General features: G+C 36.1%; 9 protein-coding genes, 1 non-coding gene and 1 pseudogene across 26 annotated transcripts; 7 read left to right on the top strand and 4 right to left on the bottom strand.

Annotated features, from left to right (window-relative positions):
* Nucleotides 1–7,135: 7,135 nt before the first annotated feature.
* LOC145091705 (myosin-binding protein 7-like) lies at nucleotides 7,136–9,471 on the bottom strand. Its single transcript, XM_079029486.1, has 4 exons — nucleotides 9,241–9,471; nucleotides 7,620–9,118; nucleotides 7,480–7,526; nucleotides 7,136–7,401 (listed from the first exon to the last, which is right to left on the bottom strand). Exons 2-4 carry the CDS (start codon nucleotides 8,934–8,936, stop codon nucleotides 7,299–7,301), a joined length of 1,467 nt encoding a protein of 488 aa, XP_078885612.1. The 5' UTR covers nucleotides 8,937–9,118; nucleotides 9,241–9,471; the 3' UTR covers nucleotides 7,136–7,298.
* Nucleotides 9,472–54,070: 44,599 nt separating this feature from the next.
* On the top strand, nucleotides 54,071–54,991 carry LOC145056992 (uncharacterized). Its single transcript, XM_079004740.1, has 2 exons — nucleotides 54,071–54,241; nucleotides 54,338–54,991. Exons 1-2 carry the CDS (start codon nucleotides 54,071–54,073, stop codon nucleotides 54,989–54,991), a joined length of 825 nt encoding a protein of 274 aa, XP_078860866.1.
* Nucleotides 54,992–56,554: 1,563 nt separating this feature from the next.
* LOC145091693 (mitogen-activated protein kinase 15-like) lies at nucleotides 56,555–60,268 on the top strand. 2 transcript variants are annotated; one of them, XM_079029472.1, is made up of 10 exons: nucleotides 56,555–57,645; nucleotides 57,731–57,837; nucleotides 57,942–58,350; nucleotides 58,451–58,578; nucleotides 58,670–58,729; nucleotides 58,852–59,001; nucleotides 59,101–59,256; nucleotides 59,347–59,549; nucleotides 59,719–59,823; nucleotides 59,920–60,268. In XM_079029472.1, the coding sequence occupies exons 1-10, from the start codon at nucleotides 56,616–56,618 to the stop codon at nucleotides 60,059–60,061; spliced, it is 2,490 nt and encodes an 829-aa protein (XP_078885598.1). In that variant the 5' UTR covers nucleotides 56,555–56,615; the 3' UTR covers nucleotides 60,062–60,268. The 2 variants fall into 2 exon arrangements, with proteins under 2 accessions (XP_078885598.1, XP_078885602.1); XM_079029476.1 differs by lacking the exon at nucleotides 56,555–57,645 and having other exon boundaries at nucleotides 57,731–57,833.
* Nucleotides 60,269–61,138: 870 nt separating this feature from the next.
* TRNAR-CCU (transfer RNA arginine (anticodon CCU)) lies at nucleotides 61,139–61,211 on the bottom strand. The gene has a single exon. It is a non-coding gene; the product is annotated as a tRNA-Arg (tRNA).
* Nucleotides 61,212–61,275: 64 nt separating this feature from the next.
* Nucleotides 61,276–64,266, top strand: LOC145069277 (uncharacterized). Of its 2 annotated transcripts, none has more exons than XM_079016220.1 (9): nucleotides 61,276–61,429; nucleotides 62,125–62,250; nucleotides 62,397–62,597; nucleotides 62,853–62,943; nucleotides 63,163–63,233; nucleotides 63,321–63,383; nucleotides 63,486–63,595; nucleotides 63,689–63,782; nucleotides 63,889–64,266. In XM_079016220.1, exons 2-9 carry the CDS (start codon nucleotides 62,139–62,141, stop codon nucleotides 63,981–63,983), a joined length of 837 nt encoding a protein of 278 aa, XP_078872346.1. In that variant the 5' UTR covers nucleotides 61,276–61,429; nucleotides 62,125–62,138; the 3' UTR covers nucleotides 63,984–64,266. The 2 variants fall into 2 exon arrangements, with proteins under 2 accessions (XP_078872346.1, XP_078872353.1); XM_079016227.1 differs by having other exon boundaries at nucleotides 61,283–61,429; nucleotides 62,028–62,250.
* Nucleotides 64,267–67,390: 3,124 nt separating this feature from the next.
* LOC145091682 (ubiquitin C-terminal hydrolase 12-like) lies at nucleotides 67,391–75,200 on the bottom strand. Its single transcript, XM_079029460.1, has 30 exons — nucleotides 74,932–75,200; nucleotides 74,305–74,404; nucleotides 73,985–74,135; nucleotides 73,738–73,895; nucleotides 73,177–73,661; nucleotides 72,994–73,102; nucleotides 72,793–72,908; nucleotides 72,587–72,685; nucleotides 72,290–72,399; nucleotides 72,057–72,210; nucleotides 71,820–71,966; nucleotides 71,670–71,750; nucleotides 71,467–71,586; nucleotides 71,151–71,273; nucleotides 70,967–71,044; nucleotides 70,780–70,868; nucleotides 70,596–70,704; nucleotides 70,452–70,520; nucleotides 70,260–70,370; nucleotides 70,102–70,157; nucleotides 69,832–70,009; nucleotides 69,562–69,663; nucleotides 69,014–69,085; nucleotides 68,707–68,772; nucleotides 68,480–68,545; nucleotides 68,315–68,401; nucleotides 68,116–68,232; nucleotides 67,939–68,013; nucleotides 67,761–67,847; nucleotides 67,391–67,649 (listed from the first exon to the last, which is right to left on the bottom strand). The coding sequence occupies exons 1-30, from the start codon at nucleotides 74,959–74,961 to the stop codon at nucleotides 67,608–67,610; spliced, it is 3,387 nt and encodes a 1,128-aa protein (XP_078885586.1). The 5' UTR covers nucleotides 74,962–75,200; the 3' UTR covers nucleotides 67,391–67,607.
* A 19,594-nt stretch (nucleotides 75,201–94,794) lies between these two features.
* On the top strand, nucleotides 94,795–104,913 carry LOC145091606 (uncharacterized). 12 transcript variants are annotated; one of them, XM_079029424.1, is made up of 6 exons: nucleotides 94,795–95,881; nucleotides 96,714–96,765; nucleotides 103,770–104,107; nucleotides 104,211–104,314; nucleotides 104,397–104,515; nucleotides 104,613–104,913. In XM_079029424.1, exons 3-6 carry the CDS (start codon nucleotides 103,801–103,803, stop codon nucleotides 104,692–104,694), a joined length of 612 nt encoding a protein of 203 aa, XP_078885550.1. In that variant the 5' UTR covers nucleotides 94,795–95,881; nucleotides 96,714–96,765; nucleotides 103,770–103,800; the 3' UTR covers nucleotides 104,695–104,913. The 12 variants fall into 12 exon arrangements, with proteins under 12 accessions (XP_078885550.1, XP_078885524.1, XP_078885518.1 ...); XM_079029398.1 differs by having other exon boundaries at nucleotides 103,643–104,107; XM_079029392.1 differs by having other exon boundaries at nucleotides 103,553–104,107.
* On the top strand, nucleotides 96,772–102,957 carry LOC145091676 (uncharacterized; annotated as a pseudogene).
* Nucleotides 104,914–108,106: 3,193 nt separating the features above from the next.
* LOC145069264 (uncharacterized) lies at nucleotides 108,107–111,217 on the top strand. Of its 3 annotated transcripts, none has more exons than XM_079016218.1 (6): nucleotides 108,107–108,269; nucleotides 108,382–108,498; nucleotides 109,227–109,546; nucleotides 109,611–110,584; nucleotides 110,664–110,733; nucleotides 110,836–111,217. In XM_079016218.1, exons 4-6 carry the CDS (start codon nucleotides 110,254–110,256, stop codon nucleotides 111,104–111,106), a joined length of 672 nt encoding a protein of 223 aa, XP_078872344.1. In that variant the 5' UTR covers nucleotides 108,107–108,269; nucleotides 108,382–108,498; nucleotides 109,227–109,546; nucleotides 109,611–110,253; the 3' UTR covers nucleotides 111,107–111,217. The 3 variants fall into 2 exon arrangements, 1 of the variants encoding a protein (XP_078872344.1); XR_013689385.1 differs by having other exon boundaries at nucleotides 110,664–111,217.
* A 24,674-nt stretch (nucleotides 111,218–135,891) lies between these two features.
* Nucleotides 135,892–137,129, top strand: LOC145091596 (universal stress protein A-like protein). Its single transcript, XM_079029351.1, has 4 exons — nucleotides 135,892–136,223; nucleotides 136,318–136,421; nucleotides 136,520–136,638; nucleotides 136,749–137,129. Exons 1-4 carry the CDS (start codon nucleotides 135,950–135,952, stop codon nucleotides 136,843–136,845), a joined length of 594 nt encoding a protein of 197 aa, XP_078885477.1. The 5' UTR covers nucleotides 135,892–135,949; the 3' UTR covers nucleotides 136,846–137,129.
* Nucleotides 137,130–137,307: 178 nt separating this feature from the next.
* On the bottom strand, nucleotides 137,308–140,290 carry RBL15 (RHOMBOID-like protein 15). 2 transcript variants are annotated; one of them, XM_079029335.1, is made up of 12 exons: nucleotides 140,132–140,290; nucleotides 139,432–139,597; nucleotides 139,039–139,342; nucleotides 138,927–138,959; nucleotides 138,752–138,843; nucleotides 138,590–138,663; nucleotides 138,408–138,502; nucleotides 138,253–138,322; nucleotides 137,989–138,164; nucleotides 137,731–137,833; nucleotides 137,543–137,617; nucleotides 137,308–137,451 (listed from the first exon to the last, which is right to left on the bottom strand). In XM_079029335.1, exons 1-12 carry the CDS (start codon nucleotides 140,153–140,155, stop codon nucleotides 137,446–137,448), a joined length of 1,218 nt encoding a protein of 405 aa, XP_078885461.1. In that variant the 5' UTR covers nucleotides 140,156–140,290; the 3' UTR covers nucleotides 137,308–137,445. The 2 variants fall into 2 exon arrangements, with proteins under 2 accessions (XP_078885461.1, XP_078885467.1); XM_079029341.1 differs by having other exon boundaries at nucleotides 137,731–137,821.
* Nucleotides 140,291–144,179: the final 3,889 nt, after the last annotated feature.

Here is a 144,179-nt window from a genome sequence, read left to right as displayed (position 1 = left end):
AAATTCAAAAAGTAAATTTTCGGTTTTTAAGGGATTTTTTATTTTCTTAAATTTTGAATTCTGATTTTTTTATTAATTCAATTTTAATTTTGTTAGAAATATTATTCTGTGAGAATTTTTTGATATTGTTTTGTTAGAATGTTAATCTATTAGAATATTAATGAAGAATAATAAAATTCTTGAACGTGAAATTAAATAATAACAACATTCTAATATATTCATACGCGTCTGAACTTAAATACAAATTCATAAATATTCTTATAGACTGATAGATTTTAATATAATTGAATATATTCCAACAGAATGTCATCAAAATGAATAAAATTCTTAAGAATAGCATTCTCAAATATACAACTATTGAACAACTACACTTAAACTTCTTCAACGATCCAAATAATTCAATTGTTTAGACTTCATCTTCTTCAATGTAACTTGTTATTAAACTCAATTCCAAGTCTTTCACTTGTATGATCAATCATTGATTCCTTCTTCAAGCCATTCTGAAAGAATAATTCATTACCAAATGAAAAAGAAAAAACTAAAATTCTTGTACAAATTTGCGGACTTGTGAATTGCAACAAAAATCATAACCAAGAATTACAGAAAATGCACAAATCATAAAGGAAATATCAAGATTCCATTCCGAAAGAATCGGATTTCGAGATTTCATTCCGACATAATTGAAATTCAAGATTCAATTCTATCAGAATCTAAAAGTTTGAATGGCATTGCTATTTGTTACCTGAAGTTCTTGCTTCCTAGAAGGGAATTTATTTCCTTTGACTTTGGATCTTCAACTAAAGAGTAAATGAAGAATATAGCTTTCCATCCTACTCAATAAATATGAAACATACACCCATACATTAGTAGCTAAATATTTGAGGTCGGTAGAGTAGAAAACTTAAAATGGATTTAATCATATGAAAGGTTTTCTTCAAGATTCATATTCATCTTCATCTCCATTCACATAAATCTATAATGTTAAACATGAAGCAAGACATATACTTACAAGTCACAAAAGTGTGTCTATTATTTGGAAAGTAGAAAGTACAACTTTCAAAACAAAAAAAGGAGGATCACATGTAAAGTTATCGACTCAACAATCAGAGAATTCTAAAAAATATCCAACTCAATAATTAACTTCAAATGGTAAACATTTGACTTTTTAGCATCAAAACATAACTTTTAGCTTCAAAAATCACAAGTATGTTATTAGAGTGAGATAAATTTAGTACATACTTACCTATAACTACAATAAATCTATAGATAAACAGATTTTTGGTGTAATATATCTGGATTTTAAAAATCAAAAGTTGATTACTCCTTTAGGACTTAGGAGGGAAGGAATATTTGATACCTTGGCTTAGTAATCTTTCCAGACTCTACGAGCGATCTGATGTCCTCCCAAATCGAAGGCTTTGAATTTAATTTTCACCCGTTATGCAATTAGAGTTCTTTAGTAAAGATGTATCTTTAATCATCCCCAATTTGAGAAATTAAGTGTAAACATGGGACAGAGCTTAGATTATATATAAGTTGCAAACAAAGAGATGAGCTGCATTTGAGAGTTAAACCCCAAGACACAACAAAATAACTTAACCCAAAAGCAATACATGATTATCAAGTCAGCATAAACCAAAAATCACACTTTAGATAAGAAACTACAAGAAAAATGATGTTTATAAGATTTGGAGGAATTGAACCTGAAAAACTTGCGGGCTGATCCGAGTAGCGGGTCTTGAGCGGAATCGGCGAACATGGTGGAGAAAAACAAAAAATGAAGTGGGTAAAACTAAACAATATCCGATTGTAAAACAATTTCTTCATATCTTTTGACTTGTGAGTGTTGGCGCCGGATTTTACGATTTCTTAGGAACGAATATTGTGACGCATATGGGTTAGTCAACTCCACTTCATATCGCTACTGTGCTATATGGTTGCATCATCGGAAAAATTGTTCCATAAAACAATTGATTTGGGAACGGGAGCAGGAGGCGAGAATGAAAGAAGGGAGCAGAAGGATTATCACGGATGAATCTTGCTCGGTAGTGACTAATGGTGTTGATCGGCCCTCTTGGTCTTCTTATTTGATTGTGGGCGTGTAGGCTTAAATGAAGATGGCTAAGGTGAGAGTAAAACCGATTTCCTATTTTAGGGGATACAATTAATTTGACAATTTACCATTAATAATTAAAAGCTAAGATTACAAAATTACCCTTTTGTTAGTTTTTTAAATGATTCGTCCACAATCATTCCTACATCCACACAATAATTAGTTAGAATACTTTATATATATATATATATATATATATATATATATATATATATATATATATATATATATATATATATATAATGCGCTTAGGTTATTCTATTCAAAGTAATTATTGTGTTATTGTATGCACATAAATGTGGACCAATAAATTTTACTTATTTTAATAAAGTGATTAATATATATTATTAAATTAAATATAATTAAAAAATATCATCTAATATAATTACAAGGGTATTTTAGTCAATTAATATCTATTTATTAAAGGAAAATTGCATATTTTAAAGGATCATAGATTCTATTAATTTTAAAAATCCAATTTTACGAATTATAATTCTTTTAATTCGGACATTCTGACAGAATTTGTTTATGAGTATATTCAAAAATAAAAATATTCTTGAACCATAAGTAATAAAAATATTCTTGAACCTATTTCTTGATCATGACTTTAAAAACTTTTTGTAGAATAACAAATTCTTGAACAATCAATTGAAGAATAAAAACAAAAAATACATTATTTCTTACAGAATACGACGGGTAACAATTGTTAAGAATTACATTTATTGTTAAAGAATAAAACTTAAAAAACTTTCAAAACGGGAAAGAAAACATCAAAATCTAACAACGACACTAATACATGCTAAAAGAATAATGTTGCTTAGAATCACTTTCAATTTTGTGGTCCGTTCTTCAAGCATCAAATTCTGTGAAAACAAAACCAAATTGTAGTTTAGATTCCAGCAGAACTAGAATTCATGATTCCATTCCAACGGAATTGGAATTCGTGATTCCATACTATTCGTGAACAAATGCCATTGATCTTCTTCAATGGTCCATAATCGATTGATTCCAACCATTCTTACGAGAATAACATTTTGTGAGACTAATACCAGACGAGAATTACGTTCTACAAGAATACCATTCTGTTAGAACATATTTATTCTCCTTATCTAATATACGAAAACTTGTAGTCCCTGCTTTTGCTTATCTCCTTTACCAGTTCCAACCTCCAGATCCTTTTCTAATAATCAAAAAGAAATATCAAACTAATAATCCAACTTAAAATTAAAGTTCAGTGAAAATTCCAAGTAGTCTTACTTGATACCAGTAAAAATAGATGACCTTAAAAAAAGTAATTGGAAGAGATGTAAAATTTCATTATGGTTTTCAGGAAATTACCAATTGTAACTTAAGCCTACGAGGATTGAAAATGCTTTGTTTCTAGTATCACCACATTCATCTAAGAAGTGATCATCATCTAGCCTTCCTAGATCCTCTTTGTCATCCTGCATCAGTCAAGCAAAGGCTATCAGAAAAATTACATTGTCAACACACAACAAAACTCCTCCCATTATTATAGGTGGCAAGGCGGTTCATGGCACCCAAAAGCCATAGAAAAACAAATGTTTAAGTTGCACAATCAGGAGAGATTAGTAATGGGATGAAACCAGTGTTGTTAGATTAGTTAGAACAATATACTTGACAGTGTTCGTAACAAATTATCCCCACGGAATCCAAAATAGAAGACACACAGAACTCAGCCAATTTGCAACTAAAAATGTACCTCTGAATCGCCACCAGCAATTGTATCCCACATCTCTTTAACTTTTGCATCATCCCCACCAGAACGCCCACCCATTTTACTATTTACCTTAAATTTCGACCCACCTTTCTCATTTGATCTCCTTCTTCTATCCGAGAACTTGGAAGCACTCAACTTCTCCCTCTTCTTGCTACTACTCCCACCGTCACTGGAAAACTTCTTCCTCTTCCCACCGCCACTATCTGAATCATCCCTGAAAAAACTCGCCATTTCATCCTCCACGTCATCATCAATCGCGAAATTCGGCAAGGTCTCCTCCATCGTGCTCTTCTTGATTAACCTTTTACGGGGTTTCAACTTCGAATCGGATTCGTTGTGAACCGGCGTCGAAGACCGTTCCTGCATATTACTCTGCCAATCATTATCTTCCAATTCATCATCAAGATTGTCATCAAGGAGGTTTTGATGTTGATTGTTGTTATCATCACCGTGATCGGATTGAAATCTGTCGTTGTAATCCATCAACGGCTCACCATCTTCATCGTGATAGCTGAAAATTTAAGAACAAAAAGAACACGATTAAGGTCGTATGCATAGCCTAACCCTAGATTAGAGAGCACTGGAACTTACGGATCGTTCTCGTAACCCATTATGCAGTGGCTAGGAGGACGATTAATTGGTTATGGAGACAAGTAGAAAGGTGACCTACGATGCAGAGGGAAGGAGAAAGAACCAATTGTTGATGTGAGGAAGAAAGAGGTTGATTTAGTTCATCGGTGTGATCTGGAGGTGAATTTTAATAGGGTTAATAAGAAACGGATCCCCTAAAATAAAGGGACTATTTATAGAATTGATTTACCAAATTACTAAATTACCCTCATTGATTTATTTAATTATTTAATTTTTTATTTAATTTTGATTGGCCCACATTTATGCATACAATAACATAATAATTACTTTAAATACCTGAACCTAGCTATATATATATATATATATATATATATATATATATATATATATATATATATATATATTACCCTCATTGATTTATTTAATTATTTAATTTTTTATTTAATTTTGATTGGTTCACATTTATGCATACAATAACATAATAGTTACTTTAAATACCTGAACATATATATATATATATATATATATATATATATATATATATATATATATATATATATATATATATATATATATATATATATATAAGAGTAAATTACACGAATGGTTCCTATGGTTTGGGGTAATTAGCGCGCTTGGTCCCTAACTTATTTTTTTAACTCGAAAAGTCTCTATTGTTTATTTTTATTACGCATTTGGTTCCTATTGTTTGTTTTTGTTACACGCTTTTGTCTTACCTAAAAAGATTATTATTTAAATAGGAAAAAATTGTGGGGTAGGTAACGTAAGGTGAGATGGGTGGGGTTAGGGTGTGTTTATTTAAATAAATAAAAAATCAAGGAAAAATAGTATTTTTAGGTAAGACAGGGACCAAATGCGTAACAAAAACAAACAGTAGGAACCTTACGACTTAAAAAAATAAGTTAGGAACCAAATGTGCAAATTATCCTAAACCATAGGGACCATTCGTGTAATTTACTCTATATATAATTTTGGAATCCAACAAGTTTAAATTTCAAAAGGTTAGCTAAGGCAAGCCCGGTTAAAAAAAAGGCTTAGGAGTAAATTACACGAATCGTCCCCCATGCATGTGTCAAATGACACGTTCAGTCTTTATTTTCAAAAATTAATTCAGACCGTCTCTAATTTTATGTAACTTTGTACGCTTCATTCCTCCGGATTAAAAAAGACTATTTTGCCTTTAATAATTTATTTTTAATTTTCTTTTATTTATTTATCAACTTTAAATTAAACAAAAAAATATATAAAATAAATTAACATCTCCACTTCATCCTCAGACTTCAACCCTTCCCTTGCCCCCCTGATTACTTTTGTTCCCCCAGCTTTCGTTAAACAAAATTGTGGACATGAAGATGAGACTGGCGAGAAAGATGATAACGAGGAGGTCGTAGTGACGATTACCTTGCGGACCTGAAGCCACTGATCTCTCCTTTAAACTCAGCCTTAAACCCATCGATATACACATCAAGCCCTCGTTGGAGTCGTCAATGTTGCCGGAAACTTGCAACTCTAAAGTCGACATTGCCTTTGTTCTCGATCCCTCCGATATCAGTTAATTTTGCGAAAGATGTGAGGGGCTATGTTTTGATTTCCGATAGAGGATTCAATTTCTCTTTTCTACGTTCGAAATAATCCTCCACAGTAAACCTAGATTCAAACTCTGGTTGAGGGGCTGTGTTTTTTCTCAATAGATTTGAGCAAAATGATTTTGGGGTTTGGATTTAACCAAACTAATTTTGCCCTGATTCGGAGTAGATTTAGGTTTTTGGTTTTTCCTAGATAGTTTGAAAGCGGGGGTGGAGTGTGGCGAGGGTAAATTTCTGTGTGTGGATTTTCAATGGAGATCGTTTTAGTGGCGGTGGTCGAAAACAAAGTTACCTAATCGTCAAGTGCAGCTACTATGACACCACGACCGACTGTATTAGACTACCAGATGATCTGAGACGAAGATTACCATCAGGGAGGAAATTGAAGAAGGCAGTATACACCCACATCTCCTCTGGATTTTATGTCGTAGGTGATTGTGAAAGAAAACGAAAATGTCGATAGAAATAGTTGTAGAAATGTGTTAAAGGAGATCATTCTTGGATGATCTGGTGGTATCTGTTAAGCATCCCAGATGAATTCGTGAAAAATTGAGGTGGGTGAGCAGATGAAGAAGGAGAAAGAGACGAGAAGAAATGTTGATGGTACGGGCTACGGGGTGGGTTTTTTTATTTTATTCTTTTTTATTTTGTTTTAATCAGAAATGTTAAAAATAAATGAAAAATAAAATTAAAAAGGGCATTGTAGTCATTTCATGTCTCGCAAGGGACTAAGCGTGTAAATTTAAGCTAACAAGGGATAAAACGTGTAACTTTTAACCAAACGAAGGACGGTCCGAGTTAATTTTTGAAAATAACGATTGAACGTGTTATTTGGCACATGCATGAGGGACGATTCGTGTAATTTACTCAAGGCTTAGTTATAGACCCGGTTATAGAAGGCCCAAAATAGCAGTGTAAGAGAGGATCATGTCTATGAATAAGCAACATCGCAAGATCATTCATTTTTGACAAAAAGAAAAGCTTCAAATGTTGCAAGCATAACACAAGAAGCACAAAAATAGCAAGAAAGGAAAATTTTGTAGTTAAGCAAATCCATATTCGCAACAAAAACAAAACCAGATGTGAACATGAATTTTGAAAATCAAAATGAATAATAGACAAATCTAAAAATATAAGAGTGTGATGTAAAAATACAGCACGTTCAAGAGCTAGTTAATACGGATGACATCAGCAAAAAAAAAAAATGGATACAGAGTGATTTTTTTTTTCTAATTTAATTTGTGAGTCAAACTTGTGTAGTTGAAAGGCACCTCCATTGCCCCATCTGAGGTCCCTTATTTAGAAGCATTAGCAACCCTGCATTGTCTGCCAGCGCACTATAAATCTGCCTGAAATTGTAAAAATATTTCTCATTACAAATTTTACATAAATTCATTCTAAAAAAATACAATAAATCAGCTACTTACTTATTTCGTTGTGCTCTCCTTCCAAAATAACCAAATGTTACAATCCTCTGCAAAACACCACAACATTACAAACATAAATACCAAACTTACAAATTAAACCCACAAACTTCAGTTAATTGAATAACAAATATTATTGTTACCTTGAAAAGTGAGAAGAAGGAAGAATCCATACGACTAGATGCCTTCTTTCCAATCATCCTACTTGGAGGTGACATGTCTTTAGCCAATTGTTGAGCAATCTCCTTCAACAAAACCAATTGAGCTTTATCAGTCCTCATAGAAATAAGAGCTTGTCTCATTGACTCCCTATCAGCCTCAAGTGCATGAAGCCTCATATACAGCTTCTTCACTTCTGGATCTTCAATATCAGTACGTGAAGATGACTCTTTAGGTGTACTACTCATAAAATCATCATAACTACCAATATTTGCCTTTTGATCATTGTTATGTATAGAATCAATGGTATAAATCCTGTCACTCGTGTCATCTCCAAATTCTGAAACGGTTTCCACTTTCTTGAAATTACCAAAATCATCCTCCATCTTCTTCACATTGCCACTCAAGTCTTCTCTAACAGTTGCATAATACGTTCCAGCACTATCACAGGAGAATCTTCTAGAATGTTTCTTGATTGGGGAATGACCAACTATGACTTTTTCAAGAACGGGTTGACTATGCGTAGGGCTTTTTTCCAATTGATTGATTCTTTCTTCTATGTCTTTTAATGAACGTGGGGTTTCACCAAATGCATACTTTTCTATATCAACTGTTTCATTGTCGTGTTCTTGATAAGGTTGATTTTCATTTGAATTGCATTTGAGAGGAGGGTAATCATATGAAGGAAAATCAAATTGAAACTGGCTTTCTAGATTTGTGGCTACACTATTTTCGCGTGTGATGAAGCTTTTCTCCCCATCTGCTTCAGATTCTGTAAGACCATAACTTATCATTCTGTGTTTATATGCTTGAACTTCACAAGTCAATGATTGAATAGATTGCTCCCTTCTATATAACAATTCTTCTAACGCCATAAGCTCTTGTTGATCATGAGCCATTTTTTCTTCAGAAAAACGCTTAAATTGTCTGGCCTCCATCTGGATTTCAGCTTTTTCACGTTGTAATTTTAAGATCATAGACATGGCTTCATTTGCAGCTGAAGAAGAAGCGTACCTTTCCTCTTCTAGGTCAGAAATGAGGTCCTGAATAGTGCGTTGTTGATTGCTGACCATTTCACGTAACACATCGCATTCGTTTTCAATTTCAACACGGGCGACATCATGAATCTGAAGACCTGGTATGAAAAATTTGCCGCCATCTCCTTCATATTCGTCTAATTTTCGTTTCACAGAACGTATCCATGATCTAGAATAAGATCCAGTTGTTGTATCGCAAGAACTACAACTGCAATCACAGCATTTCACTAAACTGGTCGAAGGATGCGTGCTCTCTGACTCCATATTTGGACCAAACGTAGATAATTATCCGTCAAAACATCGACAAAAACAAAGCTTGTTAATTAACCAATGATTTCACCCCCTTCAACAATGAAACCGCTTATGATCTTAACTTTTCCCTCTTCTTAATTCACCAACCAGAACAACATTAACGCTCCTACACTAACCAAAACACCAATAGGACCCTGCAAATGAATCAGCACATATAACGATTACAGTTGCTTGGCAAACATATACTTGAGTGGCCAATTACGAACATTTCAGGTCAAAATCAAAACCACAATCAAGATTAGGTGAATGAATTTACCGTAGAAAACAAGGGCCCATTAGGTCATGATAACGATGATCAATAATGAAGATTAGAAGAGAAATTTTCTCAATGAAAAAAATAAGTAAAAGTGGGGGAGGGGAATTCTTGAGGGAATTGTTCAAAGGGAGGGAAAAGAGGAAATTTTGGGGGTTGAGATACAAAGAAATTTGAAACCCTAGATTTATATTTTTCTGTTATCAAAATTCGCGTTCCTCGTCAAACGCACCCTTATACCATTTTTATTTTTATTTTGATTTTCTCGTATAAACAACGAATTTTCAATGTTTTTGTACTGAAAAAGGTTGTTTCTTAGTCCACACCAAAATAACAGATTACCTGCTAAGGAAATCATCGACCATTGAAAGTGGAGAAAACATAAAGTTTCCTATATTATAAAATTTTAATTTGTACAAGGAAAAAAACTAATTTGGATACGATGTAATAATCAAAGCATTTTTCTCTAAACATGTGGCGAAATTCAAGTATTTACCTGCCCTTTGGTATGTTTATCACTGTGTATGTTATAAGGTTGACTATGATTCGATCAAACTGTTTACAATTAAAATAATATAAATAATATGATTTAGTCTTATAGTTTTTATATGTTTTTTTTATTAGGTATGATAAGACGTTGGATCTAACTCGATCAACAACTATCAAACAACCCACTACGTAATTTTTTTAGTTTTTAATAGCATGTCTTCATTATGGATCTTTTGATTTGATTCGTTCTATTGGGATCTCAATATAAATGTCTCGTGGGGAAAAATGGCACTCAAAAGATTTATGTAGTTGTGTTGATTGTTAGAAACTTAGAATACATGTACTTGGTGATGTAGTTGAATCAATTGGTTTGATGGAAAGTAACATATGTGTTACGTACCAATATGCAATTCTCTAGATTGATAGTATGAACGAAATTAAATTAATAGATGTAATTATAAACGATGTCTTTTAATATATAATTATAAATAATAAAGAAATCTCCAATAAATTCTTAATATTTTAGGTCAGTTTACGGTTTAGTCCCAAATTAAATTTTGTTTACAAAAAATGACAAAATACCGGCTAAAACTTCGGAATAACCCTTTGTGGCCGGTTTCGTAGATTTAGCCGGTATTCCGGCTTTTTTCGTTAATTCGTCAAAATATTGGGACTTTTTCGTTAATTCAGCTAAAACTTTGGAATAGCCGTTTTATCAATATATAAAAACGGTTTGTTTTATAAATGAGTGTATTTTTCCATTTCTTTTTATACAACGATATGTATTCGGTTTTAAAGTCGCGAAATTTATAAAAAAATATCTATACAGTCCAGAAAACTAACAAACTTCATAAATTAGTCTGAAAAGTTTTACCGAATATAGAGTGCTCCATGATTGCAAGATGAAATTCAATAATTCATACAATATTATTGTATATTTTCTTTTAATTTCAACATTGGTTTAAGTAATGAGATAACCACAAAACATACATAATAACACTAGTTAGATATACTTAAATCTATGGGATAACCTTTCTCGTTAATACTCATTTTTTCTTCATTCTATTGCTTGTTTAAAACCTTAATCCATCTGCCCTCTTTCTCCCTCTGTTTCTTTCTATCTATTGCAAAATTGGTAAGGATGCGATAAGGGATATACATACACACACCCCTTAAATAGATCTCTGTTTTTCCTTTTTATGTGCACACACACACATAAAAGTTTCTGATCTGGAACGTGTGTGCGTGTGTGAAATGAGGTATCAAACTTCAAACGAATATGTGTTTTGTGGTATATCGAAGGCAAGACTAGTTGCTACCAAGATGTTGCTACTGTCCTTGGCAAATTGGTTTAGAGTATAGACCTTAGAAGTATGTCGTTTCATGCTAGATTAAAACACTAAATAAGTTGAAAGAGTACAACTTGGATAGGTGGATAAGAAAAAATGAAAAACAGAAAGGAGTAGTAGTTTGAGACGCAGGTGAGTGAAATTCACAATAAGTTTAAGGGTAATTGATCAATTAACAAAAAAGCCCCAAAATTTTGATCAATTAACGAAAAAAACCTTGAATACTAGCTAAATCTGCAAAACCGACCACGAAGGATTATTCTGAAGTTTTAGTTGGTATTATGTCCTTTTCCGTAAGCAAAATTTAATTTGGGATTAAATCGTAAATTCGCCCAAAATGGTGGGATTTTATTGGAGATTTCCCTAAATAATATAATAGGATTATAGAGAGATGGTTTGGATAGTATTTAATCTCTTCAATAATTGTTATAAACTTTAGAGTAGCTACACGATTCGTCCCTGGTTTGAGTGCAAAAATACGCGTTTAGTCCTTATTTTCAAAAATTAACTTGAACCGTTCTTTGTTTATAATAAATTTGCATATTTCATCCTTCAATAGTTTAAAATTACACACTTCATCCCTTACCAAACATAAAATGTCTATATTACCCTTACTTTTTTTCTTTTCCAATTTAATTATCATTTGTATTTATATAAAAAATAATATAAAATAAATGGTAAATAGATTCCCATCCACCGCATCCCTGTTAAAAGTCTAACCAAACAAAAAGATAGTTACAGACCCTCTTGAATTACGATCTAAATTAACCGCAACTACAAAAGCATGAAAACGGCATGGTCGCATATGAGGATTAGGGATTTAGAACCTCAAGCAACACGAGGCTCTTGGGTGCCAATCAAAATAGCAATTGAAGAAGATGGGGATTGGGGATTTAGAACCTCAATCATCCCTGTTAAAAGTCTAACCAAACATAAAGATGTTGCGAAGAAGATGGATAGGAGATGTACCGAAGAAGATGGGGATGGGGATTATGGAGTAGGATGGTGTGGGTGGTGATGATGGATAGGAGATGTACCGAAGAAGATGGGGAGGGGGATGGGCTGATTACTCTTTCTGTTTTAAAAAAGCAATTATAATGTTTTTGTAGATAATAAACAAATCAATAGATAACAAAGAAATAGAAATTAAATCAAAAAAATAAATAAATAATGGCAAAATGGTCTTTTATGTCCGGAGGGATGAAGCGTGTAAGTTTTAAACTAACAAGGGATGATCCGAGTTCATTTTTTAAAATAGGGACTAAACGTGCATTTTGGCACCGTACAATGGACGGTTCTTATAATTTACTCTAAACTTTATATATCAACTAAGGTTTTAGAAGAATGGTATCATAGTTATTTTATACTGTTAAGTGATTAAAATGAGACAAACTTTCATAACAATGATATGTATTTTACAAGTATGATGACTATAAGTTTGTTCATATAAAGAAACTTTTGCAATCAAGGGAGGTTGCTTTTCAAAACAATTTATTGATTTATTGTTCTTTTAAAAAGTCAACAAATAAAAAAAATTGTTTGTCAAACTCAAAAACATTTTTCAAATTAACCTTTAAATTAGCTTTAAAGGAAATCTCATATAAAATCCGAATATTCTGAGTTAGTTTACGGTTTAACCTCAAATTAAATTTTGTTTATAAAAAATGGCAGAATACCGGCTAATACTTCAGAATAACCCTTTTTGGACGGTTTCGCAGATTTAGCTAGTATCATACTCTTTTTCATTAATTGAGTTAAAATATTTGGACTTTTCTAAAGATTACGTTATTTTTAACCAATAATCAAATCTTGAGACTTTTCTAGAGATTACATTATTTTGTAACATCCAAAAATATGATCCCAAAAATTTCATTTTTATAATAGATAAAATAGTATTTTCAAATATCATCTATACAACTCAAAAAAATCAATGTATCATGTGTTATCAAAATCAGAGTAAATATCAAATGTGGAATCCTCATGATGTGTATGGTGCAGTCAACTCAAGTTCTTCCCCTTGGAACTGGAAGTACCTGAAACACAAACTAAAATATGTAAGAACGGAGCTTAGTGAGTTCACCAAGATACCGCATACCAACCATATCACATAACGGGCCCCGCCCAAAGAGATACGGGCCCCGCCCACACTCGCATAACGGGCCCCGCCTACACTCGCAATACGGGTCCCGCCCAAATAAGCAAACATGTACAAACATATACAAGTATCACATAGACAACAAGTACAACAACATGATCATCAAGGGCGGGCCTTGGTGCTTTAGACCCGCTAAACCCGGTGAGGAAAACTCACCTCGAAAAGCTGAATGTAACGACTGATCCCTAACTGTTGGTCCTACAGCTCCCCGAGCTATCAATTGACAAAAACAACTAATTAACATTTGGTATCTACATCATTAACCAAAAATCCTTGCATGGGGTAAAAAGACTATTTTACCCCTTAACATAACTTGGTCCAAGAATGAAACCCTAAATCACAATCCAATGGCCCAAAAGTTAAACAATCCATCAAGGCCCAACATATGGTCCAATAATGATTCCCTAGCCCAAAGATTCGCTCCATATGGCCCACTAAGGCCCAAGACACATAGTCCAAGAAAGTAGCCCATCTGAGGCCCAAAAGACACAAAGTCCAAATCCATTGAGTACATTGGGCATACTCAACCGTACACTAAGTGTACAGGTTGCATGGCTTGTATTCTGTGTGTACTGGCTTGTATGCTCGGTGTACTCACCCATTAAGCCATAAACCCAAAAACCACTTAAATCCTTAAGACCTAGGGTTCCAATCATATATCTTAGTCATATGAATTGTCTTAACCCATAAAGTCGTAATGTTGGTGTCTTCGCATTCCCCAAATGAACCAAATCTCGAAATATCAAACACTACTTCCATAAAATGAACCCAAACTCATGCATGGATGATTCAAAGCCTCAAAGATTGCAACTTTATGACTCAAGGACCAAATGAACACCAAGAGCAGCAACTCTAAGCTCCAGAAATGACAATAATTCATAAGATCTCATTTATGGGACCAAAAAGAACCAAAAACTCAAACAAAGAAGACTTAAGCATTAATAAGGCAAGTTTTGAGCTTTATACCTCAACTGAGTGCCAAATGATGAACATAACACGAATCTTCAAGCTCGACTCCAATAACTCTCCTTTACTAACTTCTTCTTCTTCTTTCCAAGGCACCAAACTACCAAAAATGCACTCCGCAAGGTCAAAAACACACCAAGATGATAAAGGGGGTCGATGGATTTTATCACCAAGCTTCCCAGGACTGCGCGGGGAATGGACTCGATCTGGGTCATCGTCGATCGATTGACCAAGAGCGCCCATTTTATCCCGATTCAGGAGAGCATCTCGGCCGAGAAGTTGGCTGACATCTATATCCGAGAGGTGGTGGTGCGGCATGGTGTTCCAGTTTCTGTGATTTCAGACATGGATGTGCGGTTCACTTCCAGGTTTTGGAAGAAGTTTTCTGACGAGCTGGGTACTCGTCTGCATTTTAGCACCGCCTTTCACCCGCAGACGGATGGTTAGAGCGAGCGAACCATCCAGACCCTGCAGGATATGCTGCGAGCATGCGTGTTAGATTTCGGAGGTAGTTAGGATACCTAACTTCCATTGGTAGAGTTCTCCTATAACAATAGTTATCATGCGAGCATTGATCGTCCTCCCTTCGAGATGCTATATGGGAGGATGTGCAGGACCCCGATATGTTGGGGCGAGGTTGGACAGAGGGTAATGGGGAGCACTGAGGTAGTGCTCAAGATGACAGAGAAGATTCAGCAAGTCCGGATCAGGCTTTAGACTATTCAGAGTCGGCGGAAAAGCTATGTCGATAAGCGTCGATCAGACCTGGAGTTCCAGGTCGAGGATATGGTCCTCCTGAAGGTGTCGCCATGGAAGGGCATTATCCGATTCAGGAAGCGGGGCAATTTGGGCCCCATGTACATTGGACCGTTCAAGGTTATAGCCCGGGTGGGCAAGGTGGTGTATAGGTTGGATCTGCCAACCGAACTAAGCCAGATCCACAACACTTTCCACGTCTCCCAGTTGCGGAAGTGCCTGGTGGATGACTCAGCAGTGGTACCCTTAGAGGACATTCAGGTCAATGGCAGCCTGAATTACATTGAGCGGCCAGTAGCAATCCTCGACCGGAAGTCGAAGGATATGAGGAACAAGAGAGTGGAACTCGTGAAAGCGCAATGGCAGCACCGAAAGGGGTCGGAGTGGACTTGGGAGCCGGTGGACGAGATGATGGGGCATTACCCGAGCTGTTTCAGGATCGAGCAGCAGACTTCGAGGACGAAGTCTAAAATAAGTGGGAGATTTGTAGCACCTGGTTATTGGTACGAATTCTTTTATTAGTTCTTTAAAATATTTTGCATTTTGGCCTTGGACTCGACGAGTTGAAGGACCCACTCGCCGAGTAGAAGCGGGATGAGACGCGGGGTTTAAGCAGTGGACTCGATGATTTGGGTCCCGGACTCGGCGAGTAGGCCCTGTCTGGACAAAAACCCTAATCTGAGGGTTTGCATGCTATTTAAACACCTTAACCCGGCCTCCTTCGTCCCATTTACTCCCAGAAGACCCCCATAGCAAACCCTAGTTGTTATTGAAGCAATCTAAGGCATTTGGAGTGATTTTGGTGCTTTTGTGATCCAAGGAAGGAAGGAAAATCTTGAATGATCAAGAGGAGGCTAGAGAGATCCAATTTTGGAGCATCATTTGCATTCTATAGAAGGTATAAAGTCTATACCTTGTTTGTTCTTTTGATAGATCCCATTTTGTGGAGTTTTAGTGCTTTTCTAAGCCATTTTGATCACAAACCATGATTGCAAGCATGGTTGGGGGGTTGATGTTTCAGATCTAGGTCCTTAGAGGGGTTACATGTCAGAAAGGAGTGGATTTTGCACTCAAAGAAGGCCCCATGCATTGTAAGAGCTTGTTTTAGGACCTTTTGAGCTCAAAGTCCCATGCAAGCACATAAAGGTTGTAACTTTACGTGCTAGATCGATGGTAGAAGCATAGATCTATCTTTTGATCAAGGGTTGTACATCAGAAATCGAAGATTTAGTGAGAAGATGTGGCCGACTCGACGAGTCCATCCTTGGACTCGACGAGTCCAAGGTTTCTGTCCCATATCAGTTGAGGGTCAAAAGGACCCAGTTGAGTGTGGAAAGGTTTGGGGGAGTCCCGAGGAGCGACCCAACGTTCTGGGCCAAGCCATTGTTCTGGAAATTCATGGGACTCGGCGAGTGCATGAGCAGACTCAGTGAGTCCAAAACAATCTTCTTAAGGATGAAGATGAACTCGACGAGTTGTTCATCAACTCGACGAGTCGAGGATAGAACTTGTTCATTAGATGAAGGTGAACTCGACGAGTTGTTCATCAACTCGGCGAGTCGGATGAGTTTTCATGTGATGTTCATATGAGGGAAGAACTCGTCAAGTTGACGACCCAACTCGACGAGTGGGGTCATGGTTAAGGACGAGTAAAGGGTGAGGGAATCGGCGAGTTGGCGGCCCAACTCGGTGAGTGGGGTCAACTTGAAGTTGACTTTGACTTGGTCAGGGGTAAAATGGTCATTTTACCCTAAGAACATTTAGCAGTGTATGACTAAGCTTTTTGTGGGAATTATATTTGGAGGATTTCCGGAGCAGCAGCGACAGCAGTCAGAGGATTCCCGCACAGATCAGCAGCTACTACGAGGTGAGTTACCTTCTAGTAGCGGTGGGTATATGGCCACAATGTCGGCCCACCAGTAGGAGTCGTATGTTAGATGATTGTCTTTGTGATATTCATCTAGGTTTGCTACTACCTGATATGTTATACGTTGGCATGATATATTATATGTGATAGTAGTAGAGTTCGGTTGTTAGGACCGGAGGGTAGGTCAGACACCCCAGATATGTCTAACAGTACGTGATGATATGTTTATGTGTTGGCATGATATGTTATATTTGATAGTGGTAGTAGGAGGGGAATAGCCCCCAAGTTTGGTTGTTAGGACCGAAGGGTAGTTCAGACACCCCAGATATGTCTGATAATATGTTTATGTTATGATATATGTGATAATAGTAGTAGGGGTGGAATAGTCCCCAAGGGTCGGTTGTTAGGACTGACGGGCAGGTCAGCACCCCAGAATGGCTTGACACGGGTAGGACGGCACCCCAGAATGGCCGCATGGGTAGGTCGGCACCCCAGAATGGCCGTACCGGGTAGGTCGGGCACCCCAGAATTGCCTGGCAGTATGTATGCTATGTGATTGTATGGTATGTGGTACGATGGGGGAACTCACTAAGCTTCGTGCTTACAGTTTTCAGTTTGGTTTCAGGTACCTCTTCAGTGAAGGGGAAGGAGCTGGTGCGGTAGCGGCACATCAGACACACACATTGTTTTCCGCACTATGAGTTATTATGGGATTTGTACTCTGACACTATTATGTTTTTACGATTCGGTTTTTAGACATGAGACATGTTTTATGAAATGATATGATTGGTTGATATTTTGTTACAAATGTTTTGCAAATCACTTAATCCAAAATGAAATTTTTGGACGTGAAAATTGAGTCGTTACAGGATGACACATTTCCAAGGTGACACCATCAGGAGAACCATATCTCCCACTTGGAACTCCAAGTCTGACCGGCGCCTGTCGGCATAGCTCTTCTGCCGACTCTAAGCTGTCTGAAGCCTGCTCTAAACCTATTGAATCAGCTCAGTGGTCTTGAGCCCCACCTCGATACTCTTAATGACTCGCTGACCGACCTCGCCCCAACAAATCGGGGTCCTGCACTTCCTCCCGTAGAGCATCTCAAAAGCAGGCCAATCAATGATGTTGTGATAACTGTGGATATACGAAAATTCCACCAATGGAAGATATGTATCCCAACTCCCACCGAAATCCAACACGCACACTCGCAGCATGTCCTCAAGAGTTTGAATAGTCTGCTCACTCTTGCCATCAGTCTGTGGATGAAATACCGTACTGAAATGGAGACGAGTACCCATCTCGTCATGAATCCACTTCCAAAATCTGGAAGTAAAGCGAACATCCCAGTCTGAAACCACTGATATCGACAACCCATGACGTGTCACCACTTCCTAAATATAAATCTCGGCTAACTTCTCTACAGAGATACTCTCCTGGATCTAGATGAAATGCACACTCTTGGTCAGTCGATCCACTATGACCAAAATAGAATCTACTCCGTGTGCGGTCTTGGGAATCTTCGTGATAAAATCAATGGTGATGTCTTCTCATTTCCATACGGGAATCTCCAACGACTGCATCTTGTCGTGAGGCCACTGATGCTCGGCCTTGACTTTCCTGAAAGTAAAGCACCGCTCCACAAACCATGCTATATCCCACTCATTGCAGGGCTACCAATAATCAGGGCGAAGATCCCTATACATCTTTGTCACCCCCGGGATGAATGGAGAATCTCGACTTATGAGCCTCTTCCATCAGAACTTGGCGTACACCGCCCCAATATGGAACCCAGACTCTCCGATGCAGAGTCAACAGTCTGTGACTATCATAATCGAAGGAAGCCACATGAACCAAAATCCGCTCACACTTACGGTGCTCTTCTGTCATAACCTGAACCTGTCCCTCCCGAATCTGCTCCAACAACAGAGTAACCACTGTCAACTCGTGCCTCCCGAATCCTTGTCTCGACATGTCTTCTTATTAGGTCTTCCCCCCAACGACTTTTTATCACCTTTAAAGAATAAAAAATTAAGGAAAACACATGATAATGTTCAATCCCTATTCCATACAATTTTGTTTCTAGTTCTTTCACATCTTGCACACCAAGTAAACGTACACATGTAAACCTTTTAGCGACTTTCAAAAATTTTCTCGCAATGTATGTAACACCCGTTTATTAAATAAATTAATTAATAAATTAATGAATGTATAGTAGCCCTAAAATCAATAATTATATAGCAGGGTGTTGATTTCGAGGAGTTAACTCGCATAATTTAGAAGTTGAGGGACCAAAGATGGCATTATGGAGAGAAGCTTGTAGGGCATTCGATATATAAGCATCATCCGTCCAAACCCTAACCCTAATCCATGTTATAGCCGACACCTCCCCCTTATGCCTCCCACCACCGGCCGCCACCCTATTCTCTTTTGCTCCTCCGACCACCGAGCCACCATTATGCCTTTTCGTCGTTGCTGAAGACGGATACCATCGTGTGATGTCATCGTTCAGTCGTTAATGAAGGGAAGTGGATCATTGCCTCCATCTCCGACCGTTAGATCCGATGTCGCCGTCGTGCCGCTGCGTTGCCGAGCCTGCTGTTGCCGCTCCTTCGCCATCGCAATGCCACACGCCACTGCCGGAGATGTGATGATTGAAGAACGGGCAAGCCGGTTGATGGATGTCGGAGTAGAAGAGACTAAAAAGAGAAACACGACGTCATTGCTGTTGTTTTCCCCGTCGGAGTTTGTGTGCATTCCTCGCTTCCATCTTTTGTTGCTGATGGCCGCTGTTGTCGTCGCTCCGAGAGGCTGAGGAGCTGCTATCGTGCTCCAACTGCCGCTGCCACCTTGATGGCAGCCATGTCGGGTGTGTTTCTGGGATTTTACTTATGTTAGTATCCAAGTGCTGCTATTACAAGTTCAATGGTTGCGTGTGGGTGTTTATTCGGCCGAAAAAGCCACCACCACCACCGTGAGGTGGTGGTTGCCGCCATGTACCACCACCGGCCATCGCAAGGGTGGCTATGTGTGTTTCTGTTAGTTAGTGTGTGTTTATTTTTGGATTAAAGCATTATAATTGTAATTAGCAAAAAGAATAATAAAAAGAACCATAACCACCACCATGAGGTGGTGGCCGCCGCCGTAAGCCGCGATTGACCACCACTACCCGAGGTGGTAGTGGGTGGTGCCCGATTAGTGAAACTCTAATTGGCCTAGTAAAACCCTAAGTGACCTAATGAAACCCTAATGGGCTTAAAGATTTATTTTTGTGCTTATTGGGATATGATTGGGTGGGAAACCCTAATTAGGGTTTAGAAAACCCTAATATTGGATTTATGGGCCTTGGAATTATTGGGGCCCACATTTGAGCCATTGGAATGGAATTGTGAATTACACCCAATCACACCATATGATTATCTAGTAGAGTGATGGACTTAATGGGTTAAGCGAGAAACACTTACCCTAATTGTCATTTTATGTGAAACCCTAATTTCACTAGGGCTTTGAGTTGGGCCTTCCTATTGGGCTTTTGTGATTGGGATAATAATAGGCCATCCAAGAACAAGCAAATGGACTAGAATAATTTAATGGGCTTAGGGTAAGGCCCATTTAAGGGGTTTGGGCCCAATTGAGAAAATTGGGCCATATGTGGGCCATAATTGGGCCTTGATGAGTATGAGATATTGGGCCATCAGAATGTCAAGTGTTGGACTGGACTAAATGGTTGGGCCTTAAGGGAAGACCATGTAGAGGTTTGGGTCCAATTTGGATAATTAGGCCATATGTTGGGCTTTGGTTCATTATTAGACTTTTGGGCCTTGAGCTTGAGTAAAGCTAAGTTAGGGGTAAAGTAGTCTTTTACCCCATGCATGGACTTATGGATATGTGTTGGGGACCCAATTATTAATTAGGTGTTATTTTGATGTTGACAGATTCTGGAATCTGTCATCCAACAACTAGGATTTTGTCAGCGACACTTCAGCAATGTGAGGTGAGTCTTCTCCTACAGGAATGGGTCTAAGGCACCAAGGTCAGCCCGTTTATGTGTGATAGTATATGTCGGGGTTAGCCCGATGTAGATGGTATGTTTGCGGACTTCGGTGTAGCACTTGGTTCTTGGTATGTATTCTTTATTAAATCTTCATTTATTTTTGCATTTTGGCCTTGGACTCGGCGCATCGAAGGACTGACTTGCCGAGTAGAAGCAAGATGAGGCGCGGGGATTAAGTTGCGGACTCAGCGAGTAGCCGCTGCTTGGGCAAAAACCCTAATCCAGGGGTTTGCACCCTATTTAAACGACCTTATGCAGTCTCTTTTCCCCTTTATGCTCCCAAACACTCCTCACAGCAAACCCTAGCCGTTTTTGTTGGATTAGTGTCTAAGTCCATAACTATTTTGGTATGTACTTGACCCGATGGTGCATGGTCCTTTTGGGTTGCCTTCACCAAAGCAACTTGATTGGAGAAATAAATAGAGAGAGAGGTTATTATGATTTATTAATATGTTATAAGAATAAAATATTAAAGGAGAAATCATATTTGTTTAATTAATATTCGTCAATAATTCATTAAGAATTAATTTTGTGATCAAGTGTAATTAATTAAACTAGAGGGGATGAACTGTAATTATGTGATAGTTACAAAATAAGGTAAGGATTATCTTAAATATAGGGTGAACGAATTTAAGGAGATAATGCCTTAGAATTCGACTAGGATAAGGGTTTCTAAGACTTATCTTATGGTTGCTTGGTGGGCAAGCAACTAGATAAGGATAAGGACTAAAACCCTAATCTTTACACCTATATAAACCCCTAAGGCTCATGAATTCGTCTATGCCTTCCCAAGAAGTCCTAAGGACGAATTCCTACCTCTCTCCTCTCTCTTTATACCTTCTCCACTTGCTCTTGGTGTTTGTAAGCCATTAGAGGAGTGACACTTGTGACTCTAAGCCTTCCAAAGTCAATTCAAGGAGGAATTGGAATTGTTATTGCTACATAACAATCAAGGTAATATCATAAACCTAATTATATGTTAATATTGATTTCCATATGCTAGAATTAGGGTTTATAGTCTTGGATTCAAAGCATGTACAATAGAGAAACCTAGATCCAAGCATTAGGGTTTGTATGAGCACATATGATGTCTTATGACCAAAACCCATCAGTTTTTGTGAGGATCTAAGGATTTTTGAGTGATTCTTGTGAGTTTTGATCTCAAGGAAGAAGGAAGAGCATAGAAGGATCAAGAGGGGACTGAAGGATTCGAGTTTGGTTCATCATTTGCAGTACTTGGAAGGTATAAAGTCTGAACCTTGCTCATTCTTTTGTTAGATCCCTCTTTGGGGTGATTTAGGGCTTTTATAAGCCATTTTTGGTGGCCAACCATGTTTGCAAACATGGTTGGGGGTTTGGGCTTCTGTATCATGTCATTTTATGAGCCACAAGTCAGATCTAGGTTGCTTTTTACACCAAGGAAGGCCCCATGCAACAAAAGAACCATTTTAGAGCCTTTTAAGCTCTAATGTCCCATGCATGCACGTAAAGTTTGTAACTTTACGTGCTAGATCAAGTTTGGGGGCCTGGATCTATCATTTGGTTAAGTGTTGTACATCAGAAATCGAAGTTCTTAGTAAGGAATGTGATAGACTCGGCGAGTCCACGGGTTTTGGTCCCATATCAGTGAGGGTCACAAGGACCAGTTGAGTATGGAAGGGTTTTAGGAGTCCCAGGGTGTGACCCAACGTTTTGGACTAAGCAAAGTGTTATGGGAATTCATGGTACTCAGCGAGTGCATGAACGGACTCGGCGAGTCCAAGACAATCTTCATGGAACTCGTCGAGTTGTTCATCAACTTGGCGAGTCGAGGACAGAACGTGTTCATAGGATGAAGAGTAACTCGACGAGTTGTTCATACAACTCGACAAGTTGTTCATACAACTCGGCGAGTCAAGTCAGGACATGAGTATCAGTTGATGATGAACTCGACAAGTTGTTCATACAACTCGACGAGTCAGATGTGGATTCAGTCGGTGTTCATTTAGAAGGAAAACTCGTCGAGTCACCGCCTAACTCGACGAGTAGAGACGGGTATGAGGTCTGATGGAAGGATAGGGACTCGGCGAGTTGACGAGTCAACTCGGCGAGTCAGGTCAACCGGAAGTTGACTTTGACTTTGACTTTGATATTGGTCAAGGGGTAAAATGGTCATTTTACCCTAAGGGTAGATGTTAGTCTCTGACTAAGTGTTTTATGGGAATTTTAGCCGGTGGATTTCCGGAGCAGCAATGGCAGCAGTCAGAGGATTCTCGCACAGTTCAGTAGATACGATGTGAGTTACCTTCCAGTAAGGGTGGGTCTAAGGCCACAATGCCGACCCACCATTGAGGAGTACTTAGAAGATAATTGTCTTTGTGATAATTTATCTTGGTCTGGTTTGTGTTTGGTTATGAGTTATATATGTATGATATGTTACATGATAGGGATAGTTTCCCTGATAGTGGTCCTTAGGACCAAGGGGTAGGTCAGTACCCGGATATGTCTGAATGTGTGATTATATCTTGCTATTGTATGCTAGTAGTAGGGGTGGAATAGTCCCCAGTTACTGGTTGAAAGATACCGATGACGATTACCGGTTGAAAGATACCGATGACGATTACCGATTGAAAGATAACGATGATGTTTACCGGTTGAAAGATACCGATGATGATTACCGATTGAAAGATACCGATGGTATTGTATGGTATGTGGTATGATGGGGGAACTCACTAAGCTTTGTGCTTACGATTTCAGTTTTTGGTTTCAGGTACCTCTTCATCTAAGGGGAAGGAGCCGGCGGCATAGCATGGCATCACACACACTCACATATGAATTCCGCACGGTGTTTTTCTGGGATTGTACTCTGATATGACATTTGTCCATGGTTGTGGGTTTCAAACATGATACTTGGTTTTGAGATGACGTGTTTATACAATATTTCCTAATGAATGTTTTATGAATTAATTAATCAAAAATGAAATTTTTGGGCTTGAATTTTGGGATGTTACATTCGGTCTGATGTCGGGGCAAGCCCGAGGAATGTTAGTATGCTTGATGTATTTGTGATTTTTGCATGTGTTTGTCTATGTGTTCCGGACTTCGTTCCTATATCGGGCGAGCCCGAGGAATGTTTATCTTTTATGTGATTATGTTATGCTTGTTGGTATGCTATGTATACCAGACTTCGGTCCGACGTCGGGTGGGGCCCGATGCAGTGGGCTAGGCCCAAGTTATGCCGGACTTCGATCCGATGTCGGGCAGGGCCCGATGCAGTGGGCTAGGCCCAAGTTCTGCCGGACTTCAGTCCGATGTCGGGCGGGGCTCGATGCAGTGGGCTAGGCCCAAGTTATGTCGGACTTCAGTCTGATGCCAGATTCGTCCGATGCGGGGCGGGGCCCGATGCATTGGGCTAGGCCCAATATGTGATTTTGTGTGTGGTATGTAGTAGCTTGGGGAGACTCACTAAGCTTCGTGCTTACATTTTTCAATTTTGGTTTCAGGTACTTCGGTTTCAAAGGAGGAACTCAGGATGATTGCAATGCACACACCATTTGTTCAGCCTGGGATGCTTTCACTCTGATATTTTGACACATGATTTTGATACAGTATTTTGTTATGATGATTTGAGATACATGATTTATGATCTTTACTGTAATGTTTGATGAATTATGGTTTTCTTAAATGATTTTAAAACAAAACTTTTGGTCTGTATTTTTGGGATGTTTCAATGTACACATCACTCGCTTTTCCATAATTCTCACAAATGGACCACAACTCCTTTTGGTCTAGACTATTAGGAAATTTTGTTACATAGTATGATATTGAAATCTTACCGAGATCTTGGAAGTTAGGGTGGTTCATTACCTTCCTTTTTTCTCAGTACACTCTTCATCGATACATATTGGTTCTCTTACAGTTCTACGAAATCTCCACACTCATTTTCCTTTAGTGGTTTTTTTAATTGTATTAGGAACCATGCTTACTCATGCATACGTGAAAACTAAAAAGAAACCCTAGGAGTCGCACCTGCAACCTTACTCCACACAACCACACAAACTTGTTTCATGTACAGTTTCACTAAACTAATAACCAAGTTTCAGGCCATCAATTACTTTTTATACTTCTTGTACCAAGAAATAATTATGTTTAGCATCAAATGGTCAAGACTTTTACAACGTTTGATGAAGGCAGTTGCTCCGAGTTAACAATATCACTGAGTAACGGTCATTACTCCTAAACTTCATAGCTCATGATTTCTTCATGTTATGATATACTTGTTCATGCACAAAAACAAGTGGAAAAGAGAAAAATATAGCAAGATCTTATATAAATACGAAAGTTATGAGACAACATTTGTATATCTTTTGCTATGTAAACAAAAACTCCAAGTAAATGTTTTTTTTATGTGGGTTCGTTATGTTAAGTCATGTAACAAACACATCTCCTTTTACTTTATTTTAAAAATATATATTTTAGATCAATATAATTACAAAGATTAAATTTATCGGGTGCATTTTTGGATGAAATCAGGTTGGTACATATAGATGCAATTTTACATGATATATTTCAATGTAGTATTAGTTGATTTTGAATGAACATGCAGTACACATAACTAGGGTTGTAAACGAACGAATATTTATCAAACTATTCGTGAACCGTTCGGCGGGAAGTTCATTTATTTAATAAATGAACGAACACGAACAATGGTCTCGCTCGTTCAATTGTGTTTGTGAACGTTCATTTATGTCATTCATTTACGTTTATGGCTATTCATTTAGATTCCGTTTATGTCCATATATGTTCAGTTGTGTTTGATTACATTATTATATTATATGTTCGCTTATGTACATATATGTTTAATTATGTATTTTTTTTTTATCTCCGTTCATTTATATTTGTTCGTTTATGTTTGTTTAACATGTTTACGAACATAAATGAACGAACATAAGCAATGTAATTCGTTAAACGAGCGAACATGAACAAAAAAACACGTTCGTTTATTTGTTCGTGTTTGATCGTTTTTCGACTAACTTAAACGAATGGATATAAACAAACTCTCGTTCGTGTTCGTTCCATTTGTTTACAACCCTACACATAACCTATACCCTGTCTTGAATGAATATGTTTTATATTTCATGTAATATTAATTTATGTTATTATGAATATACTGTGTGATTAATATCATAAAAGGCTTTATATATTATGTTTTTTTTTTCGGATTATATCTCAACTTTATTATTATTATTATTATTTTGAAAAAGACCTTACATTTTTTTTTGACAAACCCACAACCTTTTAATTGTTTCGAAAAAAAACCATCAACCTTTTATTTTATTTTATTTTTTCGAAAAAAGCCTTATATTTGACAAGTTTTTTTCGGAAAAAAAAATGTTAAAAGGGAAAATTTGAAAAAAAAAGCATATATATATAGGGTTAGGTTCATGTAAGACGACCTAATTTTGTGAGACCGTGAGACACATTTTTTTTATTTTTTTAGTTAATTCAAGTTCCGAAAATAATATTTAAAAAAAGAATATTTGGATTTTTCCATTTATTTTGCATTTTAAAATTATTTTTTAGAATATGTACAGTGTAATATTCTATTAGAATATTTTACGTATTTAAAAAAAAAAAAAAACGGGATTTTTTTCTTAATTAATTCAAGTTCCGAAAATAATATTTTAAAAAAAGAATTTTTAGTTTTTTCCATTTATTTTGCATTTTAAAATTATTTTTTTAAATATGTACAGTGTAATATTCTATTAGAATATTTCACGTATTTTTAAAAAAAAAACGGGATTTTTTATAATTTTAGTTAATTCAAGTTCCGAAAATAATATTTAAAAAAATAATTTTTGGATTTTTCCATTTATTTGACATTTTAAAATTATTTTTAGATTTGGTCTCACGGTCTCACAAAATTAAAATAGTCTCAAATGAACCTGAACCTATATATATATATATATATATATATATATATATATATATATATATATATATATATATATATATATATATATATATATATATATATATATATATATATATAAGTTTTTTATGATATTGGTCGTATATTATGTATAATAAATTTTCGCCGGCCGTCAAACACGATTATACACTAAAACATCAATAAATAAATCTTTTACATTAAAACAACAATAAATAAAACTTTTAGATAATTATTTGTTAGAATTCTAATTTAAAATAATCATGAAATAAATATACCAATAAATGACAAATAAAACACTCTTTGTGGCCCATAAGATGTAGACTGTTTACTTTTTACATATATTGCCAAACATAATGGTTGATTACAATGAACTTTCTAAAATGTTTTCGTAGTAATAATATAAAAAGCATAATGGTTAATGAACTTTCTAAAATGTTTTCATAGTAATAATATAAAAACATAATGGTTAATTAATTAATTATATTTAAATTTTAAATACTTGTTAATTTTTACTAGTTATTTTATATATCAAATATTTAATAATATTTTATTTATGAAATATTAAGTTAATAACGACTATATAATATTTCCAATGTTTTTTTTTTATTTTTATAACTAAAATATAATATATTTTTTTATATTATATATATATGAAATATAGACACGATATAGTCACTAATAATACTATCGAAAAAGTTTGCATGATATGTGTTTACAAACAACAAATCAAATAAAAGGGTATTATAAAAAAAATGATGATAAATTTAGTTTTATATATATATATATATATATATATATATATATATATATATATATATATATATATATATATATAAAGAGAGAGAGAGAGAGAGAGAGAGAAAAAAAAAAAAAAGAGTTAGGTTCAAATATGGATTGACATCTATTATGTGGACGTGTGGATAATGCAATTCTGTAAGAATTACAAAGAAAATATGTTGTTTGATAATATGAATACGTTCAATCTTATACAATTATTTTAATTATTAAGCATTTTCACAAATTAAATCGTGTATAAGGTTATTATACATTTTTTTTTAATTATTCTCATACTGTCAAAATGTTATCAGAATGTTTATTGAGTCGTAATCTTTAATAATTAAAATAAATAAAAAAAAACAATGAATGAGAACAAAAATGAATTAGAATTAGTGAGATTGAACGTATTCACATTAGTAAACAACATATTCTCTTAGTAATTTTCATAAAATAGCATTATCCACACGTCCATACAATAGTTGTCCATTCACATTATAACCTAACCATATATATATATATATATATATATATATATATATATATATATATATATATATATATATATATATATATATATAGAAAAGTTCAATAGAGAACCATAATTATTGGTTCTTCAAAAAACCAAATCTTTTTTTTCAATTTTTAAAGCTTATTCTTTAGCGAAAAAAAAAATCTAAAAATATTTAAATTCATATATTAACATTGTGAATGTGAAAAATATTTTTCGGATTCACGTTGTGAATTTTCAAAGATTCACATTGTGAATTTGACATAACAAAATCGAATTTTATATCATTGTAAAAAGGATAAACTAAAGAAGTCATGGGTTGTTTGATATATTGTTTACTGGATTCAGTCATTACTTTTTGGCTGACTCGGTCCGATCAGCATGTTGGATATATGAGAAAATGGGTCTGACCCGGTCAATACTTCCTGACTCGGTCCTAAAAAAGAGGATGACCGAGTATGACTGAGTAACTGAATGGGATAATGACAATCGTTACCTAATAAAAAAAACAACACGCTTCCTACCAATTCCAACGCCTTCAATATTTGCGACCATTTCAGCAACACTTTCTTCTCTTTGCCCCAACTACAAGCAACACTCATTCATTCTCCACCTCATACATCTGCGCCACTCCTCCCACCTTTGACCTACGTCTTCGTCGTCATCCAACGCTGCTCTTTCATCTTGAACGAAAACCCCCACTGTTGGTTAACATTGGCGGTATCTGCCTTGCTGCTTCTCCCTCTCCAATTACAATTTTTTTACTTAATATTAAAAGAATGTCTTAATATTAAGTGTAAGTGGAAGAATGGTGATCGGTTTACCAATTAAGACATTGACTTTTACCTCCATTACCTTTTACCCTAACTTAAATTACATTTTTTTTCCAAAACAAATGTAAGTTTTAGATAAAACTGCAAAATTAGTCCTTATGGTTTGCAAAAAAACTGTGGATAAAATCCAAAAAGTTTTCAACTTGTATGAAAGGTCCAAAATTAGGATTTTTTTTTTGTGAATTTGGTCCTAAAATTAGGAATTTCTTGTGGATTTGGTCCATGGTACACTTGAAAGGTCAATTTTTCCTTTTTTATTTCATTTTTCCTTTTTTATTTATTTATTTTAGAATTTAAATAATTAGAAAAAAAAACAAAAAATAAAATTCCACTCTACCCTACCTCTCTCCAGCGGCAACTCTCTCTCTCTCTCTCTCTCTCTCTCTCTCTCTCTCTCTCTCTCTCTCTCTCTCTCTCTCTCTCTCTCTCTCTCTCTCTCTCTTATTTGATTGTCTTCATCATCCTATTTTCTTCCAAATCAAATCGCTTACATACAGAAAACTAAAAAAATACATAACTGATGATTCGATACCTGCAACTCTCTCTAACACACACATATAATTGATGATTGCTTATACAGCCTAAGAAATTAGGACTGAGTTAACTTGTGTGGTAGTAGAACACGATGCTTGGTGGTTTTCGTCGCCAGAGAACATAACCCATAGACTTGATCTTTGCTTCCATCACTCCTTACCGTTGAATCACCCAACCTGGAATCTAGTATCTAGTTCCAAATCTGGAATCCACAAAACCCAAACACATTGCATCTGATTTCAAACCCAAACTCACCTCTGTTTCTCTGTTACATATACATCAAATTTATTCTTCTTTTGATCTAATGTGAACATCTAATTTCTCCATACACGTTCTATATATAGATAAGACTTTCAATTAACCAGACCAAGTTCACCAGAAAAAGTGCTACACAGATAAAGTTTAATCGGACCTCCTGAAGGGGAAGGGGGTTTCATCAGAGGTATGTTTATGAAACCGGCAGTGGGGTGGAGTACGGTGGACATGCGATATTCGATTGTTGGGTTCAGTCATTGAGGTTTCGTGATTGCAGGTTTCAAGCTCCAATATGTGTATCCATTGGTTCGAGAAGGAGAGGGGGGAGTGAAGACAATGAGAAGTAACATACTTACCGGTGATGAGGGACAATGAGAAATTTGGGCGACGACCATTAGGGCTTCTTGACGGGAATGAAGGCGATGGCGACGTCTTTTTGATGAGCGAGAAAGAGAGAAAGAAATGCAGGTGAGGTGGGTTGCTGTAATGTCGTAGCCCATTTCTTTTTTTTTTCTTTTTAAATTAAAAAACAATTAAAATAAATAAAGAAAATATAAAAAAAAAATAATAAGGATAAAATAGTCTTTTCAAATTTCTAATGACCAAAATCAAAGAAAATTTTTGATTTTTGACATTCCATACAAATTTAAAACTTTTTGAATTTTATCCGAATTTGTTTTGCAAACCACAAAGACCAATTTTGTAGTTTTGTCTAAGTTTTATCTTCTTAGATTATAGAGATCAAAGATATTTCATACACATGTTTAAGAAAGCTTCATCTTTTCTACTATGTAAATTATAAAGATCAAAGATATTTCATAAATACATATAAAAAGTGTTTTTGCATGCATTATGGTCTCGAGGTGTGATTCTTTCCGTTGGTAAAAGTTTTTTTTTCTTAGCTTGCTAACACGGTGTAAATATGCATGTCATTTCATTTCGTTTTTGTAATTATATACGTTTTTAGGTTTATATTTAGTCTTATTAATTTCACACATCTTTGTCATTTTAATAATTTTTTTAGTTTTAATGACGTTACATATTTTGCTTTTACGTTTTTTGTTTTTTATTCTGAGTTTACGTTTAATTATTTTTATTATGATTTCCATTTATATTGTTTCTTGAATAAAGAATTATCTCCCATGCAACATCATTTCTAAATAAAAAGGTAGCATATTAATCATTTTTATATTCAACTTATTTATCAATAGGTGTGATGATTTAAAAAAAGATTAAACATTAACTTAAAGTGTAAAGAAAAAATATTTTTTAATGTACAACTTTTAAAATAAGAAAGGAAAAAAAACATATTTATTGCAATTTAATATCATATATATGATACTTAATACTTTACATATATAAGTATATAACTTTAATTTTAAAAATTTAAACAAATCAAAAATTGACAAGTGGATAATATTTATTTCAAAAATACTATAAAATGACAAGTGTCAAAACTCATGAGAGATTGACATATGTCAAAAAAACTTTCATTTATTAAGGAGGATATGATGTTTAATACTTTACATATATAAGTATATAATTTTAATTTTAAAAATTTAAACAAAATCAAAAATTGACAAGTTGATAATATTTATTTCAAAAATACTATAAAATGACAAGTGTCAAAACTCATGAGAGATTGACATATGTCAAAAAAACTTTCATTTATTAAGGAGGATTATACACATTAAGTAGTTATTATCCGTACGAAACCATAGTTATGAAATTAATTAAATTTTTTCATAGTAAACTCAAAATTATTAATAAATTATTTTAAATAAATTATTAATTAAGAGATATTTTTTAGTTATATAAAATTTTAATTGTTGATTTAAATAATTACAGTGGAAAAATTAAAATTTAAAATATAAAATGAAGAATTAATAGGTTAACAAATGACATAATATTAATTAAGAGACCTAATAGGATGACATATGACAAATATATATATATATATATATATATATATATATATATATATATATATATATATATATATATATATATATAGGTTTAGGTTCTATTGGAAAACAAAAAACCCTAAAAAAATCCTAAAAATCATTAAAATACATAAAAAAATACTTAGAGATCACAAAGTTTTATTTTAAATTTTTTTTATCAAAAAATCACAACTTTTAGGTCAAAATCGCTGAAAAAAAAGTTTTCAAAAAAAAAATCTACAAAAAAAAATGATTTTTTTTCAACGAAATTGTAAAAAATGCTACGATTTTTTCATAAAAGAATTCAAAAAAAATTTGGTGATGTCTTGGTATTTTTTATGCATTTTTAGGGTTTTTATTGTTTTCCAGATAAACCTTCCCTATATATATATATATATATATATATATATATATATATATATATATATATATATATATATATACCGTCTTTAAACCATCTGGAAGCACCCCCGAAGCCCTGGTATCATCCCGACTCCCGAAGCGAGTCCTGAAGCCCCGAAGATCTCGAGGAGAAAAGAGTTTTCGAGCCGAAGTTCTGCCCGAGAGAAGCCCGGTTCATGAAGATATCCTGGTTTTACCGAACAATACTGTTTTTAGAGCCGTAGTGCTGTCCGATAATCGTCTTATCAAGTGAGTGCATAGTCCCTTTCATGAACATGATTTTAATACAAGTATTGTTTGAATGTATTAAATATATGTTTTGTATGAGTATTTGATGATGTCTGAATTATGTGTTAAAGAACATACCTGATTTTTATGATAACTTAGGTTAAAGAGTAAACCTAAGGTTTGTTATAATGGTTATGGAGTAGTATCTCTTTATGAGTATGAGCGAGATATTGTAACATCCCAAAAATACAGTATGAAAATTTCGTTTTAAATTAGTAATAAAACCATATCCATCAAATGTCATATAAGAATCATAAAGAATGTATCTCAAAATATCTTAACAGCTGTCAAATATATCAGAGTATAAACATCCCAGGTTGAACAAATGGTGTGTGCACTGCAATCTTCCCGAGCTCCTCTTTTGAAAACTGAGTACCTGAAACCAAAACTGAAAACCTTAAGCACGAAGCTTAGTGAGCTCCCCCAAACTACCACATACCATACAACATATAAAGCACATACTGGGCCTTGCCCACTGCATCGGACCGAAGTCCGGAACTGACTGCATCGGACCGAAGTCCGGAACTGACTGGGACCTTGTCCCCTGCATCGGACCGGAGTCTGGAACTAACTGCATCAGACCGAAGTCCGGAACTAACTGCATCGGACCGAAGTCCGGAACTGTCTGAACATAACATAACATAAACACGTATTTGCTATTTGCTAACATAACACATATACTGCATCGGACTGAAGTCCGGAACACATAACACAAACATGCTTGAATCACAAAGACATCAAGCACTCTAACTACTGCATCAGACTGAAGTCCGGAACTACTGCTAACTAAATGGGCCGGCATTGTGGCCGTAGACCCGTTCCTACTGGAAGGAAACTCACCTCACACTGCTGAAGTCCCGTAGACACAATCCCACACTGCTGAAGTCCTGCAGACTCCACCCCAGCTGCTGTCTGACAGATTCCCGAACTGTCACCACCAAATAACACCCAATTAATAATTGGGTTCTAACACATAACTAAAAATACATGCTTTGGATAATTACTACATTACCCCTAGCTTCGCAAGCCCAAGGCCCAATCCATAGGCCCAAAGTCAACTAGGGATCAAAGCCCAACATATGGCCCAATTTTCCAAATTGGGCCCAAACCTCTACATGGACATCCCTTAAGGCCCAATTGATCAGTCCAGTCCAACATGTATCATTCTAGGGCCCAATATCTTACAACCATCTAGGCCCCAAATATGGCCCAATTTTCCAAATTGGGCCCAATCCTTCATATGGGCCTTACCCTAAAGCCCAACTAATTACTCTAGCCCATTTGATTATTCTCGGATGGCCCAACACAAAGCCCAAGTGAAATTAGGGTTTCACATCAAATGATAACTAAGGTTAAGTGTTTCTTACTTAACCCACTAAGGACTTAACACACTAGGGACTTAATCCATTAAGGACTTAATCCATTAAGTCCATTATTGCTTACATTAATTCCTGCCAATGATTATTATTTAATATTCAATTATTAAATAATTCTCGTGTGTGCTGATAATCTCTCAAATATTAGTATTTTCTCAATTAGCTCATTAAGGACTTAGTCCATTAAGTTCTTTACTCTACTAGATAAATGAGATGGAGTGATTGGGCTTAATACATAATTCCATCTCAATGGCCCGAAAGTGGGTCCAATAAGTCTAAGGCCCAATACTCATAATTAGGGTTTTCCACCCAAACATGGCCCAATAGGCCCAAAACCAATCTCTAAGCCCATTAGGGTTTGCTAGCGGGGTACCACCCACTACCACTTCGGGTAGTGGTGGTCAATGGCGGTTCGAGGCGGCGGCCACCACCTTACGGTGGTGGTTTACTTCATTTTCATTATTCCAAATTCAAATTACATTTTACAATGCTAAATCTCAATACCCATACACACACACACTAAACTAATCTAAACATACACGCACACAGCCACACCATGGTGGCCGGTGGTGGCGCTTGGCGGCAACCACCACCTCACGGTGGTGGCGGTGGCTATTCCCGACTTTTCGATCAACCAATCTTAATCATACATCACTGAAATAACACACACGCCCACCCTTATGCTTGGAAAAGTAACACAACCACCACCTGGTGGTGCTTGGCGATGGCAGAACTCCGGAGAGGCGGCAATGGTGGTGGTTCGCGATGACAGCCGACGGTTCCTCTTGACTCCCAATCAAGTAGATGTATGTGCACACTCGAAAACATGATCTGAAGACCGAGACATCTCCAACTCAGCCACTACGGGTGGCAGGAAACAACTGTGACGACGGCCAACAGCGACGGCGGCCCAAAACGGCAACCACAGGGCTGCTAGCGACACCATTTGACGTACACAACGTCGATTCACTGAGAACAACGAAGGAGAAGAGAGGTAGAGGTGGCAGATAGGCTTTCTAGCGTTTCCGGTAGCTCACGAATCTCGCAGCAACATTTTTAGCTCGGTCGTCGATCTTGGCGGCCATCTCGACTGTACACATCGGTTCCGGTAGTGGAGCTGGAACAACGGCAATCCCCAGCGAAGCAGCGACGGATGAAGGAGCCTCAAAGGGTAGTGGCGGCTGGGGGAAAGGATTGCGGTGGCTGGAAGGGAGGTGGGGTGAGAGCGGCTGCCGGAGGAGTTCCGATGATGGCGGCTGCATAAATGGTCCGTAGGGTTAGGGTTTGGCCGGATGTCACGCTTTATACCCGGCTCCACATACATCTTTCCCATATTTACAGTTCTAGTCCCTCCCCATAGAATCTTTTTAAATCTAATCCAATAATTACTCTTTTGACCTCAGCTTCTAAAATTCTTTTCATAATAAGGCCCAAAATTACTAAACAACCCCTCCTCCGTAATTAATTCTCAATTTGAATCCAACACTTACACTTTTAGCCTTTGACTCTATAAAATCTTTTCAGTTTAAATCTTTAATTTGCCAATAAATCCTTAATCCTTCACTTCTTTTCAATTTAAGTCCCGAATTTTCACTTTAAACCCCTGACTTTTAAAATTCTTCACAATTTAGTCCGAGACTTTCGTTTGTTATTTTATTTAAATAACCGGGGCGTTACAACTCTCCCCCACTTAAATTAGATTTCGTCCTCGAAATCATTCCTTACTATTCCCTGCCCGCTCACTTCTCAAGTAACATGGCCATAATCCTGAGTACAGCCTAACCTTCTTAGGGTAGCTGTGACCAATCATCGCAAAGCCCAAACATCTGTCTACTTCCTCGCAACAAGATTACATCTACTTCATCTAAATTCTGATGTCTTGAGATGGTCCGAATCCCTGACAGACCACTCTACTGATTCATGATTGCTATATCCAATCCACTTGTTACTCAGCTGCCTACTCAACTTCTGGTAACTCAAAGCTCACACTAGAAAACAGAATCACAAATCCACTTATCCCTGTGATTCACTTATACTTGGCCAATGCCCCGATAATCTCGTTGAGGGTGACTTGTCACTTCCCATTAAACCAACTATCCTGTCTGTACTTGCAATTTAGGGCACAATTACTAACATTACCCAAAAGTTTAATTGCCTAAAACACTGAACTTTCTGAACACTGAACTACCTGAACACTGAACTGCCCGAAACACTGAATTGTCTGAACACATTCGTATGTGTTAAATTGTTTTGTGATTTTAGGACTTGGGAACTGTGGGAAAATACTTAGGACGAGTATGAGTAGGTGTGAAAGGTAGTAGAGGCTTATATTACCGGAAGCACATGACTCACGCTTGGATTATGGAAAGTCATAAGGTTACCAAGAAGTTAGTGATTGGTCTCGTCTTATTCAAGTATGTCGTTACCATCGTTTCGGTAATGACTAATGAGATGATTTTTATTTTGACCCTAGTGGTCATATCAAATTGAGTCCGACTACGATGAGTTTTTTATGTGGTTTATAGAACCAAGTTCGATGTAACATCTAACTTAAGTCGGAAGATTAAAATCAATGCGATCGATGGCATCACACTCGTTGTTAAAGAAGCTTGTAGCTAGAAATGCTACATGAAAAATGTGATTATATCACATTAGAATATGAAAGGTATATTTCATTCTGGAATTTGACTCTAAGAGTTGCAACATACGATGAGAGATCATTAGAGCATGACCCATCGATCTGTTACAATAGATAAAGGAATGTACTTATCCTAAGAAGAAGAAGAAGTCCTCAACAAGGATTTATTTTGTAACTCGAAGGTGACGATTGAGCGTCCAACATAGTGCGAAGAGCAGGTGCAAGATTGACCATCGCCTGCGGTCGAGAAGTCCAAGTGTTAGATACTTATTCGAAGAAACATATAGATTACGGTTCATTACTTAGGATGGAAAGATGACGTATGTAATCATTATACTAGACCTATTTCGTTGATGATTCCGAGACGTAATTATCCTAAGGGGGAGATAATTGTAACGCCCGTAGATTCGGGCTAGTCAATTTAGAGACGATAAGCATCAAAAGTGACTTTTTGATAAAAGATTATTTAGAATTAATAATCTTAACTAGGCTGTAGTGGTCGTGACAGGGATTCCAGATATATAAAGAATGTCGAAATCCAAGTTATAACGAAGCACTTATGACCTGTCAAAGTTTCATGACAGAACCGGTACGAAACTGTGTGACGTAAATAATGAATTTACGATAGAGCGACATTTAGCCTTGGTGATCTAAATGAAAGTCGTAGAATACATTAAACAGAGAGCGTGCATAAAAAGAACGTCTAAATCTGACTTTGTAACGACGTAAATTTTCAAAACACTTTTTCATTTTTCAAACAACATAATTATCATTTAAACATGATCAAATTTCATGTTCAACAATTGTCATCAAATAAAACATATCCCAAGATCACAAATAAAATCCTCGGTCTGTGTGTACGGATCATGTCGACGCCTTCCCGCGATCGTCACTAGTACCTGAAACACATAACACATAACACTGTAAGCATAAATGCTTAGTGAGTTCCCCAAAATACCACATACAACACATATTAGCCACTCGAGGCTATAACTCCGTATGATCCTCTTGTCAAAGTGTCTCAGTGGGACCCTCCAGTCCCATAACTTTGTGGACCCTCTGGCCCTAACTCTGTGGACCTTCCGGTCCTAACTCTGTAAACTCTGAATCACACATAGCACATAATCATATAGATATCACATCATATATTAGCATACAACATACTCTCTCAGATACTATAATCACCATTCTAGGTAAAGTATAGTGAGAAGACTCACCACGGGTAACTCGGTAAATCTCGAACTCGGAAATACTGATCTAGCCTCCGCCTAATCACATTAAATAATTACTCTAATCAATACGACTCTCAAAGGCTAGGCTATTCCCTCTCTACGTTTTCTCAGGAGGGTAAAAGACCATTTTATCCCTCCAATGGCTCAAAAGTCCAAACATTGAGTAGGCCCTAAAAGTCAACGAAAGTCAACGGTCAACTTTGACCAGACTCGTCGAGTGCACATAGGTGACACGGCGAGTCCAAGCGTGTCCTCTGGGTCTATCTAAACCTCACTCGACTCGTCGAGTGAACCTTCCACTCGACAGGTTACCACTGGTCATGAATCGCGGGCCAACCCGACTCGACTCGTCGAGTCCCCTTATGGACTCGGCGAGTTCCTTCCATGGCAACACTCAAACGACCTTCTGAGGTCAGATCTGCTTCTTCAACTAGTAGATCTAACCTTCTAGCACTCAAAAGTCACATAAAGGTTCAAACTTTACGTTCATGCAACACATACAAAACCATAAATGGAGAAATAACCTTTAAAATGGTAACCAACTCTCAAAACTCTCATGAAACAACATAAAGTTGGAAGGTTGGGACTTTTTGGACCTCTCATGGTCCATATCTAACATCTACAACACCCTGGGACATCACATGCTTCAAGATCCAACTCAAAAAGATACAAAGAAACCCTAGATTCAAGAAATTTATCAAATACATGAAATAGGAAAGGATTTGTACCTCCAGAAGCGAATATTAGTATGAACAACACAAATCCAAGCTCTAGAATCGATCCAGCTTGGACTTTCCCACTCCTTCTTGCAAGATTACACCAAAAAGGATGAAGAATTAGCCTTTCCCTTGATCTCTAAGCTCTCTTCGCTCTCTAGGGTTTCTCAAGGGAGTAAGTGGCCGCAAATGAAGGCCATAAGGACCTTTAAATAAGGCACATGCCCAAAGATTTAGGGTTTCTTGTAACGCCTGTGTTTCCGGGCTTGCCATTTTTAGCAATGTAATAGTCTAGGTTAACCTCTGTAACCCGTTTTGAAATAATAAGATTGTATTATTTAAGTATTGTATGTTTTGTGCTTAATTGCTTAGTTATGTGGTTTGATTAATTAAGAATAAAAATAAGCGTCAAAATTTAAGTGTAAAATAAACTTAATATCTTTGAATAATGTTGTAGTAGTTGAAACGAGGTTTCCGAATATATTTAGAACGCCCAAATCTGACTTCGTATGAGGAAGTTATGATTTATCGAAGTTTCGGCTTAGCGGTGAGCAGCCTGTTTTACTCGATTTGAGATCGAGGGGTTTTTAGCCGAAACAATCTAAATGAGAATCGGAGATCTCATTGTTGGTATCAAAGCGATAAAAAGTTAGGCGAGAACGGACGTCAAACGAAGAAGTTATGAATTTATAACGAAGTTTTTCTGTCGCGGCCTATTAAAAATAAATAATAAAAATAAAGTCAAAATTAGCCGACGGAGTCTAAACGAAAGTTGTAGAGCGTAGTCTCACCTTCGCGTGGATATAAAGAACGTCGAAAACGGAGTTCGTATCAAGAATATATGAATTTCCGAAGTTTATTAAATATTTGGTAATTAAATTTAAATGGAAATTCGGAGGCATTATCCGAAGACGAGTCACCGGTCCGATCCGACGTACGCCCCGCGTACTCCGAAGAGTGTCGACATTTCGGATGACGCATGCAGTGACGATTTCGGAAGCAGTACGCGCTGCGTACTGCAGTACGCCCCACGTACTCCGAGGCTCCAGCCTCCTATAAATAGGAACCGAAGGCAGCCGAGTCTTTTGCCAATTTCTTCTCTTCTCTCTCCCGTTTTGCATCGTTTTGCGTGCCAGAAATATCCCGAAGCCCCGATATTATTCTCGAGCCCCGAGGCAAGTCCCGAGATCCCGAAGATCCCGAGAAGTGCGGTTCCCGAGCCGAAGCTCTGCCCGCGAGAAGTTCGATTTTGGAGAGATCTTCCAGATCTGCCGAGGATTACTACTTCTACAAGTCGTAGTGCTGTCCGATCATCTTCTGATCAAGTGAGTGTATACTACCTTTCATAAACACGATAATAATACAAGTTTGGTTCGAGTGTATTAAGCATATTGTTGTTTATAAGTGTGAGTGTGTAGTTACCTTCTTCCAAATACAATAATATGAAGTATTTTAAATAAAATACGTGCTATGTGTATATATTTGGTTGTGTTATGTGTGAATGTGTATTCACTCTCTTCTATCTCATAGATATGATTTATTCTCTATGAGATATGTGCTATGTGTGTGTGCCTCATCTGTTATGTGGATTATGTGTTGATTAAAGCATACTATACAGGTTTTCAAAACTATGTATAAAAATGTATATTTTATCTACTAATATGTTGGGTAGAACATGGGTAGATAGTTGGTGTGTAATAAACAGATGAGAGGCCTCGTTGTTGTTTGATTGAGTCATCTAGCGGAGTTTAGATGGCGACCACTGGCTATTCTAGACAGTCTTGTGGAAACATTAGCAGGTTCGCCACCTGTAGGTGTTAATGAACTCGGGTGTTCATTCGCTGTACTCCATCCCCCTCATGGTTGCCTTATTTGACTTATATTGCTGAGGTACCCCCGAAGCATGTGTTGTTGCCCCGATGAAATATTCTTAGACTAGGACCCTTGTGTTAGCTGTTTTAGGGACATAAAGTGAGAATAACGGGAATGGGTAATTGGGTTATTGTTGGTTGGTGAAAATCAAATATGATTATTTATTGTGGGTTGAAAACCCTATATGCTCACCAGGCTCCCAAGCCTGACCCACTCAGTTTTAATTGTATTACAGGAAGTGGCGCGAGGGCATGAGATGGATGAACCATCAGTTGTTTTGATTGCAAGTCTGTATATGTTTATATTTGTTGAATGACTTGTAATGTATTCGTTTATGCTTATTGGTCTGTATCGGAACATGACACCCCGAGTTTTGATTATAATGAAAATACATTTCTTTTATGAAATGCTTTGGTAAACATTGTTTTATCATGTTTTGTTTTTGGGAACAAATTCCGCAACTCTTTCAAATCAAAAGGATTTACTCTGAAAATATTTTTAAAGCATAAAGGAAAAACGGTCTTTTCTGGCCGAGATTTTGGGGATGTCACAGTTGGTATCAGAGCATTAGTTTAAGCGAACTAGGAATTTGTAGGATTTCTAGACTTAAACTTAGAATGCTAAGTGAAGTTTTGAGATGTGTGTCTGTTGTGTTTTAGACACGAGCACTGGTTTATTTTAGGAAAGTTGCCTAAAATGCTTTATGTGCTAAATGTTATATGTTGCCATATATGATATTATTTGTTCGGATCTATGGTCTGTTGCCGACCGGATCTAGAAACCTTATGTGTGTAGGATTCTAAGCGTGCGTCTACGGTATTAGAACTAGCATGTAAACGTTTCGGTGTGATAAGGAAGATTTGAATATCTACCATGATTGAGGATCTAATTTCACCTTATTGGGTGTGTAGATCAAAATGGTGAGAACAAGAAGTGGAGTTGGAAATGCTGATGAAAACAGGAATCAACCACCAGTGATTGAACAAGTACCTGTCGTAGCAGCAGCACCTGAGCCAATAACCATGGCTGGTGTGCAAATGATGATTCAGACGATGTTGGATCGTCAGATGGATGAAACTAGACGGTTGCTTCAACAGAATCATGAAGAACTGTCGATTCGTGTGGAAGAGCCTGAATTAAATGAAGGGCACTCGGAAGGTGGAAACTTCAGTGGGTCTATTGGTCAAGCCAACCCACTGATAGTTAGGCAAAACAACCATGATGGAAGGAATGATGGAATAGGATGCAAGTACAAGGACTTTCTAACTTGCAAACCATCGACCTTCAATGGAAAGGAGGATCCGATTGAAGTTATGGATTGGATCTCCGAAATGGAGTTAGCCTTTATGACTTGTGGCTGTAGAGGCAAGTTGCAGACTATCTATGCCGTGCGACAATTCCGAGGTGGAGCTGTTCGTTGGTGGAACACTCTAGGGAAGACGTTGAGCCCTAATGAGCCACTGCAATTGTCATGGGCAGAGTTCTAGGTGCAGTTCAAGCGCAAGTTCTGCTCGGCTCAAAATTTGTTGGAGTTGGAGAACAAGTTCCTGACATTGACGAAGGGCAGCATGTCAGTTGATGAATACACCAATAACTTCACCGATAAGATGGAGTTTGCCTTGCGTATCGTTCCAGATGAGCTGACAAAGGTGGACCGGTATGCGAAGGGACTCGCATGGGAGTACGAGGTGCCAGTACGTCACGCACTTACTCTAGAGGCAGCTATCTGGGCTGCCAAGTCTATTGAGAACATGATCAAGGGAAGAACCACCTTCAAGGTTGAGGTTGGTGAGAAAAGAAAGTTTGAGGGAACATCTGGTTCCGGTAAGAAGGGCAAATTTTCGAAATCTGATTCGAAAAAGTTTGGTGGAGGAAAAGGAGGCGAAGCGAACTGGTGTGATAAGTGTAAGAAAAAGCACTTTGGGAAATGTAGCGAGGATGTAACCTGCTACAAGTGTGGAAAGGTTGGACATTTTGCCAATGAATGTCCGAACAACAAAAGGATGTGTTTTGGTTGCAATGAAGAGGGACATATTTTGAAAGACTGTCCGAAGAAGAAGGAGGCAGCTAGGCCCAACATTCCACCAAAGCCGAAGGCGAGAGCCTTCCAGATGACACTCGAAGCTGCGAAAGATGAAGCTGATGTCGCTTCAGGTACCTTTCTCGTAAACGAATTACCTGCTCAAATTTTGTTTGATTCTGGAGCTAACTACTCCTTTATTTCGCATGAGTTTGGTAGAAAGCTAGCTTTGCCTGTTGATAGACTAGATAATGCTTTATTAGTCGAAGTAGCTAGTGGCAAGTTTGTACCTGTTAGCCATTGTATGAAAAACATCTTAATCGACCTTAATGGGAATAAGTTTCACGAGGAATTATTGCCTATCGAGCTAAATGGTTTCGCCATCGTGTTGGGAATGGATTGGCTTAGCGCCAATGATGCCGAAATTTTGTGCAAGAAGAAGATAGTTAAAGTAAACCCGCCTGTTAAGGTGTATGGGGACAAACGCAGAGTGAATTCTGAAATCATTTCTCTAATGAAAGCCAGAAAGTGTTTGACCAAGGGATGTACATCATATTTAGCATTCGTGATTGATGCTAAGAAAGAAAAGAAGGTGATGCGGAGCATTCCAGTGGTGTGTGATTATTCGGAAGTATTTCCCGAAGATCTTCCTGGATTACCACCTGATAGACAAGTAGAGTTCAGAATAGACTTGTTACCAGGAACCACGCCAATAGCAAAAGCACCCTATCGATTAGCACCGACGGAGATGAAAGAGCTAATGATGCAACTTCAGGAGTTATTGGACAAAGGTTTCATTAGACCTAGTTCATCGCCCTGGGGAGCTCCAGTGTTGTTCGTGAAGAAGAAAGATGGAAGTATGAGAATGTGCATCGATTACAGAGAGCTGAACAAGGCAACAATAAAGAATAGATATCCGTTGCCGAGGATTGATGACCTATTTGATAAATTGCAAGGTTCGAGCTATTTCTCGAAGATCGATCTAAGGTCAGGATATCATCAGCTAAAAGTAAGAGAGCAAGATATCGAGAAGACTGCATTCAGAACTAGATATGGACACTACGAGTTCTTGGTTATGTCGTTTGGACTAACCAATGCTCCGGCAGCGTTCATGGATTTAATGAATAGGGTTTGTAATCCTTTCCTTGATAAATCCGTGATAGTGTTCATAGACGACATTCTGATTTATTCGAAAAGCCAGGAAGAGCATGGCAGACACTTGCGAGAAGTGTTGGAAGTTTTGAAGCAGGAGAAGTTGTATGCGAAGTTCTCCAAATGTGATTTTTGGATTCGTGAAGTCCAATTCTTGGGTCACGTGGTCAACCAAGAGGGGATAATGGTTGATCCAGTGAAGATCGAAGTTGTGATGAAGTGGGAACAACCGAAAAGTCCCACGGAGATTCGAAGCTTTTTGGAATTAGCCGGATATTACCGAAGGTTTATCCAAGGTTTTTCCTCGATCGCTACTCCATTGACAGCTTTGACCCACAAAGGAGCTACTTATGCTTGGAGTGATAAGCATAAAGAAGCATTCGAGAAGCTAAAGAAGAAGCTATGCGAGGCACCGATACTTTCTTTACCTGATGGAGTTGAAGACTTCGCTGTTTATAGCGATGCGTCTGGGGTTGGATTGGGTTGTGTTTTGACCCAAAGAGAAAAGGTGATAGCATATGCGTCTCGACGGCTGAAAGAGCATGCAAAGAATTACCCGACTCATGATTTGGAGTTGGCAGCGGTAGTTTTCGCTCTGAAAATATGGAGGCATTACCTTTATGGCACGAAGTGCAAACTTTTCACTGATCATAAGAGTCTCCAATATCTCTTTAATCAGAAAGAATTGAATATGAGGCAACGAAGCTGGCTAGAATTACTTAAGGACTACGACTGCGAGATACTTTACCACCCCGGTAAAGCTAATGTTGTTGCTGATGCTCTCAGTCGGAAGGTCAATCTTGAAAGGAAAAGGCCAAGAGCGTTGAGAATTGAAGTTGTCTCGACCATTGTGGAAAGTATAAAGAAAGCTCAAGAGGAAGCTTCTGAAAAGAATGACCGAAAGGAGGAACGTTTGGGCAAAACGTTGGTGTTTGGTACAAACGGTCATGGACTGAAGGTATTCCAAGATCGTATTTGGGTACCTAAGTCAGGAGAAATTAGGGATCTTCTAATGGAAGAAGCTCACAAAACCATGTACTCAATTCATCCTGGTAGCACTAAAATGTATAGGGACCTGAAACCCTAGTACTGGTGGCCAACGATGAAGCTTGATGTTGCAAAGTATGTGGCTGAGTGTGTGACTTGTGCGAGAGTCAAGACACAACATCAGAAACCTTACGGGAGTTTAGAACCATTGCTTGTGCCTATGGGTAAGTGGGAAGACATTGCTATGGATTTTGTCACTAAACTGCCCAAAACAAAGAATGGTCACGACATGATTTGGGTGGTCGTTGATCGATTCACTAAGAGTGCGCATTTCATAGCAGCCAAGGAGAAATGGTCTATGGAAAAGCTTGCGAATTCTTACGTGAAGGAAATTCTGAGGCTTCACGGTGTTCCGTTAACGATTGTATCGGATCGTGATAGCCGTTTCACCTCAAGGTTTTGGAAAAGTCTACAAGAGGAAATGGGTACCAAGTTATGTTTAAGCACAACTTACCATCCGCAGACTGATGGTCAGAGTGAAAGAACAATACAAACACTTGAAGATATGCTGAGAGCATGTATCTTGGAATTCCTAGGTAATTGGGATGAACATTTACCTTGGGTAGAATTTTCCTATAATAATAGTTTTCACTCGAGCATTAAGATGGCACCTTATCAAGCTTTGTATGGACAGAAGTGTCGTACGCCGTCTTGTTGGCTTGAGGCTGGGGAAAAGCAGTTTATGGGACCGGAGTTGGTTCATCAAACTGCTGAAAAGTTGAAAATAATCAGGGAAAGAATGTTAGCAGCTCAAGATCGTCAAAAGAGCTATGCTGACAAAAAGCGAAGACCGATGACTTTTGAGATTGGAGATTCGGTTTTGCTTAAAGTCTCGCCGTGGAAGGGACTTATAAGATTTGGTAAAAGGGGAAAGTTGAGTCCAAGGTTTATTGGACCGTTTAAAGTTCTTCAGAGGATTGGGAACCAAGCTTACAAGCTCGAATTACCCGAAGAACTGAATGGAATTCACAACACTTTTCATGTGTGTTATTTGAGGAGGTTCACGGGAGAAGTTCCCGATATAATTCAAATTTCTGAATTGAGAATTGATGAGAACAAAAGGTTGATTGAAGAACCAGAGGCAATTGTTGACCGAAAGACTAAGAAGTTGCGACGCAAAATGGTTGGGTTAGTGCTTGTCCGATGGAAACACATGAATGGGCCGAATCTCACCTGGGAGACGGAGAGTGACATGTTGAGTCGCTATTCGCATTTGTTTGTTGATGTGTGATTCCGGGGACGAAATCATTCTAAGGTGGAGAGAATTGTAACGCCTGTGTTTCCGGGCTTGCCATTTTTAGCAATGTAATAGTCTAGGTTAACCTCTGTAACCCGTTTTAAAATAATAAGATTGTATTATTTAAGTATTGTATGTTTTGTGCTTAATTGCTTAATTATGTGGTTTGATTAATTAAGAATAAAAATAAGCGTCAAAATTTAAGTGTAAAATAAACTTAATATCTTTGAATAATGTTGTAGTAGTTGAAACGAGGTTTCCGAATATATTTAGAACGCCCAAATCTGACTTCGTATGAGGAAGTTATGATTTATCGAAGTTTCGGCTTAGCGGTGAGCAGCCTGTTTTACTCGATTTGAGATCGAGGGGTTTTTAGCCGAAACAATCTAAATGAGAATCGGAGATCTCATTGTTGGTATCAAAGCGATAAAAAGTTAGGCGAGAACGGACGTCAAACGAAGAAGTTATGAATTTATAACGAAGTTTTTCTGTCGCGGCCTATTAAAAATAAATAATAAAAATAAAGTCAAAATTAGCCGACGGAGTCTAAACGAAAGTTGTAGAGCGTAGTCTCACCTTCGCGTGGATATAAAGAACGTCGAAAACGGAGTTCGTATCAAGAATATATGAATTTCCGAAGTTTATTAAATATTTGGTAATTAAATTTAAATGGAAATTCGGAGGCATTATCCGAAGACGAGTCACCGGTCCGATCCGACGTACGCCCCGCGTACTCCGAAGAGTGTCGACATTTCGGATGACGCATGCAGTGACGATTTCGGAAGCAGTACGCGCTGCGTACTGCAGTACGCCCCACGTACTCCGAGGCTCCAGCCTCCTATAAATAGGAACCGAAGGCAGCCGAGTCTTTTGCCAATTTCTTCTCTTCTCTCTCCCGTTTTGCATCGTTTTGCGTGCCAGAAATATCCCGAAGCCCCGATATTATTCTCGAGCCCCGAGGCAAGTCCCGAGATCCCGAAGATCCCGAGAAGTGCGGTTCCCGAGCCGAAGCTCTGCCCACGAGAAGTTCGATTTTGGAGAGATCTTCCAGATCTGCCGAGGATTACTACTTCTACAAGTCGTAGTGCTGTCCGATCATCTTCTGATCAAGTGAGTGTATACTACCTTTCATAAACACGATAATAATACAAGTTTGGTTCGAGTGTATTAAGTATATTGTTGTTTATAAGTGTGAGTGTGTAGTTACCTTCTTCCAAATACAATAATATGAAGTATTTTAAATAAAATACGTGCTATGTGTATATATTTGGTTGTGTTATGTGTGAATGTGTATTCACTCTCTTCTATCTCATAGATATGATTTATTCTCTATGAGATATGTGCTATGTGTGTGTGTGCCTCATCTGTTATGTGGATTATGTGTTGATTAAAGCATACTATACAGGTTTTCAAAACTATGTATAAAAATGTATATTTTATCTACTAATATGTTGGGTAGAACATGGGTAGATAGTTGGTGTGTAATAAACAGATGAGAGGCCTCGTTGTTGTTTGATTGAGTCATCTAGCGGAGTTTAGATGACGACCACTGGCTATTCTAGACAGTCTTGTGGAAACATTAGCAGGTTCGCCACCTGTAGGTGTTAATGAACTCGGGTGTTCATTTGCTGTACTCCATCCCCCTCATGGTTGCCTTATTTGACTTATATTGCTGAGGTACCCCCGAAGCATGTGTTGTTGCCCCGATGAAATATTCTTAGACTAGGACCCTTGTGTTAGCTGTTTTAGGGACATAAAGTGAGAATAACGGGAATGGGTAATTGGGTTATTGTTGGTTGGTGAAAATCAAATATGATTATTTATTGTGGGTTGAAAACCCTATATGCTCACCAGGCTCCCAAGCCTGACCCACTCAGTTTTAATTGTATTACAGGAAGTGGCGCGGGGGCATGAGATGGATGAACCATCAGTTGTTTTGATTGCAAGTCTGTATATGTTTATATTTGTTGAATGACTTGTAATGTATTCGTTTATGCTTATTGGTCTGTATCGGAACATGACACCCTGAGTTTTGATTATAATGAAAATACATTTCTTTTATGAAATGCTTTGGTAAACATTGTTTTATCATGTTTTGTTTTTGGGAACAAATTCCGCAACTCTTTCAAATCAAAAGGATTTACTCTGAAAATATTTTTAAAGCATAAATGAAAAACGGTCTTTTCTGGCCGAGATTTTGGGGATGTCACATTTCTGTCGCCAGCACAGATTCATCGAGTCACCTAGCCGACTCGTCGAGTCCATTCATTAATCCAGTCAGCGAATCGTGATCCTAATCGACGAGTCTAGGCGTCAAATCGTCGAGTATCTCTCCTTAACTCAAAATAAATGATTAAAATAAAATACATGGGAATTCGGATGTTACAGACTTCATATGAGGAAGTTATGATTTTTCGAAGTTTCGACTTAGCGGTATGCAGCCCAAAGTTCGAATATGAGATTAAGTGGTTTCTAGCCAGAACAATCTAAACGAGAATCTAAGATCTTGTTGATAGTAGTCCAACAGTAAAAAGACAGACAAAAACGGACGTCAAATGAAGGAGTTGTGAATTCCTAACGGAGTTTTCCTGTCCCGGCCTACTAAAATAATATAATAAAAATTTTAATCAAAATTAGCCGACGGAGTCTAAACGAGAGTTGCAGAGCATGATATCACCTACGCGTGGATACAAGGAATGTCAAAAATGGAGCTCGTATGCGAAAGTTATGAATTTCTGAAGTTTTTGGCGCAAACCCCAACACTGTGTCAGAGTTCACGACGTGAACTCAGTGCTAACATCTTCTGGAGCCTGACAGACTGAACATCACGAATACGCACCTGATGACGTCCAAGGCCACAACGTGAAATGATGGTTCACGAAGTGAAACTCGAAAAATCAGCCCTATAAATAGAATCGAAGGGCAGTCGGTTTTGGTTGCTATTTCTTACTCTCTCTCTCTCTCTCTCTCTCTCTCTCTCTATATATATATATATATATATATATATATATATATATATATATATATATATATACCTTCTCCAAGCCATCTGGAAGCACCCCCAAAGCCCCGGTATCATCCTGACACCCGAAGCGAGTCCTGAAGCCCCGAAGATCTCAAGGAGATAAGAGTTTTCGAGCCGAAGTTCTGCCCGAGAGAAGCCCTATTCGTGAAGATATCCCGGTTTCACCGAAGAATACTGTTTTTTGAGTCGTAGTGGTGTCCGATAATCGTCTTATCAAGTGAGTGCATAGTCCCTTTCATGAACATGATTTTAATACAAGTATTGTTTGAATGTATTAAATATATGTTTTTTGTGAGTATTTGATGATGTCCGAATTATGTGTTTAAGAACATACCTGATTTTTATGATAATTTAGGTTAAAGAGTAAACCTAAGGTTTGTTATAATGGTTATGGGCTAGTATCTCTTTATGAGTACGAGCGAGATATATACGGAGAATAGAACTTTAAAATATGTCATTGATCCGGAAGCATGGATTAGACATAGTTATTCGTCCCTAGTCTGAGAGTATGGATTGGACTTAGTTAATTGTCATTAATCCGGGAGTATGGATTAAGACCTAGTCAATTGTCATTAATCCGGGAGTATGGATTAAGACATAGTCAGTTGCCCTTAGTCTGGGAGTATGGATAGGACATAGAACATGTCATTAGTCTGGGAGTATGGATTTAGACATGGACCAATTGTCCCTTATCCGGGAGTATGGAATGGGCACAATCATGGACTTGAGAATATGGATTAGATCTGGGAGTAAGAGTTAGAATTTGAGGTCCAGGAGTGTGGATAGTCTCGTTGAGAGGATTGACGGGGTGGGGGTAAGAGTTGGTTATATATATAGAGAAAATTTTATATCGTGTGAATTCTAAATTATATATATGTTATAACATTGTGGGATTGAAATCCCTATGTACTCACCAGGTTTTCCAAACCTGACCCACTTAATATTTTTATATCACTGGTATCGATACAAAGGCACGTTACACTGAGAGATTAAAGAGATGTATATCATTAGTACAGAGGAATGTAAGTTCGGTTTATGCTTATGTGTCTGTATTGACCAGGACATCCCAAATGTTTTAAAACGAATAAAATACATCTCTTCGGAGATGCTTGGATAAAGTATTTATCATGTTTTCCGAGAACAAATTCTGCAACAGTTTTCTTTAAAAGATTATTCTGATTTTAAAACAAAGCATAAAGAAGTTGGTCTTTTCTGGACGTGAAATTTGGGGATGTCACATAGGGTGTCCCTTCACTATTCTTTGACGTTTCTCCTCTATATGATCACCCCGACGAGGTTTGCACAAGCTACCACTTTCACAATTTATAAAATTGTGGATGTTCTTGATTTTTTCTTTTACTATGGAAAATTTGGGAAAATTTGTACCCTTTTTCATAGACTAAGATTCTTGAAAACTTACTCCTTCATATTGAGGAATCAGTTAAGACAATCATATGATGAACAATTTTTATTTTACCAGGTAGATGGTCCTCATAAGTTAACCATTTAGACCCTAATAAACCTTTACCAAGTTATGCGTATCACTAGTTTTGAATGTGTAGGAAAGTGGGCAAACACATGGAAAACGACATTGCCTGACATAGGAATTGGCTTAAAGTATGTTGCTATTTTTTTTACTATTTACCGTAAAATAAACTATTTATTGAGACAGTTTATACATTCATACGATATAAGTATATATAAATAACTATATATGAATAAGTAAATTTTCAAACTACTTGAATAGTTTTGACTTCACTTTTCTTACAATTAGTACCTTCTTTTTTAACGGAATCAGGTACCGTGGCTATTGCAAATGTCGGGTAAGAAATGGTAATCGTTACATTTTTTTCCTTCTTCATTCTAAAGTTTATAACTTTACATACCTTATGGATATGGACTCTTCTTTTGACTGTTGTTTCAAAAGAAATAGTCGGTCCAAGTACTTACTTTTTCTCTTTCCAAGTTTATTCCTTCATGCATTTTCATCTTTGGGATTCTAACTCCATACTTCTTCATTACAAAATTGATTACTTCCTTTTTACAGTTGTTGCTGGTTTGTCTTATACTAATTGTAAAATCAACTTCTTGATCTTTTTACATGGGCTTTCTTCAAAGAGTTTGGGTAGAACGCTTTTAAATTCAACTTTCTCTATTTGCAGCCGAATAAGCCCCCAGTCCAAATCGTGATTGGTATTCCAACTGTAGAAAAAGACGTTGTTTGGGTGATAACCCAAAGTAACCATCACATCTTTTAGAGTTCGAAGAGATAGATTATTAATTTCTAAATAGTCAACATATTGCACAGTGGGACGTATATATAAACGCAATGGACTTGTTGTGAATTTCTGGTCATGGATAAGTTTGATTGTGAAGTACATCACATTATAAAACACATATTCATTGTCTGGATGAAAGATTACATTGGGCTTTCGTATCCTCCATATAATTCGTTCTCCTATCATATCTTACTTTGATATAATGCATGGTAATAGATATTGCTCTACTCTCAGAAAAAAGCCAGGGTGGTGTTAGTATGTGGAATTGTTGCACAAATATAAAGGACCTGCTTGGCATTAGGTTTCATGGGCAATGAGACGTCGCCACCCATCTTTATAGCAATGTGAATGAAAGGTTGCCCCTTTTTTCTCTTTTGGAACAACAAATCTAACATATTCCTACATCACTCATAATGTCACATATGTCCCAGACGAGACTTGAAACTTGAAAGGTCACCCCTTCAACTTCTTACTCTAATCGGCATAAAAGAAAGGAATAATCAGAATGAATTTGATTTTTTTTACCGAATACTACTTTACTATAGAATTAGCAATTGAAAGATTGAGCTAGAATATTGCTTCAAATTTAGATTGGCTGAGTTGCGAGAATGATAAGGCACCTGGTCCAGACGGTTTTTCTTTCAAGTTTATCAAACATTTTTGGTTGATCATACAAGAAGACATCATGTGTTGTGTCAAACACTTTGAAGCCTTTGGATGCCTTTATTGGGAAGTAATTCTTCATTCATATCGCTTCTTCTAAAAGTAAAAGATCCTCTTATTCTTCCGGATTTTTGTCTTATTAGCCTAATTGGGTGTGTATACAAAATTATCACTAAAGCCCTTGCTTCTAGAATTAAGAGAGTTGTTGACTATGTGATTGATGAGGTGATATGACCTTCATCAAAGGTTGTAACATATTGGATGGTTCCTTGATTATAAACGAGTTTTATTCATGGGCTAAAAAGGTGAAACATAAAACTTTTCTTTTCAAAGTCGACATTGATAAGGCTTTTGATTCCATCAATTGGAATTATTTTTATTCGGTTATGAGGCAAATGGAATTTGGTGAGAAATGGATCTTTTGGATTAGAGGTTGTCTTTCCTCTTCTAGAGCTTCGGTCCTTGTTAACAGTTTTGCTACAAAGGAGTTCCCAATCATAAAAGGAGTGTGCCAAGGTGATCCCCTCTCTCCGTTTCTCGTTATCATCGCCATGGAAGGCCTCAATGTTGATATGAAATCCACTTACCAAAATGATATTTTTCATGGTGTCAAAATTTCAAATGGTGGGCCTACTATTTCCAACCTCTTCTACGCGGATGATGCCCTTTTCCTTGATAATTGGTCTAGTTCAAATTTCTCCAATTTGACTAGAATTTTGAAGTGCTATCATGCTTCTTCCGGGCTCAAGGTTAATTTTCAGAAATCAAAGGTTTATGGTGTGGGGGGTTTCTAGTAATGAAGTTGTGGCTTGTGCTCGTATCCTTGGATGTTCGGCTGCTTCTTTTCCTTTTCCTTATCTTGGAGTGCCCGTTGGATGTAATATGACGCTAAAGAGAAACTGGCGACCCATGATTGATCAAATTAACATCAAACTTTCTTCCTAGAAAGCCAAAACCCTCTCGTTTGGTGGGCATCTTACATTGATCAAATTGGTTCTTGACAGACATCCTTTGTATTATTTTTCTCTTTTCAAAGCTCCGCTCTCTACCATTGATGAAATGGAAAAAATTAGGAGAAATTTTCTTTGGATAGGAAGTGAAGAAAAAAGCAAAATAAATTGGGTTGCTTGGAGATCCGTTCTCAATCCAAAATATGTGGGTGGTCTTGGAATTGGTTCGCTTTTCTCCTTGTATCTTGCTCTTATTGCTAAATGGCTTTAGAGATTCAATATATACAAGGATGCGCTTTGGAGAAAAGTTATATGTGGCTTACATAATTGTCATCATAAACCTTGGACAAGTTGGGCCAATAAAACATTACCCAGGGATTTTGATTTTGGCTAATATTTTGAAAGTGATTCCTTACCTTAATGAGTTGGGAATCGAATTCAGTTTTTGATTGATGATATGTAAACAGATTTGTTGGTGAAGAACATGTCGAAGCCGAAGCTACAGTTGCTGAAAATCATTATCCACTTAGGTGACCATTAAAAAAGGAAAAAAAATCATAAACTTGGTTAGTAGAGGTTTTTTTTTGACCAAATCTCATGATTTTCAGAAGGTTGACCAACATTATCCTTTAAAATTGACAAAAAAATATCTGAAGGTTCATGCTAGAACTTAAGTTAAAAACATAAGGGAGCTGATCCATACACAACAATTTTTCTCCATACACAACAATTGGTGTTTTAAAATGTTGTATTGTACAACTATATAATGCATGAATTGTTGTGTATGACAAAAAAATGTTGTGTACAAATCACTTCCCAAAACATAAACCTGGTTAGTTTACACTCTACACCCATTGCAAACATTATTTAGGTTGGAAGGCATATAATTACACCCACTTCATGTTTAATATAATAAGTTTACATAATAAATCTTAAAGAAGCTGGTACCTGCTAAATAAGTTGTTTCTCCTTCCACTTATTTGATGACTGAACAGTGCAAAGAGTCATGAATCTCAAGTTTTTCACCTTATGACAATGTATATATAGAGATTAATCAAGACAAGGAAAACAGAACTATGTAAAAGTTATTACAATACTAAAAATCATGAGATTTATGATTATATTCAACAATTCAATAATGAATTTTATACTTTAGGAATAAATGGAGCACCAATAACCCACCCTCACCCTCCTTTTCTTGTATCCACCCTTACTCCTAATATATCAAGCAAGAAAGAAATTGGAAGAAATCAAATATGCTCAAGACAGCAAACCTACCTTTGGTGAGCAAACTGCTTTTTGTGTAAGAAATACATACCGATACCCAATAACACAGAGGGGGTGTGTTGGTTTTGAGAGGGAAAGTATTTCATACCAAACTTGTTTTTCTTCAACCATCTTAACATAACATCTCTCTTCACCAGACTGCTTTAAACAAAATATGAATGAGAAACTTGATACGGAGTTTAGAAAAATGCTTCAAAAAAAAGGTTTCTATGGATTTACACAAACAGATACATGGTTTTTGATAGAATAAGTTCAGAATTATCTCATCATGTCAAATTCTTGGAGACTTTTGACTCTTACATTGGTGATGGTTGTAATACTTTATTTTGGCATGACCTTTGGTGTGGAAATTCGCCTCTTGCTTCTCAATTACTGTCGCTATATCAACTTGATGAGAGAAAGGTGTGTTTTATCTCAGAGAGGTTTGTTGATGACCATTTTTCAAGGTCTATAGAAACATTATCCTAACAGTTAATTGGAGATTAATGAGTTAAACAGGTTCCAAAGGTTGCTCGATGTTCGATTGGATCAAAACTTTTGGCGGATGGTTTGTTTTATGTGCATGATCTAAGGAAGCAGATCGACCAAATTTTTACTATTCCGGTGGACAATCCGACTGTGTGGACCAGGCTGGTTCCGATCAAGTGTATCGGTTTCGTTTGGAGGACTTGTTTGGGTCGAATACCTTCAGTTTTAGCTCTTGCACGCGGGGGTATTAATATCTCGTCTATCGCATGCGTCATGTGTTCGGGAGGTATCGAAGATACGGATCACCTGTTCGTCAAATGTGCCTATGCTTGTGAGGTGTTGTCTTGGATTATGGCTTGGTGTGGCATTGAGGATCAACAATTTACAAAGGTTACTGATTTTGTTAATTTTTCTGCAAGTTGGGGTAATTGCCCTCGGAAGAGGAAAATCTTGATTGCCATTTTCTATGGCTTCATTTGGTGCCTTAGGAAGACACGAAACGATAAAATTTTCAAAATGGTGGTGATCTCTCCCCCCACGGTGACGGATAACATGTATTTGCTTGTTTTTGATTGGGTGAAATTTAGAGGAGGGTTCGGGAATTGTAAATGGACTGTTGATGTTGCTCTCCGTTTAGCATTTTGTATTTTTATTGTTTCTCTTGCCTTATCTAGGCCTTTCTAGGCAGTGGCCTTTTAAAATTCTGTCATTTCCAAAGAAAAAATTTAGATTGGATGATATTACGATTTCCATCTACAATTAAGAGAAAGAGGGCATAGGAAATAGATATGGATCCGAGAGACGGTATATCTGTGAAGACAGATGTTATATACACATTAAAATCGATTTGTATCCTTGTATCTTCTATCTGCGGCGAAGCATACAAATTCTTCTAGTTCAATTTAAAAAAGAATCATGTTCTAGTTATAAAACACTTATTCAAAAAATTGTTCACCAATTTAGTACTTTATAGATACACAATCCTTAACAATAATTTGGGTTAGCATTGAACTTTGGAAAAAAAAACTTTTTAAAATGTTTTTAAGTTGCTAACAAACAAATTTTATTTTTTAAGAGGAACATATTTTTTTTCTGTATGTTTACCTGCTATTTTAGGTTAACAAGTCACTTAATTTTCCAATTTTACACTTTTGGCATCGATGTTAATTTTTTTTACGAATTTGGTTTGTATATTAAAGTTATTATGAACTTATCCCAAGTTTAAGTTATTTTACAAATTTATTTTTCTATAACTTTGTTTAAACATTTTTAGAATTTTTTTACAATCTTTCCTAAGATTTTTTTCTCAGTTTAATTTTAAAAATTTATCTTTATACAACCTTTTTTTTTCAAGAATTCATCCATGCATTACAACTTGTTTTACATTTAAAAATGTTTTAAACTTGGGTTAAAACTTTTTTAAAATTTCTACACTTTCACATTATTTTAATACAACTAATTTTAAACAAAAAAGTATATTGTAAATGTTTTTTAAAAAGTTATAATTTTTAACTAGAAGTTTAAAAAAAATTTATACAATGTTTAAACTTGTTTTATATTTTATTTTTTTACACTTTCATACACTAATAATCTTTAAAAAAATATGTTTTTTAATGTTATAATAAAAAGCTATGAAACAATTTAAAATAGTTGTAAAAAATGTTTAGAAAAGGTTGATTGATAGTTATGAAAAAAGTTGTATGAAATGTAAAAAACAACAAAAAATTTATAAGAAAAGTTAAGTTGTAGCAAAATTAAATTTATAAATTAAACTGATTCTGAGATAAATTCATAATAAAAATTAATGTTAAGACCAAATCCGTAATAAAATTTAGAATTTATGTCAAAAAGTATAAAATTTGAAAGAGAACCTTAATAGTAGATGACATATAGAAGTAGGAGTTATTACCATTTTAAAAAATAAAATTCGTTTATTTGTTAGCCACTTAAAAACATTTTGAAAATATTTAATTCCAAAATTTAGTGATAACCTGGGCCTACTAAAACATTGGTTCAGTGAAGCTTTTAAAGATACTAGAGGATGTTTGCATCTAGGAAGACACCTTACCTTTTTCACGCGTATATGGACATTTAAGTTTGCCTTTTTTCTTAGTTTGATTGATCTGATTCCGCGTGGAAACTTGAAAGTTTCCTATTTGTTTCACAGAAAATATATAATATACCCTATTGATAGAGACTCCTTTTTTGGACAACCAATGTCACAATTAGACTCCAAAAGCTTTTTTAAATGAGTAATATATAGAACAACCATTTCCAATTCTAATTACTACTAGTATTTTGCCTAAATATGGAATCTGAATCATCCTCCTTACAATGGCCACAACCTTGTCGCCACTTTAAATTTCCTGAAATCCGATCAGCAACCAGAAACTTCGATGAATCACTAGTTATTGGGCATGGGGGATTCGGAAAAGTTTACAAAGCTACCATTCACGATGGATCAAGTCTTGTTGTTGCTGCCATTAAACGACTGGATTCCAAGTCCGATCAAGGAGCCGATGAGTTTTGGGCCGAAGTGAAGATGCTTTCCAAGTTACGCCATTGTCACTTAGTATCTTTGATTGGTTATTGCGATGATGGGAAAGAAATGATCCTTGTCTACGAATATATGCCTCATGGATCACTTGAAGATCATCTCCACAAACATTCTACTCATCTATCATGGCTTCAGAGGCTCAAACTCTGCATCGGTGCTGCTCGTGGGTTAGATTACCTCCACACGGGTACAGGCATCGAGTTCGGAGTCATTCATCGTGATGTGAAGAGTGCAAATATTTTGTTGCATGAAAGTTGGGCTGCTAAAATAGCGGACTTTGGGTTGTCCAAGATAGGCCCAAAGGATCAGCCTTTGAGTCATGTATTGACTCTTGTGAAAGGAACTTTCGGGTATCTAGATCCAGATTACTTCTTAACTGGAAGGTTGACTAGAAAGTCCGATGTTTATGCTTTTGGGGTGGTTTTGTTTGAAGTGTTGTGTCGGAAACGTGCATTGGATGTAAGTCGTGATAAGGAGGAGCATCACAGTTTAGCAAGATGGGTAGAAGATTGTATCAAAGAAGGCACTTTGAAGCATTTGATTGATTCTGATATAAGGGATCAAATATTACCAAAATGTTTGAAAGGGTTTGTTCGTATTGCAGAGCGTTGTTTGCATAGCAGTAGAAAACATCGTCCTACAATGGCTGAAGTTGTGGTTACTCTTGAGTCTGTATTGGCCTTACAAGAGAAAAACGATAATTCATTGCAATCGGGGAGTAGAACAATAATTGGTAGAATGGTTGATATGTTACCATTTGCATATAATGCAGAGAATTCAGGTATTTCACTATTTTCATGTACATTCATCATGAATTCATATGTAACTTTTTTTATATAATCTTTACTTTTACTGTATATTGTTAGGTTGGGTTGACAAGAACACTTTTAGCCCTTCAACCCCTGGTGTTGAAATTGCTGTTACTGTTAAAAAAACACGCCAAGAAAGCTTTCAAGGACATGATGAATGGTTGGTAAGCATCAAAAAGGGTATATATATATAATCAAATCTGTACAATAAGAATTGAAGACATTGTTTCTAATTTTTTTACTTTGATTTGATGTTGCATGCATGCAGGGATCTAGAGCAGTAGATTGTTTCACAGAATACGGTGAATGGAGTAGGTATAAACTAGAGGAGGTGATAGGTACAGGAAGCTCAGGTGTTGTGTGTTCAGCATTTGATACTTTTGTTGGAGAAAAAGTAGCTATAAAAAAGATAAACGACATTTTTGAACAAGGCTTTGTTGCCACTCGCATCCTTCGTGAGATTCTGCTTCTTAGGCTCCTTCGACATCCAGACATTGTGGAAATAAAACATATCTTATTGCCTCCTTCCAGAAGAGAATTCAGTGATATATATGTTGTGTTTGAGCTTATGGAATCCGATTTACATCAGGTTATAAAAGCAAACGAAAAGTTAACACAAGAACAATGTCGCTTCTTTCTCTATCAGCTTCTTCGAGGATTGAAATACATGCACTCAGGTTATTATAACCTATCATCATCATTAATTACCATACCTGTGCTTACCTTTTATATTCTTTTCAACTTTCTCCATTCTCATTGTGAATGAATTGGTTTCAGCAAATGTGTTTCATAGAGATCTAAAACCGAAAAATATTTTGGTCAATGCTGATTGCAAGGTCAAGATATGTGACTTTGGTATTGCAAGAGTTGTCTTCAATGATACACCTACTGCAGTATGCTGGACAGTATGTCACTAACATTAACTCACTTGTTAGAGTAATTTAAAAACGATTGAAGAACACACTTTTCCCAATCTCTTGCATTTGATATGTGTAGGATTATGTTGCAACAAGATGGTATAGAGCTCCTGAATTGTGTGGATCTTTTTTCTCTAAGGTGAAATTTATACTATTAGTATTACTCTAATTAATACCAATCTCAAATCACAAATTAATATATCCTTCAAAAGTAGGAATTCTTAGTATTAACTTTATCCTTTTGACTTTTTGTATGTGTAGTACACACAGGCTATAGACACATGGAGCATTGGTTGTATTTTTGCAGAACTTTTAACTGGAAAGCCTCTCTTCCCTGGGAAAAGTGTGTTTCATCAGTTGGATTTGATGACTGATCTTTTGGGAACACCATCAACCGAAGCTATATCCAGAGTCTGTGTCTATAATTTGAATATCTGTACTTCATTTTATTATATATATATATATATATATATATATATATATACATTGATATTGATATAACACAATCAGATACGACATGAGAATGCAATGAAATACTTAAGCAAAATGAGGAAGAAAAAGCCGATTCCCTTCTCCAGAAAGTTTCCAAATGCAGATCCACTTGCTCTTCGATTATTAGAAAGAATGCTTGCTTTTGATCCTAACAATCGTCCTACTGCTGAAGAGGTGCGAATTGAATACTATCTTATCAACATTCTTTTATTGTTAATTTCCTTATTGAGAAACATGTTTTGATCTTTTCATCTTTTGTCTCAGGCTCTTTCGGATCCATATTTTAAGAATTTGGGTAAAGTTGAGAGGGAGTCTTCTTCTCGACCTATCACAAAGAGGGAATTCGAGTTTGAAAAAAGAAGACTAAGCACAGAAGATATACGTGAACGTATCTACAAGGAGATTCTTGAATATCATCCCAATATGTTGAAGGATGGATGCGAACAACCAGGCTTCATGTATCCAAGGTATGTATATATATATATATATATATATATATATATATATATATATATATATATATATATATATATATATATATATATATATATATATATATATATATATATATATATATATAGCTTTATCATTGTTGTATGTATTCTGTTGACTTACGTTGACCTCGTTGGTTCATAGTGCTTTTGACAAATTCAAGAAGCAATTTTCTGATAAGGAGGAGCATTACAGCAAGGGTAAAGTTGCTTCTCCCCTACTGAGACGCCAGTCCTTATCTTTGCCAAGGTAGTTTAATTTATAGCTTGGATGATAAATTAGATAACTAGTCCATATATATGGTAGATTAATTTTTGTTAATCAAGTTATGTTTTTGGGTGTTAGGGCTTCCATTTTATACCCAAAAGAGACTACACAAACTAGTTCAATCAAAGAATCCAGGACACAATGCATGACTTCTGAGATGCCAAATTCCATACCACTTCTACAATTTCCTCAAAGTACTCAAGGTTTGATGATTCAGTGAATGAGATTATATTTGTATTATTCTTATGTCATTGGTTTTAGTGATAGCTTTGCTAGTAGGTGGGAGGTGATTCTTGGTGTTAACTCTTGTTGTAAAAGTATACAAGGAAGAACCCCTTAAAATTCATATATTTAAGCTTACAAATGAGTTGTAGTTTTTATTTTTTACTTATTTGAGCTTTTAGTTGACTCGACTTTATTAAATTAAGTTGAATTGTATCGGGTTTGAGTTCCAAGTACAAAAAGGGTGTATAACTAACTGGTTGACCTTGAATTATTGGTTAAGATCTTATAAGAATGTGAATTTTACTCTGTAACCCATTTATGTAAGGGATAGTTGCAAAAAATAGCAACATGCTTTTCCTTATTTGAAAAGTCCACCCAGTTATAGCAATGTACTTTTGGAGAAGTTTTTATTAAGACATTGTGCTTTCAAAAATCTACCCAATTATAACAACAAAAAATTCTTCCTATTTGGTTGATATTGCTATAATTGGGTATATCATTTCTTGCAATCACCCCTACAACAAATCCTAGAAGCACCAATGATGTATACGGGGTGGTTATACATAAGGCATAGGGTGTTTGTACATTGGTGGGTTCCTTGGTAATTTTACAATAATAAAAGGATAAATAAAATAAAATATCTTGTAACAAAAAAAATATATCAGAAAGATGATCCGAATGAAAAAAAAAATTATATAGAAACAAAAACTTGTAGATTAACCAAACCACAACGAGTTACTCTAATAATGGTCAATTTATAAGGGCCTAACAAAGTATAACTAACACCCACTATTCCTTCATCTGGGATCAAATCAAACTAGTAAAACAATGCAAAATCTATTGTGTTTAATCTTACACTTTGATTCCATTCTTTGAACCCGTTATGTCCCTAATCAATGATTAAAAATTTAGCAAGAATCAGATGATTTTACATTGGTTACAGTAATAAGTTACTTTCTCTCAAAATGCATTCAATTTGATCATAAATGAAAAAGAAAAAAAATCAATCAAAAAAGAAAGAGTTTAAAACAAAAAGAATTAAGACCAATGTAATTGAAAAATTAAAATTAAACGCGCCAGGTAGGGGTCGAACCTACGACTTTCTGCTTAGGAAACAGACGCTCTATCCACTGAGCTACAGGCGCTTTGTTTGTTCCTTCTACATAAACATATAATAACTAGGGATCCGATACTCTGTTACATTTTTCTTTTTCCGCCAGATAATAGGAAATGTAACTTTGAAAATTTTCGGACACTACCAGCTGCATCACGACTTGCTAAAGAATACGAGTCGAACGCCACAACAAACCTGCCATTCTCGTGCGATTGCTTGATTCTGAAGCTCAGAATTGTCGTTATAAAGGTGCGATTTCTTCCTTTTTTTTCCCATTTTCGTTTATTACTTTGAAACACCGTAGAAATGGGTTTCAATTTTGATATTCTTTTTGCTATTTAGACGTTCATAATGTTTAAGATGTTCGTTTCCGTATCATTCCTCTGATTTTTCCTTCTTGTAACTGTAAGCATCGTAAATTAGGGTTTTGGTTTTAGCGGCCTTTTGCTTTTTTAAATGCCCCGCTGATTGTAAATTAGCATCGTAAGCTTTGTTAATTAGGTTTTTGATTTTAGTAGGGATTTGTTTTGGCTTTTAGGAGTTGATAATTGTAATTAGGTTACTTATTGCTGCTACTTATCACACACATACATACTGTTTGTGTTCTACTCGTGGTTCAGTCTTTTGCTACTACTACTTATCTGCTCGTGTGTTGTTGCTCATCTGCTCTTGATTCAATCTTATTGAGGGATTTACATGCTTATGGTTCTTTGATAGACATTTATTCAAGGGAGATTGAGAATATGTGTTACTGATTTTGTGACAAGTGCATAGTAATTTGTATACTGATTTGAACATGAACAATCTCAACTACAAACTGAAGTGGAATCTCAATTTTAACCTACAGTTGGATCTAAGTTGAATCAATGCAACATCTTTACTTTAGGACAAACAGTGAAGGAGTAACCTCTTAATAAGAAAACCAAACTACTTTTTTGAATCAGATTTTCTCAAGGCCATGGAGGATTCCATTACACAGTTCTGTGATGGTGTAGCTCGATTCTGCAACCACCTTGAATCCAGCTCAGCCGCCCTCCTCCAGTCTGTCAACCGCCGCTCCATCCCTTTCGGTAATTCTCTCTCTCTCTCTCTCTCTCTCTCTCTCTCTCTCTCTCTCACACACACACACACACACACTTGCTCCCTTTTGTTTATAAAGATTGTTACTTTATAGTTTATATCTAATCTTTTTTTGTTTTTCTTTTTACATTATTAGATTCTGCTTCATTATCATTTGTGCAATGCCTGAACCGAAGAGTATCAACTGCCACCAGTGACCTCAACCTCCTTGAGTCCATGTCCTTTGACACTGTCTCATTTGAGGAGTTGCTTGGACACTGCAATGAGGTTTACAAAAACAATCAAAATCAAATTCTTCAACTTGAGGATCACCTTTCTGCTTTTGGATATGTTCCTGGTATGCATGATATTCTCCTATTACTTTAATGGTTGAGAAATAGCAATGTACTTTATTTTTTATACATAGTAGAAAACATAACCTGAAACTTGTAAAGCGTTTTCAAGTTTCTTGTTACACATTCCTACTATTGATAAGGAAATATAAGTAGGTTGATATTACGTGTAAGTAATTGTCAGTACTTTGTTATTTTGTGTAAATAAATGTAAGTATGTTGCTATTAGTGAAGTTATTAATCTAGTACTATGTATGTAGAAGTGGAGATTGATGAACCTGAAGAGGACTTCATAGATTCACAACCAAATACTAGTTTGGATTTCAAGAACAGCATGGAAGATGATTCTTTGTATCCTTAAAAGTTATAAATAATTAATTAAATTTCATTTTTGTTCCAAAAACAAAAGTTTCTCTTACAAAATAAGGACCAAATCTGATAAAGAAAACTTTTAGGAACCAAAATTGCAGAAATCAGACCATAAATGTAATTTACTCTAAATGTTTTAAATTTCTTACTTTTTAATATGTAATAATGTGATATCATTACATTTCTTAACTTTTTACTTAGATTCGAAGATACACTGAGTTTGCAGAATCTTGGGATTTCAAATGCTTCTCTTGCCACTATTGTATCTGAAGGTTAAGATCTCAATGATTTTCTTGAATTTTTATTTTCAAGGCCATGAAAAATTAATTAAAATTTGTCAATATCATATTTAACTGCAGGTAACAAAAAGATTGAGATGGATGGATTATATGAGCCAGAAATAGATATCCCAGAAGTAGAAAGTAAATTTCTATAATCAGCTCTCTCTTTTTTTTTATTTATTTATCTTTTTCTTATTTCTAACATGACAAACATCTTTTTGTTGCCATTATGTGAAATAAAAGATGAACGAAATGAGTTGAAGCCATTTCAAGATTCTAAATCTCTAATATGTGTACCTAAAGATGCTTATGAAAGTCTTCCTTCATATATGAAAAGTTTAGCATCATGGGAGGTATATATTCATATTACATATCTGTTACAAATTTAGTGTTCATAATTTGATTGAGAAATTGTGATTAAAGATTATGAATTTGTTATTTTATAGGATTTGATTCATGCTGTTGAGAAGATGAACTTAAGTCTGGAAACCAAGAATGGAAATTTCTTCACTCAAGATGAAGTTTCATTACTGGAATTAGGTGGGTGTGACAGTTGACACATTCTTTCTTGTTTTGAGTTTTTGGTGGTAATTGAATTTGTTTTTGTTTTTAATTTTGAATTTGGTGTTTGTGAATGTATTTTTAGGGCATAAAACAAGATCGTATTTGCTGTTATTGGTGAAGATGAATTGCATAGTTGTGGAGACCATTGATGGGTTGATTTCTTATAGAGTGTTGTAGGCACTCACTCTTACTAGGCAGAGGGAGAATTATCAATAATTTGTGTGTTAAAAGAGTGGCTATAAATAAGCAATATTTGTGACATTTTGAGTGTGTGTGTGTGTGTGTGTGTGTGTGAGAGAGAGAGAGAGAGAGAGAGAGAGAGAGAGAGTGTTTTTAAGAAGGTGAAAGCCACATTGGCTTTTTGTGATAAAACATCTTCATTTTTAGGTGATGTCAAATCAACATCATATTGTGAATTAAGTTTTTTATTATCTTTTAGTATATGAATGTTTTAATTTTACATTCTTACTTTTTAAATATTAATTTCATTTTTTATAACTTTTTAATTATAATTTTTAGTAATAAAAATAGATTCACAATAAGATATGATTATATATACTTAGGTATACAAACTAGTCTTGAGCATAACAAAATTATGGCCCGGCATCAGTACAGCATACCATCAGTCAATTGTGTAGTTTCATTTGAACTTATGCACTTGACATCATTTTCAAAGAACATGAGTTGTGCAAAGAGTTTGAATTTGTTTTTGAAAATTGTGGATGTCAAGTATGTATAAGTTATGAGCCACTATATGCATATGAATAAGCTATATTATTAACAAAACTCATCCTATACTGTTTCATTCAATAGATAAATTTTGGGGAAAAAAACTTGATTTATTAGAATACAAATCGTTACAAGACGATTTTGGTTGTGATATTGAGCTAAATATTTTTAATGCTCACATCAATAAACAATCAAGGCTTGGTAAGCTAAGTTTAAGTAAGGAAGTTAATAAACATTATTGTGCCATCAACAACTTCGGTTTGTGAATCTGTTATTCATAAAACTACTCATAAGGCCCATTCTTCAAAGTAAATGGGGTTTAATTTGTTTGATCTAAACCAAAAACCGAAGAGGCATACCACACTCAATTGGAAAACCTTGAATGTTCAACTCATTCTTTAACTTTGAATAATTGATGCACAACTCATATTTCAACCAAAAATAAGTAATGTATAAATAAATAATTCATATCCACTTATGGTAATAAATTTCATCAAAATACATCACACATAAATAAATAATGGTATTGACACGATATTAAGAAAAACTTCATACCAAAATGTTAAAAAAAAAAAAAAAAAAAAAAAAAAAAAAAAAAAAAAAAAAACCCTAAATAACGATTTGAGACTTTTATTTATCGTTAGAAATTATGGGTGAGCATGATAACCGAAAAACCGAACCAAAACCAAATTAACCGATATAACCGAACCATTTTAAAAACCATTGGTTCGGTTTTCTATTTTTTGTTAATCGATAACTAACGGTTCGGTTATGGTTTTATAGGTTAACCGAACCATTATTACCCGAACCATTAATTTTATATTTTAATATATAAAAATTATAGATTATATATAAAATAATATAGTCAAACTTATTTAAGACCCATTAAGTTTTCAAAATATAACTCATTAATCCCCACTTATCAGGAGAAGAACGACAATCAAACCATCAAAGGTTGATCATACAGACACATACAATCTTCCAATCATGCATTGAGTTAGATTATTGATGAATGTTGTAATTCCTAATCGGTTAATTCTACAATTTGTAAAAATTATTCACAATTAGTTTAATCTTTACACTCATAATCCTAATCGGAGGCTTCTCACACCGTTAATCCTAAACCAATATTATTTTGACTTAATAGTCATGTTCGAAGGATTTTTTGACTTTATAATCAAAACTTCTAGGTAAGTTAAGTTCTTCTTGACCCAGTGATATATTAAGAATGTATTTTTTTTTCTTTTTTTTATTTACTGTTTTTGACTTAATCATGTTGAATATATATGAGTGATTGAATTTTTTTTTATCCAGATAACACATAATATGAATGTTTGTCTATTTTATTTTATTGTTTTTGATTTAATCGCATTGATCGAGTATTAATGTTTGGCTTTATTTAATGTTAATATCAGTTATCAATATATGAAATTATTAATATTAATTTTTTTTAATGTTTTACATTTTTATTGAATGTTTTTTATTTTGAATGTGACTATGTGTTATCTTACGGTAAGTATCGAAGGTACACATTTTATTCTATTACTATTAAGTTAAGTTACAAACATTGGTGCCGCTGATTTTTTTGTATTCTCTTTTCAATTTTTATTCCAATATACTTTCACCATTTATATTATTTTGAAGATTATGGTTAACCAAGATTAACCATTACCCAAAATCATTAACTGAAAAAACCATTAACCATACCCAATGGACACCAAAATGCATTAACCAATCAAAATGGTTATGGTTCAGTTTTGACCAATAGCCGAACCAAACCGTCTCATACACACCCCTATTAGAAATAAAAAGATTATGATAAAATTTTAAGTCCTAAAATAATAATGATAAAAATTTTACATCTTAAACTAGCAAAGGTATACAACTAGATTTCAACAAATAAAGAATAAAAGTTCAAATCTTCATACAAATGTAAGGAATAAAAACAAAGTTCATTAAAATAAAGTATTTATAAAAATCAAAACTTTAGAATTTATCATTTATGGTCACCATATCACCTACATCAAATCCTTGTGTACACTAAATTCTTATTGTGCAAATTAAAACTACCCACAAAGAATTAATGAGTGACACGTTTAATATAAAATAATAGTTTATACTAATACAGTAATACTGGACCAACATTGAAATTATCGACATCTTTAATATAGAATTATAATTTCTGGTGGATTGACATCTTTAATATGGAATGACAATCGATGGTGAACCAACATTCTAATAAAAGATGGTAATTAATGGTGGACTGAAATGACTTTTCATGTTAGATTGATATGTTTTATATGAAATAACAAGTTGTCAATTCATATTGGATTAACATCTTTAATCTGAAATGACAGTTCATGATGGAACACATCATAAATATGAAATTGTATATACGTCTAAATTTCTAAACACCGCCGTCAATACTTTAATCAAATTATGTCGAATTAATTAATCATCATCATATTCTTTATCTTATCCATCTGAAAAAGTTGTTGAATAATTTCTTGATGATTCTTTACTTCAAGGTTATGAAATAGTTATTGAATAAGAAAAACAGCAAGCAGTTGGCGAAGTGTCTTCGTAAAGTAAAAAAGCCAAAAGAAATGGTGAGCTCATAGTCTATAGGGAAAGTATTTTGATGTTAATCAGAACTAATTCCAAATGCAAATACCTTCATTTCCCTGTGAATAAAACCATTTACAAGGTTTTATTTTACGCATATCAAGCGAGCATCATATTAATAATTAAAATATAGAAAGAAAAGTGTACCCAGCAGTAAAATCTAAAATGCAAGTAAGAAGTAAGAAGTGAAGGGTTTCTTTCACAAAGGAAAGTAAGTGATAGTGATAGGATTGGCCAAAATCTTGTTATGTACTGCTTGCTTTAGAGTTTGAGTTTACCAAATCACCCCAACACAAAGTCAAACCAACCCACAGTCAAAAATGAATAAACACCACCAACCAATCCATAAATCGTATCATAATCATAATCATAATCATAATTAATAATAAAAGAGAATTAGACACATCCTCCTTCCTTGAAATACTTGTTTACATTCTTCTTCTTCTTCTAGTTGTATATTTTAACCGCCTTCTCATATGTGTGACGGTTCTGCACACATTAACCAACAAAAAAAACATTTTACTTATTCTTGCTGCTTAAACAACACGTCACATACTGACATGGAAAGAAAAACCATATCAAACTTATCATTACCATTACCTGGTTAGCTGTGAATGGCCTTTTCGGAGTGGTATCTGGGTGTTCCAATCCAAGGTACTGCTCCCATGCGCCATAAACATCTTTTCGCTAAACAAATTATTTATTAAAATATTAACCATATATGTATCAATAAAAATATAAATAATAAAATAAAATGAAATGATAATCAAAAATGAACCTGGAAACGGCTAGACACAATGTCGGAATCTTCAAGATACTCAGGTCGTCCGAGTGATAAAAACGCAAACTTCCACTATTCACCCAAACCCAAACCCAAACCCAAAAATTATATTTTATTATTAGTCATTACGTTAATAAAATTTTGAATTTTGAATTAATTAATATGAGTACGGACCTTGGAAAAGTCATCATCAGGAACCTGCAATTTCTTCTGAATACGAAGTTTGACATCACCCAAAGTTTCATCTTGGTGAATTATCAGAAAGAAAGGCTCTCCAAAGTTTTGTACTTGCTGTAAGTAAAATCATTAATTAAACATGGATAGATACAAATTAATAAATACTCATAATACTTATTTTATTAGGTACTATTACCATCTGGTTCTGTGCCGTCTCTTTTGTGAAATGGTAAACATGGATCAACCGGTCTGTGGGTCCCAGATCTTTCTCTTCTTCAGGAATCTGACACAAGTAAGCAACAACAAACATTTTTATTTTTATTTTCATAAATATAATATTATAATATACAACTCAACTTACTTCCTCTGCACGTAATGTCCAGTACTGATCATTTATATTCTCAATTCTCTCTGTTAGTGGAAAGATCTGAAAGGATAAAAATAAACAAACTTCAAAAACACAATTCCCACAACTCAAGGACAAGGGTCTAATAATCTATACAGAATTCCCAAGTGATGCTGGAATGGGATATAAATAATAAAAATAAACATAGTGAGAGTGAGAGTGGGATAAAGTGCAATAAATACCTTGTAAATCTTATGATAGAATACTTCAAGCAGTCTCAGTTCAGCATTTGGATGTGACAGTTCCACCTGTTTGTTTCAATTTCCAAAATCAAAACGCAATTTAATTAATTTAATTGCAGCAGAATATGTATGTCAGTCACACAAGGAAAAGGAAGGGTTTTCCTTTTCTGAAAAAGTTGCTACTCTCCCTCACGATACATGTTGGTCAAAGATATAATGTATGTCAAATTACTATTTTGGACTAAATGTAAATCCTTCTCCAAAATACCAAAAATCTAATAACATGAGAATCACACTATTATTATACCTTTGTCTTTAACTCATTAAGAACATCTCCAACAGTGCTCTGCTTAGGCAACCTGATGTTATGAATTACAGGCTGCATTGCAATAACACAATATAATTAAAAACCAATGCATAAATATACATATCCATGATATATATATATATATATATATATATATATATATATATATATATATATATATATATATATATAAAAGCAGCCACTGTGGGCATGTCAATCCTCTGGAACTCGAATTCTAGATTCCATTCAGTGACATGACTATGGACAGAATTCAATCCTTCAAATCCCATGTTTGATTATTGATTTCACCATTCTGATGGGAGAATGTAATCTTTTCTTTTTCATTTTTTAATAAAATTACATGTATATAAACAACAATTCAATTATATACATATTTAAATATTTAAAGTTGAAGATTATTTAATTTTCACTATTGAATTCCATTTCATTTCCTATCAACTAATCACATGAAATATAATGATTCCTTCAGATCCCAATTCCATTCATCCTGAATTTGAAAACACATTACTATTATTATAGAAACATACCTCTTCCTTCTTGGCATGATGAAAAACAACCTTGAGAGTTTTCAGACATTGCAACTCTGGCAGAGGAATATCCAACACTTCATAGTACAGAATATCAGAAATCTGTGCCCCCAATAAAAAAAAAAAAAAAAAAAAAAAAAAAAAAAAAAAAAAAACCATTAACAGACTAGATTAGATTCACACCATATATACTTGATCAATTTTTTTATCCATCGCCATCACCATCACATAAAAGATTAAATTTTACAAAAGTAAAAAAAAAAAAAAAACCTGATTGTAGTGAACCAGCATGTCTAGCAGATGATCTGCAACTCGATATTTAATGGGGTGGGGCTTGGGTTGCTGAGAATAACAGTTATGAGGAGTAAGCCTGATTTTTGATGGATCATCCAGACCAAGTTTCTGAGCCACTCTTTCCACCACATCATCATATGTATGCGACTTTGACCTATCAATTCATTCATTACACAAATCAACTCAATACCCAAACCTTACCCTCATTTCATACCCCACAATTAAATAATAGAAAGCATAACTCACAATTCCAGAGAGAAATCATCCTCCTTAGGTCTATCCAGAGATCGAAAATGAACTATCTGCAACAAAGGATATGACTTTCATATGTAATGCAACTGTATTTTCAATATCTCATCATAATTCTGATTAGAATTGCAGATTTAATAGAGAGCTTAATCAACCTGACGATTTTTCACATATTCCAAAAATGAAGGAACATCAGGATGTCGATATTTCTCTACAGCAAGAGCCTGATGAAGTTTCTGGAAGCAAATGATGTCCCCATCCTCAATCTGAATAAAAAACAATTTTTGATATATAATTTAATACCACATGTTTGTTATGAATATGTTGGGGTTGGGAATCATACATACCTGGCTAGATTTAAACGAAGCACTCTTGTCGAGACGCTCACACATGACACATGGGTCGAATTTTATTTCCTGATGAAAACTCAAAATTATTTATTATTTATTATTTATTATACAATAGTATATAAGAGATTCTAGAAAACAAACCTCATAAAGTTCAATTTCTTCATCAGGACTAAATCCAGCCAATTCTTTCAACTTTGGTATAATTTCAATTGGCTTACCAAAATTCTTCACAAAAGACCTACCAACAAAACTGAAAAACAAGAAAATGTATCATTTTTCTAACTTAACAGTGAATATCATAGACATATTAGGAGAAAATAAATACCGAAGTTGTTCCTTCTCAGGGTCATAAAGCTTGAAGAAAAGAAGTATATCATCTTTTGTTTTTTCAGGTGGTGGGAGAGGCTTCAAATCCTGAAACAAAATATATATATATATGTTCAGAGACTTCAGAAAAACCTAATAGCAACTGGAATGGATATTTATCAAGTTGTAAAGATAATAAATAGTACCGGCCCAATCTCTATCTCCAAGAACAATTTCAGTTCAGCACTGTTGTTTTTATTAGAAGCCTCCCTTAATTGGCCAACCTACACACCCATATGTATGGTATGGTTACTATGTAATGTGATCATGTACTAATTACTATTACTATTATTAATTAAAATTCAAAACATTAAAGAAATGGGAGCATACAGATTGTGTTTCCTCTTGTGGTGTCAAAGGGCGATTGGGACGGTATGTATGATTCTGCCTCTTTGCCCATATCCAAAACCTCTGGCATTGAACAGGTATACCAAATTCTTTTGCCACCTCCTCCTGCATCCCAAAATACACAGTTGGAATAACTTAAATTAAATCACTAATAATTGATTGCATGACCACTATACATTGTCTTCTCTTATTTTTCTTCTATACTAACTCTAACTGAAACATGTCTGTCTTCACAATCTGTGCTATTGAGACAGATTGTTCAGAGTTATATACAAACACAGAGAAGAAGATAACGGACCTTGAAAAGGTTAAACGGCATCTGTTTTTGGATACGGAAACTGTGCACTTTTTCATGATCTACAAGATCAAAATATATATCTTTCCCCATCTGTTCTAATAGATCACCTTCACGTGCAACCTAGCCATGTAAAATATATATTGGTTATGACTTCCCTAAAATGTATTTAAAAGATTTGCTAATAATATCAAGTATCAGCAAACCCTTATAATAGTGTAAAGATGAGCCTGGGCTTTGTATCTTCTCTTGTCTTCCTTCTCTTCTTGCTCTTTCTTCAACCTTATCTGGAAATAAATAAATAAATGCAAGTCAAACTAGGTCAAACAAACATAAAAATCAATATGCTTACTTACCCTTAGGTGTTCTGCAATATCTTTCTCGTCCACATCACAAATTATCTTCTCCTTGTCACTCTCACGTATATACACAAGCATGTATGCATTTGAGTATTTTGTAAATTTAAACGGAGCGTTATTATAGCCAGGATTGGTCTGGGGCAGCTGTTAAGAAATGCACGACACAAGTGAGAAGATAAGTTTGTTGTCAGAGACTAATAAATAAATACTGGGGGCAAACTAGTAATTTACTACCTCCTCCTCGCCACCATATTGCTCTTCTAATGCCCTTTTCAAATCTTCTTTCGTAACCCTCTCATCGTCAAACTTGAACCATTGATCTGATAGGGTTGGCCTGATGAATGCATAGTAGTGTCCACCATGGACCCCACCACTATGAACCAATACACTGTAAAAAGGAAAGACATGTAAAGGAAAGAAGCAAAAAACATACTGACACCACATACAAAGTAATGAGATATATATACCTGTGAAGGGTATAAAGGTTGCGAACACTTTTATCTGAATCAGGAGATAGATACTTGCCACCCTCCCTATCAAGATCCAGCTCTAATGGAAATTCATAACGATCATTTATCTGCAAAATGAACCAGATTTTTAACCATAACTTGCTAAATTACGTTATACAGCAAATCACAATCTACTGTGTATTAAAAAAATTTGGCACTAGATTTCCTTATTGTTTTTATCAACATTATTATGTCCATCACCAAAAAAAAACAACTAAAATTGTGTTTATCAAAGCTGAAACAAAAGATACTTACTTTTACCATTGTATCCCTCATGAAATCATACTCAAAGCGCTTCAGTTGAAGTTGAAGAACAGGCGGGAAATCAATAAATAAGACTCCCTTCCTAGCATCCTAAATACAAAAAGGCACAAAAAGAACATAAATTGTTTACCCAAAGAAACACATTCAATGGAATTTGTAATGTGCAAGTTACAAACATGAATGGACAGATAGCTAACCTGCAAACCATGTTCTTCAGCCTGGTATTTATTGTCACCCTCAAGTCTTTCCACTTCAACATATTTATCAAAAGAAGCATAAACATCACGACAGCCTTTCACATCAAGTTGAAGATCTGAAATCACATTATGTGATGATGTCATTAATCAAAGTAGGCAACAAGCACAAGTCAAACCACACAATAATGTTCCAATATTTACCATAAAACGATTCTTTTCTAGTTGACTTGAAGTCCACATTGATGCATTCAATGTAATTCATATGGTGTCCTTCAAATAACTTCTGTATTGTACCTTCTACAACTGTACCCTGAACAAAACAACAATCAAAAGTTCAGAACAGACTGGATCATCATTCATCAAACAAAAAGTCAAAAACATTACCTTCATTTTATCTTCAAGTTTTTCACATAACACCCTATTAAGTTCTTGCACATCATGTTGCAAGAAAGAATCATATGTATCCCATCCAAAAGATTTTGTCAATTCTTTTGTCGCGACACTAGTTTCGTTATATTGAAGCTTATAAAATAAGCTTTGAAGAGCAAGAGGAATACTCCCTGATGGCATGTCATTTTCTGTTGTTGGCATATGATACACAGCTTTTCTAAAGTAAGGAATATGGTACAAAGTTTGAAGGAGAGAGTTCATGTAACAAGTTGCTCCTTGGTTCTTAAGCCCAACATAGCCAGTCTCCTTCTTTGAGTCATAACTCCAATAATCAGCCACTTTTCGTACTGCCACATCAGCTTCAATAATACATGTGTCGTTCACTAGGTAGCCTTTACTGGGGTCATATAGATCGCTAAGTGGCATAAAAGATGTGAAACCCCAATCGCTTTCCCTTCCATGAAACTGATGTTGTGTGTCTGCAAAATAAAAAAGATTCTGATTAGATCATTGAAGCAAGGATTAGTAAATACTTATATGGATCTTAATCCATACCTTTTTTCATTGTGAACTTATTGTGAATCTGATTAACCACAGCCAAGCTGAATTGGGCATATCTACTCCAACCATATGGCAAGGTTGAGGAATCAGCCACATCTAGATACATGGACAAATTTTCCACATTGTTTCCCTTTGGGAATATAAGCACACGCCTGTCAAAATAATAAGCTATGAAAGTAAGAACCAATAACAGACATCTCAGGTCTATGCAAACTCAAAAGAGCAGGAGAGAGTTATCTACCATTTAAATCCACCAACCACGAAAATATCTGAATAAAGCTTTTTGTTGGTCTGACGAGAGAAATTCTCAATTACCCATGTATGCCTAGATGCCTGAGTTTCATCAGCTGCTTGATTCTCTGCAGTGCTAACAACTTCTGCTTGACCCATGACTAACAAATCCAAAGTACAAAATCATAACATAAACATAAAGGCTATATAAGTACATGCAGACACAGAAACAGTCTCTTGTGGCAAGTGAAGTTAATTCTATAAAGAACTTTCAAAAGTGTAAACATACAAATAACCCTTCAAACAAATAGACTAGAGTGAACCACAAACCTTCCATAGGCCGGGGGCCTTCAACAGGTGGAGTGCCATCCAAAGCAAGAGGACCTTCCACTAGCTCTGTATGTGGCACAAGCATCTCTTCATCTTCCTGCTGTTAAACCAATTAAGTGATAAATCAAAACACACATAAAATGAAATTGAAACCACGGGGGCCAATGAATTGTTTATGCAATGAAACTACATGATTTTACCAAACTATGCAACTATGCGGATTTCTTACCTAATTATGCAGCCCATGTTTCAATATGTTACTAAAAATTTACCAATTTATGCATGTTGCATTGTTTTGTAACAAATAAGTTATTAACCCAAACACAAATATAGAAACGACTAATCAACTATCGAATACTGATCAAAGTAAAACCCTAATTCACACCCTAAGAATAAAAAAACCTAAAATCAACACTTCAAATCGCCAAATAAACTACGCTAACATACTCCCGAGACTAATAACAAAACCCTAGCACGATCACAACTGTGATACCAAGCAAAACCTTTAATTGCAACAGAAACTACATCCCGCAATGTAATAATAATACTTAAAACATGTGTTCGCATGTTACCACTGCAAGAACTAGAACTTCACACACACACGCACACACAGTGGTAGATACGTACATCTAACGGTTGTGGAGTCATCATGGTCATGATTCTCACGAGAGGAACGCCGTCCGATCAGAAGTCACCAGTCACCACCGTTGATACCTAGATAGAGAAAGCGAGCGTTGAAGGTGATGAGTAGAGGGGAAGAAACGGCAATGGTGGGCTGATAGGGCCTGAAGGCTGAAAGTGTGTGCAAGAAGGACCAAGGCGCTCGCGCTTCTTCTCTTCTGAGCATCGAAGAAGGGGTGAGGGGTGTGTTTGGGTTTTCTGCCAAAGATGAGGGCTATTTGTGAAAACTAAGAGAAGGGGGAGATGGGTAGCATGTAATCGGTTGTACAAGTCATGATTGCTTGATGCCTGTAAGATGCTTCCACGTAGAGTTTCACGGTGTTGCCTGTGGAGGTGAGTCGCAGCTGATAATGACCTTTCATGGTATTACTAACGCAAGATATTGCGTGTAATTGGCCCACATTTACTCCAATTATTATAATTATAATTATCTTATATTTTTATCTTTGAAGGGGGTATAATCGTTATCTTTTAGATATAAAAGTCATTAATTACTAATTGTAAAAATATTAAAAGTTAAAAATACATTGTGTTTATCAAATCAATATAGAAAACGAATAAACTGTATTGTGGCATGTGCTTGGATTACTTGTGCAACTCGCTTTGACATTTGCACATTCGCTTGCTAATGTTGACAAGTTCTAGAAATCTTGAATTTTGACATTTTTTTATTTGACTTTTGAATTAATCGTCTCTTTGAGGTTTTTTAAGTAAAAAAATATATATATGTGAGATTTTGCAAATAAAAAAATTAAAAACGTATGTATTTATTTGGATATGGAAAATCAAATCATAAAAATAGGAGTGAAAATTATTTGGTCTAGAATCGAAAAAAACTTAATCCAAATTAAATTTGAATCAATTTTACGCAAAATCATATTTAAATTCGGTTTTTGGTTTGGTCCGAGACCAAACCGAATAATAAATTCGGTTTTTGGTTCAAGTTTCGATTTTATGAAGTTTAATACAAATCAAACTGCAAAACAGAATTTCCTAAATTAATTAATTAAAAAGTATATATTTTTATATTAAATAAAAATATTAATTATAAAGTAAAAATCATTTAGCCCATTTATTATTTTACCAATGTAGCGGTCACTTAAATGACAATCATTTTTTATCGTTCAGGCCCTTACGAAAATCCGATCATCAATACTTGATTCCTCATTTTAAGTTAATATTTGGTTTCTTTCGGTTTTTAAACCGAACCAAACCAAATTATAATTCGGTTTATGGTTGGATCTAGAGAATTATAATTTGATTTGGTTCGGTTTTTGAATTGGACAAAAAAAAATCAAACCGAAAAAAATCATAAACCAAACCAATTATTACCCCTAATAAAAAGTCGATCTTGGTGAATAAATACAAGTTAAAAGGAGGTAAGATCAACAAACTCTTACGTATGAGGTGCCGTTTGTTTTTCCTAAAAAAACATTTCTGGCTACTCATTGTTGCGCCGCGCAACACTTGCCCTACCCAACTGTTTGTTTTTCTAAAAACTTATGACTTAAAAACGTTTGAGTGTTCTATATGGCGCAACAATCGACCATCTGCTTAAAACTTCTTCACATCTTACTTTAACTTATTGCAGCATTTTGTAGATGTTAAAAAACAAACAAAGTTTTTATTATATGTTGCAACCGTTTGGTCCCCCTCTTATACTATAGAGGGTTGCAGATGTGGTTTGCAGGTTTCAAACATTTTCGCTTCGAAAAAACGAACGACACTTAAATCTTTTACAAGGATTAATGCAGAAAAGTTTCATTATTTTGGGAAAATTTTAATAAAATCTTAAAAGTTTTTTTAACAAAAAAGTCCCGATTATTTAACATTTTGTCCAAATTAACGAAACGGTCATTTTTTATATTCGAACAATAAATGATAGATTATGTGATTTTCTAAATAAAAAAAAATAAAAATATTACATTTTTGAAATTTTTTCCAAAAGTTTGAGACTTTTCTGTAGATTTCTATTTTTTACATATAAGTTTAATAAATCCGAAAAAAAAAGATATTTATTAGTCTAGTATAAAAAGGTTTATATATATATATATATATATATATATATATATATATATATATATATATATATATATATATAGTATTGGTGAATATAACGAATGGGTAACAGAGGTTGAATCCTTGTGAAAGATTAGAATGTTGTATTAGGACATTTTCACATGCAATACACTTTTGCCTTATGGAAATTTCACATTTTGAATACGACTAATATGTTGTTTACTTAGTCTTAACACAAAAAATGATTAGATTAATGTCAAGTGGCATAAGATGTAAAAGAAAGATCATGTGACCAAAACTGACAAGAGTCCTAAGTTTAAAAGATTCTTTGAAATTTGTCTCTTTATTTATGTAACTTGGTCAATCAAAAATTTCATGTCCAATATTGAAATTATTCATCGTATGCATTTTTATGCAAAATGCGGTTTTTTCTTCATCTATATGTTTTTAGCATTACTCGGTTTTCATTGTGTTTGTCTCTATATAGATTGAATTTTTTATAATACGTGAAGTTGCACATCAAACTCTATTTACAGTTAGGCTATTAGGAGTGGTCACTACTTGTAAGTATTCTCACCTAACCTTATTACCATATTACTACCACTTCCCCACCACATGTAGAAAATTGTCACCATTCCATGTCACCTTACTATATTTGTACTTTATGTATTAATATGTTGTATATTTAAGAGATGGAGGGAAAAGAAAAAAAATAGATAGATAGACTAAGGGAGAAGGGAGTCGTTCCCACTGAACCTACTACCACATCAGCTTTTCTTTTTGATTTTTTTTTATCTTTCCGAACCTACAACACACGTAAATCCTATCTTTTTCAACCCACTCAATTAAAAAAATACTAAACAACTAAGGTACAAATCTTAAAACATATGGTACAAGAGAAAATGAGAGATAGAAAGTAGAAAGAGAGGATGAAGTGGGTTCGTGAAACTACTTAAACAACCCGCCGAAGAGGGAGTGATACCGGCGGTAACTCTATTGCTAATTAAGATTTTCCCTTGATTATTTTGTATATATATTTTTTAATTAAGCGGGTTGAGAAAGATAGAATTTCCGTGTGTTGTAGGTTCGGAAAAATAAAGAAAAATCAAAGAGAAAAATTGATGTGGCAATGGGTTCGGTGGGTTCAATGGGAACGACTCCCTCCTCCCTAATAGAATTATTGTATGAACCTCAACCACGCCCGCCACGCCACCTTTGGGGTGTGTTCACTGCCACATTACGTATAATTTTTCCTCCCTTCCTCCCACTCCAGGCTTATAGGTAAGCTTCTTAATACTTAGCATGTGTGGAAGTGAATATTAAAAGTGAGCATAAATCTTTAGTATAATCATATTCACTATGTGGTAGAACCTTTTAAGGATATTTTACTATTATTATATTATTATTATGTTTATTACGTGCAACGTTGGTTTAATCGGGTTTTTTTTTTTTTTTGTATAAATCAAAGGTCTGGAAGATTATAAAAAATAGCCCAATATTAACTTGTACTTGACCTGTCTTGACTGCCTGGTATTGTATTTCTTGTTGGGCCCATTTAATGAAAAAGAAAATCGTTTCAACTATTAAAATAATGGCCCAAACCATAACAATCAATAAACTTATTCTTAACTGGACTTCCTCACTCCCTAAATTAAATAAGCCCAAACAAAAACCTATACACGCTTTCTTAAAGTTCACATGAAATTTCGAACTTACTTCGATTCGTTCATTTAAAATTTTCTACTTTGGGTCAGTTTCACATTTTTCTTAGAAAAACAGAAAGCATTCGCAATCACTTTTATATATATATATATATATATATATATATATATATATATATATATATATATATATATATATATATATAAATTTGTCATATGTCATTTTGTCATAATTTAAAGATATATTTATTTTTCACTTATCATTTATTTCATTTTCCATTTCTAATATATTATTAATTAGTTCCATAAATTAAACGTACCATAATGATATTAATTTTAAATTTTAAATTTTAAATTTCAATTTCAATTTTAAATAAATTTACAGTTTAAACCTTTGTATTTAACGTTTTGTTATAATTAACCTGTTTAGTATACGAGTCTGATAACTAAACAAGAATTTTAAATTATTTATTTTTTGCATGTTTTTTTTTTCTCATAATTTTTATTTATTTCAAATTTCAAATTCAAATAAACTTCTCATTTAATCGTTTCTATTTAACATTTTGTTTTAATCAACCCGTATAATATACGGGTTTCACAACTAGTATATATATAAAACAAAGTTTAAATCCGTGCATATCACGGTTTAAAGAAGCATCATCTTTTTCTCCATGCATTTTATTGAAGCACTGAATTTTTTCACAACTCCAAAACATTAAGTACAGCAGTATACCCATCAATATGCATGTCTTTTTTATTTTGTTTGACAGCCCAATTGGTAAGAAAATAATGTATACGTCAAATAAATAGGATTTTGTAAGATGTTATTGATTGTGAACCAATATTGGGTTATTTACACAGAGGTATAGAAAAAGAAATTAGAAAATTAAACAATTATACAACATTTGCCTTATGTAACACGTTGGGATTATTTAGCTGGACACACATAAAAAACATTAAATATGGTGAATATTAGCATAATTAAATGTGAAATGCATTAATTATATGAAATATTTTCTATAATTAATGTATTTCATATTTTTCAATGACAAATATTCTCTATAATTAATGCATTTCATATCTAATTACGGTAATATTTTCATAATTAATGTTTTTTCTGTATGTCCTTAACACACGTATTAGAACACTAGGTGTAAGACCCATGTATTATAACGGTTTATTTTAAATAAAAAAAATATATGAAATTCTAAACATTTGAGAAATTTGAATTTATAAGAAAAAATAGATAAATATTGAATTTTTAAAAATAAATTATTTGTTTTTTTAATTAAACAAATAATTTAGATAAGTAAACAAAGGAAACTAAGGAAACTTTAATTTAGAAATTTTGAAATTAGAAGAAAATCAATTTATGAAATTGATATGCATTTCTTATTACATTTATTGTAATTATTACATTTAAATACTATGTGGAAATTAATAAAATGAAAAAAAAAACCATAAAATGTCATGTGGAAAAAAATTAATTGAAAATAACCACAAAATGACATTTGATCAAATCAATGAGAATGTGACATGTAGCAAAAGTTCTTCATTTATTAGGGGGATTCCAAAAAAAAATTATATCATTCCTATAAAAATCATTTTAAGTACGTTGCGAAACACTTTGTTTTGAAAACCTAAATATTATATATTATACATATAATTGAATCATATGAATCATAACTTTTCTTTCTTTCAGACTTTTGCTACAGAACTTTCCAATATTTGTCACTTTTAGTCCCATTGTAAAGATTATATATATATATATATATATATATATATATATATATATATATATATATATATATATATATATTTATGTTCTCATGGCCTTAAGAAACATTAATCTTCAGATGTTCACATTTTTGCCCTAATTTTTTTATTTTGACATTTACAGTCCCTCTTATGGTATTCTTTTCGTTTATGTAATAGTTGGCCAACAAAAATTGGATTGGTGTCTCCTTCACTTACTGTGTAAGCTAATAAAAATTGGATTGATGTCGATTCTTCTCTCTGTAACACCCAAGATTTTGAAAGCCAAGAAAGTAAAGGAAACCCTAAATTTAGGAGGGACTCAGCGAGTCCAAGGAAGGACTCGGCGAGTCGGAGCGGGATCCGGGTCGGGGAGTAAGTGACCAACTCAGCGAGTCGGCCAAGTGGACTCGGCGAGTCTGGTCTGTGCGAGGAAAACCCTAAATCCGGGGAATGGAGCCTATTTAAACGTCTCAATCTTCTTCCTAGGGCTCCTTTACTGCCTCTCACACCCAGAACGCCGCACCCTAAGCCCCCATTGTGTTCATTCAAGCTTTTAGCCATTTTTGAGTGATTTAGAAGAGGAAGAAGAAGTGGGAATCTTTGAAGCATCAAGGAGTGGCTTTGGATCTGAAGTTTGGGGAGCATTTCAGAGCATTGGAAGGTATCAATTCGTTTCCCTCCTTTAGATATTCCTTGGTTATGAGTTTTGGGGCTTTTAAGCCATGGTTAAGATCAATCTCGAGTTTGAAGTCCAAATCTGAGGTTGCTACCTCAGATCCATGCTTGTTTTGGTTTGGAATTCCGCAAAGTATCAGCCATTGGGTGGATTTTGGAGTCTCTTGGTCTTAAACCCTAGCTATGGGTGTATTTTGCCTAGATCTCCCTCTCTACACGTAAAGTTTGCAACTTTACATGGGGAATAGGCTTGGGAAGGGTAGATCTACAGTTTGGAGTTCATGCATGACTCGGAAGTCCTCTGCATGTAAGTGGATCTTATTGAACTCGGCGAGTCCTTCGAGTGGACTCGGCGAGTAGCTTGAAGATGAGGAGGAACTCGACGAGTGGGATGGACAGCTCGTCGAGTCGGATGAAGATAGGCATGAACTCGGCGAGTTGGATGAACAACTCGGCAAGTTGGATGAAGATTGCCGTGTGCTCGGCGAGTCTGTTCTTAGACTCGACGGGTTAGGTCGCGTGGTCCCAAACCCTTCGAGTTAAGTCTCGAGTCAGCGAGTCAAGCCAGGACTCAGTGAGTTGGACATGATAGGAATCGGGAATCAGTAGACTCGGCGAGTCAGTAGGATGACTCGACGAGTAGGGTTGACCTGGAAGGTTGACTTTGACCAGGACGTTGACTTTGACCAGAGTTGACTTGGTTGACTTTTGAGGGTCAGTTAGACTAAGTGTTATGTTGATATTGGTAGCTCGGGGAGCTAGCGGAGCAGCAGTTCGGAGCCAGTGGTCAGGTAGCGGTCAAAGGGGTTAGCAGCAGCAGTTCAGCAGTATCAGGTGAGTTTCCTTTTGTATGAATGGGTCTACGGCCACAATGCCGCCCCATGTAGTTATGAGTAGAAGACCCGGGGGTAAGCCCTAGGCACAGTATGCTAGTATGATATTCGGACGAGGTCCAATGATAGAGGGCGGGTGCCCAAGGAGCGGTTTATGTGATAGTTTATACTTGTTGTCTGTGTGATACTTGTATGTGCCTGGTAGGGAGGTGAGTGTGGGCGAGGTCCCGTATCTCACCAATAACAGAGTGTGGATGGTGTTCCACATCTCAGTGGCAGAAGAGCAGGGGCGAGGCCCAAGTTAGGAAAGGAGTGAGGGTGGGCTGGGCCCGTATCTCACTATCAGCAGGAGTATGGACGAGGTTCCATGACTCATCAGTAGCAGGACACGGGCGGGGCCCAGAGATATGCGAGGCCTTAGAGCAAGAGTTGTTAGTATATGTTTAGCTTACGTGATGTTATGTGATATGTTTATGTGATATTATATGTTAGTGGGCGAGGCCCTGTGACAGGCGAGGCCTAAGTGAAACAGATCTGTATCCGAGCGGGGCTCGAAGCCACGCGGGGCCTGGAGCGGCAGGGCCGTTGTAGCGGGCGAGGCCCCGGATAGCGGGCGTGGCCCAGTATGTGCAGTATGTGGTTATGCATGGTATGTGGTAAGGTGGGGGAACTCACTAAGCTTCGTGCTTACAGTTTTCAGTTTTGTTTTCAGGTACTTCTGGTAGCGGAGGGAGGAGCTCGGGGTGATCACATGGCACACACCATAGATTAGTCAGCCTGGGAATGTTTACTCTGATAATAAACATGTGGTTTGAAAACTTACACTTAGATTATGTTTTGGAATGATGCTTTTGTTTAAAGTAATGTTTTATTAAAAAGAAAATTTTGGCTTTAAATTTTGGGATGTTACAAGTTGGTATCAGAGCCTTGGTTTGAGGGATTCGGGCATACTCTCGGGTGTGCCTGAACTCAAACTGAGGGGTCGAATAAAAGTTTTCAAAAGTGAAAAGACAGTTTTGTAAAAAGAATTTTGAGAACGAAAAACAGTTTTAGAAAAGCAAAAAGAATCCAGAAAGAGAAGTATTTTGAAAAGAGAAAAGGGGTGTGGTGCATGCAGTCAGCCGAGCTCAAGTAAGTACCCCAAAATACCCATACAAGTTTATGTTATGATTATCAGTTGATAGAACAGCATGCTAGAATAGGACTAAGGATCTAGGGATGATGCCTTATGTGCCTGTTATTTGTGCTTTTGAGCTGCATGATAGTGCTGATTAGCCAGTAGTAGGATAGCCTGTTTAGGTTATGCCTGAGTTATGAGTTTGTGTTGCATGCTAGTTCAGATTCTTGCTATGTGGATATGATTGCTTGAGTATGTTATGGTTAGATTTTCCCTTGTCCGAATGTTGCTTGCTTTGTGCATTGTGGGATTCTGAGTGATGGGAGTTAGCCATTCGGTGGATACGACACGCCACATGTGATCAGGGTTGAATAATCTCAAAGTGTTGGATTTGGACCTATTGAGCAGCTCTTGTTTGAGTCCAACCGTTGTAGGCGAGTCTTTTAATTGAAGGATTATCTGAGCCTCATCACATGTGATGGTATCCAGGTGATGGCTAATTGGCATCACAAGGAGACCTTCAGCAGCTGAGGACTGGTTTGAGTTGAGTCAGAGGTTTCCCTAGGGTAAGCCTGGGATGAGATAGTGTTGGGAGCAGTAGTAGTGGATAAGGGACCTGGTGGAGTCAAAGCAATTCCTGAGGAAAGTACGGATAGATGTGGAAGGTAGTATGGGCCCGTACTACTAAAAGCAGAGGATCCGTACTCGATTCAGGAAAAGCCGAGACAAGACCGGGAACCTGGTAGTGCATGTTTGGTCTCGCATCAGTGATGAGTTTCTAATAGTGTTGTGGTATATTTTCAGCATGGTGACATTGCGAGAGAGGCCAGCGGGCGGATCAGGCGCCGGAGAAGGATCAGGCTCGGGTTCAGGGGCCGAGCAGCTTGAGGAGCGGATGAGAGAGTTGATATCAGCTGAGGTTACGCACAACATTTTAGCTCAGACTCCTGTGATCTTTGGCACGGTCAAGGAGGGCATACTAGAGATCTTGGATGAGAGGCTGGGAGCCTTCCGTACTGAGATGATGGCATTGATGGGAGCGCCTACCTTGACGTTTCGAGAGTTCAGAGCCTGCGGGGCACCAGATTATCATGGGGCCAGGGACCCCATTGCTAGCAGCAGATGGTTGGCTGATGTTGCCAACGCTTTTCGTACGAGCAAGTGTCCTGAGGGGGGACAAGGTTAGACTCACCTACTGTCTTCTGAAGGAAAGAGCGAGGGATTGGTGGGAAGAGATTGGCCATGCTCTTGGAGATGATGCCGCGTTGAACGCGATGACTTGGAGCGATTTCTCGGCCAGGTTCAGGGCGGAGTTTTCGCCGATTATTGAGGTGCAGCAGCTGGCACGAGAGTTTCAGGACTTGACGCAGACTACTGAGACTGTGGCGGAGATCTGCCAAGTTCAGGGAGAAGGCTCTTCTTGTACCGCAGTATGTCGCGGATGAGGAGATGAAGAAGGCTCGGTACCATGAGATGTTGAGGGATGACATCAGGGAGTTCGTGAGCAGATCCAACTGTAAGACGCTGGAAGATATGATTTCTCGGGCTAGAAAGAGGGAAATTGATTTGGAGCAGATCCGGAAGAGGAAGCCGGATGAGGTTTAGGTAGCTACGAGTTCGGGCAAAAGGCCCAAGGGATCGGATTCGAGATCGAGGGATCATCAGGACCGGAGTCGGTGCGGAAAGTGTGGTAGGGCGCACGGGGGCGCGTGCAGGAGTGGTAGCGGTGGTGAGTCTGGTTGCTTCAAGTGCGGTCGGATTGGTCATTTTAGCAGGGATTGTACTGTTACCGCCGCGCAGGGATCAGACTTGATATGCTTTCATTGCAATCAGTGGGGCCACAAGAAGGCTCAGTGCCCCAGTTAGTCTTCGGCAGGACGGGTGATGACACCCGCCCCTGCGACCTTGAGGATCACGGATGGCCGTCAAGGTCGGGTAGAGACACCTGCGGCAGGGAGCAGGGCTTTTCAGATGACGACCTTGGAGACGCGAGCAACGCCGGACGTTGCAGGTATGCAATTTCCCATTTTCAGTTCTTTTATTTGTGCATGATTTCATTGTAATGGTTCTGCATCATTAGCGGTAAAAGTATTTTATTTTGATTGGTTGATTGTGATCGAGTTATATGCCATCTGCATACCTTGGATATTCGTATGGTAGTTAGGGGATGTGCCCTATTGAAGAAGGTTTCGAAGGATGCAGTATCTATAGCATGCTTAGGAGGGATTTGGTACGTTTCGCCAGTTCGGAGTGGTGCAATGATTGAGATGGATTGGCTACATCCCTAGCTATGGCGGGCTTGGGTTCCTCAGTAGATGGGTTATGGAATGATAGCCAAGATCAGGATCTCTTTGAGTATTGAGCAGCAAGGGGTAAGCAGGATCGAAGTGGGGGAGGATCCTCCGGGTGTGCCCTGAGGGGAGCACGCAGACCCAGAATGAGTATGTGACCCCCGAAAGGGAAGAGAGGTAGTTCAGCGTTTGTTGGAGTGAGGATTTCAGGGATGGGAGTTTGAGAAACTCCACATCAGCTAGTGCGTGTGATGGTAATGGTTAGTTATGGTTGAGAATTCAGGTTGTGGATCGCCCGAAGGACTCGCGGGAGTCGGAATAAGGATCTTGAGAAGCTGATGGCACGTGGGTGCCTTCGTATTAGCAGTCAGTGGTGGAAGTGTTGTAAGACTACAGGGCAGCTGTAGCATTTACTAGAGGTCAGCAATGGATGGTGATGTAAGCCTATGGGTAAGCCGTAGCATTCCTTAGTAGCTCCGTTAGTGGAGTTGGGGCGAGGCCCTTATCTCCTAGTGATCAGGTAGGGATCTTGATTGGGTAAGTGGATGAGAATGATAGGGAGTTGCCTGTATAGCTCTAGGGAGGTGAGACCTTGGGAGAGGCCGCTCCAGGATATAGTTGGGTGAGACCCGTGGGCGAGGCCCGTATGAGATTAGCAGTGCAGGTGAGACCTGGGAGCAGGGTTGCTCAGTAGTATGGTTGGGTGAGACCCGTGGGCTAGGCCCGAGTGAGAGTGACTAGACTAGTGAGACTAGAAGGATAGAGGCGGGTGGGACCCGTGGGCGAGGCCCGTGAGTTTTAGCGGCGCAGGTGGGACCTGGTAGGGACCTTAGTGTCTAGTTAGGGGATCGGGATCCCAGGTTTGTAGTGCCTGGATGGCAGGATTGATTGAACAGTTATAGGTGGTCGAGGTTTCTTTGGAAGTCCCTGAGAGCGACCAGTGATGGTGTTGGGACAAGCTACCGGTGGGAGCCGGTAATCCAGTCATTGATAGGTTGGTAGGGACCAGGGTGGTCTCAGTTCATCAGGGAGTCAGGCGAGGAATAACAGAATTGCCAGTCGGTGGCAGTGCAAGTATGCAGCACACGGTGGAATTCAGTTAGTTGAGTCGAGGGGTGCTCGACACCAAGTGTTGGCAGAAAGGAGTGTCAGTGAGTACTGACGGTGATGACCCGTTCTGGGAATAGCGGGGGGGGGGGGTGATGGAGTTAGTGAAGGATAGGACCTTCACAGTGTCAGAGGAAAAGTCGGTTATGAGGCTTTGCCTTGGGAAGGCAAGGAAATTGCGCAAGGAAAGTAGTGGAGAACCTCTGCGGGTTCAGTGCAGTACTTGGTGAGTACCAGAAGGATTATCGGTTGAGTAAGTTCTGTTTCTAAGTTGTTCAGGGTCAGGTTTGACCCGAGATTTACCCGCGAGGTTGATGTTAGTCAGAATGATCAGGTGGAAGACCAGCGCAGGTAGGCGGCTGGTGTTGGGTATTGGAGGCAGATCGCAGGTGGTGGGCCATGGTAAACTTCAAGGACGAAGTTCAGTTTAAGTGGGGGAGAGTTGTAACACCCAAGATTTTGAAAGCCAAGAAAGTAAAGGAAACCCTAAATTTAGGAGGGACTCGGCGAGTCCAAGGAAGGACTCGGCAAGTCGGAGCGGGATCCGGGTCAGGGAGTAAGTGACCAACTCGGCGAGTCGGCCAAGTGGACTCGGCGAGTCTGGTCTGTGCGAGGAAAACCCTAAATCCGGGGCTTGGAGCCTATTTAAACGTCTCAATCTTCTTCCTAGGGCTCCTTTACTGCCTCTCACACCCAGAACACCGCACCCTAAGCCCCCATTGTGTTCATTCAAGCTTTTAGCCATTTTTGAGTGATTTAGAAGAGGAAGAAGAAGTGGGAATCTTTGAAGCATCAAGGAGTGGCTTTGGATCTGAAGTTTGGGGAGCATTTCAGAGCATTGGAAGGTATCAATTCGTTTCCCTCCTTTAGATATTCCTTGGTTATGAGTTTTGGGGCTTTTAAGCCATGGTTAAGATCAATCTCGAGTTTGAAGTCCAAATCTGAGGTTGCTACCTCAGATCCATGCTTGTTTTGGTTTGGAATTCCGCAAAGTATCAGCCATTGGGTGGATTTTGGAGTCTCTTGGTCTTAAACCCTAGCTATGGGTGTATTTTGCCTAGATCTCCCTCTCTACACGTAAAGTTTGCAACTTTACGTGGGGAATAGGCTTGGGAAGGGTAGATCTACAGTTTGGAGTTCATGCATGACTCGGAAGTCCTCTGCATGTAAGTGGATCTTATTGAACTCGGCGAGTCCTTCGAGTGGACTCGGCGAGTAGCTTGAAGATGAGGAGGAACTCGACGAGTGGGATGAACAGCTCGTCGAGTCGGATGAAGATAGGCATGAACTTGGCGGGTTGGATGAACAACTCGGCGAGTTGGATGAAGATTGCCGTGTGCTCGGCGAGTCTGTTCTTAGACTCGACGAGTTAGGTCGCGTGGTCCCAAACCCTTCGAGTTAAGTCTCGAGTCAGCGAGTCAAGCCAGGACTCAGTGAGTTGGACATGATAGGAATCGGGAATCAGTAGACTCGGCGAGTCAGTAGGATGACTCGACGAGTAGGGTTGACCTGGAAGGTTGACTTTGACCAGGACGTTGACTTTGACCAGAGTTGACTTGGTTGACTTTTGAGGGTCAGTTAGACTAAGTGTTATGTTGATATTGGTAGCTCGGGGAGCTAGCGGAGCAGCAGTTCGGAGCCAGTGGTCAGGTAGCGGTCAAAGGGGTTAGCAGCAGCAGTTCAGCAGTATCAGGTGAGTTTCCTTTTGTATGAATGGGTCTACGGCCACAATGCCGCCCCATGTAGTTATGAGTAGAAGACCCGGGGGTAAGCCCTAGGCACAGTATGCTAGTATGATATTCGGACGAGGTCCAATGATAGAGGGCGGGTGCCCAAGGAGCGGTTTATGTGATAGTTTATACTTGTTGTCTGTGTGATACTTGTATGTGCCTGGTAGGGAGGTGAGTGTGGGCGAGGTCCCGTATCTCACCAATAACAGAGTGTGGATGGTGTTCCACATCTCAGTAGCAGAAGAGCAGGGGCGAGGCCCAAGTTAGGAAAGGAGTGAGGGTGGGCTGGGCCCGTATCTCACTATCAGCAGGAGTATGGACGGGGTTCCATGACTCATCAGTAGCAGGACACGGGCGGGGCCCAGAGATATGCGAGGCCTTAGAGCAAGAGCTGTTAGTATATGTTTAGCTTACGTGATGTTATGTGATATGTTTATGTGATATTATATGTTAGTGGGCGAGGCCCTGTGACAGGCGAGGCCTAAGTGAAACAGATCTGTATCCGAGCGGGGCTCGAAGCCAGGCGGGGCCTGGAGCGGCGGGGCCGTTGTAGCGGGCGAGGCCCCGGATAGCGGGCGTGGCCCAGTATGTGCAGTATGTGGTTATGCATGGTATGTGGTAAGGTGGGGAACTCACTAAACTTCGTGCTTATGGTTTTCAGTTTTGTTTTCAGGTACTTCCGGTAGCGGAGGGAGGAGCTCGGGGTGATCGCATGGCACACACCATAGATTAGTCAGCCTGGGAATGTTTACTCTGATAATAAACATGTGTTTTGAAAACTTACACTCAGATTATGTTTTGGAATGATGCTTTTGTTTAAAGTAATGTTTTATTAAAAAGAAATTTTTGGCCTTAAATTTTGGGATGTTACACTCTCTCTCTCTCTCTCTCTCTCTATACTCGCATGAAGAAATCCATGACATCTTCATCTAATTTTTGGAGTTCCCTCAATTCCAAAACCCTTTTCACTTCCCACCTATCTTTTATTCTATGTCTCATCCTCTCCCGAATTTCATCGATATGTCCTCATCGGTGTGGAATTAGGTCGTCATTCATCTCTAACAACCAAATACGTACAAATGATGTCTACCGGTGCAGAAGAATCTGACGAACCACCATTAGGCAGCGCTTTCAAATATAGCGCACACTAATATCCTCTTTCTCTTCCTGTGCTTTCACATTCCCTGCTTCTTCATCTCTTTCTTTTCCTTCAAACTCATGGTTGTAGTAATTAAGGTGATTTCACTAGCCAACGTACTTTATCGCTTTAATCCAGGTATCCCATCTACATATAATTGTTCGAAAATATACCACAACTTGGAGACTCGATAATTGATGGATGAAATTAGAAGCTTAGACGGGAATTTATGTTTCTTCGATTTAGGTCATCCTTTTCTCAATCATATAGTCGACAACTTTGTCAAGGCCACCGTAGAAGACATATTTCACCCCTACATAAGGTGAGTATCTTAAATTTGTAACATCCCGTGATTCCAGGTATTTTCAAATCCTTCCCTCGGTAATTAATATGTCATGTTGGTCTTTGAATTTGGTGGAATTTAGCCCTAAGAGGCCCTAGGGGCAAGTTTGTAGTTTTGGTCAGAGGGGGGAGTACGTTAGGCGTACTAGGGCATGCCCTAGTCTGTAGGTTGTACGCATATGTATGCAGGGCGTACGTATGTCCGGGTGCAACCCTAACTTTTAAGGTTTGTAGGGTATTTAAACCTCGTTAAGGATCGTTTACCCCCATCCTTTCAGCCTCTAAGTCATGAGATCGTTTTTGGCAAACCTTAGCGTCTCTTTTGTGTGTGCGTGTGTGTGAGCTAAGAGTGTGTTCTTGTGTGGTTGAAGAAGAAGAATTTGCATCAAGGTGTTAGGAGAGTGAAGCAAACTTGTAGATCTGGGATCATCTTGTCATTTAGAAGCTCCAGAATGTAAAAAGCTTCTGCCTTTGTGCTTGTATTGTGTGGATCTTGTTTTGTTAGCTTTTTGGTACTCTTCTTATCCCAAAAGTCCCAATATTGTGCATGCTATGTTTTGGATGTTTTAAGTTGTCCTTTCAGACCCTAGGAAAGATCCTAAGTGATAAAAATGAAGTCTCAATGGCTAGAAGTGTCTCATGCATTTGGTAGAAAGGTCTTAATGGATTAAGACCGTGTATTAAGGACTTTTTTGATGTCCAAAGTCTCTAAGTTTGATACTTTATGGTTCTGATACATTTGGTCGATGGATCTGGAATTTGTGCTTAAGCCATTAAGCACTTATTAGAGTTTTCAACTCTATAAGAGTACGCCCCGCGTATGCAATCAACACCCCCGTTTCCAGTCAATGCGAGGCTCGCATACGCCCTGCATAGTTTAGGATTAGGCCCAACGTACGTCTTCTGATGGGCCTTTGCGAGTTGAGCTGCAGTTTTGGGCTAGCTCGTCTTGGGCCCTTGTTGGAGTTTTTAAGTATGAGTGTTGGGCCAGTTAGAAAGTTGGGCTAATTATGGGCCTTGTATATTTTGGACTTTTTGGATCAAGGTTGGACTTGGGATTTGGCCCAGTTAAGGAAGAGTTAATGGACAATTATGAGTTAAGAGATTTGAAGTGATAATCCAATTATTAATTGGAGGTTTATTTATTATGATATTTCGAGGTTTTCATGAGCTAGCGGCCAGAGGTTCTGTTTGATACGTTAGTGTGAGGTGAGTTTTCCTCACTGTACTTGTGGGTTGAAGGCACCAATGTTGGCTTAGGGGATTGATATTTTGTTATGCATGTTGCTATGTTGTTATGATCTGTTAGATCGGTATCCTGATAGATAGGATGATGATATGCTTAATGGTCTGTTAGATCTGTTTGACTGCATGTAGACCATTATATGATTATCTGTTATATGTGTACATATTTGATTGGAGGCTGAGGCTTTTCAGCTTTGTGCGTAAGCCAACAAATCGGGGCATTCCAACCCGATGGTTGAAGGTCGACGATATTCCATCCCGAGGATGATTGGACCCATAGTATGTTGGCATTCCAACCCAATGGTTGGGGGCCGGGGGTATTACAACCCGAAGGTTGACTGGACCCATAATATGTTGGCATTTCAACCCGATGGTTGAGGGCCTGGGGTATTCCAACCCGATGGTTGATTGGGCCCATAGTATGTTGTTATTATATTTATATTATTGTTTTCATTGGTTTTTTTGGGGAAGAATCGCTAAGCTTTGGGATTACAGTTTTGGTTATGTTTTAAGTACTTCAAATGATCGCGGGAATGCGAAGGATTGATCGTGCACCTCCTATTGTTTTGTGTTATGATTTCTGGGAAAACTCTGATGTGAAACTTGTTTTGAAAATAAATTGTAATGAAGAATGGTTTTGTGTTTATTTTAAAAGTTTAAAATTTTCAAAATTTTTATGAGTGTTATAAAATTCTTATGACACTTATATGAATTTTGTAACATCCCAAAATCTAAAACTAAAAATTTAGTTTTCATAATGACAAAACTAACAACCAAATATGTTTATAAAAACCACAAAGGAAAATCAGAGTATGTCAATCAATCATCCAAAATACATCAGAGTCAAATAAGGCGGGAAACACGGTGTGTGCGATACGATCATCCCGATCTCTTCCTTTTCGATCTGGAAGCACCTGAAACATAGACTGAAAACCGTGAGCACAAATCTTAGTGAGTTCCCTAAACTACCACATATCATACAAACAATGGGCCTTTCCCTACAATTATCGGGCCGTACTCGGTATCAAGCCCCGCCCGGAACAAATCTGTCAGTAACATGAAATGGTCCCCGCCCAATCATACTCGTCTGTAACACCCCGAATCATGGATGGGAAATTAAGAGTTATAATGCACTTTGGAGGAACTACTCGACGAGTTGGTTGGTCCCGACTCGTTGTGTAGGGGTTGAGCTAGCCATGGGGGTTATGAAGCCTACTCGTCAAGTCGAAGGGCTGGACTTGACGAGTTGAGTCTGTATTGAGAAAACCCTAATTTTAGGGCTTGCACCCTATTTAAAGGCTCTTAAGCCATCATTTCCGCCTCCCTGACCATTTAAACACACTGAGAGAAACCCTAGACGAGCTTTATTCGTTGTGAGGGAGAGAAAGCCTAAAGATCTATTGTTCAAGTGCATTTTTAGAAAAAGGGCTGAAGAGCAAGAAGGTTTAGAACGAGAAGAAGCTTTGGATCCAATGTTATTTCGGTGCTAGCTTTCAATTGGAGGTAAAAAGCTATCTCCTTGGTCATTCCTTTTGTTAGATCTCTTTCTAGAGAGTTTTAGGGCTTTATCCCATCCATCTTTTGGATGGATTTGTTGAGCTGGTCATGGAAGTTAAGACTACATATTTGAGCTATATGAGTCCCTATGAGCCCACAGATTCGAGCTTTATCAAGCTTTGGGAAAGTCTTCAAGCACAAAGGCCTTTATGGAGCTTGTTTTGGCATCTTGAACCCTATATGCCATGAATGAACGTAAATGTTGCAACATTACATGATGATTCAGCCTTAGGAGGCCAGATCCAGAGTATGAGACGTTATCCCTGTCCAAAATCATCTGAATGAGGAAATGGAGTGAATAGACTCGAAGAGTTGGTGAGCCGACTCGACAAGTCGGTTAGGGTTTACCCGATGGTTTGGACACACGACAGATTCGATGAGTTAATGAGACAACTCGATGAGTTACAAGGGTTTTACCCGTCGTTGGATTCAGAGTGGACTCGACGAGTTGATGAGACAACTCGACAAGTAGGTAGGGTTTTCCTGATCTTTTGGATGTTGCATGGACTCAACGAGTTGGCTAGCAACTCGGTGAGTAGAGCCAGGTTTTCGCAATTTACTAAGTTTTGAGGGACTCGACGAGTTCATGAGTTGTACTCGGCAAGTTGGGTCAACATGGACTGTTGACTTAGGTGTAGACTTCCGTTGACTTTTAGAGTTGGATTAGTTTTGACTGTTGAAACCCGTTGACTTTAGGGTTTTGGTCAACTGGTGATGTTGGAGGCCATGGAAGGGCGGAGATTTGACAAGCAACTCGAGTGCGGGATACTTTGCTTTACTCTGTGAGGTGAGTCTTCCCACTATACTTACCTTGAGTGTTAATTTGTGTGACCGGAGGGTCTTGTGTGTTTATATTGAGTATTGTGATATTATGCATTATGTCTTTGTGAATTATGCAGTATAATATTATGTGCCTTATTGAGTTAGGACCGGAGGGTCCAAACCGAGTTGTGAGACCAGAGGGTCTTCACTGAGATACCGGACTGGAGGGTCTGACCCGAGCTGTGAGACCGGAGGGTCCTTATTGAGATATATCCATGAGAGGCTAATTATTTGTGTGCGGTATTTTGGGGAACTCACTAAGCTTCGTGCTTACCGTGTTGTATGATATGTGTTTCAGGTACTTATCAGGATCACGGGAAGGCACCGACTTGATTGCACACACGAGATGGAGTTATGTTTTGAGGATCCTAGATTTTTATTTAACGACTATGGATATATGTTTTGATAATTTGATACTTTAGGGTTTTTGTGAAATGTGTTAATGAGAATTATGAGATTTTAAAATGAAAATTTTGTTTGAGAATTTACGGTGTTACAAGTTGGTATCAGAGCCTTGGTTTAAGGGGAATCGGATATATTCTCGGTTATGTACGGACTCAAACTGAGGATTTGAGAATTTTTTTTGGAAAATAAATGATTTTTATAAAGCGAGTAAGAGTTTAAAGAGAAACGAGACGGAGCAGTGTGTACAATCAGCCAGAGCCCGAGCGGTGATTTCCCAAAATACCATTATTTGTTTGCATTATGAGATATTAGAGTTGCATGCTAGAGAATAGGCTAGGTATTTCATAAATTAAGGCTAGGGTTGTCTGATTTATGACGCCTTAGCCTAGGGAATACTACTGATTGATATTATATGCTATTTGCTTTGTGTATGTGTTGAGTAAGAGTATCTAGCAAAAATCTTTTAGAGAGAGCTTTGAGTAAAGGAGTAATCTAGGGGAGATACTTAGATGTGCATTTGAGGGATATACTAAGAGAGTATTAAGGTACCCACGAGAGGTAGGGTTGCCTGAGTTCGGTAATGCCTTTTAGAGTTGCGGATAGAGCGAGTGGAGTTGTGTGCTAGAGGGGTTTTATGTGTTGGCCGGCAGAGGTGATTCGATGCCCGAATGTTGTTTGCTTTGTGCTTTGTGGAACTCTTGATGATGGGAAACAACTACTAAGTGAATATGATGATATTCAGGAGGTAGATGGTTGACATCATGAGGAGTTCTTCAGCAGTTGATGGCAGAGAAGTGTGAGATCCTAGGAAGAGCCTAGGGAGATACCTTAGTCAGATGAGTACGCTTATGTAGGAGAGTATTCGCTAGAGAGCGACCATGTGTAATGGTCCTTCAATTATTCTAGTGTCTCATATTTTGGCCTGGTTGTTGTTTCTTTGTCTTTTGGGCAGTATATGATTTTTTCTACAAACTTTCTATACACGTGTTTGTCGACTGTTATATATATATATATATATATATATATATATATATATATATATATATATATATATATATATATATATATATATATATATATATATATATATATATAATCCACCGCCTCAATTTTCTACGTGTTATAATTTTGGTCTCCTCCACCTTATCTTTTCCGTTTCGTCTCCATCTATCACCGCTCCCTCAGCGAATGCTTTTATTCCATTTTGGATTTGTCCTCATCATCTTCATCCTATACCGCCACCAGCAACCCACTCCAGGCGCATCGTCTGCGACACACCCCAACCTACTAAAAGCATCGACTTTCTCCCCCACTTGTCTCAGCGAATCAGATCCGTTATTCACATCATAAGTGAACCCAAAATCGCCCGTCTGGAATCACACCTCATCGGTTGTGCCGCCACCTATTGAGGACGATTTTGCTTCCAATCAAACACTTACAGAGGGCTGTTACCTGCTCCTTCATTTTACGCATCTGGAATTTCATTTACATCCATCACTGAAGATCAAAGGGTTTCAATTGGATGGAGAGGAACAACGGTGGGAGGCTAAGTGAAAGTCTATTTTGGATGAAATTCATCCAATCCATTAACTGATTTTTTACCCTAATTATATATTTGAGATAATTGTTGGACTTTCAGTTATTTGTGTATTATAGCAACCTACATTCATTTCATGAATTTGAGCTTTCGTATTCACAAGGTATTTTCATAGTAATTACGTACTTTTCATTGTTAAAATTTAAAATTTTTTGTAATGATCTTATTCACCTAAAGTACTGTAGCCAGAAGAGGTAAAATCTACAGTGCCTTTGTTCGAGATGGATGTATACAAAATGGTTATGAGATCCAAAGCAATTAAGCAATTATTTTCTCTGTTTCTATATTATTAATGAACCTAAGAGTGCATGGTTTTGTGCTTTCTTGAGTTTGAAGATGCCAAATGTCCCTTAATTGCTTTGGAAGCCTTCAAGGTTTGCTCTTCTTAGTTTTGATGGAATCAAGAAAGGAATGGAATTGATAATACCATTAGAATGAAAAAAGAAAACATTGACTGTTTGAAGATACGAAATGTCCCTTAAGTTTTGCTTCAATTCTACATTGTTCTTCTCTAAAGGAAAGAATCTTCAAAGTAATGGTGTTTAGTCGACATACAGCTTCTCAAAATGCTCTAAATCTCCTGTTGAAAGCTCCCCATGGTAAATCTAATGTCTGAACTTTTTGATTCGGGTTTTACTTTAAAAAATTTAATCATCTGTTCATCTCTCTTGAATGCAAAGCTTTCCACAACCATTCAACAAGCTATTTTTACCAAAAATAGACAATAATAATATCGTTGAAGATGAAAAGGGGAAGATATATTATCTCAAATATATTGTGCTTGAAGGTGATATCTTTCTCTTTTTATTTATGTGGTTTAATTTTTGTTCTTGATAAACACGCAATCTTCAAATTCATGAAATTAATGTAGGTTGCTAACAGAAAGTATGTTGCTATTTCTTGCATTTAGCATTTTAGCTCGTTATTAACAAACCTTGCACACTGACTGTTATGTTCACTTTATGGTTTTATTGTTCAATTTATGAGAAAGTTGCCACGTCATTTCTTTGAGACTGCATTTACTAAGTCTGCTGCTAAATCCATAGATTTATTTACTTTTTTTTTGCTATTTTATTGGGTTAAAATCCTTCATTTTTTATTTTCTTTTTTAAAATTTATAGACCATGAACCCCAGGTGTTATACGGAATGTATCTAATAATGTTACATAGCTACCTGTTCTACATAAAATACCCCTTGTTGCCCCTATATCTGCCAAAGTCTAATCTCATTCTATAATTGATTTTGGTCGAATGTATTTGTTGTAGTAAACTGAAGGGTATTTGCAACTATAAGTATATCACTAATAGGGACATCCTTTTGAAATAGTTTTGCAGTGCTTTATTGTATTTATATTATCTGTCAGAAGTTATGGAAGATCTTAATTTGTAAATTATTAACTATTTTAACAGGGCTGCAATATAATTGTGCAGGGGGAGAATAAAAGATTGATATTCTTTAACATGCTTATGTTGGATTGTTCAGGTCAGAATATCACTTAAAATTTCGTTTTATGCATGCTAATATTGTGATTGCAGTTCAAAATTTGGACTAGGTTTCACATAATTCGAATAAAAAGATTGATGTGTCAAATTTCTTCATAATTTAAGCTCACGTGTAACATTTTTCTTAACTGTATTTCTAATTTGAATGAAGATTACTATTTTGAAAATATTACTATAACATTTTTCTTAACTATATTTCTAATTTGAATGAAGATTACTATTTTGAAAATACTGTAATAGGGTAGATTTTTGTTATTAAAGAAATAATCATAAGTAGGTTTCTATAATAAGCTATCATATCTAGGTAGATTTTAAAACATATAATATCTAATAAGGATATCTTTTTATAAAGTATAATGCTATGATTAGGTAGATTTTCTATCTATATCAGAGCCTCTAATCTCTGCATGCATGTATTATTGTGCCTGAAAAATAGAGGCATTTGTCTAGCATCCAAGTCCTGATACCATACAATCCTTCATTGATTCCATTAGATGGATTACTATCTAAAATTTAAAATCTTTATTCATAAGAGTCATAAATTATATATATTTTTACTGGAATTTGTTTAGTTTGTAGGAAAAGGTAAAATAAATATATAAAACAGAAGAACAAAAACGCCGATTGGAATACAAATCCATTAATTTTTGTTATGATAATATGATTTAGACAAAACTTCAAAAATGGTCCCTATGGTTTCCGAAAATATCAAGTTTAATCCCTAAGTTCAAAAAACCTCACAGATGGTCCCTGTGGTTTCAAAACTTTTAACAAATGGTCCTTCTGGCTCACTCCGTTAGTTTTTGGCCGTTAAGTGGAGGGTATTTATGTCATTTCACTGCCACATGGACCATTTATGAAGATTTGTCTTATTAAAAAAACTAATTATTTAATATTAAAGGGTCCCACCTCTCCTCTCTCTCTCTCACACACATACAAATATGGGTATGGGTGTAATAATCATCGACGGGTCCACTGTATGAGCCTTCGTGAATGACGAAACTCAGTTCAAAACCAGCGTCGACGCCCAGTTCGATTCCCTCGATGTCAACAACAACGGCGTTCTATCCAGATCCGAGATGCGTAAGGCTTTTGAGTCCATGAGGTTGCTGGAAGCTCACTTCGGAGTTGACACCGCCTTGGCCCCAGAGGAGCTTACCCGTCTCTATAATTCTGTGTTTCTGAGCTTCGATGAAGACCAGAACGACACCATTGATCTGGAGGAGTTTAGGTCGGAAATGAAGAAGACCATGCTCGCCATTGCCGTTGGGTTGGGGTCTTCGTCGATTCAGATGGCGGTGGAGGATGATGATCAGAGTTTTTTGAAAAAAGCAGCCGATTTAGAAGCGGCCAAGATATCTGAGAGTTCTTAGATCTGACGGTGCACTATTAGCTGTGATTTTGTTGTTCGTACTCTTTTATTTTATATAATGGCATGTTATTTGTGATCATTGACATGAAGAACAAGGCTTTCTCCTTCAATAAAACCTTGAACTTCTTCAAAACCTTGGCCACAATTCTTCTCTCATATCTCTGATCTCTCACTTTTTTTCTCATTCACCGAATCTCGAAAATCGCAGCAATATCACACCCATTTAGTTTCAATCACACCCCGTGAAGGGAATTAGGAATTTACCTGCACATGACTGGAATTGAGAAGTCGAGACTGGTTGAACAATTCCAATGGTTTCTTCCAACCTAGACTAGTGAATAAGGGTCTTCTGATTTTGTTGCTCTCTTCTTTGAAAGAAACCATGGACTGTGATTGACGGTGGTGACAGGGTAGAAGTAAGGTGAAGGTAACAAAACAGAGGTAGGAGATACTTATTTTACTATTGAACAATCGAAATAAAGGGGTTGATGAAGGGAAGGGATAACGATGGATTTGTGTGTTTTGATCAGAGTAAAGTCATGAAATCACTTACCTTGGCCGATGTCACCTAGTGGTGATGATGGTAGAAGGAGCAGATAACAGCTTCAATTCTAATGGAGAAGGTGGTTGGATGTTTTTGAGAGAGAGAGAGAGAGAGAGAAAGAGAGAGAGACCCTTTAATATTAAATAATTAGTTTTTTTAATAAGACAAATCTTCATAAATGGTCACTGTGGCAGTGAAATGACATAAATACCCTCCATTTAACGGCCAAAAACTAACGGAGTGAGCCGGAAGGACCATTTGTTAAAATTTTTGAAACCACAGGGACCATCTGTGAGGTTTTTTGAACTTAGGGACTAAACTTGATATTTTCGAAAACCACGGGGACCATTTTTGAAGTTTTGTCTATGATTTATTTATCTCTTCTAGTTAATACATGGGTATTAAAGCCAATATGTTGTTTTTTTGTATGTTTCACAAAAAGCACCCCAATTGTTCTAAATTAATATCCGATTTATTTGTAAAGTGTATCACAATAAACCAAGAGCCATTTTAACCAATTTTTAATGTATTTAATCTATTGGTTTACCTAACAGGTGATTGAAACCACAAGTGATAAAAAAATCACAAAAGGTTTTTGTTGTATGTAATTTTAAATGTTTGAAACATCTAGAAAATTTGAATACTTCCTTTTGTATCTATGAAAATTGATGAAGAATTGCTTTTGTAGTCCTTTATCCTAATAATTTTCTTTATTCTACTCCATAGATGTTGAGTGCCTCTCCTCATCAGCTTTTTTGGAATTCGGTTTGTAACGTCCCAAAATTCGAGTCAAAAAATTTCATTTTTAATTATATAACTTAGAAAATCATTTAACAAAACATAATCGAGAATATAACAATCCATAACACCATAGTAATCATGTCTCCAAAAAAATGTATCATAAAGTAGTAGTAAAATCAAAGTACAATCCCATGAATCACAAAATGCGTAAAAATTAATGTGTGTGTGATATACTTCTACCGTGCCGACTCCTTTCCCTTCACTGAAGAGGTACCTGAAACAAAACTAAAAATTGCAAGCACAAAGCTTAGTGAGTTCCCCCATCATACCACATACTATACAAATCACATACCGCCAGACATATCTAGGTGCCCGGCCTACCCTGCTGAGCATACCGGGGTGCTCAACCTACCCCACTGCTAGGCATATCTGGGTGCCCGACCTACCTTCCGGTGCGTCTCAACCGGTTATGAGGACTATTTTACCCCTACCACTACCACATAATAACATAACATATTGTCTAGCATAGTTGGGTACTGAACTGCCCTTTTGGCCCTATCGACCGGTAACCGGGGACTATTCCCCCTACTACCACTATCATATAACGTCATATCATGCTAGCACATAAAACATAATAGATAATAGCAAACATAGATAATTATCACAAAGACAATCATTTATCAAGCAAATCCTAATGACGGGCTGACATTGTGGCCTTAGACCCATTTCTAATGGAAGGTAACTCACCTCGATGTCGTGTAGTATCTACACTGTCCTTGGCATGGGAATCAACTCGTCTCTACTCCTCAATCCCTACACAACAACCTTTCTCGATTACTAATACATACTCATAACCTTTTTACAAGGGTCAACCCAATCCAAGTCAAAGTCAAGGTTAAACCCTAGTCAAAGTCAACGTCTGATTGACTCGACTCACCGAGTTAGTCCGCCAACTCGTCAAGTCCCCATGTCCACCTTCTGCCATAATCTCGTCCTTACTCGTCGAGTCTAGCAAGAGCTCAACGAGTTCTTCTTCAACAGCACCTCTAACTATCTTCAACCGACTCGCCGAGTTTGTTCTTGAACTCACCGAGTTCATCTTCATCCGAATGAATGAGTCTAGTCTCTGACTCGCCAAGTTCTACTTGAACTCGTCGAGTCCATCTTCATGAGGTTGGGACATTGCCTTGAACTCGCCGAGTCCTATGATTTCCAGGTCCAAAACAAACCCTTAGCAGGCCGAGTGTTCCTTCCACACAACCAAAACTATTTCCAGAAGACGTTTTGGGGGAAAATGCGACCCGACTCGCCAAGTCACCCAAGTGACTCGCCGAGTCCCTCTTTGTATAAAACCATACAGTCGATTATAATAGGTTTTAATGCATCAAAACCATAGATTTGACCTCCTAGGGTCCATTTCATACGTAAAGCTATGAACTTGATGTCAATGCATGAGGTTTTTGGCCCCAAAATCCATAAAAAGGGGTTTATAAGATGCATGGGATTCCCATGGCCATAAAGTTGGCACCTTTATTCCATAGGAACCCTCAATGGTTCAAGATCTGAAGTGTAACTCCATGATACACACTAAATCCGAAAATGGCCTTAGAAATGCCCCAAAATGATAAGATCTAAGCCCTAGAGGAGATCTATCAAATGAGAAGTCAAGGTTGAAGCTTTTTACCTTGAATAGGATGGAAATAAGTCAAAACTCTACTAGTCTTCTCTTGATCTTCCAAGCTTCCTTCTCTTCTTCAAACTTCAAACCAACACAAAACATACCAAAATTGCTCAAGATCACTTAAACAAGGTTAGGGTTTCAATCTAGGGCATCTATGAGTAGGGAAGGGCGATGGAGGCTCGGTTGGGACAAGATAAAGTGTTTAAATAGGGTACAAACCCTAAATATTAGGGTTTTGTCCAGATAGCTCCTACTCGTCGAGTCGGTCTCCTGACTCGTCAAGTAGGTCACTAAACCTCCGGGTCCAAAGTCGATTCTACTCAACGAGTTGGGCCTCCAACTCGTCGAGTCCCAGGTCAAAACATGATAATTACTTGAATTAAAATACAAACCAGGAACTGGGTGCTACACGGTTGAAAGATTAGTGATGTTTGGTGGGTTTTTTCACTACCTGATCATAGGAGGTAAAAACGTGTCAACATGGAGAATTTCATGCGGTGAATGGAAGTTATGCAATTTATCAGAATTTTAGGCATGGAAAAAAATCCCCTTAATTTACTTTGATGGGTAACTCACTTCCCCTCTCTCTCTCTCTCTCTTTCTAATGTTTGGTGGGTGTTTTTCACTACCTGATTATAGGAGGTAAAAACGTGTCAACATGGAGAATTTCATGCGGTGAATGGAAGTTATGCAATTTATCAGAATTTTAGGCATGGAAAAAAATCCCCTTAATTTACTTTGATGGGTAACTCACTTCCCCCCCCCCCATCTCTCTCTTAATTGCAATAAAACACTTAAATATTGTCAATTGAAAAGAATAATGTCGACAAAATAATACATATCTGACATCATTCTGTTTAATTGCATTTACAACAAAAAAATTATTTAAATACAAATATAACTTCAAAAATTAGTCCATTCCATTTTGTTATAATGTTTGTAGATTCGATATTGATATGAATTGAGTATTTTTGGGCCCAAATACTATTAAAGTAAAAGTCTTATAGTGTTTGTCTAGAAGGCCCAATAATGAGTAAAACAGGAAATTCACTTGGATCGGCTAGGATTATAATAAATATAGAGAAAGGTCACAATAAGGGATGTGTAGAAAATTGATAGTGTAATACTTTTTATTGGCTCTTAAGCTTTCGGCTTAGAGAGAGAGAGATTTCCTAGGCAATCTTTTTAGATTGTGTTAATCATTTAATCAGTTATTCTATTTCATCATCTTCTTTCTTTTCAATCATTCTCTGTTTGATCCTATTTCATCAAACCCTAATTTTTGTTCTTCATCAAATATTATGAAATAAGCTCATGTTATACAATCTTGAAACCCACACACTTGGATAGATCGAATATAATTGATCTTGAAAACCACACACTTGGATGGACCAAATATAATTATTAGTTTTGATTTTCTTTTTGGCAGATTGCATACAATAACAACATACTTACATCTTTATAATGAATTACATATTGCTATTATGGGTAAAGGAAATCATAAACCACTTACTCTCTAAAAAAATGAACGTCACCTTTGGTAGCCCTTTTAACCGGTTCATTGGCAACATAGACGTGCTAAAGGGTAAAACTGGTAATTGATGGTAATTTTTTTTGACACAGGGACCTTTCATGCATACTCGTGCTGTTTTTATTTCCACGTAAAAGGGGCTGTAGCATAAACACGAGATTCGGAATCATAGTCAAATAGCGGATAGAAATTTGGACCAAAATACCCCTATTGTAGGATTAAATGCAAGAAACTTTCATTTCTTATTTTAAGCTTTGTACTTTCAATTTTTTTTTTCTAATTAACGAATTGTGCTTTGAAAAATCATTTCAATTATATATATATATATATATATATATATATATATATATATATATATATATATATATATAGAGAGAGAGAGAGAGAGAGAGAGAGAGAGAGACTGTTTTCATCCTTAACTTTCTTCTTCTGTCATTTTCTTTTTTTTTTATATTGGTCCTCATATATTTTTTTTTTTTTGTTTTTTATTATCCTAACCAAACGACACTCAAATCAGAGACATACGACCCATGCGAAGCATGGACAACGTATCTAGTTTTTATTATAAAAGTTTAATTAATTTTATAATCGTGATTTCCACGGGTTTTAAACTAATTGTATCTATATATACATCAAGAATTTACCGTAAACTAACTTTACGGTATATAACAAAACTACCCTTGTACTGTAAAATTACTAAACTGCGCTTCTCGTTGTCTAATACGTTCTCACAATCAAATCTGATTATGAAATATCAAATTGATTGTCCCGATTTGGTAAACAAATAATAAATATTGAATTTGTTAATTGCCACTGATCAACATATACCTGGTCAGTATTATTTATGAGTTTGTTTGTTTTGGCTTTCTTTTGATATTACTTCTCCGATTATTTGTAGATAAAACCTGAAATACAACCAACCTTTGCCCCTTCTTACAACCTGCCAAATATTAAAATTGACAAGATAAAATATCTTCATGTACGTCAGGCCATTATGCATGTGATATGTGAGAACTGCCCACGTAGACTAGAACGATGGCACGTGTACAGTTGTTTACCACGTACGCAATACATATCGTATATGATAAAACTCCCCCGGCCCTTTTAATTTGTAGCATAATCATATGCGATCAAAGCGAACGTAAAATGAAGGCGGAGAGAACAGGCGAGACAAGTGAGGACGGACAACGGCGGAATACAGCAGAGCAACCACCACCGTTAGTGGCTGAGGAGAGAAGGAAGAAGAGTCTAAGAGTCCTGGTAGCAGTTGACGAGAGCGATGTCAGTTTATACGCTCTAAAATGGACTCTCGAACACCTCTTCAAGACTCCGGTCGCCGCTGCAGCTGTAACTCCTGACACCCTTGAAACAATCCCGGATCCCGAACAGGGGATGGTCACCGTGGCTCATGTCATGGAACCTTTCGAGCGCTACACGTTCCCTGCTGAGCCATGTCCGTACTTTTCGTTATTTACGTTCTACCACTTCATCTTTATCTCTTAATCAGAATACACCCTTCAAAAATAAAAATACGTTTGATGTTTCTATACATACAGCAATGTATACATCCGTCGCTATGGTAGAATCTGTGAGAGCAGCACAACGGGAAACGGCTGCGGAACTCCTCTCTCGTGCATTTCAAATTTGCAAAGAATCGAAGGTAATTTAGCAACTAGTATATTGATGTATATTAATTTCGATCATTAGATGGATTGCAATAAACTAATTATATGTTTAATTAGATCAAAGCAGAAACCTTAATTTTGGAAGGGAATCCGAAAGAGATGATTTGTGAAGCTGTGGAAGAAATGCATTTTGATATTCTTGTTGTTGGTAGCCGTGGACTCGGCGCTATCAAAAGGTAACTCGATCAAAATTAATTACTTGATTCAGTTAATTAATATACATATTTTGGGTAATGACTAATGCATGGTTGATTAATTTATATATATATGTAGAGCTTTGTTAGGGAGTCTAAGCGACTTCTGTGCACACCATGCAAATTGTCCGATATTGATAGTGAAGCCTCCCCGTAAGTAGCTACGAATACGATCGATTGTTTTAAGAGCTTGTTTTTTCTCCGCAACAGTATCAGTATATTGTATAGAAGCTTAATTTTGAGATGGTAGTTGTATTATAAGAAGTTTGAAGATATTCCTTGCACTAGTTTGTGTAATTCGTGTTCAATTATAATATTCATCGATGAGTATTAGCATTTTAATAATATCGTTAATATAATATTTATTAGCTGTGAAATAACCTGTATTCATATTAATATATCTCATATATAAAAATTTGTTGGGGGTTAATGAAGGTGTACATACTTTAAAAAATATAAAATATAATAAAAGAATCCTATTTATGTCGCATGACATCTTTTTAAAACACACTTATGCCACATGACATTTTTCTAGACCTAACCACACTTATGCCACATGATATTTTTCTAGACCTCTTCAATTTTGTTTCCCGCCAAAGTATCTATCTATAACCTAAATAAAAATCAAATTTGAAATCCAATTTATTATCTTAAATAATAATTTAGTTTTCTAATCAATAACTTGGTCCCTGAATTTTTGGGATACATATCAATTGTTTGGGATTTATTTATGCAACAACTCATTCAATTCTCGTATTATTCTCGTATTCTACGAGAAATCAACAAGTCTTCTCCAAATTTGAAATCGATTACTACATATATTCCTCTAAAAACTCCAAATTTGAAATCGATTACTACATATATTCCTCTAAAAACTCCCTGTCTATTTCATATGCACCTCAACGATGTAATTCTTACAATTTTTAGTAGAATTCATGTTTGTTTTATGCACGTTATCGATTTGAAAACAATTTCAGTCGGTATGTTCTTTTATCTTTTTTATATTTTGATCTGATTTCACGATTACCGGTTTTTATTTATCCTATGTAAGGCAATTTCTCTCACTCACAAAATTATGCTATGAATTTAGAAGCGAAATAACAAGTTTCAAGGTTACAATCGGTAAACCTCAAACTAATTTGCGATTTTCTTACTATGCAGTTGTCAAACGAAAGGTCACATGGATTTATTTGCATAAAAATATTGATCAGATATATTTAAACATCAATCAACTTTATTGTTGATAAATATTGAAATCCTAATGATCTTCATGGATTTCCAGAGTGTTAATCATGGATCTGTTTTGCAAAAAAAAATGGAACTCTCACTGTAAGTGTACATCATTAACAGATTCCTTTCTTTTTAATTTCCACGATCCCATATAACGCACCATATATTAGATTACTGTGAAATATGGATGAGAATGAGAAAGAGATTTTTACTTGCTTGGTTACCTATGAGCATGGAAAAGATTCAAGGCGTGCGTAAATCAATTACATGAAGGTATTCTTCAAAGAGGACATGTAAACTTTAGTTTTTTGCTATGGTTTATGCAATATCTTATGTTGATTTCGTATGTAGTTTTTAATATTAACATTTCGTGAATTTTAAGACCTCTTACTTGTCACGATTGAACTCTTGATGATTGATGTTTAATATCCATGAAATCATTGAAGAATCTAAAAGTAGGCATATCAGGTGTTGGAGAAAATGTCTCAAAGAAAGTTTGATGCAACTTGTGTATCTTCATCTCTTGGTTTCTTCAATAAATGGCTTTATTGATACATTTAAATGCTTTCATGAAAATGCCTCTTGAATTGTGTGAAAGTATAATCCCTAAAATCATTTACAAGCATAAGCTCGAGAGATTAAAGGCAGAATATTTAACTGATCTTTAAAACCAAAAGCAATCAAAAACATCAAATATATATAAAGTCATGGACCATTTTATAATCTTGAGACAGTGCATGCCTTATTGGAATCAATGATCCTTATGAACTCCCTTTGAACTATGAGGTATATTCCTGTTTTATTTTGAAGCCTAATTTGGTCATTGTTGTATGTGTGTATGTGGATCACATAAAATTGAATGACACCTATGTTTTTTTTACTAATGAAGATTGGATAGAAGGATGGAATTTGTCCCACATCCATGGGGCTAAATCTGTCTCCACTAATTGACTTCCAATCTTAAATTAGAAGGGCTAAATTTTTGTCTCTGTTAATCATTATGAACTTCTTTTGTTTTATGCACAGATGAACACATTTCTTATCTTATAGTACTATTATCTTATCTTTTTTCATTTTGTTTTTTAAATTACTTTTGTGCATCTGCTACATATTAACGAGTAGGGGGGATGAAGTGACTCATGTGTTGGTCATAAGTGGGGCAAGGACAATGGAGGGCAAGGAGGATGCGCTACAACTGTGTTAAGTCTGGCCTGATGTTAATTGTGTTTCAAAATAAGTAGCTAGACTACTTAATTTTTTGGGAAAGTGTTGCATTAACAAATGTTGTTTTTTACACATAATGGACCATCTGAATAAAGTAAATGATATTTTACCCTTTGTGTGAGATCCAAATGTCTAAATTACCCTATTTGAAAATCTTAGAAAGTCATTTTGTATTGATGTAACATTATAAACTGCTGGAAGTAATAATGTTCCAAATTACTATATTTCAAAATTATGGAAAATCATCTGTTTTGACTTTCAGTTTTTTTTCTTTTTAAGTATTGCACTTTGAATAATCTACCCAGATATAACAACATACTTTTAATTGAACTTTTTTTGAACAATGTACTTTCGATCTAATTATATATGTGAAGTCCTTTTATAAACCTATGTACATATTTCCTTTCATTTTCAATTTATATAAATCACAATTTCAATCTTTTTTACATAAAAATCGATCAAAATGAGTTTTTCCTTTCACAGTAAGCTATGAGATATGTTAACTAAAGAACAAAATGAACTTGCTAAACTTAATTTCTTATCATATTATGGAGAATGTGATTTAGCCGTGTACAGATGAATTCATGATTGATCCTAAATACCCATTTGGTATTTCTTTGAGATATATTGCAGCGTAAATAAAATTATTAGATGAAATTCCATGTAAAAATGAACATTATAAAAACACAACCACCACCCAAACAAAAGATGATAAATATGATTTTAACTTTTACAATAAATAAGATATGTTATAATAAGTACTAATAAAAAGTAGTCGGGTTCATTTCTCATTCCTCGTATCCATCACATTTATATTTGAACTTTCTCATTTCTTTGTTATAACATTTTTTTATTATTATGCTCATAAATTATAGGTTAAATGTTACTGTAATCATGGATCCCTCATGTTTCTTACATCTTAGGCCACGTTTGTTTACCTCTTAATTGCAAAATTAAGAGGTAATGTCTTAAAATTTCAGATTCAGAGTGTTTGTTTGAGTATTAATTTTTACCTCTTAAACTAAAAGATGCCTCTTATTTTTTCAGATATCAAAAGAAGTCTGAAAAATAAAAAAAACGGGACGCTTCCTAATTTGCCCTAGATTAATCGACCGCCTCCTCTTCTGTCTTCACTTCGCTTAGCTGCTTGTCCGTGTATTCTTCTTATCGACGAAAACCCAATCGTCGACCAATCCTACCTCCGGCGCCATCATCGACAGGATCTCCATCTCTTGCGTCGCTGCCATCATCGATATATCTCCATCTCCTCCGACTGCAACAGGTATGCTTCCGCCTCATCTTCTTTCTGTTTCATTCTTCTTTCCCTCTCAATAATAATGGCAGCGAACTATGGTCATCGGATTAGAGATACTAATTACCAAAATTACTTGCAGCGATTGTAATAATAATAATGGAAGCAGCTATCTTGGAGTTTATTTCTACTGATTAATTCCTAACGTATAAAGTATAGCCGATTCTTCTACAGAATTTGTTTGCCGCCTTCAATCAAGGTTTTTTTTTTTGTCAAATATTTTTACTTTTCGTTCTATATTTCAATTTCGCTTGGTTGATTAATTTTAATATCTAGGGTTTAATGGCCCATATCTACGAAATTCCAGTACTTGTTCATAGGTTTAATTGAAATAATGATTTAAATAGCTTTGTTCAATCAAAAGCTATTTTTGACGTTAGGCTTGATTTTGATGTTCAATTTTGATGTCATATGATCCAATGTTGATGAAATTTTGAAGTTATATGTTCAATTTTGATGGTAGGCTTGACTGTGTTTAAGGAATATGATGAAATTTTGATGTAATATGTTCAATTTTAATGTCATATGATCGAATGTTGATGTTGGATTTTTAATATGCATTATTTTTGTTGTTGTTATCATGAAATATCCATATTTGTGTTTGATGTTATAGTGAAATCATATATATTCTTGCTTATATCATGAAATATCCATTAGTTTTATTGAATTTTACACTTGTTTTGTTGAAATAGTTGTTGACAATGTGCATTAGTTATGTTGTTGTTATCATGAAATATCCATATTTGTGTTTGATATTACAGTGAAATCATATATATTCTTGCTTATATCATGAAATTGTACACTTGTGTTGTTGAAATAGTTGTTGACAAGGTGCTTTTATGTTGCTTAAATTGTTGTTGAAAAAGTGTTTTTGCAATGTTTAACTTGTTGTTAAAACATGCATTTTTTTTGTTGAATTGATCAAAGAAATGGGAGAAAAGAAGGATAGGATTAGCTGGAAGGTTGAAGGTGTAGAAAAAACGTTTCTAGAAGCTTGTTTACGTGAAGTTACGGTCAATGGGCGGGAAGGGAGTAGTTTGAAAGCATTATCTTCGAGGAATGTAGCTGAAACATTAAAAATTGAACACAACTTTATTGCGGACCAAAAACAAATGAAGAACCGCTATGACTATCTAAAGTCAAAGTTTGGTGCTTTTTTGAAGTTAAAAAACAAAACCGGCAACGTGTACAATTCAACAACCAATACCTTCAACATTTCCAAAGAAGAATGGGAACTAGAATCGAAGGTATTTTTTTAGTTATAAAAAACATATTATCATATTTAAGTAATAAAATATTTTTTCCAAACAGTCAAACAAACATGTGGATTCTTTGAGACGCACGCCACTATCCTACCCCGATTTTTGCACACAGTTGTTTGAAGGCGCAACTGCGACATGCATAAATAGTTGGGGGCCAACTTCTACCCTTCCTCGTCCTACTCAAGAGTCAAGCCACTATAGTTTGCATGACTTTGATGACATCGATTGCACTCAACAAGAAACTGTAGGTCTCAGTGACGAGTCATCCGCTCAATCAAAAAAACAAAAGACTACAGATACGGCAAAGAGTCAAAATAAGGGTAAAGATGCATCCAATTCAAGATTGCTTGAAATCGGTGAAGATATTGCCACGGTTGCTAAAATATTTGTGGAAAAGCATTCTTCTTCAAATTTGGATGCGTGTATGGAAAATTGGAGAAGTTAGGATGGGGAATATTTGATCCAAGATACACTACTGCTGTTGCTCTTTTTGGTGAAGGTGCGGATAAGAGGCAAGTGTGGTTAACCATTGATCCAGCTATTTGTGAGAATTGGGTCAAGACTGTTGGAGCACATTATGGAATGTTTCGCTAACTACTATAGCACATAATAAACGGCTCAGGATTATCAAACGAAGGTTTCAACACTCCACAAAAACAGTTCATAGATGCTTTCATGAGGTGCTAAATGCAATGATGATTTTTGCAAAAGAAGTTATAGTGCCAACGAATTCTAATGCAACTGTGAATTCCTCAGAGAGGCATCGTAAGCTAAAAGAAATCTTTCCTGGAGCAATAGGTGCGCTAGATGGAACTCTTGTACATGCAGTCGTGCTTGCTGATCAACAAACTCGCTATAGGGGAAGAGGAAAAGGTGAATGTTTTCAAAATGTTTTAGGAATTTGTGATTTTGATATGATGTTCACATTCGTATGGGCCGGTTGGGAGGGTATAACACATGATTCGCGAGTTTTGAAAGAAGTTGCATGTAACCCGACTTCAGGCTTTCCGTTCCCTCCTCCAGGTTTTAATTCTTTTTAAGATTATTCTAAAATACGATATTAAATTTCTATATATAATACTTCCTTTACTCATGTGTATAGATAAATATTACCTTTGCGATGCTGCATACACCAACACTCGTGGATTTATGACTCCTTATCGCAACACGAGGTATTGATTAGCCGACTATCGACGGCGACGTCCGTTAACTAAGGAAGAAAAATTCAATCATGCACATGCGCAACTCATAAATGTTATTGAACGTGCTTACAGTGTTTTGAAGGCGAGATTCTCAATCCTAAAGCGAATGGCTCATTTTCCTTTTTCAGTGCAAAGAGATATAGTCGTTGCTTGTTTTGCAGTCCACAACTTCATAAGGAAATGCGATATTCATGATGAGTTATTTATGGCGTTCGAGGAGAACAATGCTCAACCACAAGGGGGACAAAATGATGGCGAAAACGTACGCGATATGGAATGGGGTTCACAAGGAAATGAATACATGGATAATTTACGTGACCAGATTGCGAATCAATTGGGGTGAAATTAAATTTGTAGGATTTTATTTGGATTTTAGTATGATTTTGTGGATTTAAAAATATTTATGTTTGATTTGGATTTGTGTTTAATTTTGATTTATGCTAAATTTGGATTTTATATGGTGTTTATATATTTTTTAATACATAATTAAGAACTTTTATTAGGTTATTTTCTAAATAAACAGTTGAATTTAATAAAAAATAAAACAGAAGGGTAAAATGGTCATTTTAATAATTCAACAGAACAATTCAGAGGTCCCAACCAAACAGCATGTTAAACATTCAGCTCTTAAAATTTCAGACCCTCTTAGAAATTCAGACCTCTTAAAAATTCAGATCTTAAAAATTCAGATCCTGCCAAACAGCCCCTTAGCCCTATTATATGTTATCTTCATTGATGATCTTAAAATTTATAAAAAAAAAAAAATCAAACCCTCGCCTAAATCCAAGCCTGTAATCTTCCCACCCCGATTAATCTCTAAGAGACGTCCAAGATAAGTAGATAACATGCAACAAAACAAAATTACAAATATTTTAAGGAAGTTTGCCAAAAACATTTAATCATGACAAAGTCTAAATATCAACATGGTTTATTAGAAAATTTATGTCATGGGTAAGCAATATTTCTTATATTTTTAAATCAAAACAAGATAGTATTGTCATATTTGTTAGGGTTAAATAAAAAACAGATCATTTTTTTTAAAAGAGTCTTTATTGGCATGGGTCAATCAAAAATTTGTCCATCCTCTCAAGAGTCTGACTTTAGTTTTCACTAAGTTGTTATCAAATTATCATTTGATCAATATTTTATTACAAACAACATTCATTTGATAAAATCAAAGAGGCATAACATAGTCATTGCATGTTTGATCTCATATTATCATTGACTCTGATATGCTCGCAACCAACCACCCTCTCCCTCATCGTTAATATGCTCCTACAATTGACCACCATCATTTTGAGTTGTAATTTATTTTTTCATTTTGTATTCATGTATATTTCTTAAATTACCTTAATTTTCGATTTTAAATAAAACAAATGTATTACCATGTATGATTGTCTTTGTTTTTTTTTTCCAGTCTAATAAATTTTATATTACATTTTATAACATGATGATTTTATTATTAATCTTGAGTTAAAGAATATTAATGAAATTTTGAAACCATTTTACATATTAATTAAAAATAATGATTATAGACTTATGAACAAAACACCAAATGTTGTATAAAAATAACTATTTACAAATTTTTTGTTATGTATTAGGATTTTTATAATCTTTATGTTATTTTACGTTGTCAACCGTGTAATACACGGGTTATAACCTAGTATTTTAAATAAAATACGTATGCCGTAATTTATGCATTTTAGGCCCAAAAAAATGTCATTTAAAGTTGAAACTTATAATTTAGACATTTTAGGCCCAAAAAAATGACTGAAACTTATAATTTAGATATTTTAGGTCTGAAAAAAAAGTCAGACGAAACTTAATAAAAGCCTTTTAGATATAAAATTATTAATTATATATTTGAAGACGAAACTTAATAAGTCATTTCTAATTCTAAACTTTTAGATATAAAATTATAATTATATATCTATACTTTTAGATATAAAATTATAAATTATATATCAAGGGCATTGAAAAAATAGAATAAAATAAAATGCGTCAAATGAAATCAAATAAATTTTGTATTAAATGTCAATTTTAGTGTAATTGTGTTCTTTTGACCCTAAGTAAGAAAATTAGTTGCAAAGTTGGACCTTACGCCAAACGTAATTGGGGCGTACACTTAGCGTAGCTCATTAAAAAGGGTCGTGTGTGCATGTGAGTAGGTTGGGCTTAGCGTAACTCATTAAAAAGGGCCGTGTGTGCATGCGAGTATGTTGGGCGTACTCATGATTACGTAGGGCGTACTTGGCAGGTGAGCAAATGTAACACCCGTTGTCATTTTTTTCTCAACCCTTGAAGTTAATATAATTTTGCATTTTGGCCACTTACGCTGGGCGTACTAGCCTTGTACGTCGGGCGTAGTAAGTCTTCGAGGAAGTCAAGGAGGAGGAGAGAGTACGTTGGGCGTACTCGTGCAGATGCCAAACCCTAAAATTTAAGGTGTGACCCCTATTTAATCATCTTATTCCTCCCTTGGACATCATCTTATCCAGCCTCCATTCCTCCCTTGGACATCATCTGGCTACGCCCCTCGTAGCCAGATGCGATCCCGATTTTCCTGATTTGCACTCTACGCCCAATGTAGAGTTCAGTATGCCGAGCGTACTGACCAGGGTTGACTTTCGTTGACTTTTATGGAATCTGACCATTTTGAGTATTAAGTGGATGGTGAGGGGTTTGTGAGGGGTAAAATGGTCTTTTACTCTAAGTGTGTGGACTAGACTTGTCTTGGGCCGTAGTAGTGTATGTGTGTGTATGTGAATACCTTAATTAGGTGGAGTCTAGTTCCAACAGTTCGGGTGTGAGTTCTATCCGTAATCAGTATCCGATGAGTGTCCTCACTTACTCTTACATGTGTGGTAGAATAGTTGTATATGTAAGTGAAGACCAGTTGGGACTAAATGTTATTACTGTGGTTGCGTTGCTTATATGTGTTGAGAGTTTGGGTAGTCTCTAGGGTCGCTGATAATCCACAGGGAGTGTCGTTTTCCCATTGAGACTTCAGGTAGTCTCCAGGATTGCTGATAACTCATAGTTGTTTTATGTGGTTTGATCTATGTGATATTTTGGGGAACTCACTAAGCTTTGTGCTTACAGTTGTTGATTAAATGTGTTCCAGGTACTTCTGCGGACTGCGGGAAGGCGAAGGCTTAGTTGTACACATTTGTCGGGAGATTTTGTTTGTACATTTTGCGACACTCTAATATTTTAATGTGGAATTTTTTATGAAAACTGCATTTCTATAGTTTTAAAAATGAAAATTTTGGTTTGAAAACTTGGATGTTACAATTTGGTATCAGAGCTCTGGTTGAGGGATTTAGATGAAACCTAGGGGAATTCCAAACTCAAACTGAGGGTCTGAGGATTTTAATAAAAACAATTCATAAAGAAACGAAGAATTCCAAAGGAGAAAAACCCGGTGAAGCAGTGTGTACAATCAACCAGAGCTCGAGCAGTAGTTTCCCAAAATATCTCTATTGTTTTATGAGTAGTGTATAGCTGATGTATTATAAACTGATAAAACTGCATGCTAGTGATATGCTAAGGACCCTATAGGAAAGTGTGATAGGGATTGCCTGAATTGTGATGCCTTTAGCCTAGGAGATTGCTTTCATAAGATTGCATCTATCATTGCTAATTGCTTAGTGTATGTCGCATAATTGTACATAGTTAGGGTTTTATAGCCTTAGAATGTATGATTTAGCCTTTCTTATTGTTCCTTGTTTGGTTGTGAACTTGAGGTGGAATCATTTATTCGATTGTCTATCAAATCTTGAACTGTGTACGATTGGCATGCGCGAAGCAAATGGCGAGGATAGCGGAGGTCTTGTGAGGCGAAACACTGCTGAGGAAAAGTCTGGAATGAGTACCTTGATATTTAGTAGTGATTCAGAGGAACTAGCAGGGCGGGTGTATAGATGCTCTTAAGGAATAGATTCCTTGTGACTTAGGGTCCTGAGAGGATGACTTGAGACAAATACGATGTAACGACCAAAATTCCAACCAATTTAAAATTTTCAAAAACAACCCGGTTCCATTAAAATTATTACAAAAAGGTTTTCAATATAATTTATTTAAAGTATTCCCAGAATCTCATCACAACATAAACACGAGGAGCGGTACGATCACGCCTTCGCCTTGCCACGGTCTCCTGAAGAACCTGAAAAACATTAAACCACAACTGTAAGCCCGAAAGCTTAGTGAGATATCCCCAAAATACCAACCACATATACCATACACGCATAACATGCCATAACATATCCGATCACAGAACAGCTATGCACTTCGGGTCTACTGTGTGACTGGTCCGCCGCACCGGCCAACAGTCCACCTGGTCCACCCTCCGAATCTAACCACATACATCGAGTCTGCAGTGTGATTGGTCCGCCCGCACCGCGCCTTCAATCCACCTAGTCCACTCTCTGAGTTTACAGTATGACTGGTTCGCCCGCACCGGGCCTTCAGTCGGCCTGGTCCACTCTCCGAGTCTCGACATGTCTGGTCTGCCCTCTTGGGGCCTACAGCCTATCCGAACCGCTCGTTGGGCCTTCGGGACAACCGGTCCGCCCTGGGTATCTTGGCCTATAGCACAAAGCAGGACTCGCCTCAACCCAACTCCAGTCCAACAACCATGTGCACATAAACATACAATCATATAACAATTCACAGTCAACAAACCGATCAAACAGATCACATAGCATATCATCATCCTAACCAGGATACCGACCTAACCGGTCACTAGCATAACATCACCCTACATCTCAGGATACCGATCTCAATCAAGTCTCTAACGTATACCATCCTAGCTACCAGGATGCAACATATCAAAGCAATAACATACAACAAATACCCGGATCTCAATCCGATAAAGGGTCGGCCTTGGTGCGTTAGACCCTGTTGATATAGTGAGGATATCTCACCTCGAAACTGCCGACTGAACAGATAACTCAAGCTGCTCCGATCACTGATACGATCTCCACCACTGGACAACCACCAAGGCACTGAACTCAAAACAATATCCAACAATTACCAAAATGCCCCTAGAAATCACTGGTCAACCCTTGGTCAAAGTCAAAGTCAAAGTCAACCCCTGACTGACTCTACTCGCCGAGTCAACCTGATGACTCGCCGAGTCTCCATGCTCAGAATTCCCCAATCTGCGACTCAACTCGCTGAGTCACCCCGAGACTCACCGAGTCCAACAACTCTGAGTCCACTCACACACAACTCACTGAGTCATCCCTTGACTCACCGATTCTCGACTCAACTAGAAAGGATTGGGACTCTTCGACAAGACTCGCCGAGTCCAAGAACAGAATCGTCGAGTCTAAGGCTATCTTCAACCTACTCGTCGAGTTGTTCTTCCAACTCGTCGAGTTCTAGGCCATCTTCATCCAACTCGCCGAGTTGTTCTTCCAACTCGTCGAGTTCCAGCCCATCTTCAAGCAACTCGCCGAGTCCACCCATGTGACTCGCCGAGTACCACCGGGTCTGAATCCATACAGAGGCTTTCCAAGCCATGCAGATGATCCAAACCATAGATCTACCCACCCTAAGGCCATCCATCACGTAAAGTGGCAAACTTTACGTGAATCCAAGGAGATCTAGGCATTTTCACTCTAGGGTTTGGGCTTGGGACAAGATAGCTCCATCAATCACTCACAAACAGGGACTTTTATGCATTCTAACCCTTCTCCATTCCAGATCTGAGGTAGCAACCTCATATCCAACCTCTAAACTCCAATACACCAAAGGATATGATCTCTAACACCCCCAAAATGATGAATCTAGATAATAGCAGCTCAAACAATGAAATAATACCTCAAAAGGAAGCCCCAAGAGAAGGTTAATCCGAATCTTTACAAAGCCCTTTGACCCAAGTCTCTTCCCCTTCAAGATTTCTTCAACAATCACTTCTCCAAGCTCCAAATGCACTCTAATCCCTCACAATCACGTCTTAGAACTTTCTGGACTTCTACAGAGGGTAAAGAGGCTGGGGAGAGGGTATGATGTCCTTTAAATAGGGCTCATCCCCCGGATTTAGGGTTTTCTCCACTCAGCGCCTACTTGCCGAGTCCATCCGCTGACTCGCCGAGTCGGCCACTTAACACGGGACCAAGTCGCGACCCTACTCGCCGAGTCCACTCGTGGACTCGCCAAGTCGCTCTTTCCCAATTTACTCTTTTAGCCCTTCAACTTTACTCTTGATATTCCGGGATGTTACATACAAGTTGGTGTAGAAGGTAGTATTGGGCCCATACTTCTAAAAGCACTGGATTCGTACACGGCTCAAGGAGAAACCTTAGGAAATAAGGAACTTGCAGGAGTGTATAAGTGTTTGTTTTTTTAGCTTTAGCATAATTGCTGATGATTTTATTGTGTGTTTCAATATGGTGGTTACCGGAGGTTCAGGCTCCAGCGACCCCGATAGGCCGAGTGCCAATGATGATGCGATTCGTAGGATTGTTGTTGCCAAGGTGGCCACAACAATTAGAGGAGCTATACTAGAGATGTTTGGGTCTATTATGACCACACTAATTGAGACTTTCAATGAGCGCTATGTCGCCGTCACTGAGACTGCTGCTGTCGCAGCCACTAGAGTTTGATGGGACCCAAGACCCGATTGTTGCAATGAGATGGATTTTTGATGTTGAGGGTTGTTTTTACACTTGATCATATCTGGAGAATCTGAGGGTTCGATTCACACTGAACCTGCTTCGCTTGGGTGCAAAGGATTGGTGGAAATTTGTGACAGTTGATTATACTCTTGCAAAGCGTTCTGCAGTGACCCGAGAGAGATTTACTAAGATGTTCAGAGATGAGTTTGTACCAGTGGTTGAGAGAGAGAGAGAGAGGTTGGCCTAGGAGTTCCTGTCTCTCAAACAAAAAACAGATACATTGACTGAGATCACCAGGATGCTTCATGAGAGGGCTCGGTTTTTCCCCGAGCATGTATCGACTGAGCATGCACGTGTGAGTCAGTGACAAAAAATAGGTTTTCGGACGATTGAAAATCAACATTACTGTCACAAAGAATAGAAGAGTCAGAAAATTCAAACCGTAATTCAGCAATTGAAGAAATCCCCATTTGTGATCTTTCCTTTTCCTTTCCCGCAAAGTACACATGCTCTCCATTGAAATTTTGAATGTCATACAGAAGAGAGATGTCCCCTATTATGTGCCTGGAACAACCACTATCAACATACCGAAGTCAGATGATATTCCTCCATAGCTGCTCCGACACAGAGTACAGGATTAATTGGTTTTAGGAACCCAACTCATTTTGAAATTGGGTTGACCTTTTCCATCAACGCATGATACACGTTCCCAAGTCATATCCTGTTTATCAAACACATAAAATGAAGAGATGTTAGAATTTTTAGGTGATTTGGAAGTGGAAACTTTTGGTACCCATCTGTAGTCAGGTTTAACCATTTTCTTGTTTAATCGGATAGATGCTTCAACACTTGTTTTGGAGCTTGAGACCGATCGCCGAGATGAATTTGACCTTACCGATCTTGGTTTGACTAAACTATTACTCAAATCAGATCTCTTGTCAGACATGACCTTTTTGTTCTTGAGAGTCTGATTTCTGGTCTTGGCAGTATTCCAGTCACCATCATGTGATATTTGTGAGTTTCTCTTGAAAAATATTCCTTGTGATACGTTCCTCTTACCCGTGGCATAATATGGGATATATGCACGATTTGAACAATTTCTGGTAACGTGACTAGGAATTCCACCGTTAAAACAAGTTTGTCTTTTAAGAGGAATACATTCAGAACTTGGTCCCCATCCAACTGAATTTCTACAAGAACAAGCACATTGTTTCACAACTTTATGTGGCCTAAGATTATTATTAGTGTTATCACAAGCCTTTGAAGCAACAAAAGATAAAGAGTTAGTTTTTGAAGATTTTTCATTAAAACTAGCATTATCTTTGTTTTTCTCGCACCCGTCTTGCACTGTTACTTTATCTGCACATGAAGTAGAAGCAGCAGTATCGTTTGTCTCAATAGTCTCAATTTTATCAGATTGTTCAGTCTTAACTGAAATAGTGACAGTAGGCTGACCATGTTGAACATATTTTTCTGTCGCTGTGGTTTCAGAAGCTGGAGTATAGTTATCATTGAAGGGAGGTGGTACACTGTGATACCGTAGACCCTCACCCTCTTTGTCTTTCCACTTTAATTGTTTTTCTATCATTGATTCAACAATCTCACTTGAGACATCGAATTTCTTAAAATTAAAGTCAGCATCCTTAAATTTAGCCTTTAATGCATCAAGTTCGGCAGTTAAGTTTGCAATTTTCTCTTTGGAAAAACGATAGCGAACACATTTGGTGCTATATTTTTCCTTAATCTTGCATAAATCTTTAGTTTGTGCTTCTAGTTTTTCTTTAAGCGGTTTATTTTACTTTCTTAATTTCATATATCTCATTTTTAAGGTCAAAAACTTCTCTAACTAATCATTCATTTTGTTCACGGTATTTATTTATTTTACCTTCACAGTATTGAGAACATGAGGCTTCACTAACCTTTGACTGAAAACCAGGATAAATAACCTTTGACCAAAAACCTTGAACGTCAACTAGTTTGACCGAAATCGTTGAAAGACAATTGTTTGACCGAAAACAGTTGGCCAAGAACTATATGTCTTGACCGAAAACTCTTCCTTTTTACCGAGAACTTTTACCAGGAGCCGAAAACGCTGAGACCAAGCCGAAATCGAGGTTTTGATCGAATTTCCTTATCCAATGAATCTCAAATTTGGTAACTTGCCAAGAAAATGATTTCCAACGCAATATCCTCAAAAATTAGTGAAGAACACTAAGAAAATGATGAACATGAAGAACAACAAATTCTTTTTCCCATCACAACCTAAAAACACCACAAATAAGTTATTGTTTCAAAAGCAATTGATACCAAAACAACCTTAAGTCGGTTTTAAGGCTTTGATACCACTTGTAAGTCCTTGAACTCGAATCTATCAAGGTATCAATACAATAGTTTGAATTAATGTTAAAACTTAATCAAACAATGATGCAAAACAATATATCAAGAACACGTTTCAAATGAATGCACACAATTCTATTGTATAATTGTCAAGTACATTCAATCACTCTTTAGCCGTGAATGACTCTTGTTCACAAAAAATGCATTAGCCTTAAAAGACTATACACAGACTATATATATATATATATATATATATATATATATATATATATATATATATATATATATATATACATACTAAACCGACAACCTAAAGTCCAAACATAAAAGTCCCACCGAAAACACACTAAGCCCACCGAGAACCATATAATACATTCAAAACAAAGCATAAACCACTAAATATAGCCCAACATGCTAAATGGAGTAGGTGGAGTTCAGGGGAGTACGTTGTGCGTGCCTATCTGGTACGCTGCACGTACTGGACCTAAAGGTAGTACGCTGGGCGTACCAGCTGAGTATGCGAGGCGTACTCTGCCTGTTTGACTTTTATTGAAATGTTGACTTGTTGACCATGGATCATTGACCAGAAGTTTGACTAGGTTTGAACTTTGGTTATTTTGGGCCTTTTAGCATATTGGGCCTTCTCAGGTTTGGGCCCAATTTGCATATTTAGGCCTTAATGGGCCTTGTGGTGTCATTTAAGGGATTGGACTTATGATGCTAGTGGGCTCGTCTTTGGATTTTGGCAAGTAAGGAAAAGGGTAAAATGGACTTTTACACTAAGGTTTGGTTATTAGACTAGAATCCTTGATTAGGTCAGGAACCGATTGTTGATGAAATATATTTGGTGAAGTGAGTGCAAGGATTCTGACAACAACGGCTCGAGTATTCAGTTATCTTGGATTAAGGTGAGTTTTCTCACTACGTCCATGAGTTGAAGTCACCAATGTCGGCCCATTACTTGTTATGTGGAATGCTAGTTGCTGATATGATACTTGCATGAAAGACCACGGGAGTAGGCTGTGGCATTTATATGAAAGACCATGGGGGTAACCTATGGCACTTGGTGTTGGATTAGTGTCTAAGTCCATAACTATTTTGGTATGTACTTGACCCGATGGTGCATGGTCCTTTTGGGTTGCCTTCACCAAAGCAACTTGATTGGAGAAATGAATAAAGAGAGAGAGGATAATATGATTTATTAATATGTTATAAGAATAATATATTAAAGGAGAAATCATATTTGTTTAATTAATATTGGTCGATAATTAATTAAGAATTAGTTTTGTGATCAAATGTAATTAATTAAACTAGAGGGGCTGATTTGTAATTATGTGATAGTTACAAAATAAGGTAAGGATTATCTTTTGTATATGGTGGATGAATTTAAGGTTGGAAAGCCTTAGAATTCGAGTATGATAAGGATTCAAGGATTATCTTATTGGTTGCTTAATGGATAATCAACTAGATAAGGATAACGACTGAAACCCTATCTCTACACCTATATAAACAACCCCAAGGTCATGAATTCGGGTATCCCTTCCCAAGAAGTCCCAAATACGAATTCTAACCTCCCTCCTCTCTCCTTATACCTTCTCCACTTGCTTATGGTGTTTGTAAGCCATTAGAGGAGTGACACTTGTGACTCTTTGCTTTCCAAGGTCAATTCAAGGAGGAATTGGATTGTTATTGCTACATAACAATCAAGGTATGTTCTTAAACCTATTTACATGTGAATTCTGATTTCCATATGCTAGTATTAGGGTTCAAAGTCTTGAATTCAAAGTATGTACAATAGAGAAACCTAGATCCGAGCTTTAGGGTTTGTATGAGCACATAGGATGTCTTATGACCAAAAACCCATCAGTGGTATCAGAGCCATGATTGGTTTCTATTGTATTGATGCTTGATGTAACTGAAAATCGTGTTTTGGCCTCACTGTTCGACCTAACTCGGCGAGTCACTCTTGGACTCGGCGAGTCAGCCTTACTCGGCGAGTTCCAGAGGGTGACTCGGCGAGTCGGTGCGTCAGACAGTGCTTATCTCGGGATTTCTTGCTGTTTTTGCATTGGGATAATTACCTTATCATGTTAGATTAATATTAATCCGATTATATGATATATTTGACTATAATTTTAATCTAATTGAAGATATTTATCAATTAATAGGATAATTGTTTCCTTATAAGATAATTGATTAATTATTTTAAGTAAATTGATAAATTGTTTTGCAAGAAATCATCAAATATGGATAATTATGTGATTAAATGTTAATTTGAATTATTTGTTATTTGATCCTTGTTGTTGTGAAAAGTTTCATAATTGGCCCTTTAGGTTTTATAGTTTAAATTTGAACCCCAAAAGTTTTGTTGTTTTGAAATTTAAATAGTTGAAACCCTAATGTTTTGAAAAAGGTTTCAAAACTTGCCCTCAAGCTTTTGAAATTTAAATTTTGATTAAATAGTTTAATTTTGATGCATATTTAAATTCTAATCCCTAATGTGTTGAAATGTTTCAAAACTTGCCCTCAAGTTTTGGAATTTAAAAGTTGATTAAAAGTTTAATTAGGAATGTTAAATTCTAAAACTCTAGTATAATTTTGAAAAAGTTCAAATCACACCCTTATGGTTTTATTAACTAATTAAGGTGTTTAATTAAAGAGGTTTAATAAATCCATAAAAGTTTAGGTTTACAATTTAAGTAAATTAAAAGTATAATTGTTAAATTGGACCACCTAACATTTTAAAAGTATAAAATACACCCTATACTATATATATAACATTAAAAGTCTAACATTATATATATGTATGAGTAAAAGTCAGTCTTACCGTTAGTAGGCCTCATTCACGAAGCTAGTCTATAAGGGGTGTTTAAGGAAATTGCCTATAAAATGTCGATTGAATGGGTATCCACTCTTACCCACCGCACTCTTGACTAGTGGAGGGTCGTTAGCCGAACGGGTAGGATAGGACGAAACCTTCCATTATAAGTATAATGAATTACTAAAGTAACTAAATGTTTTTCATAAAATTCCCAATCTTAGTTACTTAGGCAAAAGTGAATTGATGCAATTCCATGAAATTACACTTTGTGCCCTTGCGAAGACGTTAGTGGAGCGTGTGTGGCTAACCGGCACACTAAATGGGTCTAAGCAAAGGTAGCAAAGGGTGACTCAATGTTTGTCATAGTTCGGTGGAGCGTGTGTGGTTTACCGGCACATCGAATAGGTGACTGTAACATGTGAGGGCACCATGTAGTTTGCATGGTTATTCACACCCGCTTTGTGATCCTCGGCATCCCAGTCACAAACAAGAGGGGCATATCGAGATTTAAACATGTCATTGAAAGTTCAATGTATCTCAAAGGATCTAGGAGTTTTCATAGATTTAAAACTTAAATGTCTTTTCGTTTTTCGTGGTGGAAATTAGTGAATCGTCATTCACTTACCTTCAAATGTTCTGCAATTTGGGTTACGGCATCCCTCTCCCGAGTTGTAGAATATTGTGTTGGGTCCTAGCCTTGGAATTTCATTTGGGTGATTTACCAAGGACTCAATCAATCAGCTAACTTGAATTCGTTTTCTCCCGTTTTATAGATGTCAAAGTTCGACAACTTTGGTATTCCCAAATCCCGTGGAACAAGCATTCCACATGAAGATGATATTCCACGATTCGATCGAGGATCAAGAAATCATGCTTCACTTCCTCCTTCTCCTCCAATTATTCTCCCTAACCCACAAGATTGTAAAATTGAAAGGTTCAATATCACTCAAGCCCTTTTGGCAAGTAAACATAAAGAAGGAAAGTCGGTGTGTGCACACGTCCTAGGGATGAAGTCGCGCATTGATAGACTAAGAATGATGGGATCCGTTGTTAGTGAAGAGATGGCTGTTGATTGGGTTCTTCAGTCACTTCCCAACTCATATAGTGAGTTCGTAAGAGAGTACTATATGACGAACCACAACGTGACCCTTATAGATCTCACCTATATGCTTATTGCTGCCGAATCAGCAATGGTTTGGCGCAATAGAAAAGCAAAGTTGATTGGTGAATCTGCCTTCAAGACCTCTATGGATATAGACAATGGCAATGAAAGACATGCAATGATCGAAAAGTTTGATCATAAGAGAAAGGCGATGTCTGAAGTAGTTCCATGTGTTATTCCAAAAGAGTCAATTTGCTTTTATTGCCAAGAGAAGGGGCATTGGAGACGAAGTTGCCCTAATTACCTAAGAGATCTAAGAGATGGGAGAGTCAAAGGTATGACTGCGCTTTAGGTAAAAAAAAAAAATCCACTATCTAACTCCATTAAGTTCCTACTCATTGATTCTTAATACATGATGTAATAAGATTACATTTGAGTGTTTTGTAGGGTCGGTGAAAAGAAAGGAAGCTTGATAAGAGAGCAAGATGAATCTAATCACAAGAGATGGATCTCGATCGCATGGACTTGAAGATTAGATTTTGAGCTTAGAAAGTTATGATAGAGTTGTTAGAAATTTTCTTTTGTACATAGTTTTCAATGGATTTTGCATTGTAAGGACAATTTTTTTTCCGCTGCTTTTATAAATAAAATAAATTTTGTTTGACTTATTTATTTATTTGTTTATTTCCTTACAATGAAATCGTTATGGAAATTGATGTTCGAATATTTCTACAACGAATGGATATGATTCTTAGTTATGTTATTTATGGAAATGTCAAGAATTTACCAAATAGGGAGAGTTTCTCATCGCCCAATGTTTCAATTGGATAGAAATTTGGAATCAGACAACTTGGTTGCATGATGAATGAGAAGTTCATATTTGGAAATTAGACCAACTCGTTGACAAAGTGTCAAGTGAAGGACTAGGAGATCAAGTACACAAAGTAGTGTGTTGATCAAGTTCACCATAAGAATAACAAAGATATTCGTCATGATTTACTAAAGGCTTAGTAAATATGATTATACTTACAAGATTAAGTGTAATTCTAAATTGATTAAAGGGTTTAGATAAATAGTAGAACGAATAAGAAGAATCAAGTGGGCAGAAAGATAAAAGTTTCTCCATTCTAAGAAGAAGGGAGAGTACCTTTTATGCTTTATGATAGGTCTTAATGATTAAGAACCATATCTCAATTAATCCTCTAAGTGAGTCTTAGTACAATTGTATGTCTAAGAAGAGGAATCAAGAATTGAAGAAATGGTTAAATCAATAAGTCAATCATACTTCATTCCAATAACAAGTCTTAAAATTAAGATTGTGGCATTGAGTGAAAAGGTATTAAGAAGGTTTGTAACTTTCATTAAATGTGGAAAGTTGTGATGTCTTGGATAAGACAAAGACCAACTAGGACCAATTTATGAAGTGTTTTGATAAAAGCTACACTAACTCTTGAATATTTGTCAAGAAATGGTTATTGACAAGAGAACCTTATATGTCAAGGAGTCAGTGGGAGTCTTAACTGTCTTGAAAGGTTTCAAGAACAAATCAAATAAACCTTATCGATCATCACTAGCACACGAGTTGAGGTTTACAACCTATCGTGTTGACATTATTTTGATTCTATGCCAATCCAATCGAGTTAATTATGCATGTGAGTTCTATGAGTTCTCATTTTGAACGCATAAAAGGCAAAGTACCTTAATCAATGAAAGGTACATTGATAAGAAAAGGTGAGCTGCTTAACTACTTGGAAGACGTGGTGGGCAGCTGTGCTACCATAAGGCAAGAAATCAAGATTAAGAAAGTTCGATCCATATGAGTTTGAATTCGTCGTAAACTTTGTTTTTTGACAAATTCACATGGATAGGAACATATACACCATTTAAATCTAAGTGTCATAAGATTTCCTCCTTCATGAAAATGATTGTGAGGAAATGCTTTCACTAAGACAGATTTTAAGAAGATAGTGATTGTAAAATTGCATTCTCGAATTCAATTATGGTTACGGCATCCCTTTCCATAATTTGAATTGTGAGGTTTGGCAATTAGTCTTAATTGTTTAGACACACATATGAACTATCGAAGGCAAAGGTGTATAAAGAATCCTTGATAAAAGATTATCAAAGCACTAAGTATTAGAAACATGAACTTAAGAAATTCAATAAGCATTGTTTTCTGAAAGTTAAGATGTTTATGAATACATGTCGAAGCTAGTGGGAGCATAAGTGTTATGTTTTATAATAATCATCAAGATAGTGGGAGCATAAAAGTTATGATTGTATGATTATTAAGGAAAGTATTGCAAGGTTAGCAATATTAATTATAGAAAACAAGAGTCATACTTTGCAAAGTTGTAAGAGTTGAAAGGTTGTTTTGCTATAATTAAGGGAGAGAATATTATGCTTCATTTCAAATCTAAAGGTTTAGGTTGAGAAATGTTAATAAAATTTAGTCAAAGGTACAAAGTGTGTTCTTAAAATTTCGATTATGATTACGGCATCCCTTTTCACAATTCGAATTTTGAGAACATAGCAAATAAAACATTATGCGTCGTGTCCCATACGCTTCGGGTATAGGATCGATTGCAAATGCTTTAATGTTTGACCATTCTAAATTTTCCAAATGTCGAGCGCATTTAGAGGGAAAAGGGACTAGAATTGGTTTTGACTAAAATAATTAAACAACTATCAAAGGACAATCCAAGTTCGACGAGGATTGGTCGCTTGTGAGTAGTTGGAAGTATAGTATTGGAAAATATGAAAATGTTTCCATATTGGATGGACCCTATCAACATCATTATGAATAGATAAGATTCTATTAAGAATGAGTTGTCATATGGAACATATGGAAGTGTGTCCATATTGGGAATTGAATATTGAGAAATCTATGACTAGATTAGAAACTTCTATGCAAAAGGATGTTCAAAGAAAGTACTTTGAGTGAGAGACATCATATCTAAGGAATTGTCTTGTAACAATTTACGATAAAAGACTTTGTAATATCATTGGCAATAGTCTTTGTGACTTTGATGCAATGACATTACGAAAGGATAAGTTGCATAAAATGTTAGAATCTAGCATATTCTATAAGTAGCAAGAATTTGATATTCTTTAACTTATGGAAAAAGGATTTGGAGTTGTGAAATGAGAATGATTGGAAATGTGTTCAACGTGATCTATTTCACAAATAAGAACCATAGGTAAACATTGTGTGCATGCTAGGAGCATGAGACAAGTGTTGTAATTCAAGTAAGAAGTTGATTACCCGAAACGACAAATAATGAGTAATCAATATGGTGATAAATAAAAGGTGTTTTATTTATGCTCAAAGGTTTGAGGCCATATGAGATTAGTATTATTCTTGTGTTTCACATTTGCATGTTTTGACTTCCAGAATAATTGAGTTTGTTAAGAATAATCGAATTATTCAAACGGGCCACGGTCGTTCATATGTTGGAAGTAGATATGAATGAAGACTGTCGTGAATTGGTGTGTGGATTGTCTAAAAGAGTATTAGACATAAGCAAATGTTTGCTGCAACGTTCATGAGTGCTTATGAATGTGATTTGAGCATTGGATTAGACCCACGCTCACTTGGATCACTCCATGGATTGTATCACGAGTGATTGGTGAGACGATAACATCTTATATTCTTGAAACCGAGATGTGTGAGTTGTATCTTGCAAATCGGTTGCACATTGATAATATGTAAACGCACCAGTAACTTGGTGTTATAAAACATATTGTTGTGTGTGATTCGGTGCGTGAGTACAAGCAAGCATTGTATCAAAGTTTATCCGTTCCTTTTATCCAAAGTAGGATAAAAGCGATATCTTTGGGCCCCTCGATGGTTTAGACAAACGTAAATGCTCGGCCGGGCTAGGGCTAATTTGATTTGTTCAATTAGTCAGTCGTCATAAATCGGAAATCGAGATATAGTACAAAGAGAATGATTAGAAATCATATCTCATATGATATCTAGAATGGAGGAATATATGATCCCTTATCTAAGGACACACGTATTTGATATGATCAGAGTTGACAGCGGCTTTGGAAAGCTACGATTGCAGATCGGGATCTGAAGTCATACGCAGAATAGTTATTAGACTTATCCAAGTGGGAGACTGTTGGATTAGTGTCTAAGTCCATAACTATTTTGGTATGTACTTGACCCGATGGTGCATGGTCCTTTTGGGTTGCCTTCACCAAAGCAACTTGATTGGAGAAATGAATAAAGAGAGAGAGGATAATATGATTTATTAATATGTTATAAGAATAATATATTAAAGGAGAAATCATATTTGTTTAATTAATATTGGTCGATAATTAATTAAGAATTAGTTTTGTGATCAAATGTAATTAATTAAACTAGAGGGGCTGATTTGTAATTATGTGATAGTTACAAAATAAGGTAAGGATTATCTTTTGTATATGGTGGACGAATTTAAGGTTGGAAAGCCTTAGAATTCGAGTATGATAAGGATTCAAGGATTATCTTATTGGTTGCTTAATGGATAATCAACTAGATAAGGATAACGACTGAAACCCTATCTCTACACCTATATAAACAACCCCAAGGTCATGAATTCGGGTATCCCTTCCCAAGAAGTCCCAAATACGAATTCTAACCTCCCTCCTCTCTCCTTATACCTTCTCCACTTGCTTATGGTGTTTGTAAGCCATTAGAGGAGTGACACTTGTGACTCTTTGCTTTCCAAGGTCAATTCAAGGAGGAATTGGATTGTTATTGCTACATAACAATCAAGGTATGTTCTTAAACCTATTTACATGTGAATTCTGATTTCCATATGCTAGTATTAGGGTTCAAAGTCTTGAATTCAAAGTATGTACAATAGAGAAACCTAGATCCGAGCTTTAGGGTTTGTATGAGCACATAGGATGTCTTATGACCAAAAACCCATCACTTGGATGTCAGACCATGGGGGTAGTCCATGACATTTCAAGGAAAGAACATGGGGGTAGCCCATGACACTTGGATGTCGAACCATGGGGGTAGCCCATGACATTTCAAGGAAAGACCATGGGGGTAGCCCATGTCACTTGGATGTCAGACCATGGGGGTGGCCCATGACATTTCAAGGGAAAGACCATAGAGATAGCCCATGGCAAATGTATGTATTGGTATGTGATATTTTGGGGGACTCACTAAGCTTTGTGTTTACGGTTTTTAGTTTATGTTTCAGATACTTCTGTTTTCAAATAGAAGAGTTCGGGATGATTGCAGAGCACACTCCACCTCGTTCTGCATTTTCTGGACCTAGTCTGATATGATGTGATGATTGATACATTTGTTTTATTTGGATTTTTATGATGAGGTTTCGGTAATACTAGTTTTATTAATTTAAAAATGAAAATTTTGGGTCTTATTCGTGGGACATTACACAAGAAGTCTAGGGTTTAAACTTTAGCACGTCTAAAATATTGCTAGTGTTCCTTGACCTCATACGTGGGTCTTCGGGCGGGTGAATATGGCAAATGAAGTTAAGTGAACGCTTAAGGATGAATGTTCGGGATGATTGCAGAACACACTCCACCTCGTTCTGCATTTTTTGGACCTAGTCTGATATGATGTGATGATTGATACATTTGTTTTATTTGGATTTTTATGATGAGGTTTCGGTAATACTAGTTTTATTAATTTAAAAATGAAAATTTTGGGTCTTATTCGTGGGACATTACACAAGAAGTCTAGGGTTTAAACTTTAGCACGTCTAAAATATCGCTAGTGTTCTTTGACCTCATACGTGGGTCTTCGGGCGGGTGAATATGGCAAATGAAGTTAAGTGAACGCTTAAGGATGAATATTCCATTGCTAAGTTTGTCTCAGACTAAAATGTGTCCGACGTTAAATACATCGTTAACGTATAATTTGACGTGTTTTTTTTTAAAAAAAAATCGAAAATGAACTTAAGTGAACATTTAAGGATGGATATTCCATTGCTAAGTTTGTCTCAGACTAAAATATGTTTGACGCTAAATGTCTCGTTAACGTATAACTTGATGTGTTTTTTTTAATCGAAAATGAATTAAAGTGAACGTTTTAAAGATGGATATTACATTGCTAAGTTTGTCTCAGACTAAAATGTGTTTGACGCTAAATGCCTCGTTAACGTATAATTCGACGTGTTTTTTTTTTTTTTTTTTTTTTTTTTTTTTAAATCGAAAATGAACTTAAATGAAAGTTTAAGGATGGATATTTCATTGCTAAGTTTGTCTGAGACTAAAATATGTTCAAAACTAAATGCCTCATTAACGTATAATTTGACGTGTTTTTTTATGGCAATTGAACTTAAGTGAACGTTTAAGGATGAATATTTCATTGCTAAGTTTGTCTTAGACTAAAATGTGTTCGATGCTAAATATCTCATTAACGTGTAATTTGATGTGTTTATATATTTATTTATTATAGAATTAGTCTGTTGCTGATTGTTGCCGATGGATATGTTTCTAATGTTGGATAGTTATATAATAACTATTGCAATTTTACTTAGAGTTTAACAATGTTAGTAATGCACGAACCAACATTTGTGATTTTTTTAACATCATGCACATATATACACTCTAATCCTTTTCTTAATTCTACACTTATTTTCATGGCAAAACTTGAAATCTCAACCATTTGGAAAGTTACACATTTTTCCTATTCACTTTGATACTGCTAGGCCAAACATTTGCGGTGCTTAATGATATGTATATGATGTCAGACAAAAAGTATACTGTGCTCGTAAAATGTTTGTGGTGCTCGAGCCAATGTAGCGCTTGAGCAAAAATTATGTGGCCCATTTAGTTGATGATATTCTTTGGACTTGGTTCACAACAATTTTTTAGGTCTGCTTGTCGTTATAAATAGATCTTTTACTAAAATCTCTTATTAGTTTCTCCGATTATCCGATCATTTTGATAGAATCACATTAAATTGTTATGTTATTTATTTTTCTTAGGATCTTTAACATGTGTTGCTGTTTATCGATTATTGCTCCAAACAAAATCAGACAATTACGACAAAATGACATTGAAGATTTTGCATGGACGAAATAAAGCAAACTTTTTTCTAATCAACAATAATAATAATAATAAAGTTATGGTCCAATAGCCTCCTTTTTATCTCCAAATCTTTAACAAATTTGTAGAAGTTGACACGCCACTTATATAAATAAACGATGTCATAAATAAATAAATAAAACTATAACTGAACTTGAAAATAAAATAAAATGAAATACATAAAATTGTCTTGTTATGGAAAATGAACATTACGCGGATAGGTAGGCAACTCGATATTTATAAATTGTAATAATAAAACATGATGAGTTTGTCTCATATAATAATTTGTATATGTATGTGGAAATATTTGCAAGTAACACGTATCTGCTTTTTTTTGTATTAAGTATTTTTTTTTAAACGTAATTTATCATATTTTTATGATAGTTATCAACTTATCATTGTACAATGAGTGAAATGACATCAGACAACAAGTTTCACCGTTAAATCTTTTTATATGATAAAACTAATTCTTTTGAATACTACATCTGTAACTCTAAGAAATTTAATATTGATATGCATGATATGTTTTACTTTATTAAGAAGCTTCACCATATCTAATTAAAAAACAAAGTAGTCCTAAACACACAGTGAATCTCATTCGTGGCTTTTTTTTATTACATTTTAAGAATCATAAATAACTTTTTTTAATAACAAATATAATTTATTCCTAAACTACTTTTTAAATCCATTTATCCACGACGGAAATTAAACTCTCAACATCAAAGAGCGAAGACAACACCTGAGACCATTTGGTAAATAATAATTTATTTGACACCACTTTGAAGTGCATAAAACCCGATAGGTTCTGGTTAACAAATTCTAAAGCGGATTGGATCCAAACAGGTTTTTGAGCACAAATATCCACCCTATAGGAACCAGTTAGTATGGTTTCAAAACTAACTTGAAAAAACATATGTTATCTTCAGTTTTTCGTATTTTACAAAACTTACTTTCGATGTTGAAAATTCCATGGTTGATCAGAAACGAACCAAAAAGCAAAACTAGATAGTATAAGAGAAACCTGTAAAATGAAATTTCCAGTCATTTATGACCGTTTAGGGGTTCAAAACGGAATTTTCTAACTTTTATTTTTTTTTTAAAAAAAATGTTTTTGGGCATCTGACCATGATAGTATAAGTGGTGAAACCGGCCTTGAGAAAGAATGGATGAATACAACATTTTTTACTATATGAAAATCAGTCCCAATAGTAAAAATTCTTAAACTGGTATAGATTGTTGATTCAGCTTCAAATGAGATCGGTTTCAAATAAACCAACTCCTAAATTGTATCAGATTGGTTTTCAAACCCATTTAAAATCATAAACACATTTTTTGTGTACATCTACACCCGTTACACTACATGTTGATCATGCTAGTTGATATTAACTTCATGGACAAAGTAATTAATCTCATGATCGACCCAAACATATATTAAGCATAAGGGCAAACAAAAACAGTCTTTCAAATACTTCAACCTTTTCGTTTATACTAAAAACAGATGAACGAAATATCATTATGAATGCCAAAAATCATTTATTCTCCAAAAAAAAATTACTATACATGCAATATAAAAATCATTAGTTTATGAAAACAATACTTTTTGGATTATTTTTTCGAGATGCAAAGTTAGTAACAATGGCATCATGATTAATATAGTACAATATGTAAATATGTCGTTATCGACTGGTTAAACCATTCAACATTTCTCGAGACAGTGATAACATCTAGTAAATTTTTAGGAACTTCAACTTTAAAAAACTTATCTCTATATATGTAAAATGGTTAATAAAAGTCTATATGCAATGAAAACATTTAGATAATAACCCTGAACCAAAGAGTTTTTAACTCAAGAGTATTAGGTGTTGCCCTTAATCTTTCAGGGGTTTAAGTCTCATCGTGAACATAACTAGAATTAAGGAGTAATTTACGAATACATTAAGAAAGAAAGAAAAAAAAAACTCTGAATTTTAAAAACCTATAATTTTAACAACATAAATTATCTCATTAAATATTACGATAAATTCATTTACAACAATTCTAATTTAAAAAACAATAATTTGAATCTATATTCAACCAATTGTCATGAGATTTTTTTTTTTTTTGAAAACTTCACACAACATTTTAACCAAGAAATATTTATATACTTTGTTTATCTTTTATGAGTTTCTCTTTTCAATTTAAATCCCTAGTAAAAACTTTGATATTTGAATTTTGTTTATTTTTATGGTTTTTATTTCAATTTATAACCAATAAACAGTGTATATGTGTAGATACCCTGAAAACTTTGCGTCATCAAGGTCGTCTATGTTGCATTCACTTTAGAGTCAACACTAATTAACCTTGGTGTTAACTATATCTATATGATATAGTATCGTTTTAACTGAAACTAACTTTCTTGTACATTTACTATGAATAATTGATTATGCATCTACCTAACCAGATACCGAGATAGCAAAGTAGGTATTCCCTTTGTGAACTTTCTCATGATCATGTTCAAACTTCAAAGGATGAATCTTTTTAAGTTAAGATGTGATCTTAGTTGCTTGAAACTTAGTTCCAAGTTATAAGACGAAGGAAGTATTATGTTTTTATTGAACTTGAGTTTTTTAAAGGAAAATTTCATTGTTGACAAACCAAAATTTTAATTCATATGCGAAATCCTAAAAAAAATTATACGATATCAAGAATTATAGTGCGTAATAAAGATTAAAAAGATAGCTTTGATCCAATTCATGTCGTTTTGATTAAAAGGCAGCCCCTTTATATCTAAGCTTTTGATTCAAGGCTATGTTTATATCCACGACTCCACGTACATCTCATGAAAGTTGACACCTATTGTTTGTATAAAAAAAATATCAAACCTAACATTAAAGGTAATAATTTTAGTTGATTCTTATTTTAAGGAGAATGGTTTTTAAATCAATAGTTAAAAGGTGTTATTATTGGTAAATGGTTTCTAATTTGACAACTTCATCTTTCATTTGAACACGATCATATACCATAAACCCAAAGTAGACATATTAAACGGGTTGAGTAACCGATGAGTTTTTAGTGCAAGTAAACAACACAAAATTGTTGTGAATGGTAACAAATAAATTCTTTTTACTAATCCAGGATGACTTCTAGGTTCCAACAAGTAACAAACGAAATTCAACCCATTTTAGAGAGTGGATCCAAATTTGGCATACATTATCAAACCATTAAAAAATTGAATTGAAATTTTACTAAAAGTAATTAGCTAATGAATCATATGAGTTTTGGAAATCTTGGAATCTACCTCTTTCCTAGTTAAAACAGGAAATATTTCAACTACTAAATTCAAGCACCCGAATTGGCTTTGACAGGTCCTGCGGACCCCACCCGTTGAGAGCTTTGTATTTCCACTTAACTCCTAGATATCCAAAGTTAGGTTTAATATGTTCATGCATTATGGAGTGATTACAAAAGGTTTTTATGACTGTTTTTCTAGTTTTTAATAATTAATGTGTTAAGTAAGGTTAACAAAATTAATAGTACAATATAATATCTTTTCAACCAAATATTCGATAAAATTATATGGATTTGGATACACCCAATTTCAATAAATTTATTGATTCGATTAAAATATTTTTTTGAATAGCTGATTACTGGTTAGAAATTAATATCCCCAAGTTAGTGAAATTCATATATGCTCAGATTAGAACCCAGTATCTGCAATTTAAGAGGCGAAACATCTACCAAGTGGGATAGTCTAGGGGTGTTGAACGGGTAATTTTTTCAGGTTTCGGGTAATTCGGGTTTTTCATGTTAGAAAAATTACCCGTTACCCTACCCAAACTAAATTCGGGTAATTCGGGTTTGGGTAATTTGGGTATCGGGTCGGGTTTGGGTAATTCGGGTATTACCCGAAATATATGATTTTTTTTTTTTAATTTCACCTAAAAATAAATTTAATGAAATAAATAAGTCATGCTTTATTAGTCTTGTTTATATAAACAAACGAGGCATAAACGAAGTTACTCAAGCTTTGAACATTGAGATTTTCTACTCAATAATACATGAGATATCAAGTAATTTTTTAACGACTTAATCTAATCTAATAAGATGTTAAAAAAACAAATACCTAAAGATCTTAATTTAAAAGTTTAAAATGTTTAAGATAAATGTAGTCATAAGTTTTGCCATGTTCTAAAGTTTCGTCAAGATAATGAGTTTGTTAGTTGTAATAAAAACTATAATCTAGAAAACAGTTAAGTTTTAAAGAACGTGATGATATATAAAAATTACTTTTAATATTGTTAGTGTCGTATTGTCATAATAAATATATTTATGTTTTACAATAATGATATTTAGTTTAAGTGTGATCAAATACCTGCTATATAGTACAAGCTCTACAAAAAAAATGAATTTTTAAAATAATTTGGGTAATTCGGTATACCCGAAACCCAAAAAACGTACCCTTTACCCGACCCGAAAAAAAATCGGATAACCTGATTACCCGGAAAAATTTACCCGATACCCGAAAAATTCGGGCGGGTAATTCGGGTATCGGGTATTTTCGACAGGGCTAGGATAGTCCATATTGGGGATTTGATTAAAATATAACCTAACTAATTCATCTGTAACTAATTTAACTGAAATTCCCACGTCCAAATCGTTTAGAATTTAACATAAGTTAGTAAATTTCCAAAAAGGAGCACATAATATGATCCAAAAACCATTTTCGATATCATATAATAATACAATAATACAAGATTACTATGGCCCCAAAACTTTTGCTGCTCCCGCTTTTTCTTATAAATAATTGATAAAAATATAACTTTTTGTCTTTTAACTTTAATCAAGTTGCAAAGAGGAGTGAAGACACACATCATCATCAACAACAACATACAACATGAACATCAACAAAAACTTAACCTAAAATTTTAAAAATCAATATGCATGGGTTATCTTAGATGAATCCCACTCACACTCACATAATAATGTCGACCTACCACACGTACATAAATCCAAAAAATTGTTTGTAGTCCGTAATTGACCTTCCACGTAGGCCTGAGACGAATTTACATGAACAGCTCAGTTACAAGTTATCATTTTCAAGACTATTGGTCCTCTTGTTACAAGAATATATATATGTTTATTAATAATTAAAAATAATTATATAAAGTTAGTATTAGATTATCTATATATATAGACGTAGTACCCCTTCCAAATTTTTAACATTGAAACGAAGGAGTTTGTTTTAGATTTCAAAAGAGAGTAATGATGGAGACGACAAATGGAACGGAGGAGACAGCGGTGGAGAAAGAGATGAAAACGGTGGATGCAGGGGAGGAGACGGCAACAATGAAGATCTGGATAGCCGTTGATGAAAGCGCCGGGAGTTTCTATGCTCTCGAATGGGCTCTTCGACATCTCTTCCTCCACCACGATTACGATGCCACAGACGCCGACAAACTTTCGTCTTTCACAGTCACGGTGGTTCACGTCCAACCTCCCTTTCAACCGTCTTACACCGCCCTCCCTGTTGGGCCTAGTAAGTAGACTGTAGTTCTAACTAAGTGCATGGGAATTAGTAAATTATTATAAAATATTTATAAAATAATATAATCTTTTTTACTTGACAACAGTTTTGTTTGCAACATCTGGGATGAAGGAATCGGTGATGAAAGCGGAGGAAGAAAGTGCCGCTAAAGTTCTTGCTCGTGCTTCGGAATTGTGCGACAAACATAAGGTTACTCGTGTTTTTATAATGTTTTTTTTACACCACAATAACTTTTAAGATATGCATATTTTCTTATATAGAAAGTTGTTTCATAAACAAATTAACAGATAAAAGCAGAGTATTTGGTGTTAAAGGGAAAACCAAAGGAAATACTTGTTGAAGCTGTAGAACAAATGGACGTTGATCTTCTTGTTGTTGGTAGCAGAGGCCTTGGCCAAATCAAGAGGTATTTTATTTTATATAAATCGAAAAATTCAATTATCAGTTAAATATCTAAGATATATCTTTTAATAAAATAAAAATGTGATAACAAGTGGTAATTGATATATTTTACAGGGCTGTACTGGGAAGCATCAGCGATTACTGTGCACATCATGCCAAGTGTCCCGTACTGATTGTTCGTCCTCAAAAGGATAAGGCCTCGCAAAACTAAATTGTTGTTCGTCAAGTGTCGTGTATAAGACTACAAGTAAGCTGTTGTAAGAGCATATATTATATGTAATATTTGGTCTTTACGCAACAAGTTTGTTGTTTATTGTTTATTGTGCTATATATAAGTTTATATTGTAAACCACGTATAGTGATGTGGTGGTAAATGTGTCTGTGTTTGTGACCTTGTTGTTGTCCGGTTGTGTATCTTATGAACGAGTCGGTGACTGAAACATTGGATTATAATTATGTTAATTAATGTAAAATTTTCATCTTTTATGTTTACAATTTCGAGTTAATCATCATCACATACAATCATGAAGTTGAATATTACCTTTGTTCATGGCAATATAAAAAGCGTTGTTTTTTTTCTAATTGAATGGTGTGTTTTTCTTCCTTTAAAATGATGTCTAAAACTATTTACTCCATATTTATGCATATTAGACACACGTGTACACTTACGTAGTTAAGATAAAACAGAATCTAATTAAAGATATACGAAAGGAAGATACAGTTATGAGTTAGTGAGACGGTCTTAGTATTTCATCATATTCATATTTCATCAACAACCAACCACTCTTTACAACTAACTAATTACTCATCCCTATCCCTGCACAATACCCACAAAGTTTCTCAATTAATTAAAGATTAAATTAAATCAAATTAAATTTAATCTCACAATTTTCTCCATTAGTGGTTACCTGTTGGGTCATGAGTATTTCAACTGCTACATTCAGATCACCATCTGCAGCTGCTATAGCCACTTCCACCTGTGTCTGTATGCAAACACACATATTTCAACAAACACTTTCAGGAAGAAGATGAAGAAGAAGATTTTACTTTTACTGTTTTACATAACAAAAAGGAGGATCATTGTTTTTACTTTTACCTTATCAAAACCCATTGCCACAAGCTTTTGGATCTCTTCATCCGATACAACACTTACTGCTGCTGTGGTATCTGTATTTATCCCTTCCTGCCTAAAATACAAACTAACCAACTTTACTCTTATTACCAATATGCCAATGTGCCTTAGTTTTTCTTTTCCCATAATACCAAACTTCTTACCCATAATAACAATGTCTTTACACATTAATAAATAGCAATATCAATTTTTTACATCACACGTTATAATAACTAATAATACCTTCTATCATTTCTTGCAATTGCTTCCTGAGTTGAAGGATGAACAGGGCTATTGCCACTTTCCAAGAGTCTTGTTTGTAGGGTTGAGTCAGGAGAAGCATTGCTGGAGACTGTTTCTGTTTGAGTTGCACCTAGTGTCCTTCCACGTCCAGGAAACCTACTATTTTCTTCTGCTGACTGCATAAATTTGTTTTTTTTTAAAATAAAAAAAACGAGGAGATATAAAAATGAAGCATTTCTACAACACTCAGATTTGACTGCTTACCTGGGGAGCGACCTCTCTCCTTGGCATCCATGAAGACAAGTTTGCCCACATGTTCCCAGAAAGTGTTTCACTGCAAATTTTATAAATATATAAAAATATCAGAAATCAGAGAGAGAACTGAAAATATAGAAAATAAGGGGGCAAAAACAAAATACCTGGATGCTGTGTTACGAGTAGTATGTGTGGGGATGTATCCAGAAGGATCGCCACCTGTGCACATTATATATTTTGGTCTACGAACACAAGTTGACTGCAAAAAAAATATATAATTCAAATATGGGATTTTACAGGTTTTCATTTTATTATGAACAAGTGAAGGTAAATACTAAAAACGTACAAGCCAATGAGAGGATTCTATGCCCGAATAGAAAGAGCTTCCCGGTATTAGAAAGTTGAACAAACCATAAGTGTCTGAAATTAAGAAATGTGCGTTGCAGTAAGAGTGAGTAAAGATTGAAGAAAACGTGTGAAAAAGGAAGGAAAGGAAAAGGAATCCTACATGCAAATCCAGATAAAATCCCGCATAAGTGTCCAAGCAATGAGATGTTTGTCATAAGAAGCTGGAACACCACCAGTAATAACCATGGATACCTGAAACATGTTGCAAAGTGTTAAATTATGCAACAAGTGAGAACAAATGAAGAGCTTGAATGATACTAGAGGCAAAAACTTACAACTTAGCAGGTACGTTAAAAAGTCCAAACACGCTGCAAGAGAGGAGAAATAATTAATCTTCCATAAAGTTCAAAAACATTACAGTTTAGAGTCTTTTATGAAGAAACTAACTTTCTAAATTGGACTCCACTTAGGCTTGTTTCTATAACAATCATAGAGAATAGAACACCAGAGAAGCCAATCGCACATTCGTCCATGAAATGGTAGTAGGTGACAATGGGGTTGTAGGCAGCTATTAATGTAATTAGAATATGAAAAATAGCACTGCTTGTAGCCAACAAAACAATCATGTACAACAAACGGATCGATCCCATAACTCTTTCCAACTCTGAGCCTAAAGGAACCAGGGCCAACATATTGAATACAAGATGAAGTAGTGAACCATGAAAGAATATAGATGTGAAAACCCTATACACTGCAAAAAAGTAGAAAACAAAGAGAAAGAGGTTATACAGTTTCCAATTTTGGTAGAATGTGCATAGAAATTAGAAACATAATACATACCTTGGGCCTTTGAAAGAACAGCAGAGGGCCAGAAGCACACTTCTGAGAAAGAGTCATATCCAACCAAAAGGCAAACCAAGTAAATCACACCACAAACTGCAACCACCATAGAAGTAAGGAATGGTATTCCTTCCCACCATTGCTTAAATCTTGTAGGCAATCCTGCCTGTTGAGACCAGAACTTAATTCAGTACCAAAGAGAACACTGAATCAAACTTAGATTTAAGTAAGAAATGATTCCGCTTATATGATTGGTTTCACAGATAAGATCAGAATTTTACATATCTCCTTACTATATAGTTAGAGAATTATACATCAATTAACGGGAAATCATAAGAACAAACAAGAATCGCACAATCTGACGAAGTTAAAATTTTCTCGCCAACCAGATTAAACCGACTAATCAGTTTAACGAACAGACGAGAAACTAGAAAATTGGCAACTTCATTTCCCTACACATTATCTTTGCGTTTGAAACTTGTCTTGTGAACACTTGAAAAACCTACTAGAAGTTCCTAATTTTGAAATTAGCATCCGATTAATAATAAACCAGTTCGCAACAACTAATTGCCCTTGCAATTTCTGCTGGAGAAGAACGATTCACCAACACATACAAGCCAATAGAGTAAAATCGAAATCCGTCTACTTAACATTAACTGATGCAGCAAAAATGACGAGTACAAGGTGTTCGATGTCTTACCTCAGTAACAATGTTTGATCTCATCGTTCGCTGCAAATTGCTTCGAGAATCGGCAGTGTGTTTTGAACGTTAATTCTTGATTTCCACTCACCGACTTTTCTCGACGTTCGTCTCCTTTTGATTCCAGTGCGATAATCCAAACGAACCTTGGAGAACAAAATATTTGGGCTTTATTAATTACACGGGCCATTTAGATCGATAAACAAATAATGAAAGGGTTTTAATATTAACATCTTATGATTTTCAAACAAAAAATAATTCCGATCATATTAACATGTATCTAAAAGAAAATCTATATTAGGATTTTAAGAATCCAATTAGGATCTTAAGTTCTTAGCTGATCCTAAGTATTTTAGTTAAAGTGTTAAACTCGTGACCAATTTTTCTAAAATTAATAAAATAGCCATGAACATCATGAAAAAAAGCTTATATAGACATATACCTAGTGAATTTGTATTTTCTAAAAAAATTAAACCGATAGGTTATCTACCATCTTTCTTATGCAATGGATATGGAAATCGATTTTTAAGGGAGGTCACCAAAGACTCGTGATATTCCAAACTATTCGTGAGTGCCAATTTTACGTCTAATTAAGTTTCGATTGATAATCATGGTAGTCTTTATTTGGGCAAACCATAGGAATAAATGAGGATATTCATATTCTAAGATTATCAAAGAGAATGACATCGAATCAAGATACGACTACATTTTAGGAGACTCTACGACTTAACATTCAAAGAAGCAAAAGTACCACCCTTGGTGATAAGACAAAACAATGTCATTGAAAACAATGAGTCATACTTAGTTACGTGATCGAACCAATTTTTCGAGACAGTTTTGTTCTAAACGACATGGAATCAAAATTAGAATTCTCACTATCACATCTACCGTCTTTACGATATGGAGTGGAAAGCTTAGAGGCCAAACAATGCAATTTGTTTCATATCATTACTTTGGACTTCATTTTCTGCTTTAAGCATTTATGAGACATCTATCTCTACCCTAGATATCATTTCCCACATTTGAGGTTCAGGGCTTGAGGCAGTCAATGGTTAGGTGTATGTCACATATCTTGATTACCATATCTAACGACATGAGAGAGTTCATGTATTTAATAGACAGTATTGAAGCTGATCATTTTCCAACTCTAACATTAGAGATGTGACTTACACTAACTGGCACGTCTTCGATTTGAAACGTCATCCAGTTGTTTGATTATTACTATGATGTTGGTATGGTGCAATTCAGGAAAACACTTATATATTTTTAACGTGCCCTGAACTTGCATCACTCCTTAAGTTTATAAAATATTAGATTTATAATTACACAATATTAATGATACATGTATCATTTTTGGTGTATTAATGATACATGTATCATTTTAGGTGTATTAATTGTAAACATAAATTTAAACATATTAAAATCGAATAACAATTCATCGCTACAAATATTCTTTTACTTATTTAAGTCAAATGTAGGATAATAACTTGATGCTTAGCTATCATCGGTCTTACTTGAATAATTAGACTTTTGACATAAAGAGAAATCAAATAAAGTGTTTAGGAATCTCATTATTGAATCTCCTTGAATTACCCGGAAAGCTATAAAACGCATACAATTAACATTTAGGGATATCATTATTAACCTGCCTTAAAATGATATCCTATAATCTATTAAGGTCCAAAGAACCCCTCCTTACTCTTATATAAGTATTAAGATCTCATTGATAACACCCAACTAAGAGTTTGAGAAAAAGTTGCAAAATCCTAGAATGGATCATCATTTAACACGATTGTGTATATTTGTGCTTAAGGATCCACACGACTATTCAATTGTAAGGAAGACTACCCAACCCCCCTTCCCCCCCGTTCGCCGTCGCTTAACTTATCAAATTCAGTTTCTAACTCATATGGAGTGACCTTCAATGATTTATGGTCTATCTAAGGTGTTCAAATGTTTTCTTTAACATACATATTAGTACATAATACAAATCACAGTTCAGTAATAATAATACTCTAATGGTTATACCTTATTTCAATCATCACATTCTTATATATCAACAAATGGACAACTTCAATAGTTATTTCAAAATGGATGAGCATAAAGCATTATAATCATTGTCATGACCTTCAAATCATCAATAAGTTCATCTAATCTCAAATGAAAGATTTCATGTAACGTCCCGATTTTTCAAAATAAAATTTTTATTTTCAAAATAGAATTAACACTCATTTTTATAAAGATATATTCAAGGCAAAAATCATTTGTCTATAAACCATAATTCAAAATTAAAGTTATAAAGAAAAGCAATGTGAAATCTCAGATCATAAATTTGTTGATGTGTATGTGTGTATAGTCCCGTCTTCGTCTTATCACGATTACCTAAAGTACCCGATACATTTAAACCACATCTATAAGCCAAAACTTATCGAGTTCCCTAAGATACCATATACAACACAAAATCCATACATGACAGTAATAGATTTGTTAAAACCCAACATGTTTGTTGTAACTGAACATGTATGTTTCAACCTAACAAGTCTATTTCAACCGAACGGGTTTGTTTCGACCCAACATGTATGTTTCAACCGAAGGGTTCTGTTTCAACCAAATAGTTATGTTTCAACCCTACAAGCCTGTTTCAACCGAACAAAGCATGTAAGCATACAAGCAACCAGAAAGAGTCACGAAGACAACAAGCACATAAAGACACCTAGTGTCCTACAGTATAGTGATAAGACTCACCTGAAACACAAGCTCAAAGATCAACACTCAACACCTCGCTAATCAAGGAGACAAAGAAGGCTCGATATCACGAGATGCTGAGAAGTGACATCAGGGAGTTTGTGAGTAGGTCCAGTTGCAAGACGTTGGAGGATATGATTGCTCAGGCCAGCGAGAGGGAGATCGATATGGAGCACCTCAAGAAGAGGAAGCCGGAGGAGGTTCAGGTAGCCGCAGGTTCAGGCAAGAGACCCAAGGGGTCGGACGTGAGATCGAGGGATTATCAGGGCTATGGTCGTTATGGCAAGTATGGAAGGACCCACGAGGGTGCATGCAGGAGTGATAGTGGTGGTGATTCTGGCTGCTTCAAGTGCGGCCAAACTGGTCATTTCAGCAGGGACTGTATTGCTACCACCATTCAGGGACTAGACCTGATATGTTTCGACTGCAGTCAGAGGGGCCACAAGAAGGCCCAATGTCCGAGTTTTCTTACAGCAGGACAGGTGATGGCACCTGCCCCTGCGACTATGAGGATCACCGACAGCCGTCAGGGCCGAGCAGAGGCGCCTGCAGTGGGGAGCAGGGCTTTTCAGTTGTCTACAATGGAGACTCGAGCATCACGGGATGTTGCAGGTATGTATCTTTTGCTCTTCTGTCAACTTTTATTCATGATTATATTGTTATGGTACTGCATTACCTGCTTTCGATTAATTCATATGCCATCTGCATACCATGAATGTTAGAGTAGTAGTAGTATGAAGATGTTTCCCTTTAGAGCAGGTTCTCAGGATGCAGTCACTGTAACAAGTGTGAGTATGGATCGAGAGGCATTTTGTTAGTCTCAAGAGTGGTTCAGGTTTGGTATTGGTTAGTTTTGGAGCGGAAAAAGATCTTTGAGATCTCTTTCCTTTTTTTTATTCTCTACTCTAATATCAATATTGTAATCTTTATTGTAATCTTTTTTTCTATTACTCTAGATCATATATAGTGTAGTTGGGTATTTTCATTCCCTAAGTCAATTTTTTTTTAGCCACACGTAAGCGTTGACCTCTTGCCAATTGATTCTGAGTAGCTTTATCGAGATCAGAAGCAAATTGTGCAAAAGCTTCTAATTCTGCGAATTGTTCCAGTTCCAATTTTAATTTACCGGCTACTTGTTTCATAGCTTTAATTTGAGCTGCAGACCCCACTCTGGAAACAGAGATCCCCGTAGCGGTGGTGAGCGTGGTTGTCAGTAGATCGACCTTTGGATGGAGAAAAGGATTGGGAATCCTTTCCAAGCTGGGATATGTAGGGATCTAGTTGAATCGAAGTGGGGGAGTAC

The sequence above is a fragment of the Lactuca serriola genome, chromosome 1 (assembly GCF_051521515.1).
Source record: "Lactuca serriola cultivar US96UC23 chromosome 1, Lser_US96UC23_V15, whole genome shotgun sequence".
Taxonomy (NCBI): Eukaryota; Viridiplantae; Streptophyta; class Magnoliopsida; order Asterales; family Asteraceae; genus Lactuca; species Lactuca serriola.
This window is presented reverse-complemented; position numbering and strand designations above follow the sequence as displayed.

Bases quoted from the DNA above. Each gene is read 5' to 3' on its own strand.
- LOC145091705 (XM_079029486.1), bottom strand. From the start codon at position 8,936: ATGGAGTCAGAGAGCACGCATCCTTCGACCAGTTTAGTGAAATGCTGT. The intron at 7,527-7,619 runs GTAACAATAATA...GGTGTTTTGCAG, and splicing joins CCTTCTTCTCACTTTTCAAG to AGGATTGTAACATTTGGTTA. The intron at 7,402-7,479 runs GTAAGTAGCTGA...TTACAATTTCAG, and splicing joins AGGAGAGCACAACGAAATAA to GCAGATTTATAGTGCGCTGG.
- LOC145056992 (XM_079004740.1), top strand. From the start codon at position 54,071: ATGGTTTTTGATAGAATAAGTTCAGAATTATCTCATCATGTCAAATTC. The intron at 54,242-54,337 runs GTGTGTTTTATC...TGAGTTAAACAG, and splicing joins ATCAACTTGATGAGAGAAAG to GTTCCAAAGGTTGCTCGATG.
- LOC145091693 (XM_079029472.1), top strand. From the start codon at position 56,616: ATGGAATCTGAATCATCCTCCTTACAATGGCCACAACCTTGTCGCCAC. The intron at 57,646-57,730 runs GTATTTCACTAT...GTATATTGTTAG, and splicing joins ATATAATGCAGAGAATTCAG to GTTGGGTTGACAAGAACACT. The intron at 59,257-59,346 runs GTGCGAATTGAA...CTTTTGTCTCAG, and splicing joins ATCGTCCTACTGCTGAAGAG to GCTCTTTCGGATCCATATTT.
- LOC145069277 (XM_079016220.1), top strand. From the start codon at position 62,139: ATGGAGGATTCCATTACACAGTTCTGTGATGGTGTAGCTCGATTCTGC. The intron at 62,944-63,162 runs GTATCCTTAAAA...CTTTTTACTTAG, and splicing joins AGCATGGAAGATGATTCTTT to ATTCGAAGATACACTGAGTT. The intron at 63,384-63,485 runs GTAAATTTCTAT...GTGAAATAAAAG, and splicing joins AGATATCCCAGAAGTAGAAA to ATGAACGAAATGAGTTGAAG.
- LOC145091682 (XM_079029460.1), bottom strand. From the start codon at position 74,961: ATGACCATGATGACTCCACAACCGTTAGAT. The intron at 71,587-71,669 runs GTTTGCTGATAC...TTACATGGCTAG, and splicing joins ATCTTTACACTATTATAAGG to GTTGCACGTGAAGGTGATCT. The intron at 69,664-69,831 runs GTTTTTTTTTTT...TTGGGGGCACAG, and splicing joins TGCTGGTTCACTACAATCAG to ATTTCTGATATTCTGTACTA.
- LOC145091606 (XM_079029398.1), top strand. From the start codon at position 103,690: ATGGCACGTGTACAGTTGTTTACCACGTACGCAATACATATCGTATAT. The intron at 104,108-104,210 runs GTCCGTACTTTT...CTATACATACAG, and splicing joins CACGTTCCCTGCTGAGCCAT to CAATGTATACATCCGTCGCT. The intron at 104,516-104,612 runs GTAACTCGATCA...ATATATATGTAG, and splicing joins GGACTCGGCGCTATCAAAAG to AGCTTTGTTAGGGAGTCTAA.
- LOC145069264 (XM_079016218.1), top strand. From the start codon at position 110,254: ATGATGATTTTTGCAAAAGAAGTTATAGTGCCAACGAATTCTAATGCA. The intron at 110,585-110,663 runs GTTTTAATTCTT...TCATGTGTATAG, and splicing joins CTTTCCGTTCCCTCCTCCAG to ATAAATATTACCTTTGCGAT. The intron at 110,734-110,835 runs GTATTGATTAGC...ACGTGCTTACAG, and splicing joins ACTCCTTATCGCAACACGAG to TGTTTTGAAGGCGAGATTCT.
- LOC145091596 (XM_079029351.1), top strand. From the start codon at position 135,950: ATGATGGAGACGACAAATGGAACGGAGGAGACAGCGGTGGAGAAAGAG. The intron at 136,224-136,317 runs GTAAGTAGACTG...ACTTGACAACAG, and splicing joins CGCCCTCCCTGTTGGGCCTA to TTTTGTTTGCAACATCTGGG. The intron at 136,422-136,519 runs GTTACTCGTGTT...ACAAATTAACAG, and splicing joins AATTGTGCGACAAACATAAG to ATAAAAGCAGAGTATTTGGT.
- RBL15 (XM_079029335.1), bottom strand. From the start codon at position 140,155: ATGAGATCAAACATTGTTACTGAG. The intron at 138,844-138,926 runs GTAAGTTTTTGC...AACATGTTTCAG, and splicing joins TTTAACGTACCTGCTAAGTT to GTATCCATGGTTATTACTGG. The intron at 138,503-138,589 runs GTACGTTTTTAG...TTTTTTTTGCAG, and splicing joins TAGAATCCTCTCATTGGCTT to TCAACTTGTGTTCGTAGACC.